General features: G+C 37.5%; 7 protein-coding genes, 1 long non-coding RNA gene and 2 pseudogenes across 10 annotated transcripts; 7 read left to right on the plus strand and 3 right to left on the minus strand.

Moving 5' to 3' along the window:
* The first annotated feature begins 1,717 nt into the window (after nt 1–1,717).
* Nucleotides 1,718–4,124, plus strand: LOC143537206 (glycerophosphodiester phosphodiesterase GDPD1, chloroplastic-like). Its single transcript, XM_077031027.1, has 6 exons — nt 1,718–1,851; nt 2,600–2,835; nt 2,966–3,244; nt 3,438–3,533; nt 3,624–3,820; nt 3,907–4,124. The coding sequence occupies exons 1-6, from the start codon at nt 1,752–1,754 to the stop codon at nt 4,079–4,081; spliced, it is 1,083 nt and encodes a 360-aa protein (XP_076887142.1). The 5' UTR covers nt 1,718–1,751; the 3' UTR covers nt 4,082–4,124.
* Nucleotides 4,125–5,148: 1,024 nt separating this feature from the next.
* Nucleotides 5,149–6,869, plus strand: LOC143537178 (uncharacterized). Its single transcript, XR_013136004.1, has 3 exons — nt 5,149–5,673; nt 5,765–5,832; nt 6,344–6,869. It is a non-coding gene; the product is annotated as an uncharacterized LOC143537178 (long non-coding RNA).
* Nucleotides 6,870–24,411: 17,542 nt separating this feature from the next.
* On the minus strand, nt 24,412–28,541 carry LOC143537207 (mitochondrial phosphate carrier protein 3, mitochondrial-like). Its single transcript, XM_077031028.1, has 6 exons — nt 28,150–28,541; nt 26,175–26,536; nt 26,049–26,092; nt 25,296–25,510; nt 25,077–25,201; nt 24,412–24,748 (listed from the first exon to the last, which is right to left on the minus strand). The coding sequence occupies exons 1-6, from the start codon at nt 28,444–28,446 to the stop codon at nt 24,694–24,696; spliced, it is 1,098 nt and encodes a 365-aa protein (XP_076887143.1). The 5' UTR covers nt 28,447–28,541; the 3' UTR covers nt 24,412–24,693.
* Nucleotides 28,542–31,324: 2,783 nt separating this feature from the next.
* LOC143537179 (uncharacterized) lies at nt 31,325–33,708 on the minus strand. The gene is made up of 2 exons (XM_077031001.1): nt 33,165–33,708; nt 31,325–32,053 (listed from the first exon to the last, which is right to left on the minus strand). The coding sequence occupies exons 1-2, from the start codon at nt 33,645–33,647 to the stop codon at nt 31,415–31,417; spliced, it is 1,122 nt and encodes a 373-aa protein (XP_076887116.1). The 5' UTR covers nt 33,648–33,708; the 3' UTR covers nt 31,325–31,414.
* Nucleotides 33,709–39,313: 5,605 nt separating this feature from the next.
* Nucleotides 39,314–44,025, plus strand: LOC143537208 (aspartokinase 2, chloroplastic-like). The gene is made up of 13 exons (XM_077031029.1): nt 39,314–39,856; nt 39,945–40,024; nt 40,100–40,140; nt 40,330–40,484; nt 40,591–40,740; nt 40,828–40,923; nt 40,997–41,113; nt 41,887–42,006; nt 42,089–42,181; nt 42,437–42,553; nt 42,817–42,933; nt 43,037–43,099; nt 43,723–44,025. The coding sequence occupies exons 1-13, from the start codon at nt 39,461–39,463 to the stop codon at nt 43,852–43,854; spliced, it is 1,677 nt and encodes a 558-aa protein (XP_076887144.1). The 5' UTR covers nt 39,314–39,460; the 3' UTR covers nt 43,855–44,025.
* A 3,112-nt stretch (nt 44,026–47,137) lies between these two features.
* On the plus strand, nt 47,138–64,109 carry LOC143537209 (uncharacterized; annotated as a pseudogene). The gene is made up of 14 exons (XR_013136006.1): nt 47,138–47,246; nt 60,489–60,583; nt 60,675–60,788; nt 60,871–60,975; nt 61,060–61,131; nt 61,503–61,840; nt 61,941–62,009; nt 62,126–62,216; nt 62,323–62,393; nt 62,485–62,586; nt 62,681–62,798; nt 62,907–62,966; nt 63,466–63,576; nt 63,814–64,109. The product of XR_013136006.1 is annotated as an uncharacterized LOC143537209 (transcript).
* A 6,913-nt stretch (nt 64,110–71,022) lies between these two features.
* On the plus strand, nt 71,023–76,299 carry LOC143537180 (nudix hydrolase 13, mitochondrial-like). Its single transcript, XM_077031002.1, has 5 exons — nt 71,023–71,168; nt 74,544–74,640; nt 74,738–74,821; nt 74,920–75,069; nt 75,822–76,299. The coding sequence occupies exons 1-5, from the start codon at nt 71,095–71,097 to the stop codon at nt 76,065–76,067; spliced, it is 651 nt and encodes a 216-aa protein (XP_076887117.1). The 5' UTR covers nt 71,023–71,094; the 3' UTR covers nt 76,068–76,299.
* A 1,798-nt stretch (nt 76,300–78,097) lies between these two features.
* Nucleotides 78,098–84,589, plus strand: LOC143537226 (ATP-dependent DNA helicase At3g02060, chloroplastic-like; annotated as a pseudogene). The gene is made up of 13 exons (XR_013136009.1): nt 78,098–78,694; nt 79,266–79,491; nt 79,785–80,030; nt 80,127–80,261; nt 80,351–80,475; nt 80,578–80,717; nt 81,168–81,238; nt 81,330–81,491; nt 81,598–81,684; nt 81,808–81,981; nt 82,088–82,132; nt 82,842–83,198; nt 84,123–84,589. The product of XR_013136009.1 is annotated as an ATP-dependent DNA helicase At3g02060, chloroplastic-like (transcript).
* A 1,005-nt stretch (nt 84,590–85,594) lies between these two features.
* On the minus strand, nt 85,595–87,735 carry LOC143537227 (protein SLOW GREEN 1, chloroplastic-like). The gene is made up of 4 exons (XM_077031043.1): nt 87,211–87,735; nt 86,178–86,324; nt 86,002–86,082; nt 85,595–85,927 (listed from the first exon to the last, which is right to left on the minus strand). The coding sequence occupies exons 1-4, from the start codon at nt 87,733–87,735 to the stop codon at nt 85,733–85,735; spliced, it is 948 nt and encodes a 315-aa protein (XP_076887158.1). The 3' UTR covers nt 85,595–85,732.
* A 25,635-nt stretch (nt 87,736–113,370) lies between these two features.
* LOC143537211 (putative magnesium transporter NIPA8) lies at nt 113,371–118,197 on the plus strand. Its single transcript, XM_077031032.1, has 15 exons — nt 113,371–113,480; nt 114,930–115,175; nt 115,766–115,850; nt 115,969–116,030; nt 116,131–116,173; nt 116,235–116,277; nt 116,365–116,438; nt 116,515–116,617; nt 116,718–116,846; nt 116,944–117,043; nt 117,136–117,255; nt 117,352–117,442; nt 117,545–117,596; nt 117,691–117,778; nt 117,860–118,197. The coding sequence occupies exons 2-15, from the start codon at nt 115,083–115,085 to the stop codon at nt 118,076–118,078; spliced, it is 1,302 nt and encodes a 433-aa protein (XP_076887147.1). The 5' UTR covers nt 113,371–113,480; nt 114,930–115,082; the 3' UTR covers nt 118,079–118,197.
* Nucleotides 118,198–122,214: the final 4,017 nt, after the last annotated feature.

Raw genomic sequence — 122,214 nt, forward strand, 5'->3', positions numbered from 1 at the left:
TAACTTAGTTCAAACTTTATCCTAAACTTTAAGTTGACTTTTAATGTGATAATAAATCCACCGTCTGATCCTCTAGTTTTATATTCCGGGTAAAGAGGTAGCATTAAAGTTTAGATATTATATATCTTTTATTAGTTATAATTTTAAATTAAAATAATATAAGTAGTAAAAATATAACAATTAGATTATAAATTTTCTTATCAATTTGTTAAAATTTATAACTCAAAATAGTCCAGCGTCAACGTGTTGAATGTTAATTTCAAATTTTCAATCGTCCACGAATGTTGATTATAGCAAGGATATAATCATATATTTTTGGCAAAAAATATGGTCTTAAAATGATAAAATATTCTCCTAAAAAGTCAATTTTCAACAAACGCGTACACATCTAAAGAAAATATAAAGTTTTTCTTTTATATGTTTTTGAATTATATAATTATTAGTTTACATGATTATTGGCTCGTGTGAATTGTTCAGGATGACAAAATTGACAAATACTTGTTTATAGGAATTCAGACTATGTGCTATGGTGGATGTTAGTTAAATAAAGGGTGATGTCGCGTAGGTAGTGAGACATTAACTAACTAAATGTACTTTACGCGTATAAGTGCTAAGTATTATATATGTCTATTATGCATTTTACGGTTATATCCTATTTGATCATTGATATTCGAACATTGTTCTCTTTCCTTTGTTCTAGTTCATGATCTGAACGAGTCGCCCATACACCCTAGTACATGTTCCTCGACGCCGAGGGCATCCCCGAAGCGCGGGGGATTTTGTCCTGGTCTGATCCGAACGGATCTTGTTGAATGAATTGATCCATTGTTCTATGCCCTAATTCTTAGTTCATTTTTTCCCGTTAGTTACATAAAAACATTAAAGCCTAAGATCGATCTTACGTTGGAGTTGAGTTGCTGAAAAACTAACAAAGCTAAAAGCGTCCTTTGAAAAAAGATAACAAAGTGCGTCAAAGAGTTAAACTAACCAAACTAGCCATCATGTGTAGGGCACGTGATGTCCGTTAAACAAATAAAGCTAAACATTAAAACAAATATTTCAAAATAACAAATATTACACGGATAGATTATATGGACAATTTAATGGAGAGCTATTCGTTTCAAAACCGTTGATAACTGAACCACATAATCAATGGCGAAGTTTGGACTAAGACATGGGGCTCAAAATGTATAAAAATGTATACATTTTCACAACGTATAAAAAATTTCGGACGAAACGTGTAAATTTACACTACTAGTCTACTATGCGAACCCCCCCCCCCTCCCCCCGGCTCTAACTAACCTTCGCCGCTACACATATTGCAACTGTTTCTAGTGCTTTAAATGTAATTCACAAGACATTTACGTATTTCACTTTCTTTCCATGTTAATTATCGTTAATGCAGTATCTACAAGTATGTTATATGGTTCTCGTGATTTTTTATTAATAATTTATTATTTGAATATTTGAAAATAAACATGTTTGTTTGTTGTAAAAAGGTGTTAATGGATAATGGCATAATACTGGAATATCCATTCCAAAGCATAAACTTATTACACAAGCAAGCAAGGCGGGAAGGTTCCGAAGAAGAGCCGAATATTCCGAAGGATGATTCCATCTATGTTTATTACTACTACTCACCGTATCCCACCACCATTACTTATATTCGATCCCAATATAATTTGTATAATCATCATATCATATCTTCTCTCTTATTCACACTTTGTTAAATTTTTATTTTTATTCTTACAATGGCCACCACCGCCGTTCATGTTTCCGATGTTCCCAATCTTGATCAAGTGCCGGAGAATACCGCCTCATTCTCCGCTTACACCAAACAAATACCTACCGGTACGTTTTTTTCAAACGTTTTAACCAAAAGTTTTCAAAGTTTGTTATGGTCAGAATGGCTGTTGTTCTAACCAATAATTTTCAAAGTTTAGAAACAACCGTCAGGATATTGACGACCGTTTTGAACGATCACAACCTTCCCAATGTTGTGTAGTTCAAACGGTCATCCTGACAAATAATTTCCAAAGAACCAATAATTTACAAAGATTGACTTTCTGGTCAAAATAGTCGTGTTTTGACTAGGGGTGCACACTAGCCGAGTTACTCGGGATCGAGAAAATGCTCGATCGAGCCTAAAATTAAGCTCGTTTAATAAACGAGCCTCAACTTAAGCTTCATTTATCGATCCCACGAGCCTGCCATTTATATAAGTTTTTAATATATATTTAATAATTATTAATTAATATATATATAATGTTATAAAAAATAATTAAAAATAAGTAAATAATATATATTATTTTATACATAAAATTATAACTGAAAAAATATATATTTAAATAATTATAAATACAAGAAAATAATAAATAAATAGTAAACGAGCTGAGTTCAAGCTTGAGAATCTACTCACGAGCCGAGCTCGAGCTTTGAAAATAGAGCACGAAACGAGCCGAGCTAGAGCTCTATATAAGTTAAACGCACTGAGCTTAAATGTAGTCGAGCTCTGGCTCGGCTCGGCTCGTTTGCACCTTAGTTTTGACGCAAGTGGTGTGTTTGACGTTTTGGATGTGTGTTTACTTCTTTTTTTCAGATTTGAGTAACGGTGTTGATGTTTCACCGAAATTCGTCGTGATTGGTCACAGAGGTCATGGTATGAATGCATTACAGTCAAGTGATCGTAGAATGACCGCGTTTAAGGAGAATTCTATTCTTTCGTTCAACAAAGCGGCTAATCACTCGGTTGATTATATCGAGTTCGACGTTCAGGTCACTAAAGATGACGTGGCAATTATTTTCCACGACGACGTCATCCTCCATCAAGAACACGTATGTCTGTTCAGAATTATTGGTGTAAAGTAGAGTATAAGTAAAATAACAAATAATAATAATAAATTATAATATAGAAGTAGTTAAGACTTAATTAGTGCCTTAATTATGTGTTATTATCTTATTTTAGGGTGCCATATTTGAAAACCGAGTGACAGATTTGACACGTGACGAGTTCTTTAGCTACGGCCCGCAAAGGGAGGCCGAAAAGGCCGGGAAAACTTTAGTTAGGAAAGTTAATGGCAATGTGGTCGGATGGCATGTCGAATCGGATGATTATTCGTGTACTTTGCAAGAAGCATTTGAGATAGTAAACCCTAAAGTTGGGTTTAATATAGAGTTGAAGTTTGATGATCATGTTAATTATACACAAGATCATCTCATCCATGTTCTTCAAGTGGTCTTGAAGGTATTATTATTGTTATCACTATTAATATTATTATTGTTATTTTTAATTATTATTATTTTTTGAACGACCAACAAAGAAATTATATTAAAGCTAGCAAGCTGCTAAGCGTTAATACAAACACCAATCACCAAAGAAATTATTATTATTATTATTATTATTATTATTATTATTATTATCAAATTGTTACTTGTAGGTGGTTTATGAGTATGCTAAAGATAGACCAATATTATTTTCAAGTTTTCAACCGGATGCAGCGTTACTTATGAAGAAGCTTCAACAAATATACCCAGTGAGTATAATATTTTATTATAATAACATTTTATTTTTTATTGTATTATTTTTAGTTTATTTATTTAACAGATTTAAAAATGAAAAACAGGTATATTTCTTGACAAATGGAGGAACCCAGTTATACAATGATGTACGAAGAAATTCGTTGGAGGAAGCTAAACGGGTGGCGTTAGAGGGTGGATTGGATGGAATAGTTTCGGAAGTAAAGGGTGTTTTTAGGAATCCGTCGGCGGTAAGAGAGATCAAAGAGTCGAATCTCTCTTTGCTCACATATGGCAAGTTGAAGTAAGTACATATTAATTGTAATAGATTGTTAATTTAGTTTTCGGATTATTTATGATTCTTATTTGAATTTTTTTTCTATGGAACAGTAATTTTCCAGAAACTGTGCATGTTCAACATCTAATGGGCGTAGATGGAGTGATTGTTGATTTGGTAGAAGAAATTACGAGTGCGGTTGATGAAATGAAGACGAGAAAGGGCGAAAGTGGTGGCATCGAGTTGTCGTTTTTACTAAACCTAATATCACAAGTGGTTCAACATTAACAGCAATGGTCACATCTATATAAGTATAAAGTTAATTGAGGTCATATCTATGAAGAATAGTTTTGGTTAACATAATTGATAACATAATGAATTGGCATTGCTTCAAATTGTTTTGAGATGTTCTTGCCACATTTCTTTTTCTTCTTTTCTTTTTTTTTTTAATGAGAGTGAACCCATCAATAGAGTTATAAAATTCATTTTTTGATTTGTCATATCAACCATAACAACAAACATGCCCGGTAGAGTCACACCTATAGTGATATTAGGGCCTGGCTATGGAGGGTGAAATGTAAGCAAGTCATGCTTCTATCCCAAACGGTAAAGAGGTTGCTTCCATATACGGACGTAAAACTATAATAGATACATATAGTGGTAGAGGCGATCTAAAAGCCAAGAAAACAAAGAGTGTACCAAAAACAATAGTATCAGTTTAATTAGTCATATCAAACTCGTTTTATAAACAACTCATGTTCAGGTTGTTTAATTAAACAAGCCAACGCGTTAATTTGTTTATGATTTGTCTAACCAAAATTTTACAATCCGATTAACATAACTACAACTTAAATAAGTCAAATTGATTATGTTCGTGTTAGGGTTTACACTTTTTGCATGAATAAAGAGAAATGTGTTATGTGTAGAGGTGCAAACGAGCCGGATCTCGAGTTCGGCTCGTTTTGAGCTCTATTTTCAAAACTCACTCATGAGCATATTTTAAAGATCGGGTCGGACTCGGCTCGTTTAGTATAAATTAATTAATTTTTATATATATTTTTCATTTTTAATGTTACGTATACAATAATATATATTATTTTCTTATTTTGTTATAAAATTATATATATTAATCAATAATTATTAAATATGTATAGTAAAAAAATTATATAGATGACAAGCTCGTTTAGGCTCGTGAGCCGCTCGAGCTCGATAAGTGAAGATTGGGCTCGGGTCGTTTATTAAACGAGCTTACTTTTAGGCTCGAACTCGGGATTGGGCTCGATTCAGTTCGCCTCGACCAAGGTATTTCACGAGTCAATCTCGAGTAGCTCGCGAGCGGCTCGGCTAGTTTACGTGTATGTCCTAAAGTTTTAATAAATTAACAAGTGGTCATATCCATATATATATATATATATAGTTTTATGCGTAAAAAGAAAATAGGAATTGTATGTCCGCAACACCCGTAACATCTCTTGTTTCTTTCATACCTCATATGTCTACCATACCATACAATTACACAATGTCTCCATCTCTTCTTATTCCTCATTTCTCCATCTCCCAATTTATGTAAACAACTTCCAACCATCTTCATCGATAACATCTCCATCGTACCCATGGGTTTCGGTACGTCCCGGCCCCACCTTTTCGACGAGGGTGTGGCTGTGTTTGGCTCCCGCAACCCCTTTCACCACAAAACTCACACTGCTTCCCCAAAGTTGTTGATCAACGAAACATCACAACCGCCTGTCTTGCAAAAATTAATACCGCTCCGGTTAATCATTTTAATAACGATTTGAATATCGATAATGATGGGACGTGGGTCGGGTCTCCTAGCTTTAGGGTGTACGTTCAAACTGGCCCGGGCGAGGTTGCAACGACAGGTTTTGATATGTTATATATAGATTCGCGTTGGATCAAACCGGCTACGTTGTGTGTAAGATTATGTAGTTCTTATATTAACAATGATTGCAGGTGATGAACAAGGAAAGCAGACCGTAGTTGGTTCACATGGAGGTGAAAAATTGATATGCAACGGTGAGGTATGATTATATTAAACTTGGGTCTATCGGTCGGGATCAGGTCGAGCATAACTAGTTCGGGTTAAAACATGTCATTTTTTTAAAAAAAATATCGATTTAGTTCAAGTTAAACGGGTTTTGGTCAAAATGATTTCAGGTTAAAATATGTCGTTTAAAAAAGAAGTAAAATAAAAAAAATCGGTTCTCTGTTATTTCCAATGCTGGCTAGCGGCCTACACTGGAGACGACTATGAGGTCGTCTCGAGGTGGCAATGACAATGATGGGGGATGGGACAAAGGCGGCAGGAAGGCTGGAGGTGGCAGCTGTGCTTACAACGTGTAATAATTGTGTTTTAACTAATTTAAGATAACCCAAATAAATTCATTTACAATTAATTTATGCCCAAGTCGGTCTATTCTTTAAGAACGGAGAATGAGTCATGATCGTCACCTATGCATTATACACGAGAAGAGCCGATTTACAAAGCTAGATTAACTGAATTGAAATAAATGTTGATGTGATTGTATGTAGGTTTGCGTATGGAGGCCTTCGAATGTGGAAGAACTTGCAGATAAAAAGGATACAAATGGAGGAAGATTTAGAAAAGTGTTTCAGGTACACAGAGTCGCTTTCTGGCACAGCGGACCGTGGCATATCGGCCACTCTAAACCAACGCCTGGCCACCCAAAACCAACCAGAAATCTTACAGGAGCCTGATCTAACCGTCACCTATGTGGCATAAACCTTACAGGAGCCTGATCTAACCGTCACCTATGTGGCGGAGACCGATATTCATTGATTTCTTTGTAAACCATGTCTAGCTCTAAAGGGATATAAAACATTGTGTACTATATATTTGAGGCGTGTGAAATAAAACAAAAAAACCCTATAAAGATAAAAAGAATTTGGACCAATAATTAGATAAAAGACTAAATAGCAATAGCAAATTAGCAATGTTTTGAAAATCATATCAAAACAGTTACTTTTAAAACCATTAATTAGATAAATGACTAGCTAGCAATGTTTTGCAAAACAGACCATGATCAAACTGACACCCCAAAAGTTTCTTTATATAAATTACTACTTTTTTAACATTTTCATAATGTTTTATAAGATTTTATACTAGTTTATTATATATAACAGTGCTCTATATATGGTTTTAGGGGCAATTTAATATATCACCTTTGAACTTGCAAAAAATTACATATTTCTCCAAATCAAGCTGACTGTCATTTGTGAATTACATTATTCATTATGCATTAAACTAAGATCCAGATACAAAAAAAAACACACCGACTGTTATTTGTGAATCGTTCAATGAAGAGCGAAGAAGAAAGAAAATACATGTACAAAGGGTGGCTGCATAGCTCAGTTGCCGTGCTCTGTTAATAGTGGGAGAAAGAGAGATTTGTGTGCCTATGTGTGTTTACTATTGATACGACACTATTAAACGCTTTTGCTTTCAAATTGACATTGAGTGCAATAAAAGAAATATATATTCCTACTATAGTGCAACCTTTTTTTTTCCCAAAACATTTCAATTCTTCTGGTTCTCTATAAACTCTCTCATATCTGTCATTCTGTCACTCTGCAATTTCCAGTAACACTACACCTCTCTCTCAATAACCATGGCAATTCGTTTTAAGTGACCCTACACTACTTCAAACTTGTAAATACCGTGTGTTTTCGTTCTGGTACTATCAAATCATACTTGGCGTGTCACATACATTCATTTCTTTGTCAATCAAACAAATCATACGAACATATGTTTTGCTTCTCATACAACCCATATGACCATTTTTATCGCTCATAAAGGCTTATACATGATCACCCCCCCCCCCCTTATCACGAAGCCCATATGGCGACGACCTGGCATATGACTTGTCATTTTGTGTGTAGAAGCGTGTCACGCTATGTGTAGTGAAGGGGCTACAAAATGGGGCGTTTTATGCCGTGTGGCGCCCAGTCAGCAAAGAGTGGGTTTTTGTTTTAGGGGTGTAATGGTGTTGTAGCCAATTATATATATATATATATATATATATATATATATATATTGGGTTTTTGTTGTAGCATATATAATAATAATATTTCCCAAACACATCCATTGGACTAGAACTTATCGCACACCCGAAACATTTTGCCCTTTTTGTAGCCTAGGAGGGCTGTGTTATCGCCCCCAAACTCTCATTATTGCCCCAATTCTCGCCCAGTACACATGCCCTCAGTGGTGTTTCTTTAAAGTTAAATGCAACCTTAGATAAACACTTTGAATAAGCAATCTTAAACAACCCTAAAACACCTGCCCAAACACCCTCCTCTAAGATCAAAAAAGGTTACTTATGTAGGCGAGTCGTTCCACGTTAGCCTCATTTGCACAACAATCAACCATAAGCTAGTTTTATAATTCTAAAAGCACTATAAAGAAATAATATACGCGTGCAGTATATAAAAAACGCAACGAAAACAATCATCAATGGCAGATGAATTAAACAACCAGATAAGCATCCAAAACCTGATCCCACATCCTCTACCTCATAAACATACTTCCTAAAACCCTAACAACTTTATCATCATAAACTTAAAAAAAAAAGTAAATATTAATAAAAATAAAAAAACCTCATAAACTTTTACTCATCCTTACCTTCACCCTTCGAAATGTTAACTCCGGAACACGCGGTTCGACGCTGCGTCCTCGACGGACGGGAGAATGTTATCCAAATCCACCTCCGTTAACGGATCATCAGACAAATCATCATCACCGTCCGATTCACTCACACCTCCATCAGACAAATCATCATCATCATCTTCATCTTCAGACTCTTCAATCATTTTACCTTTGCCTTTATCATCCTTCATTATCCCCTTACCTTTCAAATCAATTTCAACTTCACCATTAACATGTTCAGCTTCATCTTCTGAATCAGTTTCTTCTTCTTCTTCGTAATCATCTTCATCTTCTTCAATTTCGTCTTCGATTTCGTTTTTTTCGCCGTTTTCGGTTAGGGTTTCGGGTTCACCAGTAAGTGGGACGTGCATAATCTACAGTTGGTGGAATGGTGTTTTCTTCGTAATCGATTTCGTTTTTTTCGCCCTTACTGTGGGGCATGCGCAGCCTACAGTTGGTGGAATAGTGTTACTGTTGGCCGTAACCTATTCACCAACCAGCATGGCCTGCGTACAATCCACAGTAAGTGGGACGTGCATAATCTACAGTTGGTGGAATAGTGCAGCCGACTTTGTTACTGTTGGCCGTAACCTACCCACCAACCAGTATGGCCTGTGCATAGTCTACTGTTGATTGAACAGGAATACTGTTCAGCCGGCTGTACCTTCTAGGAAACCTACCTTCGGCTATAAATACTCCAACATCTTGGAATGGTAAGATCATCTGCTATCCAGTTATCTAGCAATCTCTTAATATACACTTATATTCAGAGCAACCTAGTCTGATTCTCACGCCGGAGGGTGGTCACAAGGAGGAACCCCCCCCCCCCTTCTCAGTGACGAGCTTACGGTGTTTGTTTTGCAGGTCTCCTGAAGAACAGCCTTCTCAGCTAGATCTCATTCGTGGGAAACATTACTTAACCCCCAGATTATCTATAATCTGTACCGGGTCACTTAGTGTTTCTTCATTGGCGCCATCCGTGCATAAAAGCTAGAACTATTTTAGTTTTTTCACAATTTCTGAAGAAATGGTTAACGTTACTCCGGTCCAAAGGCCTGTAACCGACCAAGAAACCCCGGTAACAACCCCAGCAACTGGGGGGAACACCGGCGGTTATACAATCCTTACGAACACTACCCCGACTACCCAAGCCGGGGCAAGTGGAGTAAATGTTCCATTGGGGTTCACCGATACCCAACCGGAAAAACGAACGAAGGTCCCTCGCCAAACACTAGATCAAGTGAAGGCGTGGGCCGAAGCACGGCAAAGAGAATTCCAAGCCGAATTGGTATGAACGCTTGCGTTCAGTTCAACAGGCTGACGAATTCACCAGTACTCGCCAACACCTCAATATGAGCAGTGACTGCGAGTACTCAGACGACGAGTTGGAGTCCGATACCGACGCGAACCCTCGCCATAAGGCGAAAGGGAAGCGTAAGGACACGGACGTCCAACCAAAAAGGAATTTTGGGGAAGCTTTTAAACCAATCGCGGAGAGAAACCCGCGTGACTTCTCCAAAACCTTTAGACCAACTGCTACAAATGCAGGAAGGTCAAAATTCGCAAGAGACATTGCGGAAGCAATCGCCCCGAGAAGTGCCAAACAAATGTCCAACATTGGCACTTATGATGGTCTATCCGACCCAGATGACCATCTGAACAGGTTCATTGCGGGGGCTACCGTCAGCAACTGGACGGAACCCACGTGGTGCTACATGTTCCAGATGACTCTGGTCGGAGCGGCCAGGGCATGGTTCGATCGTTTACCGATCCACCACATATATAACTGGGCGGACTTTCAGAACAAGTTCAGCCAGCACTTCAGCCAACAGAGGAAGTACACTGAAGAGCAGTGGACGATCCTCAACTGCGTGAGAGAGGAGGATGAATCTTTACTAGACTTCATCACTCGCTTCAACTCCAAAAAGCTTAGTCTCGGCAACATAAGTGAGGATCTGGTTCGCGCCGCCTTCATCCAAGGCGCCGAATACCCAAAACTTATCCGCACGTTGACGGGTAAGGATGGCATGCCATCAACTTGGGATGCCATCATGACGGCGGCAAAGCGCTTTGCCGAGACGGAAAAGCAACTGGGAAGGGATCTTCCCCAGAGTACACACCTCTACACGCAGAGGACAAGAGAGAACAATGTCCGGATCGCCCGGCAGAACAAAAAGAGGAGGCTAGGTATTTGGCAGTCAAGGGTAAACTTTGACACCTCATCCAGCTCTCGCCCTCTTGTTGGCGGAAGGGACAACACACACCCTTCAAATCGAAAACACCGGTGGACGCCACTCACGAAGAGCGTCACGGAGATATTTGCCACGGAAAAATTGCCATGGCCCAAAGCCCCATCGATCCGGCAGAAACCTAATGCGGATCAAAGCAAATCCTGTGATTTCCACGGGACAAAGGGTCATGGTACTGAAGAGTGCACATCCTTGAAGGATATTATTGAGACATTTGTCAAGGATGGAAGGCTTGCACATCTCGTGGCATCGATCAGGAAGGGAGGAAGGAATGACAACCGGTACAGAGGTAACGGACGAAAGCCCGTCGACATCAGCATCAACATGGTTCATGGCAAGGTCAGAGGAAGGAAAAGACAGGTGATAGAACCATGCGCGTGGAAGGAAGCTGAGGTGCGCTTCCCGCGAGTGCCAGGAGGCCCCAGCAAAGAAGGCCCCATCGTCATCAGAAGCCAGCTGGGGCACTACATCACTTCCCGCACTCTTGCTGACAACGGCGCTTCGTCGACAGTGATGTACAGGCAGTTCTTTGATAAGCTGGATGATGAAGACAAAGAACGCTTGGAAACGGTCTACGCTTCAATGGAAGGGTTTGACGGTAGTACAGAAACACCCCTGGGTATCCTATCTTTCCCCGTTACTCTTACTGATGGGAATCATTCACGCACAGAAGACGTGGATTTTGTCGTGATGAAAAAGCCACACCACACGTACGACATCCTATTTGGAAGAGACGGGATGGCAAGATTCAACGCCGTGGTATCTTCAGTCCACGGCATGATGGGATGGCCAACAGCTGAGGGTGTAGCAATGATCTCTGGCATTCCCCAGGTATGCATCGCATCTGTCTCATCTAAACCCAAACCGAAGAAGGCTAAACCAACCATCACTGAACCGGAAAAATGGGCCTTCAATGGCAAATACCCCGACCAGGCCGTTACCATTGGACCAACAATTGTTGATCCCACCCGCACCTTACTCAAGCGCTTACTGCAGAAAAACGCTGACATCTTTGCGTGGGCACCAGCTGACATGACTGGTGTACCCCGAAGTAAGGCGGAGCATAAGCTCAAATGCGATCCGGCTGTTACGCCAATCGTACAAAAGCGCAGAGTAATGGGGCCTGAACAAACTAACGCGTGTAGAACCCAAGTCAAGGAACTCCTTGACGCAGGCATCGTACGCGTTAGTAGATATCAAACATGGGTTGCAAACCCCGTAATGGTACCGAAGAATGACAAACAATGGCGCATGTGCATAGATTTCAAAGATTTGAACAAAGCATGCCCCAAAGATTGTTATCCGTTACTAGAAATTGATCTCAAAGTGGATTCGTTGGCACCATTTCGCCTTAAATGCTTCTTGGATGCGTATAAGGGGTACCACCAAATCCACATGGCCATTGATGACCAGGACAAAACCGCATTTCGGACGCCCGATGGTACATTTTGTTATAAAATAATGCCATTCGGACTTAAGAATGCAGGGTCCACGTACCAACGATTAATGGACAAAGAGTTTCATGCCCAAATCGGGAGAAACTTGGAAGTCTATATGGATGATTTGGTCATCAAAAGCCTCGAGCCTGAGGCGATGTTGAAAGACATTGAAGAAACTTTCAACACGCTCCGAAAGATAAACATGAAGCTCAACCCGAGCAAGTGTTCATTTGGGATGGAAGAAGGGAAGTTCTTGGGAGTCATTGTTACTAAAGATGGCTTTAGAGCGAACCCTGAAAAGGTCGAAGCCATTGTTAAAATGGAATCACCTACCACCATCAAACAGGCTCAGACACTGAATGGGCGACTAGTCGCACTTAATCGCTTCTTGGCAAACCATGCGGATAAGTCGTTTCCTTTCGTGTCAACACTGAGAAACTGCTTGAAGAAAACGCACTTCCGCTGGACACCAGAAGCGGAAGCAGCTTTTCAGGAGATTCGGTCACGCCTGATCGAACTCCCAACACTTACAGCACCACAAGCGGGAGAGGAGTTAATCCTATACCTTTCTGCAACAGATAGAGCAACCGGGGCAGTCTTGCTAGTAGAACGAAAGGGCATCCAGATGCCAATCTATTATGTTAGCCGTGTACTAACAGACGTAGAAACCCGGTACTCTACCCTTGAAAAATTAGTCTTAGCACTTATACACGCTTCACGCAGGTTAAGACGATATTTCCAGGGCCACCCAATCACCATTCTCACCAACTTCAAACTCTCAAATGTTCTAGGCAAACCCGAATTATCGGGACGTCTAGCCAAATGGGCAATTGAATTGGGAGAATATGCAATTAAGTACAAGCCAAGACCAGCCATAAAAGGCCAGGTCTTGGCCGATTTTATTGCAGAAGTCCCCGCTTCGCGGGAAAAAGAGTGCCAGGAGGAGGCTCAACCCTCCCCAGCACAGGACGTCAATGATGTCTGGCGACTCTACACTGATGGAGCAGCCAGTAACGAGGGTTCAGGCGCAGGGTTAAAATTAACCAACCCAGCGGGCCAAGAATATACTTACGCTATTCGGCTGGACTTTCCAAGTACGAATAACGAAGCCGAATATGAAGCATTCTTGGCCGGTTTGAGAATTGCGCGTAAGATGGGAGTGAAAAACTTGGAAGCCCACGTGGATTCCATGCTGGTGGCCAACCAAATAAATGGAACATACACGGCTGTGAACGACACCATGGCCCTGTACCTCGCCCAGGCAAAAACCCTTATGCGTGATTTTAGTGATTGTAAAGTCATACACGTCAAGCGCAGCGAAAACAAATCTGCGGATGCGTTAAGCAAGCTTGCATCACTAGCCTTCACCCACCTGGGAAAGGACATTCGCATTGAACTCCTCGAAGCGCCATCAGTCCCGCACAAGGAAATTTGTGTCATCCAAACCAGTACAGAAACGTGGATGACACCAATAATAAATTACCTTGTAGCAGGAATACTACCAGAGTCAAAAACACAGGCAAGAAAACTACGCTGTAAAGCACTGAATTATCAACTCGTCAATGACATCCTTTACAGACGTAACTTTCTTGGCCCACTCTTGAGATGCGTGGACAACCAAGATGCCGACTACCTCCTAAGGGAAGTACACGAAGGCATCTGTGGGGTACACGCAGGTCCCCGCGCTGTTGTAGCCAAGCTAAACAACGCGGGATACTTTTGGCCGGGGATGCATACGGATGCACTGGCATACATCAGAAAATGCAGGTCTTGCCAGCTTTACGCACCTAACACGCATCGCCCGAAAAACGAACTGGTTCCAGTCACTTCTTCGTGGCCATTTCAGAAGTGGGCCATCGATGTGACAGGCCCATTTCCTACAGCAGCAGGAAATGTTCAGTTCCTAGTGGTAGCCATCGACTACTTCACCAAATGGATAGAAGCAAAACCTTTAGCCCAAACAACCGCAAAGCATATCAAAAAATTTATTTGGGAATTTATAATTTGTCGTTTTGGACTTCCACAGAATTTGGTGAGCGATAACGGCACCAACTTTGCTGACAAAAAGCTACAACAGTGGCTAAAAGAACTTCAAATCACCCACACCTTTACCTCAGTGGCACACCCGCAAGGAAATGGTGAGGTGGAAAGAGCAAATAAAAGCATCGTCGAAGGCATAAAGAAAAGACTCTTGAAACACAGATCCGGCTGGGTGGACGAGCTTCCGCACGTCCTTTGGGCAAACAGAACGTTGAAGAAGGCCAGTACGGGAGAAACCCCGTTCAGCCTCACTTATGGCACTGAAGCCATGGTCCCGGTCGAAATTGGTCTACCCTCACCAAGGGTCTTGAGTCAGCCAGAAGACAATGATGCGGAAAGACGGTTGGATCTTATGCTAACCGAGGAACGCAGAGACTTAGCCGCAGTGCGTGAAGAGAACTACAAACGACAAATGCAAAAGTACTACAACACGCGGGTAAAACTCTGCAACTTCAAGGAAGGAGACTACATACTGCGTAACAACGAGGCTTCGAACCAAGAACGCCCAGGAAAGTTGGCCCCGGTCTGGGAATGGCCATACGTTATTAAACAGGTTCTGGGAAAGGGCGCATACCGGCTCGAAAGGCTCGATGGCACTCCCATCCCAAGAACATGGAATGGAGCTCAATTACGCAAATGTTATATGTAGATCAATTCCAAAACTTGTAAAGAAAAGGCCAAGAGCCACTTCTAATGGAAATGATTCTCCTTTCATAATGTGTTTACCTTTATCCTTATGAACTCCCCACTGGTGCCGGTATTTACCGCATAAATGGGGTGAAGTAAGTCGTTACGTGTGGAAGGCGGCAAAACCCGCATAAACACAACGTTAAAAATAAGGGAAACCTACACGCAGGTATGATGTAAGTAAAGTTTAGCCATCTTTGTAAGTGCAAGTGACGGTTCTACCCGCACAATCACGAAAGAGGAAGCGAAACTTTAACCCACTATCAACCACGTTCAAAGGTTAACTTATCCTAAATACTTAGAAATTTCGAGGAAAAATGAGGAAAACCTACACGCAGGTCAGATGAAGGTTAAAGTTTAGCCATCCTACCAAGTGCAAGTGACGGTTCTACCCGCACAATCACGAAAGAGGAAGCGAAACTTTAACCCATCATCAACCACGTTCAACAGGTTAACTTATTCTAAAACACTTGGAAAATTGCTAACTTAAACTAAGTATGCAAGTCATGAGTTTATAAAGCAAGGAATCCAAAGAAGGAAATAACAATCTTATCCGCAAAAAGATTTATATTTCAATGATATATTACAAGAATGGCCGGGTTACTACCCGCCTAAAAGAGTAAATCTATACAAGTCTATCTAAGCAATGGAAAGGGATCTTCAGGGTCAAGCTTCAGGGCCGCTTCCACTTGGACCCGCTCCGTCAGAAGAACGGGGTGGTTCGAGGAAAGCTTTGAGGACAGCTAACCCATCATCAGCAACAGCTACTTCGTCCACCTTTTCCACTACTGGATGCGGGAAGGCGGCGTATTGGTTCAATGCTTGGTCATAAATGGCTTCGGTATCCACATTGAACAAAGGGAAGTTGGAAGGCGGGACGCCTTTCTCAACAAACCCTAGACCAAGCAAGAAGCCGGCCTTTTCCCAATCCTCATGAGAAGCGTTGAGGGCTGCGCTCATAGCATCATCGTAAGAGGTCTCTGAAAAGACCCGACGCACAACCTACAAAGAAAAAATACAAAGTATTAGAACCTTTTCTCTTACAGAGAAAAGCGTGAAGACAAAGCTAAACATACCTGAGGCAACGCTTCTCGAAGAAGCCATTGGAGGGCAGCTTGAGCTTCGTTATGGGCGCGTTCGGCTTCGCTCTTGTTAAGGTTGGCAAGTAAAACTTCCTTTGCGGCAGCCTCTTCGACGCCCTTAAGCTTCCGCTCGGTGTGGTCAAGCACCCCCCTCTGGTCCAGGATTTCCTGGAGTTTCTTGGCATCTTCCATTGCCAAGGCATCATGAGCGCGTTGGAGAGCCTCTAATTTGGCCTTGAGCTCCTCATTCTCCACACGCAAAGGCTCAACAACGGCTTCAGCCTTGCCAGCCCTCTCGGTTGCGTTTCGCGCAGTCTCCCTGGCCAGCCGAAGCTGTTCATTCACAACTTGGGCAGCCTTGGAGCGGGCCTCGAGTCGCGCCTGAACTTCAACCTCGAGGGCCTTGAAGGCCTTCTCCTTGTCAGCGGCAGCTGCCGCCAGCTGTTGGTTCTCCTCCCGAAGAGCACGCGCCTCAGATACGTCCTTGGCGCGAGCTGCTTTCAACTTGTCGTTTTCACGACAAAGCAGCTCGACGCGCGGCTGCATCCGGGCCTGGAGAACCCGAAGCTCATTGGTTAGCCTACCCTCCTGGTAGCTAACCATGGCTTCCCCCAACGCACCCGGGGGAGCAGCGTGGCGAGCCCAGTCCACGCACTCCACAGGTGTGCGAAGGGTTGTTCCTCGGCGAATGTTCCATCGTGGAACATACACTTCATTGGAATCCGACACTGCAAAAGAAACAAAAGCAGTAAGGAAAAGATGATAAAAAACATAAGGGAAAAAGAAAGGAACCCTACGCACCTGTAGGGTCAATGACAGGCCGATAGCCGCCAAACCCATCACCTGAACCTAAAGGAAATCCATCCAACAGGTCAGGCAGACGGGAAGGTGGCAAAGATCGGCGGGAAGCCCTGCGCGTACCTGATGGTCCGGCCGTCGGCGCCGGTGGCGCGGGCATGGTGGCAGCCGCCGTGGTCGCCGTTGTGGTCGCCGCCGCGGTCGCCGCCTCATCAGCAGCAGCAGTAACCGCCGGCTCCGTGAAGGATGCTGTAAAAATCGCACTCACGGCCGGCGGTGACGTCATCTCGGCCGGAACAGTTGGCTGAAAGGAATGAGCAACTGGACCAGCGGATGCAGGCGCAGGCGCCTGGGTCGATGCCTCAGGAAGGCTGACCAAGCCTACCGTCATTGGCGGGGAGGTACTCCCCTGCGTTTCACCCCGGAATGCGTCAACATCCACGCCTACACAAAGAAGAAAGTGTTAGATAAATTTATGAAGTAATAAATCTACAAAGACAACTATGATTGTACTTACGGGTTTTCTTGACCCTGAACGTACGGACGGGCGGGGAGGAACCCGATGGAGCCGGCCTCTTGGTACCGGTCACCGTCGTCTTCGTCGGTTCTCCGGAGGTAACGGTCGTAGCCTCCGGAGCAGTGGTCTTCTCACCACCGGGCTTCCCCGCCACCTCTTCACTATCTGACTCCGAGTCAGATAGAACCACCGGACCAGCCGTGGAGGCCTTCTCCTTCCCTTTCCCGCCGGCAGCATCTTTCTTCTTCCGCACCAATGGAGGAGCATCTGAGGATTCCTCAGAAGAAGACAGGTCAAGAATTCCAACAGCGGGTACAGCATTGAGAGATTGAGGAAAGAATATCGCCTTACCTGGCCGCCGGTGGCTCAGGATCTCGTGGCCCAGCGGATAGACCTCCACAAAACGATCCGCCGTTTGCTCCAGGATGGGCAACTCGCCCTCGTCCAGAGCACGAGTACCCATCCGCGCGGGACCGTCGGTTTCCCGCGGGAACAGAAGCGACTCCAAATTATTTCCCTCTGAAAGAAAAGAAACAGTTAGAAGACAAACTTGTATCAAAAAGAAAGACAAGACATACCATAGGGAATAGAGTTCAAACCGTATTCGAGAAGGATGGGAACCTGAGACGCATCTTTCCACACCCGGCTCATCCCTAACATAACCATCCCGGATTCCGCAAACCGGTAAACCGGAGATTGGATCCGGGATATCTTCGAAAACCATTCCGCCTCCTGGTAGTTGGGGGCGTGAAGGCTCGGTATCGCTTGGCCATTTTTAAACTTCATGGCAAGGGGGATGGCGCGGGCAGAAATGTAGAAGAATTCATGCTTCCACGCGCGAAGACTGCGCTCGGTGTCGCAAATCTTCAGACCCTTAATGCGGGTCGTCAGGGTGTACCACCCCTGGATGCACCTCCAGGTATAGAAGGTCATCAGGCGGTCCACATGGGGCTCGATGCCCAAAATCCGGCACACCCACTCAAAATGGCGAATCTTGGCGATCGCCATGGGGTGCAGCTCGGTCAAATGAACACCGTGCCTCTCAAGGACACGGTAAACAAATTTTGTCAATGGGAATCTAAGATTCCCATAGATAAAAAATGCAGCATAAACCCCGATCTTGCCTCTGGGGGCATCGTACACAGTCTGGTGGGATTCAGGAAACTCAGGCTCGAGATGATCGAGCATGAACTTCCTGACAACATACCGGTACTGATCGCCGGGCAGAGCACACTGGCACTCACCAGCAGTACCCCTGTCGTCAGCTATAGCTTCAGCATCACGAGAGGACATCTTGCAGAGGAAGAAGAGAGCGATTTCGAGAGAATGCTCGATTGAATAAAGGAGTATTCGCCGGAAATCGCCTTAAAGATGAAGAGAAGAGTGAAAAGTGTGAATTGCAAATAACCCTCTCCCCCTTTATATAGTAATCGCAATTAATGCGGTGAATTTAATGCAGAGGAGAGAGAAATCAAAGGTGCAATGAAACTATGACACGTGGCAAAAAGCAAGCTGGCAACAGCTGTTGAAAGGACGTGTGCCAGTAATTTCGCGGCCACGCGCCCGAAAAATCACGCCCACGCGCCTGAAAAAGCGACTGGAATGACCATGTTCTGTCACGTCACCATAACTTCCTGCACGTCCTGACACAGTCAGAAGAAACCGTCGCACGACGTTTCAGATGTTTGGACTGTTCTTATCCTTACCAACTTTTCGAATTTCAAAATTCAAAATTCAAAAAGATTCAAAAGTAAGCGGGAAAATACCCCTTACCTTGGCAACCAAGTAACCATAAGATGGATGCGGGTACAGTGTTAAGGCAAAACCTTCCACATACCTAGCACCCGCAGGGAATTGAAGCCAAGAATACCCCGGCAACAAAGTAACTATAAGACGGGTGCGGGTACAGTGTTAAGGCAAAACCCTTCACGTACCTAGCACCCGCAGGGAATTGACGCCAGGGGTACCTTGAAAGTAAAGTAACCGTAAGACGAGCGCGGGTACAGTGTTAAGGCAAAACCCTTCACATACCTAGCGCTCCGCAGGGAATTGAAACCAAGAAGGATCTTCTGGGCAATGCTTGTGGAAACGGAAATAACATCCCCGCATAGCGGGAACGTCGAGAACTACATTGTTTGAGGCTCCAGGATGGAATTGGTGGTTTAAACATAATTGATCACTATGTTCAAAACCACTAAAACCTCAAGGAGAATCCACACAAGTGAGACTCAACGCTCCTGACTTGCGAGAAGGTTACATACCTACCCGCATCATACCCAAAGATCAAGCAAAAAAATCGGGAATTTTTGCAAGTGACATTAGGAAACCCGCGGGAAGAATCCCCACGGAGAACCTTAAAACTAAAAACCCTTTTCAAAACCCCTTGCTTAAAGTCCAAAAGTTCACCTCACTTTATTAAACATTCATGAGAAGAACATTGGACTGGGGGGACTTGAAGAGGTAGGTCCCAGCAGAGACCAGTTGGTCCCGCAAGACTCACCTTGAACAGGGACGTCTGCGCAAAGGCCATCTGCTCCCACAGGACCCACCATGCTCATAGAATCTTACGCGCAGTACACAAGCTGTACACGCAGGGAAAGCCTCCCAATGGTGAAGTACCCCGCCTGTTCCCGCAGTTGCGGATACAAGCCATCAGGGAAGGCTACCCGCAGACAGCAGGGCTACACGCACAAGACACTAGCTACTTCAGTAGTCACATGAAGGAATGAGCAAGGCGGGAACAATCCCGCCTAAATGAGCCAGTCTGATTCTGAAAGATCTTTTGTACTATACCTACCAAGGTATGGATAGGACAGACGATCTGACCAGAACAGCCCATGAGCCAATCACAGGGTGACAGCTCACCGACAACAGTGCGAGGAGGAACACCCTCTAGTACTGTTTGTCACTATTAGCCGCTGCCTACTCACCAACCCTTACTGTGGGGCATGCGCAGCCTACAGTTGGTGGAATAGTGTTACTGTTGGCCGTAACCTATTCACCAACCAGCATGGCCTGCGTACAATCCACAGTAAGTGGGACGTGCATAATCTACAGTTGGTGGAATAGTGCAGCCGACTTTGTTACTGTTGGCCGTAACCTACCCACCAACCAGTATGGCCTGTGCATAGTCTACTGTTGATTGAACAGGAATACTGTTCAGCCGGCTGTACCTTCTAGGAAACCTACATTCGGCTATAAATACTCCAACATCTTGGAATGGTAAGATCATCTGCTATCCAGTTATCTAGCAATCTCTTAATATACACTTATATTCAGAGCAACCTAGTCTGATTCTCACGCCGGAGGGTGGTCACAAGGAGGAACCCCCCCCCCCTTCTCAGTGACGAGCTTACGGTGTTTGTTTTGCAGGTCTCCTGAAGAACAGCCTTCTCAGCTAGATCTCATTCGTGGGAAACATTACTTAACCCCCAGATTATCTATAATCTGTACCGGGTCACTTAGTGTTTCTTCAATCATCTTCATCTTCAGACTCTTCAATCATTTTACCTTTGCCTTTATCATCCTTCATTATCCCCTTACCTTTCAAATCAATTTCAACTTCACCATTAACATGTTCAGCTTCATCTTCTGAATCAGTTTCTTCTTCTTCTTCGTAATCATCTTCATCTTCTTCAATTTAATCTTCGATTTCGTTTTTTTCGCCGTTTTCGGTTAGGGTTTCGGGTTCCACGGCGGATGGCCGGAGTTTCTTTGTGGAGTCATCGGCGGCGGTGGCGACGTCTAGGGTTTCGGTTGGTGGTTTGCGTTTGGAAGGTAATGCTTGTGGTTCTTCGTTGGTGTTGAGCTCAGTCATTGCTAACAAGTAACCACAAACCCTTGTCTCTGTTGTTTAGGGTTTTGTAATAGTAACGAATATTACACTTGTTTTTATCTGGATCCGGATTCAGATTAACCGGGTCGGTTTATAATCGGTTATGGGCTCAGCCAATGAGGGACAAAAATAAGTCATCACTAGTGGATTTTTTTCCCAATGCGGCTGGTATTGGATCAGTTTATTACGGTATCGGTACTCACTATAGTAAGCGAAGGAGGAATCTCTGTATTTAAAGTCTTGATATGACCAAAAGGGTGTCGACAAGTGTTTTACATTGATCGAAATCCGTACAAACAAATCACGGTACCAGTATGGTTATGATAATACTGATGTCGTTGTCGATGTTTTGTTGGAATTGGTTCGGTTCGTCACGTTATGGGTGGGTACTGGGATTAACGAATATTGATACCAGTTCTGATAAGGTCGATAGCAAAAATAATATTCTATTTTGAATTACAACTAGGGCTGTCACTTTTACTCGAAACCCGGAACTCATCCCGAAAAAACCCGTACCCGAACCCGAACTAACCCGAACCTAGAAAAGACTAACCCGAACCCAAGAAAAGACTAACCCGAACCCGAACCAAAGTAATTCGAGTTGGTTCTTGGGTTTGATTTATAACATTCGTGTCAACTCGAAAAACCCGAATAAACTTTTAGTTTTGAAATTAAATATATTTTTATGTATAATAAGCTAAGTCTTAGAATCTGGCTCTAATCGACTGTTGTCATTCCAACAATTATGGATCAATTGCTTATTATTAATTTATGTTTTCCATTTATTACTAATAGCAACCGTAATCAAACAACCAAATCACGCTCGATTGAATACGATTATGGTTCAAGACTTCGAGTTAGTTTTACTCTTCTTTCACTACTAGAAAAAAAAAGTCTTTTATCAACTTAGGTTAATTTATTATTTGATTATATGTGTCAAGTAAAGAAGAATATGATGTTTTATTTTTAGCATTGTATCTTTTGATTTTTTTTGGTTTTGTATTTTTTTTTCTAGGATACTCGAAACCCGATTAACACACTTGAAAAAAACCCGAATCTGAATTACCCGAACCCGAAAAACCCGTGAGAGATTTGGGTTGGGTTTCGGGTCAAGACTTAAAACTTTGAAACTCGAAGAGCACGACCCGAAACCCAAAAAACACCCCTAATTATAGCTGTGTTTTCAACAAAATTTTTACCCGGATACTGAGAACAACAAAAATAAGCACCTCTTTATTTAGTGCATCTTTAAGTTATTCAACGTGAGTTTTTAAAGAAAAATCAGATTAAATACGTTAAAGACATATATTGTTTAAAAGTAAAATGGATGAAATTGGAATTGTAAAAAAAAAGGTTCAACAACGATAACACCAACATTTAAGATAGCCGATTATACGTTTATTGCTTCTTACTTCTCTTTTCAGGGTAATTCGAGCCTTAACTGGCTTGTTCACCAACAGGCATACACTTCATATTCGTATTTTGAATTATATTGAGGTAATTCGAGCTCTTAAGTTAAACCTAATGGAGTTGACCTCTAGTAAATAAAGCAAACAATTTTGTTACTGAATGTCAATGATGCTGAGCTTGAGGCTTATAATCTCCCGTATTCTCTATCAACTCTCATATCACCTATCATTTACTTGGGCATTAAACCCAGTTCCAGATAGACGTGCACAAATCGGGTTCAACTGGAAAACCCGAACCGGTTCGAAACCGGTTTTTTCACACCGGGTTGTAAAATGGAACCGGTTCCAATCAAGAACCGGTTCGGTTCCCGACCCGAACCGATGCCCAGATATGCTAACTTTTAAGAACCGGGTAGGGTATGAACCGGAACCGGTTTTTACGTAAAAACCGGTTCCACCGGTTTTTTTTTAAATTTAAATATTATAGCCGTTAGGAACCGGTTCCAACGGCTATATAGCCGTTTTTGACCGTTGGAACCGGTTTTTTAACTACAAATAGGTTATTTTCTTACTATAAATAGCAAGGTTTGTTTGTGTACATGTTAAACCAATTCCAAAACTATAAAACACACCCCAAACCACAATTAACCTTAAACCGACAACAAATGGCAACTAATGATGACGTTGTTATGGTGATCGAAACAACAAGATGTCCCGATGTTTGGGTTCATTACGATTTGTGTCTCATGACCGACTCACATGAGTTGGCACGTTGCAAATATTGCTCGAAGTTTCTTAAAGCAGGGTCCAACTCGACATTACGAAAACATACGAATAAGTATTGTCGAGAGAAAAGAATGTTGGAAGCTAAAAAAACGGAAGTGGGAGAGTCGTCCGGCTCTACAACCCAAAAATAAGTATTCCCGGATTAAAACGACGGACTTTGTTTTTTATGTTTTAGTTGTTATGTTTAGTATCGTTTATGTTTTAGCCTTCTTGTTAGTTTTTTTGATGGATGCCATAATAATATTTAGTTGGATGGTCGGGTAAAAGAACGGGTTTGCTAAAGGAGTAGTATTTTAGTTTGTTTTTGAGTTTGGTGGTGAAACAAGTGGTGGAAACAAGTTATATATAGGTTTGGGCATCAAAAACCGGTTCCAACGGCTATATTACCGTTGGAACCGGTTCCTACGGATCTATCGACTCAAAAACCGGTTCCAACGGCTATATTACCGTTGGAACCGGTTCCAACGACTAATTGGTGTCTAAAAAACCGGTTCCAACGGCTATATTACCGTTGGAACCGGTTCCAACGGCTAGTTTGACTTTTGTTTGACCCTTCAAAAAAAACCCGTCGGAACCGGTTTTTCCAGGTACGAACCGAACCGGTTCTAATTAAGAACCGGGTAGGAACCGGGTTGGAACTGATACTGACATACAAATAGGAGAACCGGCTACGATTTTCGGGTACAAGAATATCCAAACCGGGTATTGTACCAACCGGGTTGGAACTGGAACCGGTTCCGGTTCGGTTCCACCAGTTAGGTTCCGGAACCGGTTTTTTTGTGCACGTCTAGTTCCAGACCCGTCCTACCCAACCCACAGGTGCAAACCAGGTTCTAGTTTTTCGAAGAAACCATACCTGAAACTGAACCGGAACCACCAGAACTGGTTCCACCTTTACCCGGCCCAAAAACCAATCAAAAACTCAACCATACTCAGGACAGGCTTCTACCGTACCCAGTTCTGGACTTTTTTACCAAACTAACCAATTCCTTGCAATGAACTGTTTTTTTAAAAACCAAATTTGTGCACCTCTAATTTAAACCATAAATGATTGATATAATATCATCAAAAGCAAACATTGGATAATGAAAAAAAAAAGGCCAAATGTATAACCATATTATGTCCCCTCATTTCCCAAGGGTAGAAATTGCAATCTTTTAACATTTCATGATAACAAAATTAATCCCTCTTTCAATACCAAGTAAACCAAAAGAACCAAATACATGTTAAAAACTGCACTGCAGCCATTTCTAGTCTCCCAAAAACAAAGAGTTAAACTCTCCAATATTACCGTCGACTCCTATGTTTATTGACCAGCTTAATAGGGTAAACAAAAAGAAGCATTTCAATCTCCAAAGCCAAACATTCAAACACCTATGCCTTTGCAACCTCAGCAACCGGAGCAGGTGCAGCGCCACCAGTTGTTGGTCTGTACATCAAACAAAATAAAAAATTTAGATCAAAAAAAAAAAAAAAAAGGAATGATGATTCGGTCTAAGATACGTGAACTGGACCGAAACCAAAAATATAAAAGCACTGAAATCTGACACCAAACTGGGACTATAAAGTCCGGTTTGGTGTTAGTTTGAAACTGGTTCGGTTCAAAACTAGACCGTTAACCAGACTCAAAAAATTTTACGCTCATGATCAAATGTAATTGTCTAAACATGGGGTCGGTCTAGTTTCGGTTTGGTTTGTAAACCAAGATTTAAACACTTTAGTTAAGGTGTTAAGTGACAAAAGTCAGATGAACTTACAGTCCAACAAACACTTTAAAAGCATCATAAATTCCCCATTGAGCTCCAGTGAGAGTACCAATCATCACAATCCTCAAGGGAAGCCCTCGGGTGAACAGACCCCAAACTCCAAGCTTCTTCACAGCCTGAAACGAAAAACAAATATAATTATTTTTTATATAATTAATACAACTAACCAAAATTCCAGACAAAGAATATAGCTCAAGCGTAAACACTTACATCTCCAACACTTGCTCCCTTAGCATTGTTAAGGAAGGAAACAAGATTGTCAGCAGGATGAGATACAATAGCACAAAAGACACCAGCCACATATCCACCAGCAAAACTAACTCCAAGTTGAAGGGATTTGCTGCACTCGTTCTTTGGTGTCGGGATTGCATACTTGTACAAGTTTTCAACAATTGTCTCAAATGAAGCAAATTTCATCATCGTGTCTGCACAAATCAATCAGTCAAAGATAAACTTTTGTTGACTTGAAATGTTGCAGGTAGTGTTACAGTAGTGTTAATGATGATGATCTTGGTTTTAAAATGCGTAATGCGCTCCGATGCGTTTTGATTAAAAAAAGGCCAACGTGTGATGCCCCAAAGCGCGATGAACACGCGTTACGTATACAAAGCGCTTGCTATTAAAATAATTACTTACAGTTAACAATTTAACTTGTTAACTTTTGCACAAAAACTGTAAGAGATAGATAATTCAAAAAAAAACTATACCACCAAAACAGTTTTTTGTATAACCCAAATAAGTCATTAACTCTATGTGTACTAGTAGTCTATGCATAAGGTACAAGTAATCTATGCAGAACCTCACTTTAACTCAGATATGCACGCATCAGACCGCGCAGTGCATTATGCGATTCTGATGCACAGATCTTAAAACCAAGATAATGATAGCAGGATTGTGAATTTATAATGACAAAGAGGGTAACAAAATACTACAAAATCTTGCAGCACAGATGCTTCAACTTACATGGTATCTGGCGTCCCCAAAGTGGTACCAATCCCTTGTACAACCTATAATATAGAGCAACATTTTGTGATGCAACAAAAAAAAATAAGAAAAAAAAAGAAACAAATAATAAAATATTATGCATACCCAAGTGCGCCTTCAGATCTGACAAACTTTGGGAGTCCATCACCCAAGCCTCTAGCAAAACCAGGTTGTGTTTGGACACGAACCTTAACAGCCTCCATGGGGCAAAGAGCCACGTCAGCAATGACCTCAGCAGATGCTGAACCAGCAAGGTAGATCAAAGTCTTGTACTTAGCAGCATACTCGGGGCCAGCAATGTCTGAGTAATATTTCTTGAAAAATTCATAGAAACCAAATTTGCAGGCACCCTGTGCACTGTAACCGAGTAAAGTAGGGACCCATCCCCTGAAGAATCCCCTTACACCCTGCTCCTTCAGTAGTACCCCAAAACCAGACGAGATGCTTTTGTATTTAACAGGGTCAATCTGATATTCAACAAAGAATTGAAAGGATCTAATGTTATGATCATTTTAAAGAAGACCATGACATTCAAACCAAATATCTAATTCAATTAAGCTACAAAAATTACTCAAGTGGCGCACATCACTTCATGACATCATGTCAACTTGTTGTTATATAGTCAGAAAGAGTTAATAACTAAGCATTTTTTCAAAAAATATATATATTCAACGTATCTCATTCCCCAAATCTCATCTAGTTTTACAATATAAACCAATAAGATCATAAGTGCAAAACGACACTGCCCAGTTTTCAGCGTTAGGTACCCAATTTGCATGTAAAAAGTACATCACTACACCTATTTCATGCAGGATTGCATATACAATTTGATAAGTACCCGCATTCCTATAATAATTATTGAGAAACCAAACTTTACACCTAATGAAACTAATAATATTAAGTATCTCAAAACTCATCAAACTCTCAATTAAGTTGACTAAACTCTACTTTAATTTTTATTCAATCAATTAGGGTTCTGGTTGACCAGATAAATAACTGCTTGAAAAAATAAACCTATCATAGATAACATATCCCTCCAGTTTGTTTTATAACTGGAAATTGACATGAAAGGAGTATATATTAAAAACATAACCCTCGTATATGCCATACTCAGACAGGGAATGTCAAATAAAATAGTCAATTGCACAGCTTAAATCTTACAAATGTGAAACAAAAGGTAAACATCAAATATCCTACAAAAATAGAACATAAACCCTAAACCTATCAGAATTAGAGGTGCAAACGAGCCAAGACGCTACAGAGCTACTCAAGATCGGATTAAAAAAAGCTTGAAACGAGCCAAGCTTGAACCAAGCTCGAGCCTCAATTAGCGCTCCGTTTAGTTATTGATCCCGAGCTCGAGCCTTGTGTATTTTTAAGTTTTACCTCTTCTGAAGTTCTATGTTTAATTTCACACTCGACAGCCGAGCTTCAACTTGAGCTCGAGACGAGCTTAAGCTCATTTACAGTTTTTCTCAAAATATAAATAAATAATTATGAGCACATACAAACTAAATAGTAAATGATAAACAAGCCCCACCGAAGCCGAGCTCGAGCTTAAAAAATGACTCACGAGCCAATCTCGAGCAGTCGCGAGTCAAAACGAGCCGACCTCGAGCTCTCGCGAGCCAAAACGAGCAGACCACAAGCTCTCGCGATCCAAAACGAGCCAACCTCGAGCTCTTGCGATCCAAAACGAGCCGACCTCGCGAGTCAAAACAAGGCAACCTCGAGCTCACGTGAGTCAAAAAGAGCCGACCTCGAGCTCTCTCCAGTCAAAACAAGCCGAGCTCGAGCTTAAGCGAGTCAAAACGATCCAAGCTCAAGCTCACTTGCGTCAAAACAAGCCTAGCTCGAGCTAAGGTTCGGCTAAGCTCGTTTACATCGCTAATTCAGAATAATTCAAAGTTATAAATAGATACAAACTACGTACACAAATCACAAAACACAGATCTAAAACAATCGCAACATCCTACAAACCACCAGATCCAAAACATTAAACCTAACCCTAGCAAACACATCACACTCACAATTCACAAAAAATAATACAAATCAACCAGATCAGAGTCAAATCAGTTACCTGCATGTTACATTTCACCAGATCAAGCGGCGTAACGGCCATATGAGTAAGTCCACAGCTGAGAATACCTCCAACAGTACACGCAGCATAGAACCGAGGCGAGTACATCTCGATCTTCCCTAACGGCTCACTCGGAGCTTGAACCGTGAACTTATTATCATGCTGAGTAACCGGTGACGTGGACGGAAATGACGTCAGATTTGATTTGTGACTGGTGAGGTAGTTGGAAGGTGAAATGGAAGAGGTGTAGATGAAGTTAGGGATGAGTGATTGACGAGAGGTGTCGGAAACCGCCATGGTTTTGATCGGAGAGTGTGGTGGTGGTGTTGGAGGCGGTGACCTAATTTGTCTCTCGGAATTGGTTTTTTCCGTTCCGAGAATATCAAGGGATGGAGTGGGTTTTATTTACCGAGTTGGTGTAGCCCTAGATATTAGCCAATGGTATGCTTTGGATGATTCGACGTCGTATTGATGGTATGACATCATGGCATATTATTATTCTTCCAACTTGCTTGGGTTGGAAAAAGTTATTAATTTGTTTAATAATAATTTAGGAGAGGTGGGCCCCCCATGACGTGTCGGATATGGATGAGCAAATTCGGTATCGAAATCGGTACTGATTTTATACCGTTAGTATCGAATCGGTACCAAAGTTTTGAGTTTCGGATCACTACGATACTTATGTTTTCTGAATTTTTACCTTATTTCGGTACCGGTACCAAGAATTTGTAATTTGCGGGATCGGTATTTTTGGTACCGGTACGGTACCGAGCTAATCCCTAGTGTAGGAGTGTTTATTATTCGAACTAGACTTGAAATCTGAGAATTTAATTGAATTGTATATGAGTAATGAAGTCGATTTCGAGTTTTGGTTTATTTGATTCGAATTCATAAGCATTGTATATAAAATTTTTTTATTTTCTTATATATAGTGTACTTTAATAACTTATAATATTATTTGGGTTGGTGTTGCCCAGGTTTTAAAGCGACTAAAGTTATAGAAGTAAGTCCACGAAACCAATAAACATAGTTCCTTGTTTAATTATTCATTCGACACTTAGTTATTGTTGGGCATTTCATATATGTTCGTCGATGTTTGTGTATAGTTTTTCAATTGTTTTCTTTGAATTGGGGTTATTTGAATAAGCTTATTCGAATCGGATTGTACAAGTTTTATTCGAATTTGTTTAAATGTTTCAAAAGTTGAATAATCCGACTAACCTCGAATTCGATTCGATTTAACTTCTCCCATTTGGTTTATTTTGTTTTTGCATCACTTATGGTTACAACATCAAGAGATCATGCCGCCTACACATCAGTTTGCCTACTCTTATGTTTATATCACAAATTCAAACCATTAAAATTAAATCCACAATGGTTTCAAGAATTTGAAAAACTGCAAAGTATTTTGCATTTAAGTTGTTATATATTGTTCTAATACACAACTTAAATGAACATGACAGGATGCCCATGTGATAAATGTCCACCAATTTGAAGAATTTCAAGTAATGAATTAGATGCATGTAGAAGGCATATTCATATATAACTATGATATGTGATAGCAGCATATTATCACTTCCTACATGTGTCAATTAATTTTTTCAAACGTATTTAATATGTATTAACCAAATAGTCACTTTCTTCCATCATTCCCCAAATATGTTCTACACTTCTACCATTCCAAAAATATGTCACACTCACTTCTCATTTGAACCATCATTCTTGTAATTTTAAGGACTGTTACCAACGTTATACTTTAGGGGGGAAACGAAAAAAGGTAGTTGAAGATGGAACATGACCAAGAATACGTCAAGAAGAGCCATTATACTGTCTTATTGTGAAGCACGTGGTAGACTTGGCCGTCAGTTTGTATTGTCGTAAGTTAGAAACCGTTAAAACAAGGGTTTGACATTCAATGTTATGAAGTTAGAATTGTGACACAACTACCAACAAGCTTAAAAAAACAAGAAGTGTCCGTCAGAGTGATCTCCGTTCATTTATAAGTTTTTCTTAACAATGATACAAACATAAACTGTGAAAATTTGACACCAACTTCTATTAGAACACGAGTGCAAACATGTAACACAAAAAAATAAATAAACAAACAAACAAATAATTAAAAAAAAACACCGTCAACCAAAACCAATAAGTTATAACCTATCACCATTTTATGAATAGATACAATGTATTTAACATTACAACTTGATATATATAACATTAAATAGTCCTATAGGAGTAATATAGGAATATGAATAAATCATCAAAAGTATCCGAACACTTTTATTTAGTCCATTTAAAAGTTAAATCATTGTAGCAACAAAGTGCTTTGTTTATTCCAATTATAGCATTTAAGTTGTTGGAAAATAATGAAGTGATAAATTGTCCGTGACTTTAAATAAATTGTCACATATATATTTATAGAATGACAAAAATGTATTTGAATCCACGTAAAAGAACCTCACATGAATTCCAAAAATATATATATGAATTATGATTAAATAAAGAGATATGTGTATCACTTATTCACTTTACAACTTTAAATTTTGCAGGCATTTTATAATGTTTTTACAACTTTTTTGGGGTATTAACACAAACGAAAACAAATTAATACTTGAATGCTCATTAAATACCTATGTAATGTGTACACTATACATATATGTATTTTACATAAAAAATTGTGCAAATACATGACATTCCAGTACCAGACAAAGAATGCATTATATTTTCTAAAGCTTAACAATATATAACACGGCTCAAAAAACAACAAGAACCAGATGCGAAAATAATCATGTTTGCCTTGCCTGATTGGTCTAACAAAAACGTCATGTTTACCCGTTCAATTAAGGTTATAATTAAACAAAATACTTTAAAACATCAACCCGTTTGCAACTTGTTTACAGCCCTTTTCACACACACACCGACATGTTTACAACCTAACTAAAACTCATTTCCCGCCAATCCAACTGACTCATTTAGATAAATGGGTTAATTATCGATGTCTTTGATACAAATAAAAATATCGTGTTTTAAGTTTATCAGTTCAACCCGTTAACGTGACTGATTGACCGCAATATTGACTTCAAACTTCAAAGAACCATGCATTATACATATCACAATTTATGGATACAGTTAATAGTACAAAACAATCCTTTAATAGTATCTTTCAAATCAAATGTTTTAAGTATACAATTAACACAAACATAACATCATTATAAATATAAACACATGCTTCATATCATGTGACAATTAAAAGAATAATAACCTACTACATAAGCCTAAGGTGGGATGTATCATTTAATCTCTTAATCTGCCAACCTGTTTTCCAAGAATGTTGGAGCACTGTCACAGAAGAATCTTCTATGCACATCTTGTTCACCATCACCGGACTACACCCAAGAACCCCCGTCAGCAGACACCTTATCGGCACCGAGTGACTAAACACACCGACACAAGAAGATGCAACCGAGCCATGGCTGCTGCTCGTGGTTCTGCCATTAAGCATGTGACTCGGTGGGTCACGTGGGGACATCTCGTCATCTGCTTCATGGTCTAAAGTTGTTGTCACTGTTTGTAACCGGCTTTTGCCTGATTTTCGTCGGGCGAATATTGGTCTGGGCTTTTGAAGTATGTCCCATGACGGGTGTGAATCGATTGTGGGTGAGAAACCGGATTGGAGCTTATGTGGGAACGAGACGAGTGTGTTGTTTAGGAACTCGAGCATTCGAAATGACACCTGTCGGAGTGATTCGCCGGAAGGTGGACAGAAGTCGGGTTGGAGTTTTTCGGTTAAGGTTAATGTTTCGGGGGTGTATATGTCGGACCGCAAGCAGCCTTCCCATAGTCCATGACTCATTTCTTGAAGTGCATCTGATGATTGTATCAGTTGTTCTGAAAAATCCATCTCCTGCAATAAAAAAGCACTAATTTTAAATTATTGTTGTGGGAAAATATATACCGATCCGTGAACACTCCTACAAGAGGCCGGCTAGAGGTGATTATATTAGACAGTTAGAAATGCACGTCAAATGGCAATCAAGAAACTCATCCGATTACTAGCCAAAAGCTTTGGAACCAAAGGTTCAAAACCGTCACGCTTTACAATGTTTAGTCAAATATCAAAAACTGACTAAACAAAAAAACCTAACAATCCTATTTATAAATGAAAATAAACATTTGGGTCGGGCCGAATTAGGGTCTAGGAAGGATGAGACGAGACAAATCTTATCCCTGTATCTCAAAATATAGAGATGTTGCGCCCAGAATAACTCGTGACTCAACAAACTTCTTTTTTGACATAAGAACATAAAGTGCGTATTAGTAGTAGAACAGAAAGGGGCATAAATAGAGAGACGATCCACCTCGCTAGCAAAAAGTTAAGATTTTTATAATAAGAATGTAGGGTTTGGTAATTATACGCAACACATTGGACCGCAACTTCTCATAATGCTCCCGATCTTTTCAGGTTGGGTTGGTCTCATTTGGACGGTTGGACCATACCTGATATAAACCTTTTTATGCTAACACGTTTCATATTTCGCTTTCTACCCCGACCGAACCCAACTTCACCCCGATACCAAGAACCGAGCCAAATATGCTTAAACAATACAGTTCAGGTAACCAGGTTATTCAGTCCAACCCGAATCTTGCCCAAGAACAACACAATGCTAAAAACAACATAAAATAATAAGCAGTGTTGTTAAAATCCCGACTAGGCGCCGATTAATACACGATTAATGGCTAGTCGCTACCCCCACCGACTTGTCGCCGATTAATCCTCATTTGTCCAATAACGGTCAAAATTGATATCTATATTTGAAAATTTTCATATAAATTAGAATATGATTAATCCCGACTAATCCCTATTAATCCATATTGATCGCAAGTCCCTACCCTACAGCCCGACTAGCGCCTAGCGATTTCTACAACACTGATAATAAGCATACAATTCAAACCATGATCCTAATTCCTAAAGAATCTTTCAACTTATCCAAACCCGAGATGCAGTGACCGCGTACCTGACAAACAATCCCCGCAGTGGATCTCGCCCGATCCAAAGGCGAACAATAAACCGCGTTAAACCTCACCCCCTGCGACTTCAAAAACACCGCCAACGCCCTCGCTTGCCGCATCCCATTCGCGGTCAACCCGGCTTCCGGACACCGTCCACCCACCAAATCCAACCTCATTCCCACATCACACTCACCTTCACACACCAAATACACCTCCACGTCATCACACAACACCGGCGGTGACAATACATTACATGGGTCCCACACCTTTATCGACGGCGGCATCCGCGGCGTCCCGAACGCCGACGGCTGTGGCGATAACGGCGATGCTGACGCGTGGCATGGTAATAACTCGGGTTCTTGTTCTATTACTTTCTTCATCATATTATTATTAATATTGTTGTTATGGGTTTGGTGTTGGTGTGGGTGTTGGGTTTCTTCTTCATCGTCGTCTTCGTCGGTGATTTGTACGGATTCTGAAGCACCCATTGTAGGTGTGATTAATAATAATAGTAATATATGTTGTGTATTTGGATCTGGTGAATGAGTATGATGAAATTAGGTTAGTGGGTAAAGTGGGAATTGAAGTAGATCTGAAGTTGTGTGTGTGTGTGTGTGTGTGTGTGTTGGATTAACATTAACATTAACATTAACATTAACATTAACAAGTGGGCTGCCGCTGCTTCACATGGTTTTGCTTTTCAGCTTCGTTTTTTTACAGTGGTAAAACAGGACGACAACTCACAAGACAAGGATTGGTTTGGGATAAATAGAAAATTAGAAACCCTCCGTTGACCGTTTGACTTAGAGGGGGGAAAACCGGTTTTGTTTGAAACTGGTTCGATATGGTCAATGTGGAAGTAAGGTCCTAAATTATCCGCAAACAAGCATGCCTTACACTTGCCTTCGGCTATTAATATTCTCTTAAGAATTACTCTTGCCGCTTACTATACTGATTCTCACGTTGAATGGTGGTTACTAGAAGAACCCACCACCTCCACCCTCATTCCTCTTTCTTGTAACGAGTTCACGGTGTTCTGTTTTATAGGTAGAAGCTGTCAAGATAATAAGCTACCCCCTCCCTTATCGTAACGAGCTCACGGTGTTCTGCTTGTAGGTGGAAGTTGTCAAGATATTAAGCAAACCCCATAACGATATGATCGTAATCTATCCTCGGTCGAGATATCAAGCAACCCCCCCACCCCCCCGGATTAGTTTAGTGTTTCTTCAGTCAACAAAATTTAAAAAAACCGGTTTATGATCAAATTTGGTTCGGTTGAAACCGATTTCTTAACCAGGTTACGATCGGTTTTGGTTCGGGTTTTGATCGGTTTGGGTTCCGGTTTTGGGCTGTTTCGGTGGAGAAAATAACAAACCAGCTTCGAACCTACGGTGTCTATCGGTTCCAAGTTGGTTTCTAGATAATCGATTTCAAACCGATTTGGTTTCTATTCAATTTTTGGGTCGGTTCGGTTAACATGTTCTTTTGCCCACCTCTAGTTTGACTGAGTGACACAAGTTATTTTATTTTTGAAAGGCCAAACTTTTATAAACAAAACCACCAAGAAAAGAACCTTAAGCGAGTAGTGAGAGGCCCAAGAGTACAAAATTATAAAAAAGACAACTTAAAAAACAAAAACAAGGCAACATAAAAAGCTATAATGGGAAGTTCACGAAATCGAACTTGCACCAAGCTCGCCCTTTTGCTCCGTTTTTTAGTCCAAAGAAAATAGAAGGCCTTTACATCATTTACCAACTTTGTAATCGAGCACTCTTTATGTTAGAAGACTTTCTCGTGTTTTGCTTTCCAAATCAACCAAAGAGTTATCGCTAATATTGCTTGTATGACCTTACTTTTCTACCCGTCACATTGTGTAGTTCAGGTGGCTTCATAAAATTTATAGAGTTTTTTAAATATTTATAGGGAAAAAAGGTTGTTAAAACCGAAACAATGTTAGAAGTTAGGATATTGGACTACGGTGGTTTTCGACTTATTCAGATTAAATTTGTTTTACGATCAAACCCAAATCAAGTCAAATTCTAATAGTTCGAAACTGAATTGAGAATTCACTTCGAAAATGTTTGGTTAATCAAATAACCATAGTCTGCTATTAGGTTGGTCTAAAGGGGTTAATGATAACAAATTAAACAATCATTATTTGCTATTTGATTTATCCGTTTAAAGTCGAATTTAGAATTTTGGAATTGAAACCCAATTAGATTTCGGTTTAAAACTAAACACGAATTGGATATCTAATTTAGTGATTTTAAACGGTTGATCAGTTTGAAACCAAATATTAAACATCCCTACATCCGACCTTTGCATGGATCGAGTCATCACTAGTTAGTTAAACCAAAATGGCCAAATGGGTTACATTAAATTAATCAATGGGCCAAAATGATTCACCTTAAGTTTGTTAATGTTCAAATTATGGTATATTAAATTTGTCAAATGGGACAATATAAAAAAAGGTCGTAACTATCTATCATATAACTTTTAACTTAAAAATGTTAAAATGGGTTAGCACTTAACACTACTAATGATCATTGTTTGTCTTCAGCTCGACAATGCACCGCCGCAACACCACCTATGGTGCGGGTGGGTGGGTTTTCTTTCTTCTGCAAAGGTTTATTTTAATCTTGGGTTAAGGTGGGTGTGGGTGGTGATGGATATTTTTTTCTTTTAAAACAACTAATTTTAACCCAGGGTTAGATTGGGTCGAGGTGGGCGGATACCGAACTTCTAAAACGTCCCATCTTAACCTATGGGTCAGAGTGGTATTTTTTTTAATTCTAAAATGACTCATTTTAACATAGAGTGGGTTGCATATTTTTTTTTGTCATAAAACAATGCATTTCAACTAAATGATGGGGTGTGTAGTACTATTGTTTTCTTTCATAATACGACTTTTTTTAACTCATAGGTGAGGGTTGGTGAGTATGTGCTTTCCTAAACAAAATCATTTTTGACCCGGTGTAGGGTTGGGGGTGGGTAGCGGGTCTGGTAATTCATGTATTAACATCTTATGATAACAAGCTCAGCACAAGTAACAAACATGAATAATGTTCGTTTAACTACTTTATATGTCATGAGTCTAAAGCAGTTTTAAGTTTCATGTACCAATAATGTAAAATAATTAAGTCTAGTTTACTAATTTCAGTTATTTAAGAAATAAAAAAATATCACATATCACATTTTTTTGATTAACATGTCTTATCATATCTTAAACAGGTATTCAATTGTCAGCCCTAATTTGGGTAGGTAGTTTTTTTCTAGAACGTCTCATTAACATGATCCCATTGTAACATTTTTCAAAACGGTCTGAATTGACGCAAATTCTCTAGTTTATAACATGTTTTGACCGAAGCAAACTTTTCTTAAAAACCAGTTCTAAACCGAACCCGCTATGACTCGTAATTGAACTGTCTGATCCATTTGCTAAACCTAAATTAAACAAAGATAATATGGAGATTAGAGAATAAGATACTTACATTTTTTAAAAGTTAAACAAAGTTTAAAGGCACATATAATTTTAACTTTTTTTTAACAGCAAACTCTTACACTCGATAATTTTATTCCTAAATTATATTTTGTGACAACTATAGGACTCGAACCCTCGATACTAGAAAACTCCTTGAATCCTTGATACAACTAGACGGCTAGAACAAATGGCCGTTGATGGATAGTGTTTAGCTAATATAAAATCCATTGGAATATCACCTTGTCACAGTCACATATTCATTTAATACAAACTTGTTTGTTGAGAAAACATTTAAGCCGCCAATAATGGTATCATACTCACCCCACGTTGTCTTGGGTCTAGCTGGACAGACGATGAAAAGATCTAATAAAAAGACAACTCAAATTGTATATAACAAATTAACAATAAGCTAATTCTGTTTTTTTGACTGACAAACCCCCTTCCCCTCTCACAATTCTTACCAACGACACTCCTTCAGTTCTTCTTCACACCAACCATAATAAACGATCACGTTCTTAGTTCGAACATGCATTATCCATCGTTCGCTATTGAAATATACGTATGAATTAGTTTTATTGGTTTAAAACCACCATAAGGTGTGGTCCATCTTTGCCGACCCCTTGTCCTACACACACTATTATTAAATCATGTGTTAAAAATTATCAATTCTTTAAACAATTAAACGGATGCAAAATGACAAGACATTGATCGTGAAAGGAGGCCAAAGCACAACCAGAGAGTCGCATAACAATAACAGTAATAATAATAATATTATAATAATAATAATAGTCCGAGAATTTTGTTTAGGGTAAGATGATTGTCCTTCCTAAGCAGAGATGCAAGTTCGATTTCCACTTAGGCCGGTTTAAAGGATATGTGGGTGAAAAGACGAATCAGAGCTTTAATCCCGGGTTTGAACCCGACAAGGGGTAAGGATTTACGGATTTCATCCGGTTCTCGTGCATCAGGGGCAGGGTCTAACGACTGTCGAGAAGTCGACTTTAAATATAGCCTCGAGCATGGTAGGTTTACATGTAAGTTAAAAAAAACATAATAAAATAATAATAACAATAATATGTTATAAATATATTAATATTTTGGTTTTCAAATTCCTAATATAATTAGCTTCTCTCTAAGTTTTCATTTCCTATAAATATTACATTGTATCTCACCGTACATGTTTCTAATGGTAGCAGTAGTAATAGTAATAGTAAGAGCATTCTCAGTCTCTATATATTTAACTCTATAATTTAGCTAAAAAACAATATTCCATTAATTTAACTATCATTTTCAAAAATCTTTCCCAATCTATTCGTTATTCATATCCATAAATTCTTTTTTGTTTTTTCTCTTTTGTCTTGTTATATAGTATATGGTGATTGGTAGACATTTGATATATTATATGATATGGATAAAAAATGAGTCCATATATTTAGGTTTAGTTGTCATATAACTAATCCATATAATAAGGAATGAATTGGAGAGGTGATTTTGATAATTTTCATAAAATTTACCATAAGTTATATGAGTTTGATAATTTCAAGGAAATAATAATAATAATAATAATAATAATAATATCACCAGCCACCACCAGTCCACTAGTCGTTCTCAAGGTCCCGCCATTACCGATTTTTTGTTTCTGCGCCGCGGCGATTCATACTTAATATTAAACCCTAACTAATTATCCAAAATAATACTATTATTCTCTTCCAATCTGTTTCTACTTTCTACTCACTCAGGTACGGCATTCAATTTGCGAATCATCACCTGTAATTCACTGTTTCATTCAATTTCTCGCATTGATTACGTGTGCAATGATGCTAAACAGAATCAACCGAAGGCCATATTATTATTATTATTATTATTATTATATTTTGAATCGAATTCGTTATGAATGCAGATCTGAACTGAATTCGATAGCTCATTTGATTTAATTCATGATTTTGTGCACAGTAATCGTTAATTACTGCATCGTTTTTCATTTCGTCCGTTTGCACGAGTTTTATTCAGTCGTTCACAGGAATGTAAACACGCTGAACAGAGGCTCGAGCTCAGCTAGTTCGATTTCTATGTCTATGTCTAAAGCTCCGGCTCGGCTTGTTTAACACCTATGATTTAATTCATATATATACATATAAAATATACATTTTAATTACAACTTTATATATAAAATAATATATATTATTTATTGTTTTTATCATATATTTTTATATAATAATAATAATTATTATTATTATTAGATAAATATACATTAAAAATCCTAAATAAAAATTACATGAACAACTGGCTCGTTTAAATGTTTAATACTTATGATTTAATTTATGTACATATAAATTTATAATTTCATATATAAAATAATACATATTGTTTACTGTTTTTATCATAAGTATCTATATAACATTAATTAATTAAATACTATATACACTAAAGTTTTTAAATAAAAAATTACATAAAACAATAGGCTAGCGAGCTGGCTCGAGCTCAATAAGTGAAGCTCTAGGTGGTTTATTAAACATGCTTAATTAAGCTTGGCTCGATTCAAGCTTTTTGTGAGCCGATCTCGACTAGCTAGCAAGCAGCTTGTCTCATTACACCCCTGGTACTTGTTCATACTTCGTATTGGTAAAATGTTCAGCTTTTAATTCGACACATGAATTCTGATACTTGCAGGTCCTTTATAGATAACAATTTGATATACAAAGCTTGTAATCAGATCAAATCCTTGAAGATTCTAGTTTGTAGCAGGGAGGGCTAATCAGCTTAGCCAGTTGGTTAGCTCTCTCAGCCTATTAATAAACAATCTAGCTATTTCAACTTGCAATGGCAACAACTGCACACTTATGTGGAATCAAAACACCTTATTGTTTTTCAAAGAGCAATCTTCGGTCCCAGTTTTTGTGCTCACAGCCACGGCTTCATTTTGATGCGTTCACTGAGTTATGCGGAGCACTTAGGGCTCCGGTTTCAAGCAGGGGAAGAGGTCTGAAGGTTGTTTGTGATGCGAGAAAGACTGATGTTTTGGTACAAGCTGAACCAACAGTTGAAGGTTTAGAAAAATCAGCTAACCAGTTATCATGCGTGATGAAGTTCGGTGGATCTTCAGTTGCGTCGGCTGATAGAATGAAAGAAGTAGCTGAGCTTATTCTCAGTTTTCCAGAAGATAATCCTGTGATAGTTTTGTCTGCTATGGGCAAAACTACCAACAAGCTTATAGTGGTTTGTGCAATATTTCATACATTAATATAATATTTTATGTGTTTATTCAGGAAGGTTTAAAGTTAAACATGTGTGTTATATCATATAGGCTGGAGAAAAGGCTGCAACCTGTGTTTCTGATGTGTCTAAGATTGAGGAGTTGAGTTTTGTGAAAGAACTGCACTATAGGTAAAAATCTAGATTTTATTAATATAAAGTTACATACATTAGTTTTTGCTGACTGTGCATTGGTGTATATACCAGGACAGTGGATGAGCTTGGATTAGACAGATCAATCATTACCGGTAGGCTTCCGGTTTTTACAATATATTTTAATTATTAAAGAGTTTTCTGCTTAAATATATTGTTTACAGCTATTTAATAATGAGGTCATTAATGTCTATTCTGAATTCAACATTTAATCATCTGGGCAGATTTTTTTTGTTACTTCATATGGCTATGTGATTTCATATCTTGTGGGATGTGTTTTGCAGATCACTTAGAAAAGTTAGAGCGATTGATTAATGGGATTTCTGTACTGAAAGAGTTGACTCCACGTGCAAGAGATTACCTGGTTTCGTTTGGGGAGTGCATGTCCACAAGAATATTTGCAGCTTACTTGAATAAGATTGGTGTCAAAGCCCGCCAAGTATGTGGTTTCTTGGTTACTTGAATAAAATCAATGACTGAATGTTTCTAATCTCATGCATTGCTAACTCTTTGTTTGTTTCTTTTTTTTCTTTTCCTCTTTGCAGTACGATGCATTTGATATTGGTTTTATAACAACAGATGACTTTACCAACGCCGATATTCTAGAAGCAACTTATCCAGCTGTTGCGAGTAGACTTAATGGTGATTGGATTAGTGATCCTGCAATCCCTGTTGTTACTGGCTTCCTTGGAAAGGTCTTTTTTTTTTATCTTTTTAAATGTCTTTGAACGCTCACTCACATGAAAATGACTGATTAAATCTAAACATTGATTTAATTATAGGGTTGGAGAACTTGTGCAGTGACTACATTGGGCAGGGGTGGTAGTGATTTGACCGCCACCACCATTGGTAAAGGATTGAACTTGCGAGAAATTCAGGTTTAAAAAGTGCAAGTACAACGTCTTGTTTGTTACCTTGAGAAAGGAATAATTTTTACTGTTTGTTATGCAGGTTTGGAAAGATGTGGATGGTGTTTTGACGTGTGATCCTAACTTATATCCAGGTGCCAAACCTGTGCCATATCTAACATTTGATGAGGCTGCTGAATTAGCATATTTTGGTGCTCAGGTATTAATTTACTTTTTTTTTATATATGCTCTTTTCATGGCATAAAATGATAAAAATAATTTAATGTTTGGCTATGATACCCATTTCTTTCTTAAAGGAAACCTTTCATTGTCCTCTTTCCCTTTTTATTTTCCTTAATTTTTAGTGGTGGCAGTATCAACTTATTTACTTATGAGTGGTCACTTTGAAACTTGAAAGTCATCTAAAGTCTATCTTTAATGTATAAAACCTTCTCAATTTTTTTTATTTAACTATTTAGGTTGTTATTGTAATAATATTGTTTTTGTATTCGTAATTACCAGATAGTTATTGGATTTTCCTTACCATATGCCCTTTAGTTAAGAGTATAACTACCAACCAGTTTTAAAGAAATATATTAGAAAACGAAATAATCAGTTTTCGTTTCTTGATTGCCAGTTGATTATGATTGGTTGACAAATAATAATCGTTTCTTCTAACCAGCCACCTCATGGGGTATGGTTAGTAAAACCCTTAATTATTTATTAAGAAATGAAGGACAAAAAGGTGTTGTACGGTCAACCTAAGCCAACCCAGTCCATTTCAATTCAAGCACATTTTGACATGTTACCCAACGCGCCCATTTTGCCACCTCTGATTTTAACAACCTTCTTTTAGACTAAGTAATCTGTTTGTAAATTGCTTTCAATATGAAATGATAAATTTTATTGAGAAAATCTGGAAACATTACTTTTTACATTTAATTCTTATTCTTCCTTTTTTCTTTTCTGAGACCGTTTTTTCTCTTTTTGTAGGTGTTGCATCCACAGTCTATGAGGCCTGCAAGAGAGGGTGATATTCCTGTTAGGGTTAAAAATTCTTACAACTGTAGTGCTCCAGGTACCCTGATCACTAAATCAAGGGACATGTCAACGGTCAGCAGCACAATACTCATAATAATCTAAAACCTAACGTCATAATTCTGAAACGTTTGACGTCTGACAACCTTAATTTCAGGCACTACTGACTAGCATTGTTTTGAAACGCAATGTAACAATGTTGGATATTGTTAGCACTCGCATGCTTGGGCAATTTGGATTCCTAGCCAAGGTAAACAGATAATGTTGTTGTCCAAAGGTGGCAATTTGGACCCGTGTATATCCAAACAGGTCGATTTGGGTTTTGTTTATCTCTAATGGGCCAAGTGCATTTACTTTTTGTCAAATGGGATACATTCAAGGTTTTATTTGAAAAAAAAAATACCCTGTGACTCGTTGCTCAACTCGCACATTTTTCCACCACTACTATCCATTATTCTTTCGGAAACCCGATTTACTTTATTTTTCTATTTTTCACATGATTTAGGTGTTCCTTACTTTTGAAGAATTGGGTATTTCAGTGGATGTTGTTGCTACTAGTGAAGTTAGTCTTTCATTAACGTTGGATCCTTCAAAGTTTTGGAGCAGGGAGTTGATTCAGCAGGCAAGTATTTTAATTCATGATGTCACTTGCAAATTGACAAAATTTCAAACTCATAAACTTATTAAAATATTAAACATAATTAGTAAAATTAGTTTATATCATATGCATTATCAAAACATCTTAATGAGAGCTTTAAAATGAGCAACATATTGAATATGGTTTTGAATCTTATATAATTTGAAATATAAGATTAAACTAAAATTATTTTATACATATATATAAAAATAGTTTGGTACATAACTGGAGATCTGTATGATAAGCAGGAACTTGATAATGTTGTGGAAGAACTTGAAAAAATTGCTAAAGTGAATCTTCTACAAAACCGCTCAATTATTTCATTGATCGGGAATGTTCAACGGTCCTCACTAATATTAGAGAAGGTATTGCTACATAAAAAAAAGTCAAACATAATTTCTTTTGCATTGACTTTTTGTGTGTTGTTTTTCTTAATTTGATAGTTTTGACCTTTGATGTGTACTTTAGGTATTTCAAGTTTTGCGTAAAAACGGGGTTAATGTTCAGATGATATCTCAAGGAGCATCCAAGGTATTATACATGTTATTATTGCATTTAGAGACGCAAACTTCAACCTTATATATAGAAACACGTCAATCTAGTAAGGCCATTCGTAATGGGCAAAATATAGGGGGGAAATGGGGCGATTTTTTTTTGGGGGGGGGGGGGGACACCGCCCCCCTGGGCGATAAGGGGCGGGGGCGGGGGGGGGAATTGTCGCCGGGAAGACGGAAAAGAATATTAATATTATATTAATGTGTGCGTGTTATATATATACATATACATATACATATACATATATATTACTATTTGTAGCCCCTACACCATTACACCCCAAAAACAAATTCCCACCCCTTGCTGACTGGGGGCCACGTGTCGCAATTCTCCCCAATTTGTAGCCCCTCCACTACGCATAGCCTAAAAGACAAGGGTGTTTTTGTCATTTACTATCTTTGGCGTGATTTTGGTATATAAATAAATCCGGATACATACTTTAGTGACTTACTGGCTTGTAAGTAGTTTTAGTATATGGTGGCTTTAACAAAAAAAATACATAGAAAATTGTTGTCGGGTCAAAGGGTCAAACCACCCAACCTGACCGCATATACACGAGCCCATTTTGACAAATCGTCTCTCCTTTATTATTTGTGTAGGTGAACATATCGTTGATAGTGAACGACAATGAGTCAGAAAAATGCGTGAGGACTCTTCATCAGGCTTTCTTTGAGAGTGAGACGGGTGAGGACCTAGTCCACGAGAATGGCTCGCTACCGTTTGGTAACTAAACCTTTAGCCCGAAAATGATTAAGATTTTTCGGGTCTGGATAATCCTACATATGCTTATTAAGCATACGTTGGATGATTAAGATACACGGTTTTGTTATAAAAACGATTGTCACACTCGTGACTCTATGGAAGGTTACGGGGGGTGTTTGAAAATTGGTTATTTAAACTGTTTATTTTAGTTAACTTGTTTATGTTTGCAATGTCTTAATCAATCACGCACTCAATTGGGGTTTATTTATATGGATGATGTTCTTCTAGTTTTTATATATATATATTTTTAATTATTAAATGGTTTCTAGTCATGGACTATTCTATATTCTTAATCTTATCATCAAGTATCTTTGTATAATGTTATTATCAAAATATATTATCTATAGTTGATATACAATCTATTTCGTGGTTAAGTGCAGCATGGAACATAGACGTGCACAAAAAAAACCGGTTCCGGAACCTAACCGGTGGAACTGAACCGGAACCGGTTCTAGTTCCTACCCGGTTGGCCCAATACCCGGTTTGGGTATTTTTGTACCCGAAAATCGTACCCGGTTCTCCTATTTGTATGTCCCCATCGGTTCCAACCCGGTTCCTACCCGGTTCTTAATTGTAACCGGTTCGGTTCCTACCCGAAAAAACCGGTTCCGGCGGGGTTTTTTTGAAAAGTCAAACACAGGTCAGACTAGTCGTTGGAACCGGTTCCAACGGTAATATAGCCGTTGGAACCGGTTTTTGAGACACCAAAAAGCCGTTGTAACCGGTTCCAACGGTAATATAGCCGTTGGAACCGGTTTTTGAGAGAGAATAGAGCCGTTGTAACCGGTTCCAACGTTAATATAGCCGTTGGAACCGGTTTTTGATGCCCGAAACCTATATATAACTTGTTTTTCACCACTTGTTTCACCACCAAACTTAAAAACAAACTAAAATACTACTCCTTTAGCAAACCCGTTCCGTTACCCGACCATCCAACTAAATATTATTATGACACCCATCAAAAAAACTAACGGCTATATTGTTTGAATTTCAAAAAAAACTGGTGGAACCGGTTTTTACGTAATAACCGGTCCGGTTCCAACCCTACCCGGTTCCTAAAAGTTTGCATTTCTGGGCATCGGTTCGGTTCCTGACTGGAATCGGTGTCATTTTCTACCCGGTTTGAAAAATACCGGTTCCGAACCGGTTCGGGTTTTCAAGGTGAACCCGATTTGAGCACGTCTAATGGAACATACAATTCAATATTGCATCGCACTATGTTGTAATGTTGATTATGACTTTAGAATTGCCTCTACGAATTCCCATAAGTGTTTTATTGAAGCCCGTTATATCTTCGTGTTAAGAGAACCTTACGAGCCTAAGCAAGATCCTGTCATTGTCTTCTATTGACAACATAAGCATCTACTGTCGTTTCCATATATCAAACACAATAGTGTTTAAAACACACGTATGCATGACATCAATGATAACTGATTCATGCAAGTACGTTGTTACATAATACGTATGTGAGACTATTTAGATGTTTTTCTTCATCATGAATGACATGTAGGCTCTTTTGTTAACATGAAGAAAATGAACAACCGGTCGGGCACGAGCAAAGAAAGCTCACTCAGTCTTTCTAATACCGATTATAGTTCTATTTGTACTATTGAAGCTATAATTTTTATTTTTTTTTAAATATTTTTATACTAATAGTTAAAATAATTTATTGTACATTGATAATAAGATTTACTTTTCTTTTTTTGTTTATTTTACTTTATTAAGAATTTCATACATATTCAAAGGCGTGAAAAAGACTAAAATGATTCTCATCTGAGAAGCAAATGAACGTATTCAATAGAAAGTTCGGATGAGTTTAACACCAAGGACGGGACTTGTTATAAAATTTAAATCTTAACCATGAAATCTTTAAGAAATATACCATTTTCAAATACTAAAATACTTAGGGACTGTTTGGTTCATTCAGATCTGAATGAGCCTCATTCCCATTCAGCAACAACAATAAGTCTGAATGATTCAGACCTAATTTTAACCATTCAGATGTTTTTCTGTTTGGAACCAAACAGTCTGAAGTCTGAATGAATCAGATGTTTACATCTGAATGGTTCCATTCAGATGTAAACAAACAGCCCCTTAAACAATTAACATATCAAACCATACATATTTGTTTCTTTAATTTAATACTATTATTGAGTGTCTGGGTGAGCTTTTAAAACTTGCTTATTTGCTTTTTGAAAAGCAAAATGTATTTAACAAAGCTACTTCAAAAACTTCAAATTGAAGTTTTTCAAATTTTCGAAAGTTACTTTTGCTTTTAAAAAGTATTGAAAAAACAATTTTAAAAGCTCATCCAAACTAGGGATGTTCACGAGCTGAGCCGAACCGAGCGAAGGCTTGCTCGTTGCTTGACTCGTTTACAACCGAACCGAACGGCTGAAATTCGAACCGAGCGAAAACCGAAACTAGCCAAAATCGAATCGAGCATTTTTCGATCGAACATCGAGCGATTTCGAGCATTATTTATTTGTTTTACACTTTAAAACTTTCAATAAGAAACAAGTTTGAAGGTTGTAAATTATATATTTATGAATAAAATTAGTAGTTTTTTAGACAAACGTGTAATAGATGGTAAATTTTTGTTAAAAATAAGTTTGAAGTGAGAAAATGATCATGTAAACAAACGTATAATATTCTAAAAATTTAAAGCGAACAAATAAAACTATAAAATTGACGGAATAGAAAAAATTTTAAAATAGTTAAAATAATTGTAAGCTTCTATTTATGTGTTTTGTCTCAATATTTATATATTTGTTCATACATAATTATATACAAAATAAATTAAAAATATTCGAGCCGAATCGAACCGAGCAGACCTTTGCTTATTGCTTGGCTCGTTTACAAACCGAACCAAACAGAGCAGCTCGTTAACAATCAAACAAAAAAACAAACGAGTATTTTCCAAGCAATTTTCGAACGAGCGACGAGCGGTTTTGACAACATAATCCAAACACTCCCTAAATAAGCGTTAGAAGTAAAATAGTCGGTTAAAAGTTGACACGTGGGCGTTAGTTTGGTTCCGTTTAACTGTTATCATTATTATTATTATTATTATTATTATTATTATTATTATTATTATTATTCTTTCTTTCCTTGTCCGTTATCTTTGGAATCAATTATTATTCTTCTTTATTTTGTCAATTAGTTTCTCATTGTCGGCAGCAGCTTAAGCTTCACGTCTGAAACAAGAACCACCTGAGAGACCTAGGGTTTTGATTACACAAACACACAAAAATGAGCAGTAGCAGCAGCAGTAGTAAGAAGGAAGTGATTCGATTGGAGCGTGAAGCCGTTATCCCAATTTTAAAGCCTAGACTCATCATGCACCTCACCGGTCTCATCGGTAACTAGTAATTTTCCTTTTGTATTGCTTGTGCAGTTGAATAATAATAAACTATGAATGAGATGATCATATTCATGGAGTTAGGTTATTGAGTACTGTTTATTCATATATAGCTGATCATACTAGAAGAAGAAGATTAATATGGTTTTATTTTGACTTTTTTTAATACCACTATGTCAAACTCTCTGTTTATTTATGGTCTTATCTTAATTTAATAATTACTAGGCTTGGCTGTGACTATAATTTCGAGAATTTGGCGAACCTTCTATATTTAGAATGCTATGTAAAAGGCCACTTATATGTAACTTTTTATTTATTTAGGTTAATATAAAATATGTTGTGAGCTTCTCTCTGTTTATCTTTTGTGCTTCGCTAGGGGTGTAAACGAGCCGAGCTCGTTTTATAACTTTTTCGGTTGGCGAGTTGTTTTTTCAAGCTTGAGCTCGGTTCGTTTCGAGTTCCTTTTCTAAATCTCGAGCTTGGCTTGCACGTCGTTTTTTCAACCTCGAGCTGACCTGGTTTTGACTTACGAGAACTCGAATTAGGCCCCTTTCGAATTCTTTTTCTAAAGCTCGAGCTCGGCTCGTGCGTCGTTTTTTCAAGCTCGAGCTCAGCTGGTTTTGACTTACAAGAGTTCGAGCTTACCTCGTATCGAATTCTTTTTCTTAAAATCAAGTTCGGCTCATGAGTCGTTTTTTCAAGCTCGAGCTCAGTTGGTTTTGACTTACAAGAGTTTGAGGTTAGCTCGGACCAAATTCTTTTTCTTAAACTCAAGTTCGGCACATGAGTCGTTTTTTCAAGCTCGAGCTCAGCTGGTTTTGACTTACAAGAGTTTGAGCTTAGCTCGTATCGAATTCTTTTTCTTAAACTCAAGCTCGGCTCATGAGTCGTTTTTTCATGCTCGAGCTCGGCTCGTTTATTATCTATTTATTAATTTATATACATTTTTTATTATTTTTATATATTTTGAAAAAAAAATGTTAGCGAGTAGCTTTTTATCAATCCAATCTCAAGTAGCTCGCAAGCAGCCTAACTCGTTTGCAGCCATAGCTTCCGCTTCGCGTCATCGCCATTAAGTGTTTCAAAAGTTAACTTGGGGAGTAATACATTTTAAGTGATAATTCTAAGTGCTTATGAGTTGTTTAGAAAGTAGCATTGAAGAAACACTAAGTGACCCCGGCAGATTAAGGATAATCTTAGGGTTAAGTAGATGTTTTCCTCGAGGGTTAGGTCCGGCAAAGATGGTTATTCTTCTCAACCTGCAAAACAGACACCTTGAGCTCGTCACTGAGAAGGGGGGTTCCTCCTTGTGACCACCCTCCGGCGTGAGAATCAGACTAGATTGCTCTGAATATAAGTGTATATAGAGAGAAATAGCTAGAGAGAAGATCATGATACCGTTCAAAGGTGTTGGAGTATTTATAGCCGAAGGTAGGTTTCCAAGCAGGTACGGCCAGCTGTATATAATATTCCTTTTCCACCAACCACGGGCTACGTTCGTGCCACGATGGGAGTTGGTGGGTAGGCAGCGACTGATAGTGACATTTTGTAATGGAGCGTGCTCCTCTTCGTACTATTGTCGGTGAGCTGTCACTCTGTGATTGGTTCATGGGTCGCTTTTGTCAAATCTTGTCTATTTGTCCATACCTTGGTAGGTATAGTACAAATTCTAGAAGCGTACGGACTGGCTCTTTTGGGCGGGAATATTCCCGCCCTGCTCATTCCTTCTTCAGGTGACATTACTGAAGTATTAAGAGTTAGTGCCTTATGCGTGTAGCCTTACTGTTAGTGCGGGTGGCCTTCCTTCTTGGCCTGTACCCACAACTGCGGGGACAGGCAGGGTACTGTACCAAGGGAGGCTTTCCTGCGGGAACAGCTGGCTTACTGCGTGTAAGGTCTTCATCTCTCTGAGTATGGTGGGTCATGCGGATCCAGTTGGTCTTTACGCAGACGTACCTCTTCAAGGTGAGTCTTGCGGGTCCAACTGGGCTTTGCGGGGATCTACCTCTTCAAGTCCCCCCAGTCCATTGTTCTTCTCATGAATTGTTAATAAGTGAGGTGAACTTTTGGACTTTAAGCAAGGGGTTTTAAAGGGGTTTTTGTTTTTTAAGGTTCTCCGTGGGGATTCTTCCCGCAGTTTTCCTAATGTCACTTGCAGAAAATTCCCGACTTTTTCTGCCTGATCTTTGGGTATGATGCGGGTAGATGCGTAACCTCTCCGCAAGTCGGGAGCGTTGAGTTTCACTTGTGTAGATTCTCCACGGGGTATTGGTAGTTTTAGACATAGTGATCAGTTATGTTAAACAACCAATTCCACCTTGAAGCTTCAAACAATCTAGTTCTCAACGTTCCCGCCATGCGGGGGTGTTATTTCCCTTTCTGCAAGCATGACCCATAAGATCCATCTTGGGTTCAATTCCCTGCAAGTGCTGAGTATGTGAAGGGTTTCGCCTTGACACTGTACCCGCACTTGTCTTATGGTTTCTTGTTTTCCAAGGTATCTTCTTGGCTTCAATTCCCTGCAAGTGCTAAGTATGTGAAGGGTTTCGCCTTGACACTGTACCCGCATTTGTCTTATGGTTTCTTGCTTTCCAAGGTAAGGGGGTATATTCCCTCTTATTTTTGAATCTTTTTGGAATTCGGAGAGTTGTGAAAGGATAAGGACAGTCCAAACGGTCGAAGGGACGTTGGCGTCTTCTGACGGTTTCAGGACGTGCAGGAAGTTATGACGACGTGACAGCATGTGGTCAATCAGGACGCTTTTTCAGGCGCGTGGGCGCGAGTTTCATGACACGCGCCATTCCGACACCTGTTGCCAGCTTGCTTTATCCACACGTGTCGCCGTGTCATTGCGCCTGCACTTTCTCTCTCATCCGCATTAAATTCATCGCATTCATTGCGATGAGTATATAAGGGGGAGAGGGTGTATCTCGTCCCATACCTTCACTTCACCTTTCCTTTTCCTTTTAAGCGATTTCCGGCGAATACTCATCTTTTCCGGCCAGCATTCTCCTGAAACCGTTTTCTTAACACTAAAAAATGTCTTCTTCTACTCATGACCCAGAGGTTAACGTCGAGGAGTCCGACGTTTACCTCGAGAACCCGACGTCTACGTCCGATAAGGACGATAAGAGTACTGCTGGCGAGTGTCAGTGTATTCTTTCTGTCGATGTATACCATTACATCGTCAAGAAGTTCATGCTCGAGCCTTATGAGCTTGAGTTTCCGGAGGCCAACCAAACGGTGTACGATGCCCCTAAGGGCAAGATAGGGTTTATGCTTCGTTCTTCTTATATGGGAATCTAAGATTCCCATTAACGAAGTTCGTGTACCGTGTTTTGGAGAAACACGGTGTTCATTTGACGGAGGTACACCCAATGACAATTGCCAAAGTTCGCCATTTCGAATGGGTGTGCCGTATTTTGGGTATCGAGCCTCGCGTCGACCGCCTGATGACCTTCTATACTTGGAGGTGCATCCAGGGTTGGTATACCCTTGTTACTCGGATCAAGGGTTTGAAGATCTGCGCTACTGAGCGTAGTCTTCGTTCTTGGAAGCGGGAGTTTTTCTACATTTCCGCTCGTGTCGTCCCCATCGCGATGACGTTCAATAATGGGAGGGCACTTCCTAACCTTCACGCCTCCAATTACCAGGAGACAGAATGGTTCACCAAGATCTCCCAGATTCAGACTCCGGTTTATCGTTTCGCGGAGTCTGGGATGGTGATGCTTGGGATGAGCCGCGTGTGGAAAGATGCCGGGTCTGAGACGCCGCAAATACCCATCGTCCTTGAATACGGTTTGGACTATATTCCTTATGGTATGCTCCGTATTTTGTGTTGGTTTAGGATTTTCTTCTAACATTATCTTTTTATTTCAGAGGGGAACGACTTACAGTCGCTCTTGCACCCGCGGGAGACCGGTGGTCCCGTGCGGTTGGGTACTCGTGATCTTGATGAGAACGAGTTGCCCATTTTGGAGCAGACTGCGGATAGATTCGTAGAGGTCTACCCGCCAGGCCACGAGAATTTAAGCGCCACTCGGCCATGTAAGGAGTTCTTTAATCCTCGTCATCTTCATGCTCAAACTTCTACTGGAATTCCTCTGATCTTGTCATCTTCTGATGAGGGATCCGCAGATGGGCCTTTTATTGTGAGGAAGAAGAAGGCGGCTGGCGCGAAAGGCAAAACGAAGGTTGCTACCTTCGTTAACTTGGGGAATCAGTCTGATTCCGAGACTGAAAGTGAGGAGGCGGCGGGGAACCTTGGTGGTGGTGACGAGGCCATTGTCTCAGAGGTTGAGACAACGGCTGTCACTTCCGAGGCACCAAGCCCTGCGAAGGTAACTGGCGTGAAGAGGCCAGTTTCTTCGGGTCCATCTCTGCCTGTCAGGTCTTTCAGGATCAAGAAAGCCAGTAAATATACTTTTTGTGTACTTTTTCCGCATTTCCTTCCGCCTTTGTTTTTTATATCTTTGGTTTTTCTTCATGCAGGAGTGGACTTATCTGCTTTCGAGAGCGGTGCGGGAGGAAGCGGTTCAGGACCCACGACGATAGGTTTGGTTAACCTATCCGAGGCGATGACCCAGGCGGTTGTGCCTGTTTCTGGTGCTGGTTCAGTTGCTCATACTGTTGAAGCAACTGTTCCGGTTATAACGTCATCTGTCATGGCCGCTGTGCCAACGATGGCGTCCAGTTTTGCTGCGTTGAGCAGTTCAACTTCTCCGCCGGCCGTCAGTGCCATCTTCACTACATCCTTCACCGGACCGGTGGTGACTTTTTCCGCGAGCTCATCTGCGGCGGCTACCACGGTTATGAGTTCATCTCAAATGAATTCATCTCCGATGGTCTCTACCTCAATGGCTTCTGCAGTGTCACATTCGGTGTCAGCGACTACCTCGTCCTTGGCCGGTTCTTCAGGTATGTTTAGAGTTGGGACCTCTAGACTTACCTCAGTTGATGAGGGAGTCCCATCTTTGCCTCCTTCCCATCTCCTTGACCTCTTGGATGGATATCCTTTAGGTTCAGGTGATGGGTTTAGCGGCTATCGGCCTGTTATCGACCCTACAGGTGCGTGGGGTTACTTTGGCCTGTTATCCTTCCTTGTCATTTTTTCTTAACTGTTTTTTGTTGTTGCAGTTTCAGATTCCAATGAGGTCTATGCTCCAAGGTGGAATATCCGCCGAGGCACGACTCTAAGGACAGCTGCAGACTGCGTCGACTGGGCGCGCCATGCCGCTCCAAGTGGTGCGTTGGGGGAGGCCATGGTTAGTTACCAGGAAGGCCGGTTGTCTACCGAGCTCCGAATCCTTCTCGCCCGGATGCAGCTGCGTGTCGAGTTACTTTGCCGTGAAAACGACAAGTTAAAGACTGCGCGTAGCTTGGAGGGGGCTCAGGTGCGATCGCTGTGGGAGGAAAACAAGAAGCTTGCCGCCACCGCTGCTGAGAAGGAAAAGGCCTTCAAGGATCTTGAGGCCGAAATCCAAGCCAGGCATGAGGCTCGTTCCAAGGCTACTCAAGTTGTTAATGAACAACTTAGGTTGGCTAAGGAAACGGCGCGTAATGCTACTGAAAGGGCCATCAAAGCTGAAGCTGTTGCTGAGCCTCTACGCGCTGAAAATGAAGAATCAAAAGCTAAACTGGAGAAGCTTCAGCAGGCTCATGAGGCTTTGGCTTTGGAGGATGCCAAGAAGCTACAGGAGCTCTTGGATCAAAAGGGTGTGCTTGATCGCACTGAGCGCAAGCTTAAAGGCGTTGAGGAAGCTACTGCCAAGGAGGTGTTGCTTGCCAACCTTAATAAGAATGAAGCCGAACGCGCACGCGATCAAGCTCAAGCTACCCTTCAGGAGGCTCTGTCCCATAAGGATTGGCTTCTGCGAGAAGCGTTGCCGCAGGTACGCACAACTCAATTATCCTTCGCTTTTTGCTTTCTATACTTAGAAAATTATTTTATATATTTTTTTTTGTAGGTTGTGCATCGGATTTTCGCGAACACATCCTATGATGATGCCATGAGTGCAGCCCTCAACGCTTCTCATGATGACGGAGAGAAAGCTAGTTTCTTGCTTGGTCTAGGATTTGCAGAGAAAGGCATCCCGCCTTCCAAATTTCCTCTACATGATGTTGATACTGAAGCTGCCTACGACCAAGCTGTAAACCAGTATGCTGCTTTCCCTCATCCGGTTGTGGAGAAGGTGCGCGAAGTTGCTGCTGCTGATGACGGGCTAGCTGTTCTCAAATCTTTCCTTGAACAGCCGCAGACAACTGATGGTGCGGGTTCAAGTGGGTTTGGAGGGAGTGGTCCCGAAGCCTGAATCTTGAGATTCCTCCCAGCCGTTAGGATAGATTTGTACTTTTTGTAGGCGGGTAGATACCTAACCATTTTGTAATGTTTGAACAGCTTTTTATGTGAATATAAATGTTTTGTTAGCGCCTTGCCTTGTAAACATTATATGATTTGTTCATGCATATTTTTGTTTAACTTAGCAATTTTCTAAGTGTTTTGACTAGGTTAACCTTTCGACGCGTGTCAGATAATAGGTTAATGTTTTGTTTCCTCTATCATGATTGTGCGGGTAGGACCGTCACTTTCACTTAGTAGGATAACCAAACTTCATCTATGTCTGACCTGCGTGAAGGTTTTCCTCATCTTCCCCTTAGAAATATTTGCTGTTTTTGTGTTTATGCGGGTTGTGCCGCTTTCCACACGCAACGGCTTACTTCCTCCCTCACTTATGCGGTGAATACCGGCATATCAGTGTGGTCAGTTCATAAGTATAAAGGTAAGGCTATCAACATCAATGTGATAAGGAGAATCATTTCCATTAGAAGTGGCTCTAGGCCTTTTCTTTACAAGTTTGGAATTGATCTACATGTAACATCTGCGTAATTGAGCTCCATTCCATGTTCTTGGGATGGGGGTGCCATCGAGCCGGTATGCGCCCTTTCCCAGAACTTCTTTAATAATGTATGGCCCTTCCCAGACCGGGGCCAGCTTTCCTGGGCGCTCTTGGTTCGAAGCCTCGTTGTTATGCAGTATGTAGTCTCCAACATTGAAGTTGCAGAGTTTCACCCGCGTGTTGTAGTACTTTTGCATTTGTCGCTTGTAGTTCTCTTCACGCGCTGCGGCTAAGTCTCTGCGCTCTTCGGTTAGCATAAGGTCTAACCGTCTTTCCGCATCATTGTCTTCTGGTTGAGTTATGACTCTTGGTGAGGGTAGACCAATCTCGACTGGAACCATGGCTTCAGTGCCATAGGTGAGGCTGAACGGGGTTTCTCCCGTGCTTGCTTTTTTCATCGTTCCGTTTGCCCAAAGGACATGTGGAACTTCGTCCACCCAGCCGTATCTATGCTCCAACAGTCTTTTCTTTATGCCGTCGACGATGCTCTTGTTTGCTCTTTCCACCTCACCATTACCCTGTGGGTGTGCCACTGAGGTAAAGGTGTGGGTGATTTGAAGCTCTTTCAGCCACTTTTATAGCTTCTAGTCAGCAAAGTTGGTGCCGTTATCGCTCACCAAATTCTGTGGAAGTCCAAAACAACAAATAATAAATTCCTAAATAAATTTTTTGATATGCTTTGCGGTTGTTTGGGCTAGGGGTTTTGCTTCTATCCACTTGGTGAAGTAGTCGATGGCTACCACTAGGAACTGAACGTTCCCTGCTGCTGTGGGAAATGGGCCTGTCACATCGATGGCCCACTTCTGGAATGGCCATGAAGAAGTGACTGGAAGAAGTTCGTTCTTCGGGCGATGCGTGTTGGGTGCGTAAAGCTGGCAGGACCTACATTTTCTGATGTAGGCCAGCGCATCCGTGTGCATCCCCGGCCAAAAGTATCCCGCGTTGTTTAGCTTAGCTACAACTGCGCGTGGACCTGCGTGTACTCCACAGATGCCTTCGTGTACTTCCCTTAGGAGGTAGTCGGCATCTTGGTCGTCAACGCATCTGAGGAGTGGGCCAAGAAAATTACGCATGTAAAGTATGTCATCAACAAGTTGATAGTTCAGTGATTTACAGCGTATCTTTCTTGCCTGTGTCTTTGACTCTGGTAGTACACCCGCTGCAAGGTAATTTATGATTGGTGTCATCCATGTTTCCGTGCCGGTTTGGATGACACAAATTTCCTTGTGCGGGACTGATGGTGCTCCAAGAAGTTCAACGCGGATGTCCTTTCCCAAGTGGGTGAAGGCTAACGATTCAAGCTTGCTTAACGCATCCGCAAATTTGTTTTCGCTTCGCTTGATGTGCACAACTTTGCAATCGTTAAAATCGCGCATAAGGGTTTTTGCTTGTGCGAGGTACAGGGCCATTGTGTCGTTCACGGCCGTGTACGTCCCGTTAATCTGGCTGGCTACTAGCATGGAATCCACGTGGGCTTCCAAGTTTTTCACCCCCATCTTACGCGCAATTCTTAATCCGGCCAAGAATGCTTCGTACTCCGCTTCGTTATTCGTACTTGGGAAATCCAGCCGAATAGCGTAAGTGTATTCTTGGCCTGCTGGGTTAGTTAGTTTCAACCCTGCGCCTGAACCTTCGTTGTTGGCTGTTCCATCAGTATAGAGTCACCAGACATCGTTAATGTCTTGTGCTGGAGAGGGTTGAGCCTCTTCCTGGCACTCTTTTTCCCGCGATGCGGGGACTTCCGCAATAAAGTCGGCCAAGACCTGGCCTTTTATGGCTGGTCTTGGCTTGTACTTTATCGCTTATTCCCCCAACTCAATTGCCCATTTGGCTAGGCGCCCCGACAATTCGGGTTTGCCTAGAACGTTTGCAAGTTTGAAGTTGGTGAGAATGGTGATTGGGTGACCTTGGAAATATCGTCTTAGCCTGCGTGAAGCCTGTACAAGCGCTAAGACTAATTTTTCCAGGGTAGAGTACCCGGTTTCCACGTCTGTTAAGACGCGGCTTACATAGTAGATGGGCATCTGGATGCCTTTTCGTTCTACTAGTAAGACTGCCCCGGTTGCTCTGTCTGTGGCGGAGAGGTAGAGAATTAATTCCTCCCCCCCTTCTGGTGCTGTGAGCGTTGGGAGTTCGATCAAGCGTGACCGAATCTCTTGAAAAGCTGCTTCCGCTTCTGGTGTCCAGCGGAAGTGCGTTTTCTTCAAGCAATTTCTCAATGTTGACAAGAATGGGAACGACCTATCCGCATGGTTTGCCAAAAAGCGGTTAAGTGCGACTAGTCGTCCATTCAGTGTCTGAGCCTGTTTGATGGTAGTAGGTGATTCCATTTTCATAATGGCTTCGACCTTTTCAGGGTTCGCTCTGAAGCCATCTTTGGTAACGATGACTCCTAGGAACTTCCCTTCTTCCATCCCAATGGAACACTTGCTCGGGTTGAGCTTCATGTTTATTTTTCTGAGCGTGTTGAAAGTTTCTTCGATGTCTTTCAACATCGCCTCTGGCTCGAGGCTTTTGATGACCAAGTCATCCATGTAAACCTCCAAGTTCCTCCCGATTTGGGCATGAAACTCTTTGTCCATCAGGCGTTGGTATGTGGATCCGGCATTCTTTAGTTCGAATGGCATCATTTGGTAACAGAATGTGCCATCGGGCGTCCGAAATGCGGTTTTATCCTGATCGTCAACAGCCATGTGGATTTGATGGAACCCTTTATATGCATCAAGGAAGCATTTAAGGCGAAACGGTGCTAACGAATCTACCTTAATGTCAATTTCGGGTAACGGGTAACAATCCTTGGGGCATGCTTTGTTTAGGTCTTTAAAATCTATGCACATGCGCCATTGTTTGTTGGATTTCGGTACCATGACAGGATTTGCAACCCATGTTTGATATTTACTAACGCGTATGATGCCTGCGTCAAGGAGTTCCTTGACTTGGGTTCTACACACGTTAGCCTGCTCCGCACCCATTACGCGACGCTTTTGTATGACCGGCGCAAACTCTGGGTCACACTTGAGCTTATGCTCAGCCTTACTTCGAGGTGCACCAGTCATGTCAGCTGGTGTCCACGCGAAGATGTCGGCGTTTTTTGCAACAAGCGTTTGAGTAAGGTGCGTGTGGGATTAGTTATCTTTGGTCCAATGGTAACAGCCTGGTCATGGTATTTGCCATTAAAGGCCCATTCTTCTGGCTCAAAGGTTGTTGGTTTAGCCATCTTTGGTTTGGGTTTAGATGAGACAAATGCGATGCATACCTGGGGAATACCCGTGATCATCGCGACGCCCTCAGCTGTTGGCCATCCCATCATACCATGGACCGAAGACACCACGACATTAAATCTTGCCATCCCATCTCTCCTGAAGAGAATGTCGTATGTGTGGTGTGGCTTCCTCATTACAACGAAGTCCACGTCTTCTGTGCGGGAGTACTTCCCGTCCGTGAGAGTGACGGGGAAAGATAGGATACCCAAGGGGGTGTTTGTGCTGCCGTCAAACCCTTCCATCGAGGCGTAAACCGTTGCTAGGCGTTCTTTGTCTTCGTTGTCTAGCTTGTCGAAGAACTGCCTATACATGACCGTTGACGAAGCGCCATTATCAGCAAGAGTGCGGGAGGTGATGTAGTGCCCCAGCTGGCTTTTGATGACTATGGGGCCTTCTTTGTTGGGCCCTCCTGGCACACGCGGGAAGCGCACTTCAGCTTCCTTCCACGCACTTGGCTCTGTTGTTCGTCGTTTTCTTCCTCTGACGTTGCCATGAACCATGTGAATGCTGATTTCGACGGGCTTTCGTCCATTGCCCTTGTACCGATTGTCATTCCTCCCTCCGTTCTTGATTGACGCCACGAGGTGTGTGAGTTTCCCATCTTTGACGAATGTTTCGACGATATCCTTCAAAGATGTGCATTCCTCCGTGGTGTGGCCTTTTGTCCCGTGGAAGTCACAGGATTTGCTCTGATCAGCGTTATGACGCTGTCGGATTATTGGAGCCTTTGGCCATGGGAGTTTTTCGGTGGCAAATATCTCGGTGACGCTTTTGGTGAGTGGCGTCTATCTGGGATTCCGGTTCGACGAGTGCGTGTTGTCTCTTCCGCCTAAGAGAGGGCGAGAGCTGGATGAGGTGTCAAAGTTTATCCTTGACTGCCAAATACCAAGCTTCCTCTTTTTATTTTGTCGGGCGGTACGGACGTTATTTTCTCTTGTTCTCTGCTTGTAGAGGTTTGTGCTCTGGGGAAGATTTCTACCCAGTTGCTTCTCCGTCTCGGCAAAGCGTTTAGCTGCCGTCATGATGGCATCCCACGTTGATGGCATGCCATCTTTACCCGTCAACGTGCGGATGAGCTCTGGGTACTCAGCGCCCTGGATGAAAGCGGCGCGAACAAGATCTTCGCTAATAGTGCCCAGACTTAGCTTCTTTGAGTTGAAGCGAGTGATGAAGTCTAGCAAAGATTCGTCTTCCTCACGGATGCAGTTGAGGATCGTCCATTGCTCTTCAGTATATTTTCTTTGTTGACTGAAGTGCTGGCTGAACTTGTGCTGGAAGTCTACCCAATCATAGATGTGGTGTACCAGTAGACGATCAAACCACGCTCTGGCTGCCCCGACGAGCGTCATCTGGAACATGTAACACCATGTGGGTTCCGTCCAATTACTGACGGTTGCCCCCGCTATAAATCTGTTCAAGTGATCGTCCGGGTCAGATATGCCATCGTAAGTGCCTATGTTGGACATCTGTTTGGCACTCTTCGGAGCGATTGCTTCCGCAATGTCCCTTGCAAATTTGGACGTTCCCGCATTCGCAACAGTTGGTCTGAAAGTTTTGGAGAAGTCACGTGGGTTTCCCCCCGTGCTCTTTGGTTTGAAGGTTCCCTCGAAATTCCTTCTCGAGTGGAAGTCTGCTTCTTTACGCTTCCCTTTCGCCTTATGACGAGGGTTTGCGTCACTGTCAGATTCTTCCCAATCTTCATCATCCGCATACTCGCAATCATTGCTCATGTTGAGCTGTTGTCGAGTGCTTCCGAATTCGTCATTGGCCTGTTGGAGTGAACGTAAACGTTCGTCCAACTCGGTTTGGAATTCTTTCTGACGTGCTTCCGCCCAAGCTTTAACTTGATCTAGTGTTTGTCGGGGAAGCCTCGTCTGTTGTTTCTCCAACTGGGTATCAATGAATCCCAGGGGAGGATTGTTTACTGCACTTGCCCCGGCTTGGGTAACCGGGGTAGTGTTCGTAAAAATCGTGTATTCACCGGTGTTCCCCCAGTAGCTGGGGTTGTGGTTACCGGAGTTTCTTGGTCACTCGGTGGCTTTGGCATCAGAGTAACCTTAACCATCTTTCCAGAAGTTTGAAAAACTGAGAAAAAGAAGAATTAGTTCTAGCTTAATGCACTGATGGCGCCAATGAAGAAACACTAAGTGACCCCGGCAGATTAAGGATAATCTTAAGGTTAAGTAGATGTTTCCTACGAGGGTTAGGTCCGGCAAAGATGGTTATTCTTCTCAACCTGCAAAACAGACACCGGGAGCTCGTCACTGAGAAGGGGGGGGGGGGGTTCCTCCTTGTGACCACCCTCCGGCGTGAGAATCAGACTAGATTACTCTGAATATAAGTGTATATAGAGAGAAATAGCTAGAGAGAAGATCATGATTCCGTTCCAAGGTGTTGGAGTATTTATAGCCGAAGGTAGGTTTCCAAGCAGGTACGGCCAGCTGTATATAATATTCCTTTTCCACCAACCATGGGCTATGTTCGTGTCACGATGGGAGTTGGTGGGTAGGCAACGGCTGATAGTGACATTTTGTACTGGAGCGTGCTCCTCCTCGTACTATTGTCGGTGAGCTGTCACCCTGTGATTGGTTCATGGGTCGCTTTTGTCAGATCTTGTCTATTTGTCCATACCTTGGTAGGTATAGTACAAATTCTAGAAGCGTACGGACTGGCTCTTTTGGGCGGGAATATTCCCGCCGTGCTCATTCCTTCTTCAGGTGACATTACTGAAGTATTAAGAGTTAGTGCCTTATGCGTGTAGCCTTACTGTTAGTGCGGGTGGCCTTCCTTCTTGGCCTGTACCCACAACTGCGGGGACAGGCAGGGTACTGTACCAAGGGAGGCTTTCCTGCGGGAACAGCTGGCTTACTGCGTGTAAGGTCTTCATCTCTCTGAGTATGGTGGGTCATGCGGATCCAGTTGGTCTTTACGCAGACGTACCTCTTCAAGGTGAGTCTTGCGGATCCAACTGGGCTTTGCGGGGATCTACCTCTTCAAGCATCAACAAAATAATGTGATATATAATTCTTATTCTACCATTTAAATATAAATTTTCTAGCTTTTAAATAAGTTAATCATTGCAGAACGCAAAACTGACCGAACAGAATTCTTGAAGCTCTGCAAGAGAGTTAAGTACACAATTTGAGCATGGTATCTTCTTCAATTTGAAGATCTCATGGTATTAATTCATGCTATAAAACAAAATTTTTCAAGATTTTTTAAAAATGTTGGTTTTAAATTATTAAATTCTGTGGTTTTCATACTTACAGCAACTGTATTCGCTCTTCGATCCTGTTCACGGGGCCCAGAAGCTGGACCAACAAAACCTATCAGAACACGAAATTGATGTTCTTGAACAAAATTTCCTCACATATATGTTTAGGGTAATATGACCAAATCCAATAAAAAAAATTAGTTAATTTTCAATATGTTATATATTTTAAAGTTCAGCTTTTATGAATGCAGGTGATGGAGAAAAGTAACTTTAAGATCTGTTCCAATGAGGAAATAGACATTGCACTATCGGGCCAGTATCTTTTAAATCTTCCTATCAAAGTTGATGAATCCAAGGTTTGATGCAGTGATACATAGCTTACTATATTAGGTGTTATAAATTATACTTATTGTCTTTATGTCTGCTAATGTTTATTGTAGATTGATAAGAATCTTTTGAAACGTTACTTTGAAGAGCATCACCATGATAATCTTCCTGACTTTGCTGATAAGGTATTGCTATAAATCACGGTTGTTTATTTAACTGTAACCAAACGATCGAATACGGACAGTTAAACGAGCAGGGTTTTCTTGTTCGTGTTTGTTCGTTAAGAAAACGAACGTGTTTGTTTTTTTGTTTATGTTCGTTAACAATATAAACGAACGGTTGACTAATGTAACTGAACATAACTTAACAAAGATAATGATGCGAAAACCAATTGAAAGTAAATTGTAACAAGTCTTAAAAAATTGAATATATATAAACGAACGTAAACAAACGTAAAATAACGAACATAAATGAACAAATGAGAAATGTGTTCATGTTTGTTCGTTTATTAAATAAACGAACTTCTGGCTGAATGGTTCAACAAAACGATTTGTAGTATGTAATCTTTCGACGGGGCATTGGAATCGATAAAACTACCGATTACTTTATAATGGAAAAGCTGGACATGATTATTTCACGTCTATGGGCCGCGATTATGAGAATAACAAGGCAAGTTCTTACAAATATTTTTCTTATTAAGTTAAATATCTTTTTACATTCAGATTTTATTAATATATTAAATTCTCATAATGCTTGCAGGCTAGGAAAGCTATTTTCTAAAAAATCGAGTGTGCGAATTAAGAATGACCCAAAGAAAGATGATGAAATTACTAATGAAGAATGTCCCGATGATTTATGTGTTGAACGGGTCCGGATTGAGAACTTGGAGATCAGGTTATGACTTGTGAGCTAAGTCTAAATTATTTTTGAATTTTATCATTTTATGCATTTTGCTTATTTTTACAATTTCCTTGTGTTTGATTTTTACCACCAGTTTAAGGAATTTGGCAAGTAAGATTACAATCCAAGAACCTACATTTGATAGGATAATTGTCGTATACAGGTACGACTTATTTATTAACTTATATATTATTGGATACAAATTTAATGGCAACAAGAGTTTGTATATTTACTACATATGATATGAAAACCGTAACGCTTTGATAATTTAATATGCAGGCGAGCGAGCACCAATAAGGGAGAAAAAGAACGGGGAATCCACGTCAAGCATTTCAAAAACATCCCAATGGCAGATATGGAATTAGTCCTAGTGAGTGTTTATTATTATTATTATTATTATTATTATTATTTGTGGCAATATTATTTTACAAGTTTGTTGTTTTATATAACTTAAAATTTGTATTTCTTATTGACAGCCAGAGAAGAAAAATCCAAGTTTGACTCCTATGGATTGGGTGAAATTCCTTATTTCGGCTGTAGTTGGGCTGTTTAGTTCTTATAATCCATGTGATACAAGTCACCATAACACATACCCTTGTTAAAATGCAACAATTGATTAAAATACGATGCCTTTTTTAGGTGGCTGTTATAGGTTCAGTTGAGACACCTCAAGCTGACTTTTGGGTCATGTTTGCTGTTCTCTCTACGGTTATCGGTTACTGTGCTAAAATATACTTCACGTGAGTTTTGATGTTCGCATTATGCGGTTAATATTCATCCTATGGATGTTAATTATGTTGCTAAAGGTAATAATACTGATATGATTGTTTGTAGGTTTCAGGCAAATATGGTTGCATATCAAAACTTAATTACTCAATCCATGTATGACAAACAACTGGATAGTGGAAAAGGCACTCTCCTTCATTTGTGTGATGATGTCATTCAACAAAAAGCAAGTGTTTACACTTTTTTTTTGTTTACTTTCCTGTTTTTTAGCATCACAAAGGGGTGTCTCGGTTAGGTTTTTAAGAAGTGTAAATCTTCTCTTGATCATTTGCAGGTAAAAGAGGTGATATTGTCTTTCTTTATATTGATGGAACAAGGCAAAGCGACTTTACAGGTATACATGAATAGTAATTAATATGCTTGTTGTTGTTTATCATAAATCCATGTTTGCTAGGGTATATGCATTGTTAAGTTACAAGTGGTTTTATATTCGCATAATCTGTTCATGCGTCAAATCTTGACAACTTTGACGCACTTTTGTAATTAGTTTAGACATTGTTTACATCAATACTATACTCGCATTAAAGATAATAAAGTTCTCAAGAGATGTTGTATTTTAGAAAAAAAATTATAATTTAGTATGTAGACTTTTTGAGTTCACACGTGGAACTAGATTTCAAAAAAAAAAAAAAACCAAGATTTTTTTTTGCCCCTCCAACCATTTTTAACTTTTTATTATTTACAATCTCACCGCCGCCTTAATCTTAAGCATTAGATTAGTGATGAACTAAATTACTTCATACGCTTCTAATAAAATTCTCTTTTTATTTGACCCGAACTCTCTCTCCCTCTATAACATGTATATTGATTATTGAGTTGTGATATTATTATAGGATCTTGATTTACAATGTGAGGAACTAATTAAAGAGGAGTTCGGTGCAAGCTGCAACTTCGATGTGCATGATGCAGTCCACAAGTTAGAAAAGATGGGCATTGTTGCAAGGGTGAGATTGCATAATTTCCAAAGTCAAATTGGTAAAATAAAGTATATATATACATAGATTAAAAAAGAAACAAGTCAAATGGGTTGAAAAGGCCAAACCGGTCCAAAGTCGCCTAAAATGTATTTTTAATATATCGTTTTTTTTATTATAAAAAAATATAATTTTTATAAGTATATTTTACGCACTAATTAGTAGAAAATTCTAAAATATAATGGTTTTATGAATAATTGAATGTAGGATTCAATTGGAAGGTATTACTGTGTTGGTTTGAAGCGCGCAAACGAGATCATTGGCATGACAACAGAAGAGCAAGTACTGATAGCCACTCAGGAGCATGGTGGTTCTTGATGTTGTATGTACAGTCTTACTAATTTGCATCTCTGTTACTGTGTGGCTGCATAGATCAACTTTCAGGTTGTGATTGTGTTTTCCATCCTACCGCCTGTGCTATTGCCGCTGGCGGTGGCGGTTGGTCTAGAGTGTCTTGTATGTAAAATGTCAATTCATACGTACAATAAACAATTAACATCAATTGTTTGATTACATGTAGTTTGTAGGAATGTGAATATCATTGTTTTGAGTTGTGTAGCTTGTGCTCACTCTAAAGTTAGAATAATTTAATGTGAATAATTTTAACTGATTCATATAAAAATTAAAAAGTTGTGAATTTAGATAATACTTTATGTTGACTAGTTTTCGTACCTCTCGTGTTGCGGCGCACATGTTTATTTGTTTTTTTGACACATGTTGGGAATCCGTTTTCACTATTTCGGTTAATTAAAAAACTTTACTAAGAGACGAATGAAGTTAATTGATATGCCATATACAAAATTGTGTTGCCTAGTTACAAAAGAAGGATGTGGCAACTATCATCGGTTAGTTATGACGTATGATTTATATACAAAAGATATATTAGTTACATAAAAGATGTATTATTGCATAAAGATCCCAAATCTTTAATAACGCTTTATGGTGTTGTACTCAAAACTTAATAATATGTACAATTGATGAATAGTACATTTATATGAGACAAATTCACTTTCATAAAAAATAGGTTATAATGTAAATATGAAAAAAAAACTAATAGAAGGTATTTTCAAAATATAGATAAGTGTTTGCAACTTTTAAAAGTGGTTTAGTAAGAAAATGAATTAATAATAATATTATAGTTTTAATAATCATATTTTCTTATTAACTATTTACCAAATATAAAAAGAAATAAAGACGGCTTCTTTTAATTGGTTTTATTGGCTTTGATTTATATTAAATGGAATCTCATCTCATGTGTCCAAAATATGATTCGCTCCTACATGGAATTTAAATTCATATTCGAAATCTAGGTGTTTATTGTTCGATTTGATCGGTTTTGAATATAATTTTAAGCTAAACTATTGGCTATAGTTTTGGAAAATAGTATATCATCCTATTTAATGATTTGAGTGGACGGTTTGAACTCAATTTTTTTCCTTTTCAAAATCAATAGTTTCGTAGTTAACGGATAGAGACGATTCATGATAATAATACATACATGTAACTACATATTTATAAAAATAAAAAAAACATATAAATATTAGATGGTCATTTTGAGGTGCACGATCAATATTTCAATCTGACCCACGCTTTTAAAACGACAGACTGCGAAAATCAAACCATGAATGAACAACCTTTTAATTTTCTCTTGAAACAAATCAATTTAGTAATGAAAGTTTTCGTAAATGATATTTAATATTTTTGGGCATAACATATGTTAAATAATATATAAAAAAAAGGGTAATAAGTTATCTTGTCCACATCTACAAAGGTTTCTTTCCCAGACATAATAAATCATCACATTGGTGACACGAAGTAATTAAACAACAAATTGGTGTTTAGAACATTATAATTTATACGTATATTATATTGTAGTAAAACATCAAACACTTGTCGATATGTGAACATAACCTACATCTCATGGACTTGATTGTGAATGTGATGGATGGACGTTGACATTGTTATGGTCAAATTAATACAAAGTTTTAGTATTACATGTTATGTTAATATATTTCGTTATTATAAAAAAAAAATACAATATCAAATCATATATTTCCAATTGTTTTTCGTGTTAAACGCAATAATTGACATTTTTCTGACGACGATGTCAGGTATCTTCTAGAGGGTTTTGAATAAGTTCCGTATTCAACTCGTCCGCTTTAAAAATCGTCTATTTTTAGTCTTCCAAATAACCCATAGTCCCACACCACATAGTACAAAGAATACCTTCCACCAACGATTTCTTCTTATTTGATAAAGGAATTTGATCCAACCAAGAATTAACTTTCTTACGTTCCATAGTGGTCGACTAAATGAAGCCAGAAAACACTAAGGACAACTTTAGAAAGCTAACCCACAACATGTAAAGAGATGAAGAGTCGTTTCAGTGTCTCTAAAACAAAACGAACATAAAATACATGACACATCTAACCCTTTATTTGATAAATTAGTTCTAGTCAGTAATCTATCAAGGAAAAACCGTCAAACAAAAATGTTTAATTTTTTAAGGGATACTTTTATTCCATCTAGTTTGCCATGAAATTTCTGGGAAAGACTTTCTATCAATTCATTTATTTGATTTACCTCAAACTCCGTTTAATTTTCAAATGAGTAAAGTGTCATTTTAGTCCTTGTGGTTTGACAAATAATGCGAATTTAGTCCAAAAAGTTTATTTTTTGCATATGGACCCTTCACGTTTCCCAGTTCTTTCCGATTACAATCAAATCACTAACCTCGTTAAAATTTAATCGTTAAGTGAGAGATAAACATGTATTTTCGCTATTTTTTTATTATAATACTTTTTTCAGTGAACAGCGATTTTCGTTTTTATGGTTTGTCCAAATATGTAGTTTTAGTTTCAATTTGCAATTTTCTTCCATATATCCTTACTTGAAGGCCGTGTATGATAACCGATTAGATCTAAGCATCGACAACCATTGTATTTCCTCACTCAAATTGGTCAATCCCATACCCAAATTTGATCCTGGATTTTATCTATATTATTAGGTATGTTTGTTTGTTACTTGTTAGTGATGAAATCATCTCATAGAATATATTTTACTAGTTTGATCCTATCGTGTTACGGGAGTTTATTTAAAGTTTTGTTTTTAATCATTTTCTATTTTATGATGATTTATTTTATTTTTAACGTAGTTTTGTTTTAATTTAATACATATATATTAGTTTGTTTTTATATTTTTTTAACATTTGGGTTTTATCAGTTGAGATGTTTAGGTTTTTTAGATTTTTAAAGAACAAACATACACGAACACGAGCATGCTGATTTTTTTAAATGTACACACATGAACACAAATATTTGTCTAATGAAAAAAAAAAGAGGCGTTGATGTAGTTGACGATGGTGGGTAGTATCGAAAGTTAACCGAAGATAGAGATGATAGACCAGCAACGAAGAACATGTAAAGCAAATAAATTAAATTAGGGTTTGATAATGAAAGTGTCAATAAATAAGATATTATAACCCATTTGAGGGCTATTAGAGTTTGGTAAGACACATAACCCGTGAAAATTATTCTTTGATAATTAAGGGGTATCTCACAAATATATGAGATATTATAACCCGTTTAAGGGTTATCCGGGTTTGGTGAGACCCATGACCCGTGAAAATTATTGTTTGCTTATGAAATAGTTTACAAATAGATAAGATGTTATAACCCATTTAAAGACTATCCGGGTTTGGTGAGACTCATACTCGTGAATTTGGGTCAAATGCATGAGAAACCCCTATTTATAAATCAAGCAATCTGGTGGCTTTAGAGAATATGGGGAACAACCTGAGAGCGACACCTAGGATTTTATGGTAGGTAATTATAAGTTAGATATTATTTTTTAAAATTAAACATTAGGAAATAGACCACGTAAGGAAATAGACAATATCTAAAATGGCATGTGCGTGTATACACGTAATTTATATTCTAGAAAAGAGTAGAAAACATTAACTATGTGACACGTATGCATATGAAAATGATAAGGACGGATGATAAAGACGGATAAACTTAAGGGTTATATTAGGACACCCTTTTATACGCCATGTATAGTGCTATACGAGAATATACGTGAGCCTATACGTCCCGTATAACACTATACGGAGCGTATTGATGGGTTTTTTTAGCAAAAAGCAAGGTGTCCCTAGAATTTCATTACACGGGGTGGGGAGTATTGGTGGGTTTTTAGCAAAAAAAAAAGTATGTCCCTAGAATTTCATTACACGGGGCGGGGCGTATTGGTGGGTTTTAGAAAAAAAAGGTATGTCCCTAGAATTTTCCTTATTATCATATACAGTTTAACTAGCTTTTGAACCCGTGTATTACACGAGATTTATCAAATGATAAAATATAGGATTTACTATTTGAAATAAATGAACAAAATTAAAGGAACAAAACAACTTAGAAAAAAGATTGTTATTTACTATTTTCTACTTGTTTTTTTGTTTTTTCTTTTATATATTTTTACTTGTTTGATCTTCAACCAATATTTTATTTTTAATTTCGTGACTTTTTATAACCCAACTGTCAAAATGGTTTTGACACATGACTCATTGATAACTAGTACAAATGAGATGAAATATTATAATATTAGAATGAAAAATAGGCTATTTTATAACCCAATCACTAAAATTATTTCAACCCGTGACTCATGAATAACATGAATTAAAGAGAATAGAGATTATAAATTATGATTTAATATAGTTATGACACATCATCATCATTATTTTTGTTTATTAGTAGAGTAAGATAAGATAAGATATAAAAATTAGAGCTTAATTAACTAATGAATGTGTTAAATATTTGCTTAAAATAACTAATTTAGTAATGATTTTAGTCATGTAGATAAAGATTCTTTGAATGTCTATGTTAACAACAAAAATGAAAGAAGACAAGTGCATGTTTCAACCTCTTGTTGGGTTCTTGGTACATGAATCATGAATGTGAAGGTGTGTGAAATGGGTTGTTGAGTATGAATGGGCCTTGGTGTGTTTAATAAACATTATTAATGAGTTATGCATGACTTGGAAATCCATCATTTTAACTTCTTATACATTTTTTTATGATATTTTAGGGTTACCTCTAATCTAAATGACTTAAATTTAAGTCTAATAATCAAGGTTTGGACCAATTATAGATGGTGTAGAGACAAAGTATGAAAGAAAAACAAATATTATGACCATGCACAATTACAAATATGCTAGTTTGTTTGAATATTATAACATACTGATTTTTTTTATATATTATTTGACGGTCATATCATATTTAAGCACATACCATCCGATAAATATTCATGGTGTTTGATGACAATCATGACACACTCCTCACTATGGTACTCACAATAATGAGAGATGTTGAAGAACCGATGGTTAATTTCATACCGTCATTACCATAATAAACATAAATGTTTTTTTTAATGAAGTTTTTTTTGTTACGTATAAAATTTGAACTCTTACCCTTTAGAACGACAAAGTATTATGACTATTATCTAATTCTTTAATACCACTAGGCTAAATGTTTTTTTTTAAGAAACAAAAGATTAATTGTGGTTTTAGTAGGCCAAAGAGTGATTTGTCCTTCAACCCGGGGATGAGCTTGGTACTATACCAGCACCGATCTGACTTTCTTAAAAGCTTGATACCGATACTGATACCAAACCAAACTATACAGATTCTGAAACATTAGATAGCACCCAGTTTCATTTGCTCATCCCTACTTCAACCAAAACATTTGTTCTTCATTACTCAATTAACTAGTTTGTATAGTCTTCTTAACTTGTTTCCATAAGAGTAAAGATCACACTACTTCCTGTTCCTTCTTCTAGTAGCGTGGAAGGTTTAACTGCAATTAAAGAAACTAAAAAGAATATTACTATTTCGTATCAAATAGGTTATATATATTGCGAAAAGGTAACTATTTAGTATCAAAACTTTTTCAACTATTTTGCCCCTTATATTCTCTCATACAATGTTACTTTGAGCTGAATGTCTTTCTGGAAGGCACATTTCTATCCCATTGGATAGAGGTACGGTATGCCTACATCTCACCCTACACAAACCATACTTATAGCTTTACTATTGGTGGGATTACACTTGATATGATTGATTCCTTGTTTATCTTCTCTAGTTGTTTGATATCACCGTTTATCGTTAAGAGCATGCCAACTGGCCGGTCTCGTTTTGGACACCACCCTCGGATTCGGGGTTTATTTTTTTCCATGGAAGCGGGGAATTGAAAGCCGGTTTGCAAGAATAAAAATGTGGAAGTCGGGAATGAATATGCGGCATTTTGATCCCAAAAAAAGGTGAAAACACCTTCCCGAACTTAAGGAAAAATGAGATAAAATGGGAGTCAGAACATTTTGATATGATCTAAAAGATGCAATTAATTCATAAGTAGGAATTAATCAAGTTGAAAACATGTACTTTATTTTACACTAATTAAAATATATTATTATTATTATTATTATTATTATTATTATTATTATGTCATGTAATAAATGCATGTCTAGCAAGTGTGTATGTATATATATCCTTTGGTAGGGACGTTGACTCAAGTAAACGCATTATTATTTGTGTTATGTCGACAATTGGCATCGGGCTCAAATGACATAAAAAGTTTTAAGTTTGAAATCTGATTAAAGAACGTTTTTTTAATGACGGGCAATATTTTAAAACCCGGTTTTTACTCATATTGAATTGACTTAAAAAATGATATAACAACCAGGTTGAATAATTTACATTGTAATTAGATACAGTTACAACTTCAACTAAAAGAATAGTCCAAAAACATATGATTCATAATAAAAAATATAATACAAAAGCACTCGATGTTCAAAAAATAATCCAAAAGTATACTCGTTTCGCTAAGTTAAAAATATTTTTTTAAAAATATGGGCCGCAAAATATCAAAAGTCTCTTCAGATTTAAAACGTTCAGGTTTAAATTGATATTTTAGAACAAACCATCAAAATACCAACCTAATATGCAAAATCCAGCGTTACCAGTTAATAGGCCGGTACGAACCTTTAGACATAAAAACATCAAAATCAACATATACAGTTGAATCCGTAAGTAAAACCCGGTTTGATATATTGTGGGAAATAAAATATTGGTGTGTGATATGGACAAAGCATCAACATCAAAATCCTGACATAATAATAATAATAATAATAATAATAATAATAAGAAATGGAGGGAGAGAGGAGTTGACAGATTATGAATCTCCATCGTCACCAATTTTATTCCATAAATAATAATGGTTCCCCGTAAAACCCCTCATTTTCTTTTCTTATTTATTATCCCTAATTTTGCCTTCGTTCTAATTTGCAAATTACACCGCCATTTGCCAATCTATGAAATTCATTTCATTCCATTCCATTCCATTCCATTCCACCACTCAGATTCTCAATAAACCGCTATGGATTGATTTTACAATTTATTATTATTATTATTATTATTATTATTATTATTATTATTATATCATGTCGTCATCAATTGTAGCCAGAACCGGTCGTCATCTTCAACGTTACGATAATAATCTCCGGCTTGTTTCAGGGTATTCATTTCATTAACCTAATTGATTTCAATTCAATTTGTTTGTGATACATATATATTTACTGTTTGTTTATATTTTATTTAAATTGCATTATTACTGGTTGATTTATTTAGAAGTTAAAATAATTGTTGTTAGAGCCGTAAACGAACCGAACGTTAATGTTCGTGAACGTTAATAACCACGTGGTCGTGGGTTCGAGTCTCACGGATGGTGCCAATGAAGAAACACGGGTCTACTCCCCACTAATGGGTCCTAGATCCAATGAGTCCACATGATAGGATACGGTTAACTGCCGATACGATATGAACACAATTCCCAAAGTCCAGTGACGAGAACCTGCAAAACAAACACCGTGAGCTCGTTACGGGAATGACAAGAGGGGGGGTCTTCCTGTAACCACCCTCCGGCGTGAGAATAAGTACAGTTCTGACGAGAGTAAAGTACTTAAGTAAATTGAGAGAGTACAGTTGGAGTGAATGAATACCTCATGATGATTGAGAGGGTATTTATAGCCGAAGGATGTGGGGAAATGATTGGGCCAGCTGTCCCTTTAGAAGATGCTCTCAAAATCGTCTGGACACGTGCCCTCATATGATAGGTTCAGGCTATACGTTGCATGTGCATGTATAACAACCTGGACACGTGTCTCTTTATCATTGGTTAATGGAGCAATACTGGCCATGTGCACGGTTATAACAACCTTGCCAGGTGTCATTGGCTGATTGGCCTAAGGATCCCGTAATGCTCAAGAAAGCATCTTGGCAAATCTTCTGGAAGGTAATTGGTTATTGACAACTGTCCCGGGGCATTACCTCGTGGTCGTTTACGCGGAAAGATATTCTTTCTTGCGGATGACTCTTGAGGGTGCCAGGATGCTTCCGCATGTGCCACGAGGGTGTTTCTTCCTCGGATGATCTATGCGGATGGTTCTTATGTCCCGCGGGTGACTTGTGACATGTTTTTGGTTGACTCGCAGGTGTTACTTAAGGGTATTTGGGTCTTTTTAGTACCCTACCTCTATAGTTCGTCTGTTTAATAAATGAACAAAGAATTTCGTTAGGTAAGGTTAATGAACACGAGCAGAGGCTGCGTATGTTCTATTGTGCTCGTGAACGTTCGTTAATGTTTGTTTATGTTCGTCCGGTTATATGTAGTTTCATTTGTTAGAATTTTACTATTACTGTATATATTTATTTACTTATTTTTTAGTATTGCTATTTTAATATGATTATGATTATGTTTATGATTGCTATGTTAAGTTTTTTTCTTCTTCTTCTTCTTCCTTTTTTTTGGGATATTATGTGGTGTACTTCCGGAATTTTGTGTTGATTTAGTGATCATTATTCTCAAATGAATATACGTTCCTTTGTGTTCGTTTATGCCTAGTTACGTTTGTTGTGTCTGTAAGCGTTCGTTTACAAAATTAATGAACAGACACAAACGAAAACGGGCAAGCTCAATTCCTTAACGAACGAACATAGACGCGAAATTTTGTTCAGTCAAGTGTTCATTCTTGAACTGTCCGTCTGGTTCGGTTCGTTTACAGCTCTAATTGTTGTTTAGTAAATAACTAAATATCAGTACTGTTAATATTAGAGGTCCGAGATTGAGCACGTTGCAGTTTTGTATTCATGACCCACAATCATTGATAGCTTTAATCACATTTGTACTTTTAGTCATGTTAAGCCTTTTCTTGTTTTGGACTGTATTTGTTGTATCGATGTTTGGTAAAGAATAAGGGGGTCCTGTTATAGAAACACCATCCCCAATATTATACACCAACGTGCCTACCACACCATACGGGGTCACATCATTTGGGCCGTATGATTTGCCCCTCACACGACCCATATGGTTATTTTCCTATCTTTCACACGTCCTATATGGCCCGTATGCTGGATTTTGTGTCGTTACGTCTTTTAGAGGATGTTAAGCATATAGTTTTGAAAGTGATTATGCAATATTGAATAAACAATAGTAGGTTAATTTGATGGTATCATGAAGGGTTACATGGTATAGTGGTTACATGTGAAATGAACTATTAATAATCAGATAATAAGAATCAGTTTTGTTGCGTGTATTCCTGAACTAAATTTAATAAACAGGTTATTTGATCCGTAATCAATCAAATATTATCAATTTCAAAACGCAATGCCAAACGTGCACTAATATTCCACAAGTGCTCATTAGGATTTCTACAAGGAAATCATGGGTCATGACCAACTGTAGCCAAAAGAGTTTTTACTCTTAGAATGAGACAAAACATGGGAAGTATTTAAATGCAGTAATAATTGTTAATTAGACAAACAGACAATAAAGCTTAAGTATTTTTATTTTATATAATGCTGGCCACTAATAGCATGGAAAAAATGAGATCTTATAAGCCTTGTTTGTTTAATTATTGCAACTTGTTAGGGCAGAGCTTTCTTTGAGATGTTGCAGTGTGATTATCATTAAAGTTAGTGCTTCGTAGATGTTGACTAAGTTGACCAAAGTTCTTTCTTTATTATATATAAGTAGGGTTATCTAAAAGCTCTGGCTCAATGCTCGCTCGAAATTAAACGAGCCAAGGTAAGTTCACTCGTTAGTTGGCACGTGGCTCAGTCATTTCGCTCGTTTAGATTAAAGCCCAAGTTTTAATATACACAAAAAATAACCTAAAGTTATAACCCAAGTTTTACTATATTCTGTAGTTTATAAAGTCTGCATTATGCATTATGTGTATGTTAAAAATATTAATTTTTGTTTTTTTTATATGTGTCAATGTGAGAAATAAGAAGTACAAAATAAAAAAGAAGATAGAAATAAACGAGCTGGCTCCAGCTTTTTATGAGCCGAACTTGATCTCAGAATTTCGTCTTGTTAAGATAAGCGTGCTGAGCCGGCTCGTTTAACTTTGAGCCCGAGCATCTGGCATTAAAGAAAAAAAAAACAATTTTTAGTTAGTTGTGTTAATAGCAGGAGAGAGATCAATTTAAACAATTTATGTGAAAATTTGCCATCTTTTATATTTTTTTATTGCTAAAAGCCTATAAACAGTTTAAACTACCTTATCCAAGAAATTTGGACCACTAATTACTACAATAATCTCTAGAAGGAAAACACGGGCCATGATAGAAGTGCCCACTTCTATTATTGAGGCAAGAAGAATTAACAATAATTAATTATTGACTTATGTAGATAACTACAGCACAAAAAAGTAAATGCTCTAGCATAGGACAAACCAGGCAATTTTTTTTATTTTAATTTTGAAATTGTTAACTTAGTTAGACAAGCAAACTATAAATTTTAATTGGCTATATGTGCATATGTTATTATAGCATGCGTATGAAACTGTTAACTTATGTTCTATATTTTAATTTGGCATCTATACAACAGGTGTATTCCATACAGACAGGACAAGACGAAAGATGAGAACAGAATAGAAGTACTAATGGTGTCTTCACCAAACCGTGATGACATGGTATTCCCAAAGGTACTTATTTTTCTGATTATTTTTCAATTTGGTTACGTTTTATTAAAACAATGTATACATGGTGTAATAAACAATCCTGCTTTATAATAATACGCAGGGTGGGTGGGAGAGTGATGAGACTGTTGAAGAAGCCGCATGTCGTGAAGCTTTAGAGGAAGCTGGAGTAAGAGGAATTCTTCAAGTAGGTTGTTTATGCTACATTATAGTTCCTGCTAATAATATATATATATTATTTAATTTGAGTATTTAGTTCACATAAGACGGTTTTTTGGCATGCAGGGAGATAGTCTTGGAGTGTGGGAATTTAGAAGTAAGAGTAAACAAGAAGCTTGTAGTCAAGAAGGGGGATGCAAGGGATACATGTTTGCACTACAAGTGACCGAAGAGCTTGAAACATGGCCGGAAAAAAATAACCGCAACAGAAAATGGGTAAGTGTTATGCCACAACCCGGTTCTATATTGATGCAAAGCATGAACAACTTATAATAAACCTTAAGGTGTTACATATGAAGTTGTTGGACCTTAACTGTTAGAGAAATCATGCAAAATGAACAAAAGAGCATATATGTTAAAAGGGTTAATGCCATATAAACTAATATTTTTTCTTATTTTTCACGAAAAAGTAGCTCAACCTAATTTTGATATATTAAAGTCCCTCGACTTGTAAAAAGTACAGGAAAAGATCACTAAACTAGTTTTTATATACTAAAGTCTTTAAACTTGGCTAAAATGCTTGTACTTTTGAATCTAATAAAAATAATGACATGTTAACCTTAAATTGGTCAACTTTAAAAATGTGAACTTTTTGTCACTTTAACAAATTTTGACCTGCTTAAGAGTTCAAAAATCATTATTTAAAATAAAGATCACTAAACTAACATTAGTTTAGTGACTTTTTCATGTAATTTTACAAGTTGATCAAAACTAAGTTAAATGACTTTTTCGTAGAAAACTAGAAAGTATATTGGTTTTTTTAATGGCATTAACCCTTGTTAAAAAGAATAAAGTTTGAGGACTTTTTCTTTGAGTTTCTAAAAGTTAAGGGATTTAATCTTGTATAAATGAAGTCCAGAAACTTATGTGAGAATTCGACGAAAGTCCTTAGGGTTTGTTCAACAATGTCTTTATTCTTTAAAGTTTAATGTCTGGATGAAGGAATTTACATTGGAGTCATGTCACAGGTGGTGATTGAAGAAGCATTTGCAGTATGTCGGTACGACTGGATGCGAAATGCACTGAAAGAATTTGTAAAAGTGATAGAAAAAAGTGGAAACAAGAGGGAAGACGAAATTCCAAAAAATGTTAACAAAGAAGATAAGCCAATGACAAAAGAAGATGAAGATTCTCAACTAATGTCAAACAATTGCCATGTTAATGGATCTAGGGGTACATATGGCATAATGGTTCCTGCTAGCATTTTATGGTAGTTTTTGTATCTTTCTTGTTTATGAACGGGTAAAAAAACCGCCTTTCGAATTGTGTATTGTTCCCATTGGTCATTTTTAGAGATAGACATGTATATAGCTCATTGGAGGTTGCAGGATGATCATGTATGGCAGATTCTTGTTGTGTTTGAAACTCTTAACCAAAGTTGTACATGCGTGAAACGAGTGATTTGTACTCGTCCGAAGTTTGGTATTTCTTTCGCCTTTTGTAAATGACAATAAAGCTGTTGGAATAACCCAACTTCAATTCCCTTTTGAGATAAGTTGCTTGGATAAGTTATCTCAGACATCCAAAAAGTAGCTTATAGTTGTACCAGGGAACTAGACTTGTTTGATTAGTGGGTTCCTCCATGGTATAATCACGATAATACATTTTTATAAAAAAAGTTATGAAGAGCCTAAATTCTTGGTACCAGTATGTTTTTATCAATTTTTTGGTCCCGGTACTGAAATCTCTAAACTTGGTATCGATTCGATATTGATAGTATTAATTCGGTATCGGTACTAGTATCTGTTTTGCTCATTCCTAACTTGGAAGTATACCTTATAATATAAATGTTGGGTACTGCTAAATGTACCCCCCCCCCCACCCCAACACACACACCATCTTTACTAAATATACACCTCCATTAACTTATTATATGAATTATTATTATCTCTTAACATTATTTATATACATATTAGTCCCTACAATATTTTTTTCATTTAATAATCTCTACTACATATATCAAATTAAAAACTATCAAGCATTACTATTAATTTATTTTTTTAGTATTAATATTGTAAATATTAATAATATTTTTTTTAATTTTAATAGTATATATATTTATAATATCCTTATTTTACCTCTTTATCTTTTACAAAATAAACCCGAAACTCGAAAACCTAACACCCTAAACCCGAAACCATAAACCCGAAACCCTAAACCCGAAAACCTAAACCCGAACCCTGAACCCTAAACTCGAAATCATTAAAAAAACGCAACTTGTAAAAAAAATAATGCGAAATTCTTATTTTTGTGCTAATTTGGTAATTATATGATTTCAATGGGTAATATGAAAGTTGGTTTTCCATAAGGGGGAGGGGGTATGACAAGCAACCAGAGGGTACGTTTAGCCTGACCCATAAATGTTTTAGGAAATCAGATTGTAAGAACACAAAAGATATTTTATGGAACGTTATATCCATAGTCCAAGAATATCCCGAATTGGATTATAAAGGTTGTTGATATACATACACCATCTCACAAGCTTTGTTGGTGGTGGAAATTTACTGAGTACAAATGATGATGATGATGATAAATTAACACATAATTTTTACATGGAAACCCTTAAGTTCTATTAATTACACAACTAACCCCAAACACCCCTATTTACATATGGATATATGGTACTCCATAGTCCATGCCACGACTTTTTAGTAATGAACCGAACTGATATTGACCGAATTCCCGCTGAGTTTCCGTCATAACATGGGTGAATTTGAATACATCGTTACATTGTCATTTTTTTTTAAACGACAACTTTCTTTGCGTTAGGCCACCGCACTTCTCAAATTGAAGAGTCATGTTTCTGCCCTCCGACCAGACTATATTGTCATAACCAAGCTCACGTTAGCTTCAGAGTTTTGCTTGAGCATTCCCCAAAAAACCATTCTATCGACTGTCACTTGACAATTGTTATGTCATCACAAGAGTAGAACTCTCGGGCACCAACACAACAGAAACCCGAGTGGGGGCTCGAGATTTGAATTGTCAACTTCGTAAGCCCTAACTCAAAACATTCATTGGCTTAATCCTCCACCAGAAATAACACAAGTGAAGAATCAAACTTAGAATTTCACCGAAAAACCCAAACCCTCTTATGTCGAATTATAAATTGTGCCTCTAAATACATCAATATAATAGAAACATGTGTAATAATTTATTAATGATAAGCTAAAGGCACGATTCTGTTTGTCCTCCGCTTATCATCATCATCATCATCAGCTTCCGGAGCCCCTTGTCTCCGGCCATGGCGGCCACTTTAATTATCATCAATCCTCTCTTACCACCACCACCACACCGTCCTCACACTCCTTCACTCCGTTCACAAACTCCATTCTTCATTACACCAATCTTCTCTAACCGCAATTCATCTCTAACCGCTTTTGCCGCCATCGCCACTCACACTAACCACACCACTCGTTTCAACTTTTAATGACACAATTCTCAAACAACACTTCACTAAACGAAAACACTCCAATTCCAATTCCAATTCCAATTCTAACCTAACTGACGAAGATATTAATAACTACATCCAGCTCATCAAACAGCAGCAACAACGCAGACTTCGTGAGCTTAAAAAACGTCGTTCGAGTGGTTTAGATAATAATGCTGATAGTAATAGTAATAGTAGTAGTAGTTTTAGTTATAGAGTGGATCCGTTTAGTCTCGAGGAAGGCGATTATGTAGTTCATAAGAAAGTTGGAATAGGGAGGTTTATGGCGATTAGGCCTAGCGTGCCTGAAGGTGATGTGACTCCTATTGATTATGTGTACATTCAGTATGCTGATGGAGTTGCTAAGCTCCCGGTTAAACAAGCATCCAAGTATCTCTATCGATATAATCTGTATGTAACTGATTATTGTTTATATGTTTAGTTCTTTGTATTTGAATTGGTTAGTATGCTGATAGTAGAGTAGGTGTGTGCACGGTTCAGTTCGGTTATTAGCCTAAACAGAAGCTGAAGTTGTCTGTTAATCTGTTTTATTAACCAATCGGTATCAGTTCAGTTAAATTTGGTTAATATTTAATAACTAAAACCAAACTTGGGCTAAATTTTTTGTTTAGAATTACATGAAATGAATGTATAAATACGAAAATACATGAACCGGAGGTATAAAAGTTAGAAATGTATGAAATATGTATGGTTCGGTTCGGTTAAATTAGGTCAATAACCGAAACTAAACTTGGGCTAAAATTTTTGCTTAGAGTTACATGAAATAGAGGCATCAAAGTTAGAAATATATGAAAATATGAGTGACTCGGTTCGGTTAATTTCGCTTAACCAGGAGTACTAGATAACCAGTTTTCGGTTAATTTTGGTTCGGTTTTGGTTAATGGTTCAGTTATTGCTCACCACTAGCTGTTAGAACTGGATTTACATTTGTGTTTGGAAAACTTTGGATGGTTATTTGCAGTCCAAATGAGAGTGGAGCTCCTCGAGGATTGGGGAGATTGAAGGATACGAGTGTTTGGGAGAAGAGGAAGACTAAAGGAAAGGTTGCAGTTCAAAAAATGGTTGTTGATTTGATGGAGGTTTATTTAAACAGATTAAGGTTAAGAAGGCCTACATACCCAAAGAATCCCGCCATGGCTGAATTTGCTTCCCGATTTCCTTACAAGCCCACTCCTGATCAGAAACAGGTTTCTCTCTATCTAAATCCTATTGGAACATATAATATTTAGTGCTTATTAGTATTACCTTAAATGATATCAGAGCATGTACTGGGTTGGATTTATCTATATTTATAGGAGATTTGACACCGGAAATGACGGTTGCATTGTTGTATGAGACGTTTGCTGGTAGATATCCGTTTGTGAAAAGTGAAAAAGTTGTTTTTGATACATATACTATATGTTCCAATAATCCCTTTTCCTTGTTCTAGATGTTAGTGATTATTCCAAAGTTATGTCCTCAAATCTTGATGCTCGTGCAGGCGTTTATCGATGTTGAAAAGGATTTAACAGAGAGAGAAACTCCGATGGATCGATTGATTTGTGGAGATGTTGGATTTTGGAAGACGGAAGTTGCTCAACGAGCCTTATTTTATGTGGTTTCATCTGGGAAACAGGCTATGGTGTTAGCACCTACCATTGTTTTGGCTCGACAGCATTTTGAAGTTATTTCAGAGAGATTTTCCACCTACCCTAACGTTAGGGTTGGACTTATGAGCAGATATCAGGTGATAATAATCTCAATTTTTATTAATTAAATGTTGCATCTAGTCACTACAGTCAACTAGCACATTGTTATGAACCTAACATTTTACAGCTTGCAGACCAGATCAGAAAGAGAGGAATATTTTCATTTAATCCAAAACGGTGAACTGACTATTATTATTGGAACTCACTCGCTTCTTGGTAGCCGAGTCACATATGATAGATTGGGTCTTCTAATAGTTGATGAAGAACAGGTTTCTTATGATCTTTTGATATTAAAGAATATATGAATGTGAAATGAGTTACTACAATCAAATATAAATAACATGTGTTTGCTTTATAGAGGTTTGGTGTGAAACAAAAGGAGATGATTGCTTCACTGAAAACTTCAGTCGATGTTCTAAGTCTTTCTGCAACACCTATTCCAAGGACCCTTTATTTAGCATTAACTGGATTTCGTGATTGCAGGTAATACATGCTAATATTGATAATGTATGAAACAGTAAAACATAATTTAGTTTGTGAAACAGTTAATAATAACTCTTTCTTTTGGTTGTAATTCTTTGCCAGTTTGATCTCAACTCCACCTCCTCAAAGAATTCCTGTAAAAACCTATATTTCAGAGTACAGTGAGGAAAAGGTTATATCAGCAATCAAGTATGAGCTGGACCGTGGGGGCCAGGTTTTCTATGTTTTGCCTCGTATTCAAGGTAAAATTTATGAAATGAGCGTATTTGCACACATTCAAGTTATAGACATATATCTGCTACAGGTGGCCATTTTGACTCATTCTGTACATGATTTAAGTCAATTTGGATTATATTATATATTTATATGTGTAACAGGCCATATGGGTCAAGCAACTCTTTTTTACTAAACAGAGAAGCGGTCAAGTGTGCCGAATGAGTTGAAAGTTGTGTGAAAATATATTTTTATATGCATACAGTTTAAGAAATTAGATTATTGTTGTGTATAATAATATTTTGCGCTTCAACTATTTGAAAAAAAAAATGTATGTTTTTGGACAAACAAGTGTTTTGGGCTAACACAACCCGTTTTGACCTGTTGCACACCCCACCCAATTGGATATGGAGACGCTTCATGTTTTCTAAATCGACTCTTTAAAATCAAACTTAAAACTTGACTTCATATTTCTACAGGTCTTGAAGAGGTGATGCCATTTCTTGAGAAAACATTTCCAGATCTTGAAATTGCCCTTGCTCACGGACAAGTAAATCTTTATTTATTATGCGTTGTTATTAGTTTATTACGCATTTATTAAAAATCTGTTTATGGTTAAACTACGTGTATCTTTTGTGCAGCTATATTCCAAACGGTTGGAAACAACCATGGCAAGATTTGTGGATGGTGAAATTAAGATTCTACTTTGCACAAATATAGTAGAGAGTGGACTCGACATTCAAAATGCTAACACCATCATAATCCAAGACTTTCAGCAATTCGGCCTCGCGCAGCTGTATCAGGTTTCTGATAATATAGTTTTTATAGCTGTATTTAAAAACATTTATCATGTATGCGACAGAACATATCTTTCTAATTTTTTTTTTGTTAAATGATTTTGTTATGTAGTTGCGTGGAAGGATGGGAAGGTCGAATAAGGAAGCACATGCTCATTTATTTTACCCCAACAAGAAGTTGCTTTCTCCAGCAGCAATGGTACGGGTTCCTTCTGTTACACCCAAAATTATAAAAATAATATTAAAAAAAATCACTGAGAACTGAGAAGTCATTTAGTGTCTCATAAATCATAATACTAAATCATTTGCAATATTACTACAGAAAAGGCTAGAAGCTCTTGAAGAATGTGGAGATCTTGGTCAAGGGTTGCAACTTGCAGAAAGAGACATGACTATAAGGGGATTTGGTAATATTTTTGGCGTCCAACAAACCGGGGATGTTGACAATGTAGGCATTGATTTGTTCTTTGAAATGCTTTTTGAAAGCTTATCCATGGTATTACTTATTATAATTATTATTATTTTTATTGTTATTCATTTTTATGTGCAACTTTGCTACAGTTTTAACTTAATTGCAAAATCTTGCTGCTGTTATAAACCAGGTTGATGTACATCGGACCCGATCAGTTCCTTTCCAATCTGTCAAGGTATGTCTTACGCATAATGCTATTTTAGTAACTAGTAACATCTTGATTGGCTTATAAGAGACGATAGATGTGGCCATTTTCACCTAGTTATACGGAAATGGGTCAATGTGGGTTAAATTTAACTGACAATGAGTCAAAATGTTAAATAATAGCTAAAATTGAAATGGGTCATGTGGGTCATTTAACGGGTCAATGGTCTCCTAACACTTAGTACCTTACAAGTTACAATCAACAATGTCCTAAATCGTTTAATTTACAATAACCTTCTTTAGATTTTTATAAGGCGGTTTTTGTAATCATATTGAGCTATAAATTATTTACAAATTACAAAAAATGAACAGAAAAGTGTTGCTGGACTGGCTTAACCAGCACGATAAAGTTCCATCTTTTTTATAATGTATGTGCCAAAACACCAAAATGGCGTACACCTAAAAAAGTGTATTTTGTTGGTGTAACAATAAAAATCAAATCAAATCAAATTTTCATGATTCACATATTTATTAAATATTGATACAACAGTAACTATATTTGTAAATCATGTTACTGACTTACTAAGACCTTTGTATTCCAAGAATATTCTCTTTCTACACCAATAAAATGTAAATGTGTATCCAATTACAGTTACTTGTATATTTTCATAGGGGGTTTAAAGTTTAACATATTTAAGTTTTAGTCGGTTGGTGACGTTTAACTGCATGTTTTATGTCAGTTTGAGTTGGATTTAAACCCGCGTCTCTCATCCGAGTACATAAACTATCTGGACAATCCCATAGAAATAATAAACGGTGCAGAGAAAGCTGCAGAAAAGGACACAACTAGTTTGGTTGAATTTACAGTGGATCTAAGGCGACAGTACGGAAAAGAGCCTTATGCCATGGAAGTTTTACTCAAAAAGTTATACGTGAAAAGAATGGCAGCCGATATGGGGATCAACAGAATTTATGTGACGGGCAAAACCATCATAATGACGACAAACATGAGTCAGCAAGTTTTCAAGATGATACGTGATGCCATGCTGTCAGATATTCACCGCAATATGCTTGTTTTTGAAGGAGAACAGATTAAGGTACGAGAAAGCTAGGGTTGTAAATGTGTCTAGTCGCTTGTGAGCTACTCAAGACCGGCTCGTTAAAAGCTCGAATTGAGCCATGCTTAAACGAGTGTGAGCCCATATTCTGAGCTATATACTGACCTTGATTAGGCTCACGAGCTTAAACGAGCTCTCTTATTTAAAAAATAATAGTTTTGTAATACAATTAATATATAATAATAATAATAATAATAATTATTATTATATAACTATGATAAAAGTAACTAAATAGTATAATATGTTATAAATTATAACATATTATACTATTTAGTTACTTTTATCATAGTTATATAATAATGATTATTATTATTATTATTATTATTATTATTATTATATATTAATTGTATTACAAAACTATTATTTTTTAAAATGTAAAACAAATATAAAAAAGAATATTTATATATGTATGCAAATAAAGTAATTAAATAAGTAATAAATAATAGAAAGAGGCTTGAAATGGGCCAGGTTGAAGCACTTGAGCTCAAGCTTGGGCTCGGCTCATTTACCATATTTTACCAAAATATGCAATTTGAAACATTTATTGCAGCATACTCTCTTCAACAATTCTTCTTACCATTTAAAACAACAAATTGCATACTTTGGTTCAAAATGGTAAATATTTTGTATTAACCGGTTGAAAAGATTCTTTGTACATTTACATAAAAAGCAAATTCGCATTACATTTACTAGCACGATATAAGAAGTATGTATTAAACACATTAAACCTCATAAATGTTTGTTAAACTTAAGATGGTTATTATACTAATATAAAATTTTCAATCATCGTTAACACGCTAATTGTATAAAAATTTGGACAAAGATGTTTTGGGTCAACCCGCCTGTCCGTTTTGTCACCTCTATTTGTTTGCATTCCAAATATCTAATGAACGTGTGCTACAGGCGGAATTACTTATAGATCTACCTAAAGATCAGCTTCTTGCTTGGATATTCCAGTTGTTGGCTGAGCTTCATTCTGCACTGCCAACCCTTATAAGATATTAAGGGAACTCTTTTAACTGTATGCTCGCTAGAAGCGTTCAAGTTTTGTATTTTTTTTGCGGATGCAACCTAGCCTAACCTAACCGAACCGAGCCAAAGTTAGCCTTTTTAGTCAATACGGTTTAAGCCAGGACCACGAACGGTGCAGGCTGATGCTGCATATACTTGTATGGTGCATGCACATTTTTGGAATTGGCCTGCCATTTTTTTGTAAATCGTCAATTCATCCACCGGACTGTGTGACGGCTGCAACTGACATACCAGCATGGTTCATGTAGATGGTGGCATAGGAGTATTATACATGAATGTTTATGTAGCTAATTGGCACAACTACTGGCTTAATGTAATTATTATTCATAGACTTTTTATTTATTTATTAATTATGGAATTTTTATAGGATTTGATCTTTATTTAGAGTTGATCTCTTCTCGAAAACAATTTGAAAAAGAGAAATGTCTAACATTCATAATCTTAATTGTACAATATGCAATTAGAGGCTGTAATATTCTATTATTCATTGAACTATAAATTTCTTTCATGATTCAAATTTGATAATTGTATATATGACAAGAAAGATACTGCTCCATGGATATGATAGCGATCGTTATACATTTTTAATTTCAGATTAAATGAAAAAATAACAAGCACTGTCAGCAGGAATTAAATAATTACAACGTAGAGTAATTACATAATTACTTTATTTGATTCTCACGTTTAACACGTTAATTTCATTTATACGTTAACTTTCCCTGCATCAAATAAACAAGTTGAAGAGCCTTCAATTATTTATTCAAACATACCCAATACTGGACTTGTTTTTCCAATTTAATGTAACATCACCTACCTAATGACTTGAAACTTAGATAACAAGTTTTTTCAAAACAAAAATTAAAAAAGTCAACACAATAAGAAAATAATATTAAAACAGTCAAACCTTCAACAAGTCATTACTTTCTCCTTTCTTCATAATAATAACTAGCCCAAGGGTAGGGATACTGATACCGAAAATCGCAAATTATTGGTACCAGTACTGAAATATTCGGTTCGGTACCGGTACTGAATGTAAAATTGGGAAATACCGGTACCGAAACTCAAAACTTTACCGATTTCGGTACCGGTACCAATACTGAATTTGCTCATCCCTGGATCCCTAGCTAGGGGTGTCATCCAACCAGATTTAAAGCTATTTGAGTTTGGCATTTATGAAACTAAATTTGAATTTGAACCAACTCGAATTCGGTTTGAAATTCTTGGATTCGAGTTCAATTTGAAATTCAGCTGGGATAAAAATCCGATTCAAATTATGATCAATCTAAATTTCGGGTGTTGAGTTCGCTTATAATTTAAACACCCTACTATTTTACGCTTATGCAAAAATGCAAACCGATTCGAATATGAGGCCTAAACCTATGCCCGAAAACACTTAATTTTCACAAAACCACATACCGTAAACCATATTACACGAATGCTGTTATCCAAAACAAAGGATGATCTACTTGATGACATGATGATTATTTCCTATATAAGAAATCAGGTTTCAACTCTTTGTTCTTGATTTTGTTCTTTTGTCTGATTTCGGTTTTTGCAGCCAACACGACATCTTCCAAGAAACCTCTTTGAGGAAACTCTTCCGGTACGAGGTTTTGATACGTCAAAAACTGTTCTTCCGCTTCTTCCTTCTTATCAAGAAGACTATAAATGATTCCCTAAATAAATCAAACTCGCATTTATATTACATTTTTTATAAAGTTTACACGACAAAGCAATGATATTAACGTACCTGACAAAGATAAGGCCTAAAATCCCTAGGATTCTCGTCTATAAGATCTTTGAATTGTTTCAAAGCATCATCCAACTCCGCCTGGATGATAGAATGCATAATCAGTTAATCACAATGTCAAAAAACATACGTACATATATTTGGCAATTCAATCATTAAAGAGCTTGAAGTAGCACCTTAACAACATGCATTTGCGCGATTAATATTCTTATATTCCTTTCGTCCGTGACTTTCTTCTTTTGACGCGCGATTTCCAACGCGTTATTTAGCATTTCAAACACGGCTGGCCCTTCATGATTCTTGTGCATTACCATAGCAAGCCCCTGCTCAAACAAATCAAATTTAAACCTTTCCTATTTCCTTTAAACAATCACAATCAAGAAACCAAAGTTATAAGGGATGACATGTTCGTTTTCTTATTCGTGTTTATTAGTATATCGCCCCCGTCAGTGGCGGATCTAGAAGATAAATTCAGCGATATCTTAAAAAAAATTTGGACCTAGGGGTAGAGGTGCACAAAAAACACGAACCCGGAACCGGACCCGATAAAAATACCCGGAACCGGTTTTTTTATACTCGCGTTTTTAATGCCCGAACCCGTACCTGTTCCTACCTGTAGGGTACTGATATGGTATGCATTTTAGTACCAAAACCCGTACCCGAAACCGAACCCAGAACCGATAAAAATACCCGGAACCGGTTTTTTTATACTCGGGTTTCTAGTACCCGAACACGTACCCGACCCTACCTGTAGGGTACAAATATGGTATGCATTTTAGTACCAAAACCCGTACCCGGAACCGAACCCGATTTGCATCCGGTAATACCCGAAAACCCGAACCGGTTCCATACCCAAACCGAGTTTTCAAATACCCAATCTATACCCGAAAAATACCCGGAAAAATAATCCTAAAAGGTGCAACCCCTTAAAAAATCCAATATATATCCGGAAAAAAAGACAGAAAAAACCCGAAATAGGGTATTTTCAATACCCGGAAGTAGGGTATTCAAATACCCGGTTTTAGAATACCCGGCCCGAACCCGATACATAGGGTATGGTTTTTAGAGACAATACCCAGTCCCAAACCCGACACGGGTATTACCAGTACTCAGTTATTTGAAAATCCCGATTTGTGCACCTCTACCTAGGGGTATCCTAAAATTTGCTTAGAGGTATCCGAATACAATAAACTAAGAATATAAACATACATGAAGAGCTCTAAGCGAGAGTGGGTTGTGTTTCAAGACATTCTTGAACAGAACCTTAGCCTTAGTATAATCACCAATCAACTGATAACACAAAGCCTGCAAGAGCCTCCACTCAAGTTCCTTGGGCTGAATGGTAATCAACTTCTCCACATATTCAACCGCCTCTTTGGTCTTGGCCCGTTTCATCTTGGCGTTGATAACCGACTTCAAAGCGGCAACATCTTTGGGATTAGCCTCCAACAGTTTCAGAGACATCATCATCTCCTCATCATAATCATATTCATCCAGTTCCAACACATTTTGAGTTTGAGTTGGTAGAGGCTTAGCGAGTGCTAGGTTTGAATTTGAAAAGGCACCCATGAAAATGAATGAGCCAATGAGTAAAGTTTTAGTGGTTTGAGAGATGAATTTGGTGATGTTGATATTGGGTTTGTTGAGACAGGTGACTATTGAAGTGGGTTTTCTGAAATTATTGAGTGAATTTGGATGATGAGATTGAGCAAGTGTGAGAAAGCCTGTGGCCATTTCTTCTTCGGAGAATTTGAGTATTGATCCTAAAAGTAAAACCCTTGCAGCAGCAGGGTTTTTGTGCAGGTGAAACCCTCAAATTGTGTCACAAGGTTTCGGGTTTTTCACGTCAGGTTTTTCGGGTTTCAAAGTTTTAGATCTTGACCCGAAATCTAACCCGAATCTCTCACGGGTTTTTTCAGGTTCGAGGCTTTTATGGTTGGGTTAATGGGGTTTAGAGTATCATAGAAAAACAAAAAACAAATAAAAACTACAATGCTAAAGCTAAAATAAAATATTATTCTTTGCTCGTAACTCAGATAATAAACCAACATAACTTGATAAAACAATTTAAAAGAAGAGTAAAACTAACTCGAACCATAATCTTCAATCGGGCGTGATTTGGTTGCTCAATTACGGTTACTATTAGTAATAAAAGAAAAACATAAATTAACAATAAACAATCGATCCATAATAGTTGAAATAACAACAATCGATTATGGTCAGATTTTCGATAACTTTAGTGGCTAAAACTAAGCCTTTTATACCTAAAAATATATTTAATTTCAAAACTAAAAGTTTAATCAGGTTTGTTGGGCATGGCCGGCTATAGGGTATGGCAGGGTAGTCGACCACAGGCCCGATACCCCGTTGGGCCCGATTTAAAAAAAATATTATATGTACTTTTATGAAAAAAAAAGTTACGTATAGTCAATGTTTCAACACAATTACACACCACTAGCCTGGTCTAGTGGAAAATGAGTATGACTTATAAGTTATAACCAAAATATGTGGGTTATAATCTTAGTTGAGACATTTTTAAGCTTAATTTTATACAAAAGTTTTTTTACACAGCTCAAATCATAATAAAGTAAGCTCATTTATAATTAAATTTTAAACCCAACAAAAAATTCCTTTCACTTAAGGTCTAAAAAAATTTCGCCTGTGGCCCCAATTTTTTTTTTCGTTTTCGGGTTAACCCAAAACTTATAAATCAAACCCGAAAACCAACCCAAATTACTTCGATTCGGGTTTGGGTTAGTCTTTTCTTGGGTTCGGGTTAGTTCGGGTTCGGATACAGGTTTTTTTGGGTTGGATTTCAGGTAAAAGTGACATCCATGTGTGGGGAGGTGATTAACAAAGGAGCACATTTTTGGATTTGCTCCGTGTCATTTTTTTTTTAAATCGTCAATTCATCCGTTAGACCATGTGATGGGTGCTAACGATTTTTATTTATTTGTTATGGAAGTTTTATTATTCATTTCTACACAGGTTTAGATAGGAAATATATAGGACTTGATATTTACTTAAGAGAAAATTCCAATTTGCCTCCCTGAAATATATCGGTGGGATATGGATTAGCCATTGAAAACTAATTTGCGCATTATGGACGTCTGTTATATTTTGGCGGGGCAATCTGTGCCATTCCGTCATGTTGACCGTTAGTTGACTGACCACAAATTGATGAAATTACCATTTTACCCCTGAGCTTATAATTAATTTAAAACTAATATTTCTATATATCATGTGGAGTGGGGTTCGAACCCCCGACCTGCTCTTTAACAACCAACAAAACTAACCATTTGAAGTAAGCTAACATTTGTTATAAATATACAATATGAATTATATATACCTTCTTAACATTAATGTGTGATGTTTGTTTATCATCATAATCATATATATCATCATCATATATATCTATATATCATCCAAACGAACCTGAAACAAGCAAAACGAACCGTTTTTAGCATAATTTAAACCCGAAACCACCAAAACAAACCGATTTTTAGCATGTTCTTTACAACAAAAGCATTATAAGACTCAGTGAACATTGAGAGCAATCCATGATAATCAGATCCATGACTTCCATTGTCACCAACAAAAGGTGTATGTCTACTAGCCATTGAGGCTGAATCATTGTCTTCCAGGAGTTGGACATTGAACCTTGTTTGGTTTTGTGAGTTGCTTGAACTACCATCAACAAAAGCCTTAGGTGTATCAACACCATGCTCATTTGGTTCTTCAATGATGGGAATATGTTGTTGGTTTTTGGTTGACAAGTTCCCCATAGGTGCAATGAGAGCATTGGTTACTTGAAAACATGGCTTCTCTTCTTTGATCATTTCATTTTCAATCATTTCTATTTCTACAGCCTGAAGGAAACATACCACATCATCCACCTTCAAGTCATTGAAATTGGCCTTTTGAAGGATGAATTTGCAGGCAGTGTACCATTCCTTAGGCATTGAGTTGAGCAGCTTGGTATTCAAGTCAAAATCAGTCATGACATAATCAATTGTTCTTAGCTCGTTCACAATTGCTAAGAATCTTTCAAGGATTGACTTCAATCTTAGCAAAATTTAAACCCGAAACCACCAAAACGAACCGTTTTTTGGTTGTTTCGGGTTGTTTTTTAGCTAAAAAACGGGCCGTTTGGGTTGTTTCGGGTTGTTTTTTTAGCTAAAAATGGGTCTTTTCGGCTTGTATTTTTAGCTAAAAAACGGTTCGTTTTGGTTGTTTCAGGTTTAAAGTTTGTTAAAAAACGAACCGTTTGGGTTGTTTCGGGTTGTTTTTTAGCTAAAAATGGGTCGTTTCGGGTTGTTTCGGCTTGTTTTTTTAGTTAAAAAGCGACCCGTTTGGGTTGTGTCGGGTTTAGAGTTTGTTAAAAAACGGCCCGTTTGGGTTGTGTCGGGTTTAAAGTTTGTTAAAAAACGGGCCGTTTGGGTTGTTTCGGGTTGTTTTTTAGCTAAAAATGGGTCGTTTCGGGTTGTTTCGCCTTGTATGTTTAGCTAAAAAACGGTTCGTTTTGGTTGTTTTGGGTTTAAAGTTTGTTAAAAAACAACCCGTTTGGGTTGTTTCGGGTTGTTTTTTAGCTAAAAATGGGTCGTTTCGGGTTGTTTCGGCTTGTATTTTAGCTAAAAAACGGTTCGTTTTGGTTGTTTCGGGTTTAAAGTTTGTTAAAAAACGGCCCGTTTGGGTTGTTACGGATTGTTTTTTAGCTAAAAATGGGTCGTTTCGGGTTGTTTCGGCTTGTTTTTTTTAGCGAAAAAACGGTTCGTTTTGGTTGTTTCGGGTTTAAAGTTTGTTAAAAAAAGGCCCGTTTGGGTTGTTTCGGGTTGTTTATTAGCTAAAAATGGGTCGTTTCGGCTTGTTTTATAGTTAAAAAAACGGCCCGTTTGGGTTGTGTCGGGTTTAAAGTTTGTTAAAAAACGGGTCGTTTGGGTTGTTTCGGCTTGTTTTTTAGTTAAAAAACGGCCCGTTTGGGTTGTGTCGGGTTGTTTTTTAGCTAAAATATAACCCGAAACAACCAAAACGGTCCACTTTTTAACAAACTTTAAACCCGAAACAAACAAAATGGGCTGTTTTTTAGCTCAAATATAACCCGGAACAGCCAAAACGGCCCGTATTTTAACTAAAATATAACCCGAAACAACCAAAACGGACCGTTTTTTAACAAACTTTTAACCCGAAACAACCCAAAACGGCCCGTTTTTTAGATACAATATAACCCGAAACAACCCGAACCCGAACCTGAACCGCAACACAATGAAGACAAACAATTTTTTTATATATATAACACGAACACAAAATACATATATCAAAATACCCGAATTATAAACTTCTGGGATTTCACATACATAACATACTAATTAATTTTCACCCGAATTATAAACTTCGGGTTTTCACAAAGGTAGGCACGGAAAACCGGCCCAAAGTTTCAAATCCGGTTGAAATTAATTGTGTTTTGACCCACAAATTTGGCCAAAACACGAGCCGATATTTCTCGATTCCGGACCCGGAATCGGAGATTCACTTCAATTGGCACTCCAAACACGGCCCGATTGAAGCTTAGGTTGATGGTGAGAGCCATTGTAAGGAGGGGAAGCGACGGCGACGGGATGGTGGCTACGGTCGACGGGGAGAAAGTTGAGAAGAAAGTGGCCGGCTATACGGTTGCTTCGGGTTTGAGTGGGTGTCTTGGATGATGATGGAGGTATGTATATATGTAGATATATTGAGTATGGAGGAAAGAAGATGAGAGGAGTAAGGAAAAGGAAGGAGGGGAGGAAATTGTGGTGGAGAATGAGGGTAAGGAAACCGGAAGAAGGAGGAAGAAAAAAATACCCGATGGTCGGACTGCCATTTTTCACAACAACCTGGTTTTTTCAAGCTTTTGAAAAATATAATAATCAGAAGGGCACAGACTAAGCAGCCAGTTTTCTCTATGTAAAAAGTCTAAAAACACCCTCCTTCTCAACGGTCATTAACGGAAATAAATGACGGAATGGCACAGATTGCCCCGCCAAAATATAACAGACGTCCATAATGCGCAAATTAGTTTTCAGTGGCTAATCCATATCCCGCCGATATATTTCAGGGAGTCAAATTGAAATTTTCTCTTTACTTAAAGATGATATTTTCTTGAAATATGGCTTAGACTATAGCAGTTTATGTAATCATTCAGGAACAAGTAATCTCTAAATAATGATCAAAATCCTTAAGAAGTTTGATGATTTCTGCTTTAATGAAATTTAATGACTAGTGTCAAGCAAAAGCAAAGTTGGTAATTGCATTAATGATAGTCGAGTGAAAAGTATAAGATCAATAAAGAATGATTAGATAAGTTGTGATAAGCTTTTACTTTTTACCATGCCATAAAAAACGAGAAGTATCGTATGTTATGATGGTGTTATATTAAACATTAATATGTAGATAAAAGAGCATGTGTTGATTGTTTATTTGTAGGTCATGAAAAATTAAAATCAATAAAACAATCTTTAAAAAAAGAGAATTGCCTATCAACATCCACAGTCTTAATTGTACTGTATACAATTAAATGTTGTGATTTGCTATTATTCATTGAACAATTGATATCTATCAGAATTCAAATGTTATAATTGTTGTATATAATGATTAATCAAGGGTGAAAATTTTGTTGTCAAATATCAACAATATTGAAATAAATATAGGTGTTGTGAAATAAGTCTAATAGCTAAAACAATATGACAATGAGATGTAGGGAGAAAAGGAGATATTTCATTAATAGGTGTATAAGAAAGAGGTACAATGAGATATATATATATATATATATATATATATATATATATATATAGAATAAGAAAACTTGGGGAGAAAGCTAATCTATATTAGGTATTGATAACCATAATATTAATATATTTATAACACTCCCCCTTGGTTATCAACTTAATACGTTTGGAGATGTTGCCTCATTAAAAACCTTGCTAGGAAAACCCAGTGGGACGAAACCATAGCTAAGGGAAAAAGAGTGCAGCGCGTATTGTCTCCCCCTGATTTATGTATCCGTTAAAATGGTAAATATCGATCTTCTATGAAAGTTGCCCAAAACTTTTGTAGTCAATCATTTGCGTCTTCGTCCTTTAACATTTGAATCCTTAAGTTGAATAATGTTGTATGATCTTCACGTGAAAACTTTTATTGCTTCATCTGGTAAACACTATAATTCTGTTGTGTTTCTCTGCATCAACAAGACTAACCAAACTTGTTTTGATGGGTTAGTAAATTATAAACACATACCTTTCATACTTGAAATATATGTTTTAACCCATTCCAATTTGTCTCCTAGCAGGGCACAAGCCGATAAATATAAATAAATAAAATAATAATCATATATAGCTAACAGTAGAACATAATGCACATACTCTTTAATTATGGTATTTCCGAACCAATAATATTTCATATTCAGATAGGAAATGATATAGAGTCATTGTTATACATCCTTTAACATGCTAAAAGGATTAAATTTGTCCATGGTAAAATGTCTCAACATTTTCTATATGCACTTTGGTGGAATTATATACATATAATATATAATTACACATATACTCGAACTATAAGTCAAGCAATAATCACATCGTGTCAAGGACTTTTAAAAAGAACTTTCTCGTTAAAAGCTCATAAGTTTCTCTCGATGATGTTTACATCATCACTGTATGATTATAATGAACTTTTAAGAGTGAAATTTTGATAAAAGTATGGCTAATTATATCCAAATTATCTCCCTCTTTATCAAAATATCTCTTGATTTGTATCAAGTTCAATCCGAATAATTTAATCCATACTTAAAAAGCATAAATCCATGCATTTACCAATCCATCATGGACTTCCTTTTAACTTGACAAATTATGCATACACATTCACTTTTCCAGGATTTTTGCTTCATAAACTTCTCATTAACACATCATTTTGTATCACATATCAAAAAATCCATATTGTACAATTTCTTTGTTTATTGAGATATTGTACTCATCATGTACATTCTCTTCTATGTGTATGCTTATTGATGCACAAGAATTCAATCATTAAGACGTATCACTTAACCTTTCAAGTATTCAACTACCTTAGGAAACTCTTCATGAGTTCCATTTATGCTCAACAATTCAATAATCGTAACATATTCAAATATAACTCTATACACAACAACCACTGTTTTCTCGAGAACTTTCTTTACATGATTTGTTAATTCAAATCCTTCAAAAACTTTATTGTAAATGTTCAGTATCAACTGAATCATAATATTTATTAGACGCTTATCAATTCTCTCTTTGTATTACCAGACTATTTAGGTATTGGAAAGTCATTGTTTCCACCATTGGAGAATGCGTCTCCTAATAATCACTCATAGGTCTTTGCAAAATCCTTGTGCCATCAATTTTGCCTTATATAATTTGACTAAATTTTCATAACTCACATACAAGACCCGTTTGTATCTAACACATTTTACAACTTTAGTTGTATGGACTGCTGGTCCAAAAACTTTCCTTATTTAGAGAATTCAACTCTGCCATATTTGCGTCTTTCCACTTTGGCCAATCATTTTTCATAGGCAGATTTAGAATCTTGATCCTCATAATCATTTAAAGCGCTAATTTTATGTATAAATAAAAACACAACGACGTCGACTTTATGTCGATTCCATATATCTTTATGGACATGATACAATTTAAATTACTAAGAGCTCTTTGTTTTCAGATACCTGAGATTTTTCAAGAACCAACATGTCTAATGTCTTTTAAGAGACCTTTACTGCACCTCGACTTGACCATCTTTATTACATGCTCCAATTTTAGAGGAAATTTTACCTTTGGAACCGACCGGTCTACCATGCCACACGTGTGCATTAGACTTATTATCAATATGCTTTTGTCCTTTTGAGACATTTATTAATTGGAGCATTAGCAGTTCATATGAGTGTCTTAGCTAAACACTCCTTATTGGTAAGTGAATTGTCTGGTAATTGTGTAACATCCTAAAATATTCTAATATTAAATAAAAGAAAGTCGCGTTTTGTTATTGGGCCTAAATAATTAATTAGTATTAATAAGATCATGGACTTGGATTGATTGGTGGATTAGAGGGTAATGGGTCTTAGGTCCATGGGCTTTAAGGGATATAAATACCCCTTAAACCACCCTAAAACCCTAAATCCTCATTCCTTTCATCCTAATCTCTACACACTCCAAACACACACACCACCACCTCATACGGCCGCGAGAGAGAAAACGGGATTCGAGTCTCATTTCTGTGTTATGTTTTCGGGGTTGTGTGCATACTCGAATTGATTGTTAATACATTTATCTTAAGTGATAAGTGTATGTCTTATGTGATTATGTGAAAGGTAAGAATGATTGCTTGCCGGTACGTGAACGATCTTCGGATATTGCACGTACTGTCAAGTTGTAATGCTATGTACGAAATATGAATGATATGTATGTACGTTATGAAAGGTAAGAATGATTGCTTGTCGGTACGTGAACGATCTTCGGATATTGCACGCACTGTCAAGTTATAATGTATGTATGGACTATGAATGATATATATGTATGTTATGAACAAATGTAAGAAATAGAAAGGTAGAAAGGGGACTGGACCCTAATAATATCCAAGGCAGAAAAGGGACTGGACCTAATAATATCCAAGGCAGAAAAAGGGACCAGACCCTAATAATATTCGAGGCAGAATAGAATATAGTAAAGTAGAATTTGAGTTATGAAAGTATGAATGAAAGGATGTATGTATGTAAAGTATGTGATGTTATTAACTAGAACTCACTCAGCGTAGGTGACTTTTAGTATGCACGCAGGTAAGTAGGATGAGACAGCTGGCTTGAGCGGGGAGGCATGGCAGAAGAATAAGAGTCTCGCATCTGAAGACCTGTCATGTTTTATAAGTTATGATTTGATTTTGAAAGACAAGAAGAATGTTTTAAGACATGTTTATGATTTGATACGTAATGTTTTATGAAAGTTTTTATATTCCGCGAATGTTTTTATTAACTCTGATTTTAGAACTGCGTTTATGAGTAAATCCAACACCAAAGTAGGGCTACCGGTAACGGGGTCTTACAAGTTGGTATCAGAGCAAAGTTCGAGAGATTTAAGCATCCTACATGCTTAGACTCGAACAGAGAATGAGATTTAAATAAGAAAAGAAAGAAGATGCCAATCCAAGAATGCCATGTGTCGCTCAAGCAAGCTCATCAAAGGTAAGATGTATGATTAAATGATGTATGTTAAATGATAAAGAAAGGATATGTGAACGTTAGGGATAGGATTAATTGATTGTTTTGATTGACTAACTGTTTAAGTAGAACCAGCACAAATAGACTCATAAAGGAAAGTGTATAGGACACGGAAAGTAACGTGATCAACTAATCACAGCTGGCCACTGTTATTACCTGTTAGCCTTACTATCCTTGTACTAAATAGTTCCTTGAGTGATGATGTTTGTGTTTTCCCTTTTAGAATACGATGGCTGGAGCTGGAGACATTGCTGGAGCTGGAGGTCGCACTGGACGACGCGGCAGGACTCGTCGTGTCCAGCAACCTTACGTTGAGACAACTTCCAACACCGGAGATGAGGGGAGTGCGGCTGGAGAAGGTCCGGTCAACAACGAAGGGGTTCAACTGGATTTCGCAATTCAAGCCGCTATTGTTCATGCTGTAGCCACTACTGTGAAGAATATTACTCCGGGAGGGTCTGCTGGAAGTCGGGAAAGGACTGATGTAGGGGCAGGGGGTGATGGTGTGAGAAATGAAGAAGAAGAGAGGGAGGCCTCGAGTGGAGTTAGGTCTGTGAAAGCCGATGACAGGAAGAGAGGCCGAGGCGGGTGCAACTATAAGTCCTTCAAGGGATGTGACCCGCCGAAGCTGACTGGTTTGGGTGATGCCATCGCCACTCTTCTGTGGATAACCGCCATGGATAAAATTATCCGAATCAGCGAGTGTCGTCCTGACCAAGCTGTCGGTTATGCCACCCAATCGTTTGAAGATGAGGCGATGTATTGGTGGGAATCGATTGAGCAAAGAAGGAGTCGAGAGGAATAAAGGCCATGAAGTGGCAAGATCTGAAAGAACTGGTTATGAAGAAATTCTGTACTGACGCCGAGGTTGAGAGAGCGGAGATGAAATTCCTGAACTTGAAAGCTGGGACGATGACACATCTTGAGTATACCACCGAGTTCAACCGAATGTCTAGGTTGGTACCCGATATGGTCAACACTGAGGCAAAAAGGATCAAGTGTTATGTGAGAGGATTGCCACAAAAAGTCCGCATGTTAGTCAGGACAAGTAAACCTGCTACCTTTGACTCTGTCGTCGAACTTGAAGAGATGGTTTATGCAGACCTGGCAGCAGATGATATTGTGGTGGAAGACGAGAAGAAAGAGAAGAAATGGGTCGCTCCTGTTAAACGGCCCGGTACTCAGTTATGGAACCCTAAAGACAAGAAGCAGAAAGTATGGGAGAAAAGGTCGTGCAAAACTTATGGTAAGGCACATGTTGGTGAGTGTAGATGGAGTAAGGGTTCAGATGTTTGTTATGAGTGTGGGAAGAGTCATGCTGGTGAGTGCAAGTTCGGTACGAATGCTTGCTACAAGTGCGGAAAGGTGGGGCATTACGCTCCAGATTGTACTGCAAGGTCCGCGTGTTACAAGTGCGGTAAGCCGGGTCACTTTGCAAGGGAATGTACTGAGAATGAAGCGGGAGGAAGTGGGAAGAAGGATGCTGAACCGACAAGACCAAGGACCAGAGCTTACATGTTGACCCAAGAGCAAGCCAAGCAGATTCCTGATGTTGTGACTGGTACGTTCTTAGTAAATGGTATTTCCGCTTCAGTATTATTTGATTCGGGTGCGAATAGAAGTTTTGTAGCTACGACATTTAGTAAACTAGCTAAAATGAAATGTTGCCGAGTGTCTGAAACCTTGATAGTAGAAACCACTAGCGACACTTCGGTGAAAATAATGAGAATGGTTAAGGACTGTAAGATAGAGTTAGAGGGACATGAGTTCCCTGTTACCTTGTATGTTATGACCTTAGGAGGGTTCGATGTGGTTTTGGGAATGGATTGGCTGTCTGAGTATGAAGCTCAGATAGTGTGTAAGAGTAGGATAATAAGGTTAAAGTCCTTGGATGGTAGTGTAGTGACGGTTTATGGTGATAAGGAAAGTTCTGGCCTTAACGTCATTTTGATGATAAAAGCCGAGGGATTGTTAAGGCGAGGGTGCGGTGCTTACCTGGCGTATGTTGTCAACTCTACGGCCGAGACAAAAGAAATGAAAGATGTTCCTATAGTGCGCGATTACCCAGAAGTATTCCCTGAGGATTTTCCGGGGTTGCCACCGGAGCGAGAGATAGAATTCCAGATAGATTTAGTACCAAGAGCCCAGCCCGTCGCGAAAGCGCCTTACCGTCTAGCGTCGTCCGAGATGAAAGAACTAATGTCCCAACTGCAAGAACTCCTCGACAAGGGTTTCATTAGACCAAGTGTTTCCACGTGGGGCGCGCCAGTGTTATTCGAAAAGAAAAAGGATGGGAGTATGAGAATGTGCATAGACTATCGCGAGCTGAATAAGCTTACGGTAAAGAATAGATATCCCTTGCCAAGGATCGATGATCTGTTTGACCAACTGCAAGGTTCAAGTTGGTTCTCACGGATAGATCTCAGATCAGGCTATCATCAGCTCAAGGTGAAAGAGGCAGACATCCCTAAGACAGCGTTTCGGACGCTGTATGGACACTACGAGTTCCTCGTGATGTCATTCGGTCTAACAAATGCTCCTGCAGCATTTATGGATATGATGAATAGGGTGTGTCGGCCGATGTTGGATAAGTCGGTTATCGTCTTCATTGATGATATATTGATTTATTCAAAGAGCGAGTCTGACCATGCTGAGCATCTGAGAGAGGTATTGGAGACTCTGAAGAAGGAGAAGTTATATGCTAAATTTTCGAAGTGCGCATTCTGGTTGCGAGAAGTGCAATTCCTAGGACACGTGATTAATCCGGAAGGGATTATGGTAGACCCCGCAAAGATTGAAGCGATAACAAATTGGAAGACTCCGCAGAATCCGACTGAAATACGAAGCTTCTTAGGGTTAGCTGGCTACTATAGGAGATTCATCGAAGGTTTCTCCAAGATAGCCGCACCATTGACCGGTATGACCCGACAGTCGGTGGTATTCAGTTGGGGAAAGTTCCAAGAAGAAACATTTGAAGAGTTAAAGAAAAGACTCACACAAGCACCAATCCTTGCTCTGCCCGATGGTGACGAGGATTTAGTTGTTTGTGCTGATGCCTCGCATCAAGGATTAGGTTGCGTGTTGATGCAACGAGGAAAAGTGATAGCCTATACATCTAGACAGTTGAAAGTCCATGAGAGTACTTATCCAACGCATGATTTGGAACTAGCGGCAGTTGTACATGCTCTCAAGATTTGAAGACACTACTTATATGGTACTAAGTGTACTATCTACACCGACCATAAGAGCTTGAAGTACTTCTTTGAGCAGAAAGAACTGAATATGAGACAGAGAAGGTGGTTAGAGCTGATAAAAGATTACGATTGTGACATTAAGTATTACCCCGGTAAAGCTAATGTAGTCGCTGATGCGCTAAGTCGCAAGAATGAAGAAGTCACTGCAACAGTGAAGTCCTACTAGCTGATTATGAACTCAAGCCTTTTTGAAGAAATCATCAAAGTGCAGACAGAAGTACTAGCTGAGGAAGGGTTAGTGAAAAAGGAAAGAATTTATGGCCAGCAAGATGAGTTGATGGAAAACACTCATGGCGTTAAGACTAGATTTGATCGCATGTGGATCCCACGCCATGGAGATCTCAGAGGTCGAATCTTAGATGAAGCTCATAAGTCAAGATACTCGATTCATCCAGAATCCAACAAAATGTACCAAGACCTGAAAAGAGACTACTGGTGGCCAGGAATGAAGAATGATGTGGTTGATTATGTTAGTAAGTGCTTAACCTGTTTACAAGTCAAAGCCGAACATCAGAAGCCTTATGGGAAAATGCAACCGCTTGAGATACCTGAGTGGAAATGGGAACACATCACCATGGATTTCATAACTAAGCTACCTCGTACAGCTAAGCATCATGATACCATTTGGGTGATAGTGGACCGTTTGACCAAGAGTGCTCACTTTCTGCCTATACGAGAGGCCATCTCGTCAGAAACGTTAGCAAGTTTGTTCATCAAAGAGGTTGTATCTAGAACAAGATTGAACACCAGTACGGCGTATCATCCTCAAACCGATAGGCAGTCTGAAAGGACGATCCAAACCCTTGAGGATATGCTGCGTGCTTGTGTTTTAGATTTTGGTGGAAGTTGGGATGATCATCTGCACCTGGCAGAGTTCTCCTACAACAACAACTACCATTCGAGTATTGGTATGCCGCCGTTTGAGATGCTTTACAGTAGGCGATGTAGAACCCCAGTGTGTTGGGGTGAGATTGGTCAGAAAGAGATGGGAAGCCTAGAGGTTGTGCAAGAAACCTCATCAAAGTTTGATCAAATCAAAGCAAGAATGAAAGCCGCTTAAGACAGACAGAAGTCGTATGCTGACAAGCGGCGACGACCGATTGAGTTTAACGTTGGTGACAATGTGATGCTCAAGATCTCGCCTTGGAAGGGAATTATTCGTTTTAGAAAGAGAGGGAAGTTGAGTCCGAGGTACATCAGACCGTTTAAAATCTTAGATCGTGTGGGTGAAGCAGCTTATAAGCTGGATTTACCTGATGAGTTAGAGGAAATTCATTCAACCTTCCATGTTTCTCATCTGAGGAAGTGTCTAGATGATGACACGTCTCACGTGCCATTGATAGACATTGAGGTTGATGAACAGCTGAACTACATCGAGCAACCAATAGAAATTGTTGATAGCAAGGAGAAGCAGCTTCGTCACAAAGTTATACCTTTGGTAAAAGTGATATGGAAACATCGCAAATGATCAGATGCTACTTGGGAAGCTTAGGATGAGATGCGCAAGTTCTACCCTAGTTTGTTTAAGTAATAGTTAGGTTTTGGGGACGAAACCTCTTTAAGGAGGGAATACTTGTAACATCCTAAAATATTCTAATATTAAATAAAAGAAAGTCGCGTTTTGTTATTGGGCCTAAATAATTAATTAGTATTAATAAGATCATGGACTTGGATTGATTGGTGGATTAGAGGGTAATGGGCCTTAGGTCCACGGGCTTTAAGGGATATAAATACCCCTTAAACCACCCTAAAACCCTAAATCCTCATTCCTTTCATCCTAATCTCTACACACTCCAAACACACACACCACCACCTCATATGGCCGCGAGAGAGAAAACGGGATTCGAGTCCAAAATCAAGCCAACCATTATTAGATCTTCAATATACGAGCTAGATACGAGATAACCAAGTAAACCGCGACCGCACCGAACGCATAAAGGTATGCCTTTTACCTTAAAAGTTTATGTTTTTAGGATCGGTTAGCTTTGAAACTTAAACATAAAGTAAATCGGGTCTAAACGAAATGTAAAGTAGCAAACTTGATGTTGGAAACAAACTTAATGAACCTAGGGCTATGTACAGCGACGTGTATGGAACATTTTAAGATTTAAAGGTACAAGCTTTGCGGTGTACACGGGTTAAATATGAACGAAAACGGTTATATCGAGCCATAACAACGGTATTGAAATCGCAAGATGCTTGTAAAGGTTGAATGAAAATCAACCCGTCGCTGCTACTTAATAACTTTTCCCTATAAGTTCGCTAAGTATGCAATTTCGCTAAAATCAAGTTCGCCTTGGTTAACATCGCTATATGTAAGTTCGCCATAGTTAACTTTGCTATACGTAAGTTCGCCGTGGTTAACTTCGCTATACGTAAGTTCGCCATGGTCAACATCGCCTAACTTAAGTTCTCCTAGCTTAAGTTCGCCTGACAAGTTCGCTCACAGAGAACTTCGCCTAATACAAGTTCGCTAATGATTAATTCGCTTAATATTAAGTTCGCGAAAAGTTAAGTTCGCTGAGAAATGAATTAAAATCCTAGAGAAAAATGTATTAAGACAGTTAATGGAAATAAATTTTTTCCAGGGGCGCCGCCCCATGGACCCCGCTAGGGGCGCTGCCCCCGGACCCCCGTTCATTGTGGGTTATATAAAGATAGAAATACGATTTAAGTAGCAATAGTTAATTGACACATGTACATATTATACAGTTAGCCGTGCACAGCTCAAGAAGGGAATCGCTATTAAACAGTGAACGTAACCGCATACATGTGAGTTTTCTAGCCCCATTTCTGTGTTATGTTTTCGGGGCTGTGTGCATACTCGATGTGATTGTTAATACATTTATCCTAAGTGATAAGTGTATGTCTTATGTGATTATGTGAAAGGTAAGAATGATTGCTTGCCGGTACGTGAACGATCTTCGGATATTGCACGTACTGTCAAGTTGTAATGCTATGTACGAAATATGAATGATATGTATGTACGTTATGAAAGGTAAGAATGATTGCTTGTCGGTACGTGAACGATCTTCGGATATTGCACGCACTGTCAAGTTATAATGTATGTATGGACTATGAATGATATATATGTATGTTATGAACAAATGTAAGAAATAGAAAGGTAGAAAGGGGACTGGACCCTAATAATATCCAAGGCAGAAAAGGGACTGGACCTAATAATATCCAAGGCAGAAAAAGGGACCAGACCCTAATAATATTCGAGGCAGAATAGAATATAGTAAAGTAGAATTTGAGTTATGAAAGTATGAATGAAAGGATGTATGTATGTAAAGTATGTGATGTTATTAACTAGAACTCACTCAGCGTAGGTGACTTTTAGTATGCACGCAGGTAAGTAGGATGAGACAGCTGGCTTGAGCGGGGAGGCATGGCAGAAGAATAAGAGTCTCGCATCTGAAGACCTGTCATGTTTTATAAGTTATGATTTGATTTTGAAAGACAAGAAGAATGTTTTAAGACATGTTTATGATTTGATACGTAATGTTTTATGAAAGTTTTTATATTCCGCGAATGTTTTTATTAACTCTGATTTTAGAACTGCGTTTATGAGTAAATCCAACACCAAAGTAGGGCTACCGGTAACGGGGTCTTACAAATTGATTCATTAATCTTCATGCATGAATTATCCTTTGAACTTCTAGTTCATATAAGTTTGAGGATCAATGATAATTCATTCCGATTAAATTCGTTTTCTAACTGCTTTATACCCCCCTAATGTTGGGAATGTTGATTCACTAAAGTGAAAACTAATTAGCTATAAACAAATATCTCATTAATAGCTATAAGTATATAATCATAGATAACATTTAATATCGACAAAAAAATCCCAACTTCCTTTGTGGTCTCATCTTTGTGCCTTGCGGTGGATTAATTTTGGTATATAACACACACGAAATATTAGATGTGAAATACTTGGTTATTGACCAAAATCCAATTACAATGGGGAGGAAGTATCATAACTTGTTGGCTTGATGTGAATTAGTTTTTAAGACATGTAAATCATATGTACTCAAATACAAATATGAACCTTTGCTCTCGTGATAATTGTCTTTGCAACCAATTATAGACGTTAAGTAATCGTCTTTAACAAAACACTTTATGTAAGAACATAATCTATTATGAAGTTCAACACTTATTCCAATGATCATTATTTACTTGGGAATCAAATTTTTTTATACCAAATGTAAATATACCAATATGGAATAATACACTTGCTATCTTATTAGCTAAGTCATTGATCATGCAAACATCAAGTTGCGATCTTGATAACCATTTAGACGATGTATCAATTTTAAAAACACTAAATGGTATCATGTTAGGATATGGGTATCATTTTCTCAATTCCATAAAATTTAGGGATTCACACCCTCTTTCAGTTGGTAAATAAATAATTTCCCTTGAAAGCAAACTTATCATGTTCAGTTATTACGAAGAATCATTTGGTTTTTCAATATATTTCACATCATTGACTCGGTGTGGTCTAACCAGTCATGCCATTATATAATCGTGATCCATAAATTGCAGGTTTATGATCGTATATGTATTATGCTATCTTAATACACAATAGTAACATACGAGAGAACAATGTATAATCCTTTTAGATTATCATGTTACATAACTTTTATATATTCATACTTTTGTTCTCATTTGTGATCAATCCCTTTACCACTTATTGTGGTCGATCTTATTATTTACATGAATAATCTTAATTCTGATGGTCGGTCTCAATATTAACATGACCATCAATATAATTTTCTCAATTATGTCTGTGATCAAAACGATCAATACATAGTCACATTCACTTTAGGAATGGAGTAAAACTAGAAAATTTCGTGGTTTTTGTTATTTTCTCAAACTCATGAATGTGAAGTCATCTCAATCACTTCATTTTCCTTAAATAATATACTTTAAGAGCATAATTTAGGTGTGACAAATAAGAATTGTCTTATCTAAATTTTCTTATAAACAATCTTGTCTTCACATATGAACTAATTATATGACCGTGTTATGTAAAGTTCATGAGATGAATACTTTATAGCATTCAATTATGAGATTCTGGGAGAATATCATTTTGGGTATCATAAAACTATATGCATACTCTTTCATGAGAGTAATAATAAACCCCAATTTCAGTTTAGTTGTTGATACACATAAATAAATAAATAATGGAATATAAAATACAAGGTATACGCAAAGTATATGACATACAATACAGGATCTGATATATCATCATGTAAAACTAGTTATAATAAAATTTATGATTTTAAAAATGCTCAAATCATTCGCATGTACTAGGATCTTACATGTGATGAAATAAAATTTTTCTATAATAATAAATTATGTTATTGTGGAAAACATAAAATATTACTCACAATAAGTTAATTTACAAAACCCTGTTTGTCTATAAAGTTAATAGAATAAATTCAAATTCTATTAAAAATACTATTTAAGAAGTTGATTGTTTGTTACCAAATACCCGAAAAATAATTAAGAAAAAACTAATTTTTTAGAGATTACAAAATCAGCTACTCAACCAGAGGGTCACATAAAAAAATATCAATAGACAAATTCAAAAAACATAATAAAGGATTTATAAATTTTGTACATTTAAACGATGATTATCAGTATAATAAAATCTCGTCAGCATATATAGTTTCCAAAACAAGCGAATGTTTATAATTTTTGTTTAAATCTTTATAGTCATATCACTTTGATTAGCACAAAACCTCTATCAAAATAACCATATAATTTAACAAGCTTATTTAATTATGAAATATATATCACTAAGAATCATGATGTATCGTATATGGAAATTATACCCGTATATAATTTACCTATTTGGATGATATTAATTTATATTAGATTCAAAAAATAATCCATGTTACCTTATTCATATTAGCGTTAATGTACATATAAAATATTAAATTATCTTTCAAATAATACTTTTTTATAGTATTATATGACATATCTTCACATATCAAAATAAATATCAATACTAATTAAAAAATATTATATAAAAATACACAACAGATTGATTTGTGAAATACGTGAAACCGGAATAGTATAAATCACGTTTTTTTTAAAGAATTTTGAGATGTTTACATGAATTTTCGAATATTATCCTTTGGAATTTGGATGACCATATTATTAAAACTTATGTAAAAAAATACATCATAAAATTCAATATTAAATCCAGAATTAATACACACGGGAAACACCAAATAACTTAGCATGAATAATATTAAAATAATTATTATAATCATTGATAACTTGTATAAAGCATGTGTTGGATATTTTAGTGTTATTGGATTAACTTGTCGATCGAGGAAATAACGTAAGATATTAAACGAGTTAGGTGACGCGGGAGTGCGGGCTCGTTTAACAATAATGTTATTTGGGCTTTGTTATTCGGTTTTATACTTGGGCTTAAGTATAATATAAGTGGGCTTATATTTGGTTATTTTGGGCTCATGTGGGAATTGATCATAGATATATTGATCGATGTTATCCCTAGGTTTATATCTCTCGATCAGATATATACACACAGAGAAAACAGCCGGTTATTTGTTTCTCTCTTGTTTTTCCATCCATATGGAACATCAAAATTCGATTCCAACTACAGAAAATCTATGTCTTATCCGATAAATCATTGCGTGTAACCCGTAAATAGGTTTATCTGAAAGTGATTCACGATTCAGAGATTAATCCATGCAATTGTTCAAGAAACCATGATTGAAATCAAGATTACAGGTTTGCACCATTAATCGAATTCATCCTCCAGGCATGCAAATTATACAACAAAGATAAACCTATGGGTTTGATTTGGTTATTAATATTAATATCAATTTTCGGTTATGGGTGGTTTGACGGAAAATTTGATTGAACTCTAATTCACAAATTCTGGTAATATGTTTTCACATATTGTTGGTTCACTAATTGGATATGGTTATCGAAATTTGATTGTTGGTAAATTGCTTTGGTAAAAAAAATAGTCATTGAAATTATAGTCCGTTTTGTTTTGACTCTTGATTTGTAGATGGTTAGTTTTTCTACAAAAGGATGATAAGAATTGTTTTGATTTTGGAATATATGAATATTGATGTGTTGTGATATATGGTGGCATGGGATTTTGATTTTTGAGTTAAAAAACGGATTGTCTTTTCACATAATTTAATTATATAAATGAAATCCAATTGCACTTTTAGTTAAAATATAATTATGTTTTAACTCAAATTTAATTGGTCGAACCATATTGAATTTGATTGTGCATGAAATGGGGTTTGGTATTGGGATAAACGTTTTGATTTGGGATGTGATCAGAAATTAAAATTAAAACAAAATATATATTGCTTTGTTTTGAAAGCCATCCACATAATGATTAACAAATGGGGATGTTGTAAAGATATGCTGGATCATGTCTAAAATAAATCTAAATCCATTGATAAACAACAAACATAAATGTTTATGTTTCATTTCTATTGATATATGGCAATTAATAAACCAACTGGCCCAAGATTAAATATTGTTAGTGTCTAACCTAATGAATTGTTGACTTTTGTTTGTTTGGATGTTTGAATTTTGTTTGTGGTATAATAAATTTCTATTCAAACAAAATGACAAGTGGGGAATCTGTGAGTGTCAATCAAGAGGGATTTGTTCACGCTGAAGCAGTTTTGGTGTTGCATGGTTTTTGAAAGAAAGAAAATGAAAAGGGGCACAATTTTGGTTTGTCGTGACATGGAAGAAAATTACTAGAGATGGGAAACTTCAGATCGATAAGTTCAATGGAAATGGACTCGGTTTATGGAAACTGCAAGCGGAAAAATTTTGGATGTTGACTTGAGGAGTCAAGGAAGAAGAAATATAGGATGATGTTGGTATAATTAACAAAATTATAAGAATGAAAAAAAAGGTTAATGGGGTGGGTTTCAAATGCGTCAAAAGACCCACATGCTCCAAAAGGTATGTTTACCAACTCTACTTTAAATATGGCAAAACTTATGAGTTTTGTAGTTGCTTCAATGATTTATTTGGGACAAGTTAATGTTATGAAAAACACAAATGGTTTTGTTTCAAAGAAACAATGTTTATTTTATATAGTTTGAATGAAATATAATAATATTAAATAGTTGTCCAAATTGTCCACACATGGGGTTGATGGGACACGACCCAAGTAACATAAGCCCATTAGAGGTATACAAGTTGGGAAAACTCGCTGGGTGTGAAATAAACGAACTCGATCTTCGGGTTTGTTATTAGACTCAAAAAGTCTAATGGTTTTATAAATAATTCGGTGAAGAATTATTTGTGGTTTATTTTTTATTCCTAATATGTACAGGATGACATGCTTGCATGGTGGTTAGACTCAGGTGACACGAGTCATATATGCAAGGATCTGAGATGGTTTGAAGAATTTGAACCGGTTAAAGACTTGTATTTACTTGTGGAAAACATATGTTTTCGATTATGTGTTGTATATTTTAGGGGTTAAAAAGAACCTCTTGTCTGGGTTGTTTTAAACAATTTCTGGTTTTAAGCAGGTTATTGGATCAGATAAATTTATTTTATCTCGACATAGAACCTTTGTTGGATTCGGATATTAGTGTATTAGAGTATTTAAACTAAATATTAATGTTTTATTTGTTATTGAATCTGTTTGTATGTCATAATCATTTCAAAGTAGGGTAGACTATATGTATATATTGTGACATGTCAGGTTAGGTCACGTGAATTATTTTGGAGTGAAAAGAATATAGAATCTTGAAGGAAATGATTGATTCCTTGTTATCTTACTCGGGTTTGAGTGATTGATTAGACAAAGAGTTTATTATTTTCTAGTTTTGATATAAAGGATCTGGGGGAGGTTGATGTTATCCTAGGTATAATAATTAAAGGGAGTAATTATGGTATAGATGACTCGATTTAATTATTGAGAAAGTGTTGAAGAAATTCAATCAATTTGATTGTTCTTCGGTTAGCACTCCTATATATAGATCCTAATATCAAGTTTGTGCCTAATCAAGGTGATTCTATTTCACAATTAGAGTATTCAAAGTTAAATGGATATTTGATGTATATTATGATTTACACAAAGACTTACATAGTTTATGTTGTGGGTAATTTGAGCAGATATACTAGTAATCCTAGTGCTCAACACTGGCAAGTAGTAAACAAACTGCTTAACTATGGATATGTATTCTCTTTTGGAGAATGTTTCATTTCTTAGGTAATTATGGAATGAATTTGCATCACTTAACAATGGAATTCGAGTTTCTAGCATCTGCAATAATTTATAAAAGTGGTTGAATGGCTAAGAAACTGTCATTACAAAATTCCATTGTGGTCAAACCGATATCACCAAAATCTATCAGGTGGGATAGTGATGACTATGTCAAATGTATAATGGAAAGTCTATACGGTTATATATATATATATATTATACAATGGAATGTGTGATATTAGTTGGTTTGTAATATATGAGTATAATTTGGCTGATGATCTAACTTAAAGGTTAGGAAGAGATCTCGTGAACATACAGTCATGGGGATGGGTTTAAAGTCCATACATTAATATCATATGTCAAGACACCCAATTCCCATCTAATACAACGTTAGATGCTGAATTCAATGCTGAAAGCTTGTCATTTAGATATTGGAACACAATATCATAAACATCCCAAGGTTTGTGTTCGGACCGCGAGATAAAGTAGGTTGAAGTATAGCTTCTTAATAGTTCATTGATAAATTGAATTGCGGGTGCGAGAATAATGAACAACCTATAAGAATATGAAGTTTAGCTGCTTCAAGAGGCTTTGGACTTGAGCGTTGATATATTCTTTGAAGGATTAGGACACAGGCTAGTAAAATATTGTGTCGAGTGGAATTTGGATTTATAAACGTATGTGTATTTTGCCTTGAAGTATTCAAATGGATAGCAAGGGTTCAATCCATAGGACACCCCGATATTCGAATATTTTGATCGTGTAATTTACTAAGATGAAAATTCAATACATTTTCATTTATGCATACGTTTGTGTTTCTGTGATGATGGTTAAGCTAATCATGGATATCACTAAAATGGGGGAGGATTGTTGGATATTTTAGTGTTATTGGATTAAATTGTCGATCGAGGAAATAACGTAAAAGATTAAACGAGTTAGGTGACGCAGGAGTGCGGGCTCGTTTAACAATAATGTTATTTGGGCTTTGTTATTCGGTTTTATACTTGGGCTTAAGTATAATATTAAGTGGGCTTATATTTGGTTATTTTGGGCTCATGTGGGAATTGATCATAGATATATTGATCGATGTTATCCCTAGGTTTATATCTCTCGATCAGATATATACACACAGAGAAAACAGACGGTTACTTGGTTCTCTCTTATTTTTCATCCATATGGAACATCAAAATTCAATTCCAACTACAGAAAATCTCTGTCTTATCCGATAAATCATTGCGTGTAACCCGCAAATAGGTTTATCTGAAAGTGAATCACGGTTCAGAGATTAATCCATGCAATTGTTCAAGAAACCATGATTGAAATCAAGATTACAGGTTTGCACCATTAATCGAATTCATCCTCCAGGTACGCAAATTATACAACAGCATGCATAGCAATCAATATAATAAATGTTGTGAAAGAAATTATTCTCACGTGTTGAACTCAAAAAATTTTTTTGGATTAATTATGAGATTTAACAAAAAAAACTGGGCTAACAACGACGCCCAAGATAAGTGGTTTCACCGTTTAAAAGATTAGTCCCTTAATTCAACCCAGCCCAACATATAAAAGTTTGTTCGTAATGATTAATGAATAATAGAGATTTTACTTTCTCACCTGATTCGCATATAACCCATAAGGCCAATGTCTTCGAGTGTTCAGAGCGGTGGTTGGGGATTAGCATTAAGACTTGAGAGACCCGTGCTGATAACGTGTTGTGAAATAAGCCTAATAGCTAAAACAATATGACAATGAGATGTAGGGAGAAAATGAGAGATTTCATTAATATGTGTGTATAACAAAGAGGTACAATGAGATATATATATAGAATAAGAAAACTTGGGGAGAAAACTAATCTATATTAGGTATTGATAACCATAATATTAATATATTTATAACAATAGGAGAGTTATAGAAATTATTATTATTATTTATTTGTTTTTTTTTCCATGTGAGGTTTTTTTTTACTTTATAGTGATTTAAGATAAGTTTATTTTCTAACTATTTGATGTATTACCTTTATAACTATGTACAAAATCATACTTTCTGTTCATACATGTAGTTTTTAGAGAGTGTCTATTTTCTTGTGTATTAACTTTTCATGTATCTATTTTACTTTCATACATCAACTTTACTTTCACGTATCTACGTTGCTTTCGTATAAGAACTATCTTTTTTTTGAAAAGAGGGCTGAACTGGATACATGATATTTGTTTCGATTTTCATAACTATAGATGTCATTTGATATGACAAGTTTGTTGTAATATATACTTTTTTTGGCTTATATTATGATCTAATTTTTGGATTATGTAATAGACAAGCAACTTAAGAGACGCGTGTTATAAAAGAAATTTTATTTTTTAATAAATCCTCTTATATCATATAACTTCTTTATTTTATTATTTATATTTATATTGCTTATGTCCCAATCTTTAAGCTACTAAGGTAGCTCTATGTTATTTTTTTAAATTTTTTTTGAAATGGGCCATTTTAGTAATTTAGTGATAAACTACCTCATTAAAAATATCAGCTAACCAACACATGATGTCAACAAATTACTAGTTTAGTTCATTTTAATAACAATTAAAAAACCATAATGCTGATATTAGAGTTCTTCCAATTTAATTGAATTACTATATATTACATTTTAAATCACGTTTATATTTTTATTTGTATGTTAAACTATTTATATGTGTTGAACAAAAACCTGCACGGCTAAACTTAAGTCACCATGACGTTTCTGGTAACTATATGAAGCTCTTTTTTGTGTCTGCCATCCTTTCTCGTATGGAGCTCTTTTTCATGTCTGCCATCCTTTCTCTGTTAGAGGTTCTGACATCAAAACCGAAGGAATATCTTCTTAAGAGTCAAGTCTCTTTTTACTTGGGTACACATTATTTTATATAATACAATTTCAAACTTTGGTGCCGCTAAGTGCCGATTGGGTCACTTGGTGGCACCTTTTGTTTTAATTTCGGTACCGTAAACCAATGTGATGGAAATCAACCGAAAATGCATAGACTCACCCCCTCAACTTCCGGGATCAACAATGCTCGGATCTTTCCAACGCCCAAGTGTTTCCGACTAACGCCGCTCGGTTGATCCACTTCAAAGTTTATATGTTTTTATTTTATTTTTGGTTTTTAGTTCTGGTATCATACCACACTTAACCGAAACCGACCGAATTTGCGCCGACTTACCTCCTCAACACCCGGGACTGACAACGTTTAGGTTTTTCATCGCTTGGGTTCTATAAACCTGCCCGGCATAACGCGCCAGATATAACACTAGTTTAAACTGGTTAAAGAGCCTGCAATTCTTTATTCTTGGCCAAACTATTACTGAAATAATGAAATATCACCTAATGATTTGAAACTTAGAAAACAAGGGGGTGTTTGGTAGAGGGATTTGATTGGGGAGAAATGGAATTAGAAATATTTCTTTTGTTTGTTTTCCACTTTTCATTTCTATTTCTCTTTATATTTCTCTAAAACTAGAGAATTCCATTTCTCTTTAAAACAAAGAGAAATCCATTTATCAGCAGCCTCCTCATAGCATGTCACCACCTCGTCTCCAAGTCTGCAACCGCCACCTCGTCTCCAAGTCTGCAACCACCACCCCGTCTCCGCCGTTCGCAGTGGTGAACACAGAGATGGTAACCGGTTGTAGGTTGCAGGTGGTACGGGTGAACGGAGATTAGGGTTTCAAGTGGTGGTTCGCGGTAGGATAGGGTTTTCAGATGGTCGGGTGATTGTGGTCGCAGGTGGGTGACAGTGGTGGTGGAAATCGGCGGTGGTCGCAGGTGGCTTCTGATTATCATCATCATCATCGCCACCACAACCACCACCACAAAATCTCCAAATAGGCAGTGATGACAGATCTGAGCCTCCTTTTTCTATATCTTATGTTCCAAAAATTTGAATCTTTTTAATTTCTTGTGTACTGTGGTTGAAGAAGGGGATTTGGTGGCGGCAGCCGGTGGTGGTGGGCTGTGGTTGAAGAAAGGGCTGTGGTGGTGGTGCTGTGGTGGTGGTGGGGCTGTGGTGGTGAGTGGTGTCAGGTTGAGTGGAGGTGGGGTTGGGTATGGAAGAGTTCTCTGTTTATTTTATCGTGTACCAAACAAGAGAAATGATTCTCATTCTCCATACCAATTCTCTTTCTCTACAATTCCATTTTCATTTTTATTTTCTCTCCTTTTCCATTCTCTGTACCAAACACAAAGTGTTTTCAAACACACAAAAAATAGTCAACTTAAGAAAATAATAATAATAATATAACCCAAAGAAAGAGAAAGAAAGCCAAAATTGTTGTTGCATCATCATCATAATATTATTTGTTTCGGCGACGGGCCGGTGCGTTGGATACATTCAATTCACCCGTGCCTTGCATATCGCCACCCACCGTGACCGTAGGCGCCGTGTTCCGAGGACCAGACACCACCTGACCCTGACCCTGACCCTGACCCCTGTTCCTAACCACACCTTCCATTTTCAATTTCATTCTCATTTCAACTTCGTCTTGTTTAATTCACCTCTCTATAATAATAATAATAATAATAATAATAATAATAATAATAATAATAATAATAATATTATTATTATTATTATTATAATTAACATTCTGATCCTACATTTCTATCAAATTATATTTTTATTATTCACCGAAACCCTAGATCATCCAACATTCTGTCTGACGTCAGCAGCAGGTGCCAGTTCTTCTTTAATTTCATCTCAGATCTGTGATTTTCTTTCATTTCAAGCCGATCTGGTTATTATTATTATTATTATTATTATTATGTTTACCTTATTTTTTTTTTATTTTGTTAGTTATATTTTTTTGAAAATGTGTTAGACTGTTGTAAATAAATATGAGATCTAGGAATAATAGTAATGCTGTTATATATTTTGTTTAATTTCTGTTTTGATTCAGTTGATTAGCTATTTTCCCTAATTAATGCTGTTTCACTTGTTTAATTCTGCAATTAACTGGTTATTATTATTATTATTATTACCTGCTTTTTTTTTAATTTTGTTAGTTATAGCATCACCAGAGCTGTTATTTTGTTGTAATTAAATATGAGACCTAGTAATAATAGTAATGCTGCTATCATGTATATTTTGTTTAATTTCTGTTTTAATCCAGTTAATTAGCTATTTTCCTTAATTATGCTAACCGTTTAATTCTGAAATTAACTGCTTATTATTATTATTATCATGTTAACCTACTTTTTAAAAAAAAATTGTTAGTTATATGATCACTAGAGCTGTTAGATTGTTGTAATTAAATATGAGATCTAGTAACAACAGTAATGCTGCTACATATATTTTGTTTAATTACTGTTTCTTGTCGGTTGATTAGCTATTTTCCTTAATTATGCTGTTTCTTCATTATGACGTAAAAGTGTTGTTACTTGATTAGTTGTATGTGAGTGACAATCTGTTTGATTCTGCAATTAGCTTTTTTTTCATTGAATGCGTATGTCTCAATTGGTTGTACAATTATCCTGATGTGTAAAATGAAGTTATTATCAGTTTTGAGCTAAAACTGAACCAAAGATTGAAACTTTGGTTTTTGAATAATTGAAAACCGTTCGCTTTCAGTTTGGTTCGCTTTCGGTTTTTTTGGTTTTGCCATTTGAGCGTGAAAAATTTGGGCAGAAAAAATAGTTTTTGCTCAAAATAATGAATTTGGGCATAAATCTTTTTGTTAACTATTAAGTAATTGATTATTATACATTTGAGCTACATTTCTATTAAATTCTTATAAGTTACTTCAACTAATAAATAAAAAAATGAAAATCTATAAATTCGGCGGTTTTTTGGTTTTTATTACATGCAAAACCAAAACCGAACCGTAAGTTGGGTTCTTACAAAAACATTAAACCAAACGTCGATCTTTTGTTTTGGGTTGGTTTTTCATTTTTGTTTCCGGTTTCGGATCAGCAATTACTAGTGCTCATTGAATGCATATGCCTCAATTGGTTCTGCAAGTCTGCAACTATCCTGATATGTAAAATGAACTTAACCTTGTTATTATCTGTTATAGTTTATAACTTTCTGGGGTTATTTATCACTTAATTATGCAATTGCTAGTGCTTATTGAATGCACGTGGCTTTAATTGGTTGAAACCTAATATATGCCATGTGAAATAAAGATTGCAGGCAGTTAATTTCCCAAATCTATCAACACAGAGTGGACTCACTAATGGGATGTGAAGAAAGTGCCTCTTAACTACTGGTTTAGTGTCCAAACACCGTCTTGCTTACATAATCCAGAATCACCATTGTCACATAGTGATTTTTAATCTATGGGCGAGTGGGTGATTGGAGCTTTCATCAATCTTTTTGGCAGCATTGCCATTAACTTTGGAACTAATCTTCTTAAATTGGGTCATGATGAGGTACCTAAAGCTTCTTTCTTGTATTACGAACTTTGCAGTAAGGGCAACCTGCAGAATTAGAAACGAACATTACACTTTTTCCCCATTTTGGCAACCTGCTTTAATTGGGTGCAAAATAGAAGCCATTTGTTTAACTGATTTTACACGTAAAATGTATGCTATCGCCACATCAGATTGCACATATGCAAAGAAAAGCTTACGTGAAAAAGAAATTAAAAAATAAGCTTATATCTTAAGTTTGCAAAATGTGAACATAGTGTATACATATATACACTAAAATGACAAATAAGGCTCCATTTTAAAGATTTTTCAAAAATCAGCAATAATACTGGTACTTCCTTGCTACAATCAGTAATAAAATCAAACATGGTTGCTAAAGTTGGTAATAAACTGTCGGTTGATTTCTGTTTTGCGCCTCATTTAAAGTTGATTGCTAAAGTCGTGAGAACTGTTCAATTCATTTTATATCGTTCAATATGGCATATTGTTCAGTGTGAAAGAGTTAGTCTCTTTCTGTCATAGATTCCTTCTCGCATTATTATATTTGTTATTAATCATAAGTTTTATCGGGTGTTGTAAAACTTTTCTAGAGAGACAAACATGCAATGCTAGGTGATGGAATAGATGGAAAGACAATATTGAGGCCTATTATAAGCTTCCAATCTTGGAGAATAGGTAACCCCAAAATCCACTCGTACTCGTATCATTATTATTATTATTATTATTATTTATTATTATTATTTCTTACTGTGAAGTTATGCTTCGCGATGATTTTATTTCGATATGTTCACAGGTATTCTATTTTTCACTTTTGGAAACGCTCTTAACTTTATATCATTTGGATATGCTGCCCAGGTCTGTATGAATATACTTAATGACTTCAATTTAATACAAAATAAATTATATGTTATTTATTTGTTTACTCCAATTTAATACAAATTTTCTGTTTGAACAGTCACTTCTTGCTGCATTGGGATCTGTACAATTTGTCTTGAACAAAACAGTAACTGTCAAGTATGTTCTTAGATTTGCAGCATATTCTTTTTTTCTTCTAAATTTTCGCGTTTGCCTACTTTGTCTTGAACAAAACAGTAACTGTCAAGTATGTTCTTAGATTTGCAGCATATTCTTTTTTTCTTCTAAACTATATGATTTGAAAATTAACATTTGTATATTTATAAATATGCAGGGTATTAGTTGCCACAACTTTTATTGTCCTTGGAAACACCTTTCTAGTTGCATTTGGAAATCACCAATCACCTGGTATACCAAAAAAAGTTGGTTTATATATTGAATTATGATTTTCTTCTTTGAAATAATTGTTTTTGGATTTTTACAGTTTACACACAGGAGCAATTGGCAGAGAAGTACAGTCACATTGTTTTCCTTTTTTATTGTCTGCTTTTGGTGGTGGTGGTTGTCATGCACCACTATGTATACAGGTTGGAACTTAGAAGCATATAACATTAAACATTGTTATCAATAAATTGATTATATTAATTGTACTTTCTTTAAATTGCTTTTATAAATATTGATAATCAGGAGAGGAGAATCGCTGCTTGCTATTCCAGGAAAAGAACTTGCACCCTACTGGAAACTACTGCTTCCCTTTTCCTTTGCAGTAGTCTCAGGAGCCATTGGATCATGTTCAGTTCTGTTTGCAAAGTCACTGTGAGTAGTTGATTAATGATATAATCTTCTAGAATGTTCTAGAATGTTCTAATTCGTGTTAATTTAACTTAACAGATGATTGTTTTTCTTTTTTCAGTTCAAATCTTTTAAGATTGTCCATGTCAAGCTCATATCGCCTAGATAGCTGGTTCACGTATTCAATTCTTTTATTGTTTCTATTAACTGCTGGATTTTGGGTAATGATTAGTAGTTTTAAGATTATTTGTTTGTTTTAATGGATGCATAATTAGAATTCAAATTTGGTTAATATTGATTTATCTTTTCATAGATGGCAAGGTTGAATGAAGGATTATCACAGTTTGATGCTATACTTATAGTCCCCATGTTTCAAATCGCTTGGACGTTTTTCTCAATTTGTACCGGATTTGTATATTTCCAGGAATATCAGGTACTCTGTGTGTGTGTGTGTGTGAGAGAGAGAGAGAGAGAGAGAGAGAGAGTCTTTGTATATATTATATAACATTGCATGTTTCTTATATATCAGGTCTTTGATGCCTTGAGGACGGTGATGTTTATTTTGGGAATGCTTTCAGTATTCATAGGAATTTCATTGCTGGCACCTGATGACTCGAAAGGTAATATATATATATACAGACATAAAAACATGTCAGAATTGCAAACTGCCCCTTCCCAATTCAGCATTGGAAACTTGTTTGACTTGTTTCTTTGATTCACAGCGGGAGAAGCCAAGGAAAGTCCGTCATCAAAAGTCAACATTGAAGTAGAAAGGTTAGTTTGGCTACAAAAAGGATGAAAATATGAAATTCTCTGGTGTTGACTTTTACAAGTACAGACGGTTGGCTAACTGAGTGTTTCTCTAAAGGTTGATTGAAGACTCGCAAATCAAGGATATGAAGTCGTTTGGAAGAGCATTGGCAGCAAAAGCCACAGCTGCAGTTCTCAGAGCAAAGGTTATGCAGTTCCAGACGGAATGGAATCAAAAGACGGAATTGGAATTTAGTTTTTTATTCGTTTGACCTTTTTGTTTGCAGAGTACTTGCACACTGTTGTTGGGTATGGGAGATGATACAATGCACGCGTCATCAGTTCTTGCAATGCCTATGGTTTCATCAAAGATGACGGGATTCCGAGGAGTCAATGCTGACCGATCAAAGACGCTTTCGTTGAGAAGCACGTCGGGGTGGAATAGGATTCCGGTGGTGGAAGAAACTGTAAATATGCTGGAAAGTATTTCTAGTGAAGAGGATTAGTAAATGAGATGTATGAGTGTTATATATATGATGTGTTCTAATGGAAGGAGTGTGGTTGTAGTAATGGGGAAAGAGGGAAGCGACGGCACGTGTCATTAGGAGATTGTATAGTTGTTTGAATTGGATTTGGATGCATGTCTCCTATGAATATGATTCTTAATTTTTTTGACCAATATAGGTCTTCACAGTTTATTAATCGAGTCTTGGATAAATGTCGTGAGAATGTTAGGGCCACGAGTATCGCAAAAATGTCGTGAAGCAGGTTCGTTGAGGATTATGCTAGAAAATCAGATTCAAAATATTGTGCAAGACAGTCATGATCCATGTGGTTTAAGTTAAGTTGACCTGGGCGTTTTATATAAACGGGTCAAGATGGAGTCAGGATGGGTGATGTAATCGAACGCCTTCAAGATATCAGAGGTGAGGCATGACTTTTGAAATTGGATTGGTTGGCTTGTAACTCGTGGCCAAAAGGCGAATCAAACATGTTTGCAAGCATCAACATTTTTGCATTAACCGTTTACTGATTCAACTCTTGTTGGTTCGGTTAAAGATACGACCCTTGATCTAGTGATTTGAATCTTGTTGGTTCGGTTAAAGATATGACCCTTGATCTAGTGATTTGAATCTGCCGGTTTTGACATTTGGCTTTTGTTATGGTTTCATAAGATTGTTGCAGTCATTTTAAAAGCTGCTCGTTTTGACTGAATTAAATCGATCATTTTTTAAGCTGTGCCTTTCGACCGAACTAAATTGACCATTTCTTAAAAACCATTCTGCCCCGAATCAAAATGAACATTTGTTGAGACAACCCATTGACCCGAACTCGTTTTGACCCGTTACCCTGTCCGACCCGACCTTTCCCGTTAACGATGAACATGTTATATATAGTGAAGAGTTCATGCTGTGACGGTATATTTTCAAGGCGATGTGAATTAATCTTTACCCGTGTCCAAAATAACCCGGCATCTTATAATAAGTTAATAACACCCATATTTTGTCCGTGATATTAGGCTCGCTTAAGGTTTTTCTCAAATATATAAAAATGATTAGAACATATAAATCAATTAATAAATAATAAATGAGCAAAGCCCAAGTCGAGCCCGAGCTTGAAAAAAACAACCCACTATCCGAGCTCCAGCTTTAGAAAAAGAGCTCGAAACAACCTGACCTGGAGTTCTTGTAAGTCAAAACTAGCCAAGCTAAGGCTCAACTCAGCTCGTTTCCACCCCTAGTAAAGATACACGGGGGATGAGATTGGTATCGTACCGATATCGAATATGTGAAAAACTGGATATCGAAGCACTCGTTACATAATGTTCGTCTCAATACATAACTCCATCTACCAAAATAGGAGGTTAGGTATTAAGGCTATACGTCGTGGTTTAATTTAAAAGTGTAATAATAACACATTGTCACATAGGCAATAAGCTTTATAAGTAACTTATCAACTATTAGATTGTGATTTAACTTTAAAATTAAAAAGTAAAAAAAAAAGGAAACTAGTGAGTGGTTAAGATTACAGGAGCCTCGCCGGGGCCACCCCATCTTTAGCACCCCTTTTAAACGCTCGCTGATGTGGCAGTGAGCGTTAGCCAAAGCATATTCTAAACATTGATCAAAAGGCTATTAGCTTAAGCTTTCCTAGCTTGTGAAAAATGTGTATATATAAAAAGTAAAAAAGTATACATATACATATTTTCAGGTAAGGATTGTAGGGATGACATTAAATGAATATAAATAAATATAGAAATTTAATCAATTAGGAAATGTATAATTTTGTTTGTTAAAGTTGTTATTGTCTTAACATTTAAAACTGTATTGTGATTCAAATTGACTCGTTTTGTCATTTGTGTTCATTTTAGGAATTTATGTATATGTGTTGATTTAGTAACATTTTATATGCAATTAATTACTCACACTCCAATGAAACAATTATATAATGGAAGGAAAGTTAATGTACAAATGAAATTAACATGTTAATTAATTGTAAGAATCAAGTAGAGTAATTATATATACAAGTACTTGTATATATAATTATTCTACTTGATTCTTACAATTAATGTACTTGTATATATAATTACTCTAATTGATTCTTACAATTAATTAACATGTTAATTTTATTTGAATTATATATACAAGTACTTGTATATATAATTACCCTACTTGATTTTCACAATTAATTAACATGTTAATTTCATTTGTATTTTACCCAGACCCTAGCTATATAACTAATGTCATTATAATTATTTTTGTTGCTTTATCTATCTATTTATCTCAATTAACAAATTTGAGTAGGGTTGATAAAAAAGTTCAAAAAGAAAAATTAGTTTAAGCTTTTAAAAGTCATCTATTAGATAAATAATTTAACTTTTGATTTTAACACTTTTAATCTTTAAAACTTAAATATTAACTTTTCTAAACACCTAAAACGAATTAACAGCTAAACAATTAATCCATTTGTTAAACGGGTAATTTTCGAATTAGACACGTTTAAAAAACATGTTAAGCAAGAAATCACCACTCCTATCCTATACTCAGAAGTCAAATATAAAAAAAAGTCCAAATCTATAATAAAAACAAAATATTTATAAATAATTTTACTTTATTTTTTCTTTCATTCCTTTGTAACAGTGCATTTCTTTGTCTTTCATTCCTACAAAACAAATTCGCCCATTTATTATTATTATTATTATTATTATTATTATTATTATTATTATATACAACATGGATGATTGGAGACTCAATTCCCTGCAAAAATAATCCTCCTTTTTTTTCTATTACTCAGTTAAATTATTTTGAACGGCTAATTTGGATTAATAAGAGGCCAGTCACTAGTCAAGTGTAACATCCTAAAATTTATAACGTGAATAAAGAAAGTTAAGTTTTGTGATTTTGCGTTATTAATAAATTAATATCGAGTAAAGAACGGATCATGGACTTAGATTAATTGAGATGGGTTAAATGAGAATGAGCCTTAGGTCCATGGGCTTTAAGGGATATAAATATCCCCTAAACCCTAAACCATCATTCATTTCCATCTTATTCTCTAACACACACTCCAAAACACACACGACCCGAACCAAGATCCAAAGGCGAGGACCCGAGCTTGTTGGTGCTAGATCGTCGTGACGAACCACCAGCTCGTGTTCGTAGTTCGACTCATTTACGGTACGTTTATATCGAGAACTTGTTCGTTTAGGTTTGGATTAGTATAGAAATGATAGATCTGTGTTTGTATGGTAAAAATGAATCCAACAAGGCTAAACTTACTGAAAATGGTTATGATTTGATGGGTTAATCGATTGATAAAAGAATCCGTAACCTATATGCCTAAATCGCACCCTTTAAACATCGATGTTAGGTCGATTTGATGGTTGGGGTTTGTAGGCGCTGGTCAGACGATTCCGTGGATACCTAAATCGAGTTATTTGGTTAAGAAACGAAGGATTTAAGAACGAACAGTAGCTGCAGCCGACAACTTCGCCTGCAAGCTAAGTTCGCCTGATGAACTTCGCCTGCAAAGCTAAGTTCGCCGGATGACAACTTCGCCTAAAGCTAAGTTCGCCTGATGACAACTTCGCCTAAAGCTAAGTTCGCCTGATGACAACTTCGCCTAAAGCTAAGTTCGCCTGATGACAACTTCGCCTAAAGTTAGGTTCGCCTAAGGTTTAACTTCGCCTAAAGTCAAGTTCGATTAGAAAATAAATTAAAAACCTAATGAAAAATGTGTTAAGACAATTAATGTAAATAAAATTTTTCCAAGCTGACCTGGCAGCTCGACCCCAGCCAGGGGCTCTGCCCCTTGGACCCTGCTAGGGGCTGCCGCCCCTAGACCCCGCTGCCAGGGGCGCTGCCCCCGGACCCCTGTTCGTTGTGGGTAGTAATTAAGACTAGAAAGATGATATAAGTAGTGATAGTTAATTGATATGTATACTTGTTATACAGTCAGCCGTGCACAACTGAGGAAAAGGATTACGATTAACGGTGAACGTAACCGTGTTCAAGTGAGTTTCTAGCCCCATTTATGTGTTATGTTTTCGGGGCTGTGTGCATACTCGATATGTTTGTTAATACGCTTATCCTAAGAGATAAGTGTATGCCTTATGTGAATGATGTGATATGTATGAATGATT

This window comes from Bidens hawaiensis, unplaced genomic scaffold (assembly GCF_021521415.1).
Source record: "Bidens hawaiensis isolate Kalapana, Puna unplaced genomic scaffold, B.hawaiensis_p1.1 tig00011151_1, whole genome shotgun sequence".
Lineage (NCBI taxonomy): Eukaryota > Viridiplantae > Streptophyta > Magnoliopsida > Asterales > Asteraceae > Bidens > Bidens hawaiensis.

Bases quoted from the DNA above. Each gene is read 5' to 3' on its own strand.
- LOC143537206 (XM_077031027.1), top strand. From the start codon at position 1,752: ATGGCCACCACCGCCGTTCATGTTTCCGATGTTCCCAATCTTGATCAA. The intron at 2,836-2,965 runs GTATGTCTGTTC...ATCTTATTTTAG, and splicing joins TCATCCTCCATCAAGAACAC to GGTGCCATATTTGAAAACCG. The intron at 3,821-3,906 runs GTAAGTACATAT...TCTATGGAACAG, and splicing joins CTCACATATGGCAAGTTGAA to TAATTTTCCAGAAACTGTGC.
- LOC143537207 (XM_077031028.1), bottom strand. From the start codon at position 28,446: ATGGCGGTTTCCGACACCTCTCGTCAATCACTCATCCCTAACTTCATC. The intron at 26,537-28,149 runs GTAACTGATTTG...GTTGAATATCAG, and splicing joins TGGTGAAATGTAACATGCAG to ATTGACCCTGTTAAATACAA. The intron at 25,511-26,048 runs GTAAGTTGAAGC...TGATTTGTGCAG, and splicing joins TTGGGGACGCCAGATACCAT to ACACGATGATGAAATTTGCT.
- LOC143537179 (XM_077031001.1), bottom strand. From the start codon at position 33,647: ATGGGTGCTTCAGAATCCGTACAAATCACCGACGAAGACGACGATGAA. The intron at 32,054-33,164 runs GTACGCGGTCAC...TTTTTATTGCAG, and splicing joins CTGCGGGGATTGTTTGTCAG to GAGATGGATTTTTCAGAACA.
- LOC143537208 (XM_077031029.1), top strand. From the start codon at position 39,461: ATGGCAACAACTGCACACTTATGTGGAATCAAAACACCTTATTGTTTT. The intron at 40,025-40,099 runs GTAAAAATCTAG...TGTATATACCAG, and splicing joins GTGAAAGAACTGCACTATAG to GACAGTGGATGAGCTTGGAT. The intron at 40,485-40,590 runs GTATGTGGTTTC...TCCTCTTTGCAG, and splicing joins TTGGTGTCAAAGCCCGCCAA to TACGATGCATTTGATATTGG.
- LOC143537180 (XM_077031002.1), top strand. From the start codon at position 71,095: ATGTCGTCATCAATTGTAGCCAGAACCGGTCGTCATCTTCAACGTTAC. The intron at 74,641-74,737 runs GTACTTATTTTT...AATAATACGCAG, and splicing joins ATGACATGGTATTCCCAAAG to GGTGGGTGGGAGAGTGATGA. The intron at 74,822-74,919 runs GTAGGTTGTTTA...TTTGGCATGCAG, and splicing joins GAGTAAGAGGAATTCTTCAA to GGAGATAGTCTTGGAGTGTG.
- LOC143537227 (XM_077031043.1), bottom strand. From the start codon at position 87,735: ATGGCCACAGGCTTTCTCACACTTGCTCAATCTCATCATCCAAATTCA. The intron at 86,083-86,177 runs GTGCTACTTCAA...TCTATCATCCAG, and splicing joins CGCAAATGCATGTTGTTAAG to GCGGAGTTGGATGATGCTTT. The intron at 85,928-86,001 runs GTACGTTAATAT...TGATTTATTTAG, and splicing joins TTAGGCCTTATCTTTGTCAG to GGAATCATTTATAGTCTTCT.
- LOC143537211 (XM_077031032.1), top strand. From the start codon at position 115,083: ATGGGCGAGTGGGTGATTGGAGCTTTCATCAATCTTTTTGGCAGCATT. The intron at 115,851-115,968 runs GTAACCCCAAAA...ATATGTTCACAG, and splicing joins CTTCCAATCTTGGAGAATAG to GTATTCTATTTTTCACTTTT. The intron at 117,779-117,859 runs GTTATGCAGTTC...TTTTGTTTGCAG, and splicing joins CTGCAGTTCTCAGAGCAAAG to AGTACTTGCACACTGTTGTT.